At 44.9% G+C, this 110,122-nt stretch overlaps 7 protein-coding genes across 12 annotated transcripts; 5 read left to right on the top strand and 2 right to left on the bottom strand.

The window, feature by feature from the left end:
* The first annotated feature begins 899 nt into the window (after positions 1 to 899).
* Positions 900 to 13,533, top strand: pdcl (phosducin-like). The gene is made up of 14 exons (XM_056433201.1): positions 900 to 1,154; positions 1,247 to 1,330; positions 2,773 to 2,889; positions 4,675 to 4,815; positions 4,893 to 5,036; positions 6,189 to 6,370; positions 6,504 to 6,587; positions 6,859 to 7,105; positions 7,354 to 7,640; positions 8,432 to 8,579; positions 8,816 to 9,176; positions 11,323 to 11,510; positions 11,637 to 11,818; positions 12,487 to 13,533. The coding sequence occupies exons 1-14, from the start codon at positions 1,148 to 1,150 to the stop codon at positions 13,048 to 13,050; spliced, it is 2,736 nt and encodes a 911-aa protein (XP_056289176.1). The 5' UTR covers positions 900 to 1,147; the 3' UTR covers positions 13,051 to 13,533.
* A 4,456-nt stretch (positions 13,534 to 17,989) lies between these two features.
* rpl28 (ribosomal protein L28) lies at positions 17,990 to 19,561 on the bottom strand. The gene is made up of 4 exons (XM_056432226.1): positions 19,474 to 19,561; positions 18,932 to 19,055; positions 18,242 to 18,360; positions 17,990 to 18,129 (listed from the first exon to the last, which is right to left on the bottom strand). The coding sequence occupies exons 1-4, from the start codon at positions 19,552 to 19,554 to the stop codon at positions 18,040 to 18,042; spliced, it is 414 nt and encodes a 137-aa protein (XP_056288201.1). The 5' UTR covers positions 19,555 to 19,561; the 3' UTR covers positions 17,990 to 18,039.
* A 1,345-nt stretch (positions 19,562 to 20,906) lies between these two features.
* Positions 20,907 to 23,572, top strand: LOC130205053 (uncharacterized). Its single transcript, XM_056432164.1, has 6 exons — positions 20,907 to 21,305; positions 21,394 to 21,508; positions 21,856 to 21,962; positions 22,299 to 22,398; positions 22,526 to 22,644; positions 22,789 to 23,572. Exons 1-6 carry the CDS (start codon positions 21,215 to 21,217, stop codon positions 22,935 to 22,937), a joined length of 681 nt encoding a protein of 226 aa, XP_056288139.1. The 5' UTR covers positions 20,907 to 21,214; the 3' UTR covers positions 22,938 to 23,572.
* A 66-nt stretch (positions 23,573 to 23,638) lies between these two features.
* sec16a (SEC16 homolog A, endoplasmic reticulum export factor) lies at positions 23,639 to 39,610 on the bottom strand. Of its 4 annotated transcripts, none has more exons than XM_056432159.1 (31): positions 39,566 to 39,610; positions 34,654 to 38,096; positions 34,349 to 34,497; positions 34,035 to 34,123; positions 33,772 to 33,895; positions 33,401 to 33,599; positions 32,896 to 33,079; positions 32,606 to 32,748; positions 32,187 to 32,248; positions 31,888 to 32,026; positions 31,551 to 31,793; positions 31,366 to 31,463; positions 31,177 to 31,258; positions 30,942 to 31,059; positions 30,728 to 30,839; positions 30,489 to 30,594; positions 30,148 to 30,288; positions 29,927 to 30,040; positions 29,466 to 29,667; positions 28,891 to 29,369; positions 28,725 to 28,772; positions 28,219 to 28,383; positions 28,031 to 28,126; positions 27,888 to 27,944; positions 27,673 to 27,796; positions 27,414 to 27,551; positions 27,199 to 27,272; positions 26,175 to 26,246; positions 25,691 to 25,750; positions 25,085 to 25,156; positions 23,639 to 24,986 (listed from the first exon to the last, which is right to left on the bottom strand). In XM_056432159.1, the coding sequence occupies exons 2-31, from the start codon at positions 38,020 to 38,022 to the stop codon at positions 24,912 to 24,914; spliced, it is 7,134 nt and encodes a 2,377-aa protein (XP_056288134.1). In that variant the 5' UTR covers positions 38,023 to 38,096; positions 39,566 to 39,610; the 3' UTR covers positions 23,639 to 24,911. The 4 variants fall into 4 exon arrangements, with proteins under 4 accessions (XP_056288134.1, XP_056288136.1, XP_056288135.1 ...); XM_056432161.1 differs by having other exon boundaries at positions 25,712 to 25,750; XM_056432160.1 differs by having other exon boundaries at positions 28,031 to 28,120.
* Positions 39,611 to 55,592: 15,982 nt separating this feature from the next.
* notch1a (notch receptor 1a) lies at positions 55,593 to 80,207 on the top strand. The gene is made up of 34 exons (XM_056432756.1): positions 55,593 to 55,736; positions 56,794 to 56,875; positions 63,740 to 64,002; positions 64,099 to 64,437; positions 65,326 to 65,448; positions 65,551 to 65,784; positions 65,891 to 66,046; positions 66,142 to 66,327; positions 66,470 to 66,583; positions 67,194 to 67,307; positions 67,417 to 67,650; positions 67,734 to 67,844; positions 69,107 to 69,299; positions 69,409 to 69,554; positions 69,646 to 69,759; positions 70,634 to 70,753; positions 71,356 to 71,508; positions 71,602 to 71,830; positions 71,930 to 72,131; positions 72,246 to 72,399; positions 72,957 to 73,141; positions 73,263 to 73,395; positions 73,496 to 73,753; positions 73,860 to 73,972; positions 74,081 to 74,652; positions 74,759 to 75,199; positions 75,308 to 75,453; positions 75,571 to 75,784; positions 76,381 to 76,465; positions 76,572 to 76,734; positions 76,847 to 77,145; positions 77,246 to 77,393; positions 77,507 to 77,604; positions 77,707 to 80,207. The coding sequence occupies exons 1-34, from the start codon at positions 55,679 to 55,681 to the stop codon at positions 78,964 to 78,966; spliced, it is 7,440 nt and encodes a 2,479-aa protein (XP_056288731.1). The 5' UTR covers positions 55,593 to 55,678; the 3' UTR covers positions 78,967 to 80,207.
* A 1,751-nt stretch (positions 80,208 to 81,958) lies between these two features.
* LOC130205098 (calmodulin-regulated spectrin-associated protein 1-B-like) lies at positions 81,959 to 101,927 on the top strand. The gene is given in 21 exon segments (XM_056432239.1): positions 81,959 to 82,276; positions 82,803 to 82,987; positions 89,164 to 89,426; positions 90,442 to 90,532; positions 90,535 to 90,602; positions 90,686 to 90,766; positions 91,918 to 91,977; positions 92,332 to 92,473; positions 92,836 to 92,975; positions 93,081 to 93,177; positions 93,528 to 93,654; positions 93,938 to 94,023; positions 94,359 to 94,440; positions 94,525 to 96,895; positions 96,994 to 97,142; positions 97,887 to 98,095; positions 98,245 to 98,307; positions 98,597 to 98,684; positions 98,787 to 98,908; positions 99,460 to 99,578; positions 100,430 to 101,927. Coding segments are annotated over 20 exon segments (4,833 nt in total). The 5' UTR covers positions 81,959 to 82,276; position 82,803; the 3' UTR covers positions 100,721 to 101,927.
* Positions 101,928 to 103,868: 1,941 nt separating this feature from the next.
* Positions 103,869 to 109,052, top strand: btc (betacellulin, epidermal growth factor family member). 3 transcript variants are annotated; one of them, XM_056432242.1, is made up of 5 exons: positions 103,869 to 104,149; positions 104,814 to 104,921; positions 106,134 to 106,263; positions 106,451 to 106,597; positions 107,300 to 109,052. In XM_056432242.1, exons 1-5 carry the CDS (start codon positions 104,110 to 104,112, stop codon positions 107,442 to 107,444), a joined length of 570 nt encoding a protein of 189 aa, XP_056288217.1. In that variant the 5' UTR covers positions 103,869 to 104,109; the 3' UTR covers positions 107,445 to 109,052. The 3 variants fall into 3 exon arrangements, with proteins under 3 accessions (XP_056288217.1, XP_056288218.1, XP_056288216.1); XM_056432243.1 differs by having other exon boundaries at positions 103,870 to 104,149; positions 104,844 to 104,921; positions 107,294 to 109,052; XM_056432241.1 differs by having other exon boundaries at positions 103,870 to 104,149; positions 107,294 to 109,052.
* The last annotated feature ends 1,070 nt before the right edge of the window (positions 109,053 to 110,122 follow it).

Raw genomic sequence — 110,122 nt, 5'->3', positions numbered from 1 at the left:
ATCTGCAGCTTCAATCACTGATAACCGCCAAGGATGTCTCAACATCACTAATGAAACTCTCCACCTCTGGGGAGTTGTACTTCTGCCAGTTTCACTACAGCTTATCTGTTATATAAACAAATGTTATCACCAGTTTTATTGATTTATAGATATTTGCAATATTTTGATATATACACGGTGAATATTTACATTGTAAGTTCAAGGAAAAATAGTGAAATATGTGTGTTCCCAATCTTGTCTTTGTAAAATAGTGCAGATACTTAAATGTTGCTAAATGCCGACATGCTTCCAAAACCAAACCCAATGTTTATAATAGAAAATTGCAACTTCTGTAGGTGTTGTATACTCTGGACACACAAGCTCTTCCTCCACCCAGAGGTAAGGTCATCCACACAGTCCTGACACACCTCTACTTTCTACACCTCCCATTCTAAAATGCATTTTAATGTATAGTATAACAAAGCCCATCATATGGAATATTTTGGGGTAATCTATAGATGAAGTTGTGTTCTGCACTTTCAAAACAAAGCCATTTGTTGAAGAGGTCAAGGTCCACGGTCCTGTTTACTCATCGTTGTTGCTATAACACCGGTGTTACTAATAACGTTAGCACTGACGCTGAAGCAGAAGATGTAATTAAACCATGATTCATCTTTAATTATTTGCACTAATGCTTTTTCCCCTCTATGACATGTCGAAATGTGTTTCACTAAGTCGAGTAACAGGTCAGCTCCGGAAAGGACTTTTGCTTTACTTTGTTTTCATCATCCCCCGGTGTTTCATCATCCTCCATAATTATAACACGATTATTATAATTATAATAAATCAGACTTTGCTTGAAAGCTTGCGGCTGCAGTGACGCTCTGCGCACCACTAGGGGGCGGTAAAGAAGCGTCACCACGGAGCGTGCCTGGAGTCTCCGTCCCCCTTTTTTCTCCCTGCTCCTCGGGATGGCGTGCGGAGGCGCAGTGCGGCGGGCTGCAGCACTCACAGGCAGGACTCAACCTGTCGTACCGCCGGGCCGGCTGCTCTCGTCCTCCCGCTCTCCTTCAGTCCCCAGCAGGCTCTCCTCCTCCGCGCCGCGGTTCCACTTTTCTCACAGTTTGAAGGAGTTGGCAGGCCGTCCTCCTGAACGCAGGCTGCTGTCATGAGATGTGAGTACCCGCTCGTTGCTCCTGCTGCTTGCGTCTTACCTTTCTGTTCCTGAAGAAAAACAAAAAAACATATTTTTAAACTCTTGTTCAAGCCTCCTCTCTAGGACCAGTGTGCGCTCTGCTCCTGCTGCTGCGGGAGCCCGCGTGCGGTGGAGATGAGGTTACCTCCGATACAGGTGGGTGAGAGGTCAATGTGCCTGGGAGGTGTTTACACACAAAAAAAAGTAGTATACTTTAATATTCTCTAATTGAGTATTTGCTGCTCTCATTGCTCCTTAGCAGGAAAGACATGTCCAATAGAGTGTGTGTGTGTGTGTGTCCCCCCCCCCCCCCTTTGGTTGGATCAGGGCGACTATGGGTGAGTGGGTAGCAGGTCCGTCTTTCCATCAGGGGGTTGGAGGTTCAATCCCCGCCCTAGTCGATGTGTCCTTAAGCAAGACACTTAACCCTGAGTTGCTCCCTGTAGCTGCGTCTACAGTGAATGAATGTAACTACTGTAAGTCGCTTTGGATAAAAGCGTCAGCCAAATGACATGTAATGTAATGTAATCTTCTGAGCTCTGCGGGTTGAGCTGCTGGAGGCTTGGACGCATTCCGCTCCCCCTGATAACAAAAGCAGGCCCTGGCAAGCCCAGCCCTGATACAATAGCATGCAGGATTCATCTGATAGAGCCAAAGCAAACAATTGATCTGACGTCATGGTTGACGCCTTATTCCCCTTCAACATGTTGATCAGAGTCAGGACAGAGTAGCATCGGGAGGCTTATAGGGGGGATGTTAGCAATGCAGTGAGATCACTCTATTAATTATAGTAAGAGGTGCATTTAAAAAAGGAAAATTACAGACTGACTTTTCCTGTCTTACCTGGATAGGCAAATATGTAGTCTGACCTTAAAGGGCAACCCCCCCCCCCCCCCCCCCCAACACAATACACAATACGCCTTCCGGCCCTGGGGCCAACTTATCTGCTTTCACCAGTTCTCGTTAACTCCCCTCCTTCACAGCCTCGTAGTCTGATTTCTCGAGTTTCCTCTTTGCGTGTGACTTGTGAGCCGTAGCGTCGAATGAGATCAGATAAAGTGTTTGTGTAAGTTTACGTTGCGGTCGGATGAGTCGGCCGATCTGGGATCGCTGCTCGGAGACAAAGGAGGACAGGGTCTGCGTGGGCAGAGAGAGAGAGAGAGAGAGACATTTCTTCATGTGCAAGGATTCAAACAGTGTTATCTGCCAACATGGATGATGCAATGTCTCACATCCTTGTCGAAGGAGCCCCCCCCCCCCCCCCCCCCTTCCCTGTTTCTGTGGGTGAGAACATTAGTTACAAGGAGTCTCTCCAAGTCGGACGTCAGGGCCTCTTTCACCTCCCTGCAGCTCAAACACGCATCTCTCAAGACCTGCTGACTGCACTGGGAGCAGCAGTTCAGATGAATTACATCACTCTAATGGAAGATGTTTTATGTTAAAACAAGTGAGACTCCCTATATGGCTTAAAAGACATGTTAGGAGATGATTTAAGTTTGTGCTATGAGATGTTGTTTGTTCTTTCGTTGCCGAGTGTCATTTTCACGAATCACGTCAGTATTTGACACGAGTTCCTCTCTGTGATTTCCCCCCCACAGTGAACCCGTGCTGTTACTTCCCCTGTCAGCACTGGGGTGTGTGTGTGCGGTACGAGGAGGACAAGTACGAGTGTGACTGCACCCGCACCGGCTTCAGCGGGGACAACTGCACCGTCCGTGAGTCCGCCGCACATCCTCCCTTGTTATTGTGTTTTGTAAGGAACTACAAATATTTTGTTATTCCTTTGTACACAAGATGGAAAGGATTAGATGTCCGGCCGATGCACAGGGCGTGCTCGTTTTGCTTTTGTTTAGTCAGGAAATAGAGTAACTTAGCCCCTGGCTCGCAGTTTAGACTTCTTGTGTAGACCAAAATATTTGGAAACAAAGCCGGAACAGGAGCGACTGCCAGAACGAGACCAGCTGGACCAGAGCTGCTCCTGCTGATGTCTTCTCCAGACCTCCTACCTACCAATCTATCCACCATATATATATATCTACCTACCAATCTATCTACGATCTATCTATCATCTATCGATCTATCTTTCTACTATCTACCTATCTATCAATCTATCCACAATATATATATATATATATATATTATTTACAATCTATCTATCCACAATCTATCTATCAATCTATCTACAATATATATATATATATATATTATTTACAATCTATCTATCCACAATCTATCTATCAATCTATCTACTATATATATACACTACCGTTCAAAAGTTTGGGGTCACTTAGAAATGTCTTTATTTTTCAAAGAAAAGCACTGTTTTTTCAATAAAGATAACATTAATCAAAAATACACACTATACATTGTTAATGTGGTAAATGACTATTCTAGGTGGAAACGTCTGGTTTCTAATGAAATATCTCCAGAGGTGTATAGAGGCCCATTTCCATCAACTATCACTCCAGTGTTCTAATGGTACATTGTGTTTGCTAATCGCCTTAGAAGACTAATGTCTGATTAGAAAACCCTTGTGCAATTATGTTAGCACAGCTGAAAACAGTTATGCTGGTGATATAAGCTATACAACTGGCCTTCCTTTGAGCTTGAAGTTTGAAGAACAAAATTAATACTTCAAATATTAATCATTATTTCTAACCTTGTCAATGTCTTGACTATATTTTCAATTCAATTTTCAATTCATTTGATAAATAAAAGTGAGTTCTCATGGAAGACACGAAATTGTCTGGATGACCCCAAACTTTTGAACGGTAGTGTATATATGTTTACAATCAATCTATCTATCTCCTATCCATCTCCAATCTACTATCTACAATCTCTTCCGCTCTTCTCCACATGAACAAGGAGCCTCACATGTGATCCGAGGTGGTGCATTTGGCTGACGGTTCCTCCGTGACCTCACCGAGCTCGAGCCCAGTGAAGCTTCCACTCTCACGAATGGGAGTGGAAGGACAGGAAAGAACAGGAATGTGGAGCAGGAGATTGGGAAATGGGTTTGAAACATTTGAGTTTTAAGTGTCAGGATTTTATAAATCTAAATTTGCACGACACCGATGACGACTAGCCGGCGTACACAGTGGAGCGAGTTAGGGGCGGGCGAAGCTGTGTCGCCCTGTGAGAGTGGAAAAACAGCGTAGCTCAAACAGAGTGAATACTGGACTAGGTGGTCTAAATTAAAGCTAATTTAAAGGATGATGGAATGCAGCAGGACCTTTTGTGAGCCTTGATTACATCAGTTGACATTGTGGTTTAACAGATTGTCATCTAAAAGAAAAAGTCCAGTTTAATTAGCTCAATCCTTTGAGGCTGAGCCGGCTTGCCGAGCATCCTCTTGGACCGTGCTTTATTCACATTAACATGCTGAAGGGAAGTCGTTCCCCTCTGGAGTCCTAGCTCCTAGCTCCTAGCTCCTAGCTCCTAACTTCCAACAATAACAATGTTGTCTCGTAAAGGTTTTTCTCTCTGTCCTCCCACCGCAGCGGAGTTCTGGACCAGAGTGCGCCAGCTGTTGAAGCCCAGTCCAGACGTGCTGCACTACATTCTCACCCACTTCAACTGGCTCTGGGACTTCATCAACTACACCTTCCTACGGGACGTGCTCATGCGACTGGTTCTGACAGGTCCGGAGTCTTCTGTTTATTCGCTCAGGGTTGTCACACTGCCAAAGTGTTTAGTAACTATTTTTTGTATTCAACAGTGAGGTCCAACTTAATACCGAGCCCTCCCACCTACAACTCCAAATATGACTACCTCAGCTGGGAATCCTACTACAACCTGAGCTACTACACTCGGATTCTGCCCCCAGTGCCGAAGGACTGCCCGACACCTCTGGGGGTCAAAGGTCAGCCACTCATTCATGTTTTGGTATCTGTATCGAACCCAAGTATTGTTTTGCCACTAGTACTAAAAATACTTGAATGCTGTAATATATTCATACAACATTATGATAATAGCAGATTAGAATCTACCTTCTATATCATAAGGTAGTTTAACCTTAATCCTTGTGTTGCCTTAGGGTCATTTTGACCCGAATCAATATTACACCCTCCCCCCGCCGTTGGGTCATTTTGACCCGATTCAATGTTTCACCCTCCTGTTACCTTTATATTTACTAACATATTTTACCCTTTGGGTTCAATTTGACGCCAGCAATTAAAACCTCCAGAAAATTATTAGAATTAATATTGTTTTCCAAGTTTAAGTGTGAGGCACTTTATGTTTGTTTGTTGACTACCGAAAGAACACCGACATTAAACATTGAATGGGGTCAAATTAATCCTAAAGCGGAGGGAGGGTGTAAAATTGATTCGGGTCAAAATGACCCTACGGCAACACAAGGGTTAAACAGTTCAATAGTTCACTCTGTATTTTACAAAATGATCTTATGTGCTAGATGTAGCATAATTTATAGTGTCAACTCATTCTTTATAAAAATATATTAAATACAAATACTCAGATAAACTGCCATATGAGAGGGACTTAAATGAATCACAGTACTTGAATAAATGCAGTTAGTTTTATTTTTTTGATTATATTATATTTACTTTATTCAACAACAAAAATTTAATTAATATACTAATTAATTTGACTATTTAAAAAAAAAATATATATATACAATTCAATAACATATATAACACAATAAAATTAATATACTAATTAATTATACTGTATTTTAAAATGTTTTAATAAAATATACAATACACTAACATATATAATACAATAAAATAAAATATATATTTTAAATAGTCAAATAAAATAACATTTTGTTGGTGCAAACGTGTTTCAGAAGTATCTAATATATAGATATTTTCTGGTCACCGCGGTGACGTGCATGCCGGTAGTTGACCTTGGCTGGTTGCAGAAGGGCCGTGTGATGTGTGAACTGTATCACTCCTGTTTTCACAGACGCACTCTTTCAGTATTATGGCTGGAGGCGCGGCGTATCTGTGTTTGTCCGCCGCGCTCTCTCTGACGCCGCGGTGTTTCTGTGCAGGCAAAGCTGGGCTGCCTGACCCTGAGCTGCTGGTGGAGAGGCTGCTGAAGAGAAGGACCTTCAGACCCGACCCCCAGGGCTCCAACCTTATATTTGCCTTCTTCGCGCAGCACTTCACCCACCAGTTCTTCAAGACCTACAACAGCATGGGCGTGGGCTTCACCAAGGCTCTAGCGCACGGGGTTAGTCCTTTAACCGTTGCCCCCTTTTTGAATGAGAATACACTTTATTTAAGAAGCACTCTCCTTGACTTTGTCTTTCGAGTTCAACAGCTTTGCATTCATTGCTCTTACTCTCTCCCTCTCTCTCATCCAGGTGGATGCGGGCCACATTTACGGAGGCGACCTGGAGCGTCAGCTCCGGCTCCGGCTGCACAAAGACGGAAAACTCAAGTATCAGGTGACGGAATCAAAAATGTGCAAAGAGAAAAAATAAAAGCTCCAAGATGTATCTCGACACGTTGCTCGAGATTAGAACAAATACTTTCCATCCCCAGAGCAAACCATTACTCCCTCACGGGGCTGTTGATATCTAACAATTCCCTGAAATATAGATGTGAATATACTGAGCAGGCCTGTTGCTGCAGGAATATAGAGTACCCTCCCCTGTCAGATAAAGTGCAGAGGGTTGGGAAAGACATTAATTTTTCCTCTCTTCATCCCCCCATCAGCTAGTTGGCGGCGAGATGTACCCTCCCACTGTGGCCGACGCCCCCGTGAAGATGAGCTACCCCCCCGGGGTTCCCCCTGAGGCTCAGCTGGCCATCGGTCAGGAGGTGTTCGGACTCCTCCCGGGTTTGGGAATGTTCGCCACGCTGTGGCTCCGGGAGCACAACCGAGTGTGTGACGTCCTGAAGGCGAAGCATCCTACCTGGGATGACGAGCAGCTCTTCCAGACCACACGCTTTGTCATCATCGGTGAGCTCGACACGAGTTTGACTTCATACTTTGAACTAATCCTTCACCGTTGAGCTATTTCTCTAATGTGCTTGTAACCGCTCTATAACGTGTGTGTAGTGCTGCTCTGCTTTGCTGTAACATGTCAGCAGCCCCTGTAGAAGCTCATCAATGATCATTTTACTGGAGTCAACTTGACTTTTTTAACATGTTCCGTCATGTTCAAACATTTAAATCTGTCCCTTTGTGTCTCTGCACCTTTCCCTCAGGTGAGACAATAAAAATAGTGATCGAGGAGTACGTGCAGCACCTCAGCGGATACCTGCTGCAGTTGAAGTTTGATCCCACCCTGTTGTTTAACTCCGACTTCCAGTTCGGGAACCGCATCGCTCAGGAGTTCAGCCAGCTCTACCACTGGCACCCCCTGATGCCGGAGAGCTTCGTCATTAACGGAGACGAGCTGTCGTACAAGCAGTTCATGTTCAACAACACCGTGCTCACGCACTACGGCGTCGAGGTGCTGGTGGACTCCTTCACTCGACAAGTTGCCGGACAGGTAGTGAACTTAATCTGAAATACGCAGCAATAAAATCAAGTTTTCTCGTGTTCAGTTTCTCGAGGTTCAAATGGTTAGAATTAACTCTTAATTTGTTATAACTTTGGGGATAATCGGCAGTATTGGTTGCTTCAAATAGGGTTGTTGTTATCTTTCACACTTCCTGTTCTTCTGGACGTGTGGTAAAGTCCTGAGTGGATTTAGCTAATGTTTTGATACAGTTGGGGGATTGTTATAATTATACTACAACGCTTTATGTTGAACACAAAGTACAAAAAAAGACAATAACACTCGTTTATGTGTGACACAAAGGTTGTTTTTTGTTGTGTGGGTTGCCTACCACACACAAAAAGTGCATTTACTAGCTGGAATAAATTATGTTTTACTAATCCCACATTTTATATAGATCATTACTTTTACTAATCTTCATTAGCATAGATTTATGAAATATAATCTCAGGTCATCGCACACAACCAAGTCCAGTCTAGGCACATCCACATGACCTGCTGAGCACTCAGTACTGGTGAATGACACGTAAAAATACAGAACATTTAATATATATGAATGAGTTTATTTGAATGAACGAGTTTATTTATTTCGATCGGCAAAAAAATACAACAACCAGGAATTTAAAAAAAATAAAGATACATGTGGCTGACCGAAAGGGTTCAGGCCAAGTGCCCTAACCTATGATTGCTTGAAAACTTGTTCCGAAGAGCCTTATATATAAAACAATATATATATATATTTAATACATACAATACTTAATTCCTCAAACCTTTGTCCTACAGATTGGCGGTGGCTTTAACATTAACCCTGCGGTGACCAGAGTGTCGGTGGTGGCCATTAAGGAGTCCCGAACGCTCCGCATGCAGCCGTTCAACGAGTACAGGAAGCGCTTCAACCTCCAGCCGTACGCGTCCTTCAGAGAGTTCACTGGTGAGGGACGACGCTCCGTGTGTGGACCACGACACACACATGACCACGACACACGCATGACCACGACCCACACATGCAACCTGTCGAGCCCACGATGTTACACTCTTACACGCTGAACACACACTCTCATCCTCCTCCATCCCAAGAGCCATGGCTACAAAGGTATAGAAGAGTCCTTGATGTCCTGTGTGGTAGATTATTGTATTAACTGTGCGACACTTGTGATTTATTTGCAGATAACGAGGAGATCGCCAGTGAGCTTGAAGAATTCTACGGTGATATTGATGCTCTTGAATTTTATCCTGGCCTGCTGTTGGAGAGAACACGCCAGGGGTCCATTTTTGGACAGAGCATGGTGGAGATGGGTGCCCCCTTCTCCCTTAAAGGCCTGATGGGAAACCCGATTTGTTCTCCGGTCTACTGGAAGCCCAGCACCTTTGGGGGCAAAGTCGGCTTTGACATCGTGAACTCTGCCACGCTGAAGAAACTGGTCTGCCAGAACACCAGGACGTGTCCTCATGTGGCGTTCAGGGTACCGACGGAGGAGCAATCGGAAACGGGGAGTGATGACGAAAGTAGTAAAACAAGGACTGAAGAGCTCTGACTCAAACACCAGAAGGTTATGGTTTGAGAAGAGAAAAAGAAAAAGGCTGCTGCCAAAAAACAAAGAAGAGATGTTTGTTTAGAGAACGTGCCGTTACGGTTGTTTGAATGTCACTGGAGAATCATACAGAGCTCAGTATTAACATCAAGTTTTTGTTAAATGATTTCTGATACCATCATGTTCACACTGTCCAGTAATTAAGGTATGTATAGTCTGTGGGTTTATTTCAAGAAAAATGATAGAGCCATTCATTGAAATAAAGCTATAGACACAAAGCGGATTATTGTCCATTCATTTGAATTGGTAGTAGTTGAAATGTTTGTTTTCACTGTCTGTTGAAATGTGTCTTTGATGAGTCACTTTTCCCACTTTCATGTTTCACTGACTGCTTCTTGTTAATCCTGTTTATTTTGACTTGAGACTGAATGATGACGGGAATACAAGAAAGAGATTCCTTATACTATTTTATCACTGAACAACATGCACACCAACGTCTAAAAACACAAAACCGAAGCGCAGATAACTTTTGATTTTTAAACATTTAGGTCAATTAGGATGCATACAAGATTTTTTCAGATTATTGAAATGTAGTAATTGGTATCAACAAAAGGAAGATTGAACCAACCTATAATTATATTCATATTATTATATCATGGAACCTTTTGTGGAAAATATGATTAAGTCAACATGTTTCTCTTAGCAATTTTGGTAAGAAGTAGTATTAGTCGAAAATAGTAGTAGTAGTAGTAGTAGTGGTGGTGGTATAAGTACTATCTCTCCTCTCCATAGTCACATTGCCCTCTAGCTGTGAAACTAGGAACTGTATAATAATTACAGCATCTTTCTATATCAAGGCAAGGAACCCGGATTAGTCGTGGTATCGTGTTGCCTTTAAGGACTCTCTGTAGAATCCAGGATTACTGCACGGTTACTTCAGAATACGACCCTATCATACTCCATAATTTTAAAAACTAATATAGATGACCATAACGAAAGAACTTACTCTACAGCTGATCTACTTTTAGTGCCTGTAACAACAACAAAATTAATAGACGTATTTGGGGCTTGCATTTCCTTATTATTCCAAATTACGACATTAAATAAATTCATGAAGGCATCACACTCCGGAGTTGTTTGCGGCAGCTAAACTAGCGGATTAGCAGGAGTGATTTGGGGGCAGTTGGTGATATTTGACTCCTCTTAGCTGGTCATAAAATCAAGGTAAGATAATTAATCGACATTATTATGCTTTTGTAGCGGTGTTTGATGCTAGAGAGACACTCGGCTAGCGAATGTGTACTGTTTGTCACAGGAAGTCAGTGCGAGAATAGCTAGCTAGTTCACTTTCTCAAACAAGATTATGGGATCGCCTCGATCCTCTTTACAGGAGCGTTGAGATACTTTAGGAAACTGCAAAAACGGCGACGAGCTGGCTGACGATAGCTAACGTTAGGTTATCTGATTTAATGCTGGCCATCGAGGCTGTCACATCGCCAGGGACCCAGAGACAATTTAGTTCACGATAGCTCGGTGTTTCTCCGACTGTGTTGAATTCATTTTATTGGCGTCAACAATATCAAACAAAAGAGCGAGAGTTAGGTAGCCATAATATTATTATATCTACCGTTTTTCTTCCTTACCACTATTAAAAGGAGAGGCGTTGTCTGCCTCTCCATCTGTGCATTATGCTGGCTTACATACGGCTCAGTGCATCATTAAAGGCCTCTTAGCACACATGTGGTTGACACACTCAGCTTAAGCTATGTATAAGGCAGTTGCCCTATTTTTTTTTTACTTAAACCCTTTGTGTGAACTATGTCAGATTGGATGGCTGTCAATCGGAGTTATTATGCTCCAGTGACTTGATGTGATGTCTGTATGAGGGGGTAAAGATAAAGCAGGACTCTCTCGCTGTCAGCTGCAGCTCAGGCAAGTTATTAGTCAAATCACTCAACAAAATGGAGACTTTGTTATTCAAATGTGGTCTAGCAATTCACCAGACTGTCCTCTGCTTGCTGCACGAAGAATGAACAGATCCCTTCTCGTGTGAAACACTTCGGCGGAGTGTCGTGTCCTCTTGATGGATGTAGAGAGTTGCATTAGTACCCTATCTCACACATTAAAAACGTCAACCATCAGGTTAGCCGTTGTCATGACGACTCTGGATGACAAAATTCTGGGCGAGAAGCTGCAGTACTACTACAGCAGCAGTGAGGATGAAGGCAGCGACAATGAAGATGAGGACGGGGAGAAGAAGACCATCCGGGATGCGAACGTCGGCGAGCCTGAAATAGACTACAGCGCCGATGGAAGTGCTGTTAACACGGGTACTAATACACACACACACACACACACACACACACACATCGAGAAATGTCCTGCCCAAATATGACCGCTGTGTGGACATTTGTCAAGAAATTACAATAACAGTAAAACTGTGTATTCTCTCTCAGGACCAAAGGGTGTCATCAATGACTGGAGGAAGTACAAGCAGCTGGAAGTGGAGCAGAAACAAGAGCAGAAGAAGGAGATGGAGAGACTGATCAAGAAGCTGTCGATGACCTGCCGCTCTGACCTCGACCTGGAAAAAGACAAAGAGAAGCAGAAGGCGCTGCAAGACAAAATCAAGGGCAAAGTAAGGAGGATGAGGACAAACTGTAGACGTGGGACCGAAATAAATGCTTTGGAAAATTGTGTTCGTCACTCCTTTCTGGGCGACTCTCTCTTGAAACTGTGTCAACGGGACGCTCCCTGTGGGAAAAGACTAAATACAGGCCTGATATTAATTAAATATAACCTCACCAGCATCGTGGATTCCCCGCGCCTCCAAACTCTGATTTCTGACACAATCTAATGATGGATGAGTGAGTTTAGTGACACGTTCTGTTTCACTTTGCATTCGTGTTCCTGCCAACAAATTAACATCTCTTACGTCCCCAGAAACAAGTTTACAATTGTAATAGAGTTATAGTTAGCCAATGCAGAACCATTTAAAATTGGATTAATTTGATTATGGGGAAATTCAGACTTCTGGGCTGGGCCCAGTAACTTTTTGGAGTTTCTGTTGGCTGTTTGGCAAGAAATAGAGTAAAAACAAACGACATCTGATAATGTGTTTTATTTATTGAGATAGATGTGTTGGAAGGTGGGCTAACCGTTCTCCTCCATTTCCAGTCTTTGTGCTAAGCTAAGCTAACCACCGGCCGGTTGTTTTCGTATTTACGGCACAGACGACTGTTCATTTTAGTAACTTTCAATCACGTGTTTTCTTCTTCTTCTTCTTCTTCTTCGTCTGCCTGACAGATGACCATGCAAGAGTACAACATTCTCCAGGAGGAAGATGACGACGAAGACTTCCTCCAGCACTATCGCATGCAGCGCATCGCAGAGATGCGGCGCCAGCTCTGCAACGGCAAGCGCTTTGCGTGCGTCTGTGAGCTCGACAGCGGCGAGGACTTCCTGGAGGCTCTGGACGAGGAGGACAAAAGCACACTGGTCATGATCCACATCTACGAGACCGACATCCCGGGCTGCGAGAGCATGAGCGGCAGCCTGATGTGCCTGGCTCAGGAATACCCGCTGGTCAAATTCTGCAGCGTGCGCAGCTCGGCCATCAGCACCAGCGCGCTGTTCAGAGACGGCGCTCTGCCCGCGCTGCTCGTTTACAAGGCGGGAGACCTGATCGGCAACTTCGTGCGGGTGACGGACCAGCTGGGGGAAGACTTCTTCGCCGTCGACGTGGAGGCCCTGCTGCAGGAGTACGGCCTGCTGCCCGACAAGCTCCCCAGCTCCCAGAAGACGGTCCGCAACGGAGCCATCGTTCAGACGATAGTGAGCGACGAGGACTCCGACCTCGATATCGACTAGAGCCTTTATTTCCAATTATTTGCTTTTGAAACTTGTGTTCACGGTCCCAAAGGACTCTCGGTGATTTTGATGTCAGTGGACCCCCGTAGTGATGACACATGGAGCCAGGATTGCTCTGTTAGTTCTCGTACAGCCGTCACGGCTGAATGGTTCTACTCATGACATCAATCCACGGTAAACATAAGTTATCATTAAAAACAAAAGCACATTATTTTTTCCATTATTTAAATCAAGGACCATTGTGACAGTGAGAATAATGTAGGTGTTAGTTTCAATGTTTTGATTTATTATTTATTCATTGTGTTAAAACACAATCCCTGTTTTGTTTCATTAGCGTCTTCATTGTGTTGAATGTGTTTCTCTCTCTGTAGAAACTAGAATACAAATCCTGCAGCCCAAATGGAATCCTAGTTGATTTTATAACTTTTGTATGTGCTGTACCATTTCAAGCAGGGAGGCGAATAAACAAATGTTTGGACTCAGTGCTTGCTGTATTCTCTTCATTTATCAAAGTCCAAAGGGAGGGATGATGGACAATAAAACAAAAAGTGTACTGTATACTAACAGTGACTCCATCTGATTAGAGTGATGTGATGAACCAACTGCACAGCACCAAATAACACAAAAATACAACTATAAAGGGATTGATGATTGGTATTTATTGGCTGGCCATAAACTCAACTCCAAATTAATGCGAAAGTTCCTCCGACGTGCTAAATGTACATCTTTATGTTCACAACAACCTTTATAAGTTGCGGGAAAATATATTTATTCCTTGGTTATTTCTCAAGGAATTCAAACTACTTGATGTGTATCAGTGTGAATATCTTCAGGGATACATACAAACAAGTGTTGTATAAATAATCTTATGCAATTTCAATCCAGTCTTCACGATCACGACGACCACAAAGGAAGTCATGACGAGTCGCTCAGCTTCCTCTGCTCCACCAGCATCAACGAGCTCCTTTCCAGTCCAGTGAATTCATCCGAGGTGATTGGTCGAACGCGGATGGGTCAACTCAACCCGTTGAACTCAATAATCACATCCACGCTCACTACGATCATTAGTACAGCGTAGCTTTGACGTGTGCCCGTGGGTCACGATATAATAACTTTGCTTCCTCTGAACGATCGAGTGAGGGAGTTCTGTGGAGCTCTCCGGTGGACGTCCGGCTAACGGAGTCTAGAAGCATCTCTCATCAGCAGCAGGGCGAGGCACAGGAGGGGAGCAGCTGAGTCGTGCAGGTCCTCTCCACAAAAGGCATGCTCCAACAGCAGATGGGTCTCTGCACTGATGCCTGCACAGAAGGGAGAAATACTGTCATCATCGTATAGAGGCCCTTTAACCGACAATGTGTTGTGCTGCTCGGAGACTCATTTCTGGCAGAGTGGATTTGCATTTCACATTTTGCTTTCTCCCTCTGGTGCTGATTTGACCCGTAAGCCTGATTGCATCCGACATGGCATGAAATCAATGCCAACAGAGGCCACAACTCGCTCGGCCCGATGCAGCAAATCGGCTGGAAGTGTTCAGATTAATATTCAATTCAGTTTATTTTGTATAGCCCATTCTCACAAATTACAAATTAGGCTCAGAGGGCTTTACAATCTGTACACATACGACATCCCTGACCTTTAACCTTTCACATCTTATCAGGAAAAACTCCAAAGAAATAGAAAAAAAACCTTTCACGGGGAAAATAAAGGGAAGAAACCTTCAGGAGAGCAACAGAGGAGGTCAGAAGAATAGATGTCATGTGACCAGAAGGAATCATTACAGAGTTACAACACATGACACATGACTATGACATTATGAACTAGAAACTGCATTTCCTGCTGAAAATGCGTTGGAATGCTAACATCTGAAAGCTTGAAGCTGAAAAATAAAAAATGAATTGCTGAAAATGTTTGAAAATAGCTGAAATAAAAAAAAATTAAAGCTGAACATAGCTGAAAATAGCTGCCAACAGCTGAAATAGGCTGAAAATAGCTTAAACATCTGAACATATCAAAAAGGGAAACTTCAAGCTGAAAATGTTGAAGCACAAACATATTGGGTGGAAATATATAAATATGTTCATTTGTGTAATTAATTTAATTAAATGTATCAAACCATATTTAAATGTGTCATCTCTCAGCAGGGCTTGAATCGTTCTTTGAGTGCTGTAAACTGGAAAAATGTAACTGGATCAATATCACTATAAAGTAATAAAGTTATGAAAAATAATAATAATAAAAAAATTTAAAACATAACTAAAAGTACAAAAGTAATAAAAAAGTAAAAAAGTAATGAAAAAGTACAAATGTTATAAAAAGTACAAAAGTAATAAAAAGTACAAAAGTAAAGTACAAAAGTAATAAAAAGTACAAAAGTAATAAAAAGTACAAAAGTAATGAAAAGTACAAAAGTAATAAAAAGTACAAAAGTAATAAAAAGTACAAAAGTAATAAAAAGTACAAAAGTAATAAAAAGTACAAAAGTAATAAAAAAGTACGTAATAAAAAGTAATAAAGTAATAAAAAGTACAAAAGTAATAAAAAGTACAAAAGAAATGAAAAAATAAAAAAAGTACAAAAGTAATAAACAAGTAATAAAAGTAAAAAGTTTAAAAAGTACTAAAAGTACTAAAAGTTTAAAAGTTATCAAAAATTATTAAAAAGTTCTAAAAAGTTCTAAAAAAGTTTAAAAGTTATCAAAAATTATTAAAAAGTAAAAAAGTTTTAAAAAAGTTTAAGTTATAAAAAATTATTAAAAAGTAAAAAAGTTTTAAAAAAGTTTAAGTTATAAAAAATTATTACTAAGTAAAAAAGTACTAACGTTTTTTTTAAAAGTAATTAAAAGTTATAAAAGTATTTAAAAGTAAGTTATAAAAAGTTATAAAAAAGTAATAAAGTAATTACAAAGTTTAAAAAAGTTTACAATTACTTAAAAAAGTTTTTAAAAATTGTATACAATTTAAAAAGTAATAAAGTAATACAAAGAAGGGAACTAAGTTATACAGTAGCGAGGTTCATTCTTAACTAATATGAAAAACAAATACAGCTAATAACCAAGTAATTTAGTTGGTATGAGTCTGCATTAATCTTCAGTCAGGAGCAGCCCCACCCATCTAACCTAAAAAACTAACCTCCATATAAAAAAGTTAAAAAGTAGTAAAAAAGTATGAAAAGTTATAAAAAAGTTACAAAAAATGCACAAATTTAAAACCATTCACACTCACACCTATAGGCAATTCAGAGATCAATTAACCTGAGCAAGTCTATGGACTGTGGGAGGGAGGTGGAGAGGGAACTGTTATTGGATCAATATCACTGTAAAGTAATAAAAATTAATAAAGTTATGAAAAATAATAAAAAATTTTTTTTAAAGCATTCCAACTAATGAGTATAAAGTCAAACACATTTTGAAAAAAACCATTAACACTTTTGCCTTTTGATTTTTACCTTTTATTTTGAAATTCAGCTGCAAAAAGAAAAAGCCAAAAGACAAGTTGTGTTTGAGCTGCAGACGGAGTCGAGTTCATTCATCAGACCGTCATACACACCGTGTTCGGACCATTCGTCCCACAGGTGGCGGGCCTCCTCGCCGTGGTGTTCACGGTGTTCGTGGTGATCTGGGTCTGTGGGAATCACGGAGCACACACAGAAGAACCGAGTCACTGAGTGGTTCTCTGGGTGAGCTCAAACGAGTGAAAAGAAAAAAGCAACACGATGACGTGAATGAATGAAGACAATGCACCAGCTGGCCTATAGTATTCATCTAATCGTCTTCAGATTGAAATTTAATTAAAAGGTTGTATTTGCATTTACAAAACCAATACATGTACTGGTGTGATATGGATAATACGAATTAGAAGAAGAGAAGAAGAATAAAAAATCTAAATGAAGGATGATAATTCTAAGAAAATATATGTTTCTTCCTTCAATGATAGAGAAAAGACGGCGTACCATTGGAGTGATGCAGGATCATGTTTGAGCTCCCTGAGGGCCTGGGTGAGGTTCTCCAGCTGGTCGTGGAGGTGGATGTTCTCCTCGATCAGCGTATGAATCGTATCCTGCAGTTCGAAGCTCCGATTCTGCAGGACCATCAGCGTCAAGGGCATGCAGAGCAGCGCCGGCCGGAGTCCCCTCATGGCGTCCAGCACATCTTCAGACGCCGAGCCGGCCCTCACAGGTGCGTCTCCATCCCGTGTCAGGGAGATGTCCCGATGCAGAAATGATTGCTGCAGAATTCTTGATCAGCTTAAACTCGAGGGGAGGTGACAACAGTTCATGTCTTTCCAAAGCTGTGGATGGAAAGCTGCCAGTGGGCTGCTTTAAAATCCATCCAGTTTCTACCTCAGTGGTTACAACACGCCCCGCTGGCTTCAGCACGAGCTTGTTTTAAACTAACGCTGTGTACCAAAACAAACACGCCATGTTGTTTAGAGTCGAGTTCTTCAGATTTATGTAAGATACAGTCCAGAAGATACGGGTGAACAGGGAACGTGCCCACTGCATCTTAAAAAAGCATTTCAAGGGTCAGAGGTCATCGAGCAGACGATGGGTCAGGAGAACTTACTGACCGGATTATAGCCATGACAGCTACATTGGTTTTAAGGTGTCGGATGTTTACTGCACACACAAAAAAGCACATTGGTCAAATCTATAGTAACATTTACAACACAGGTACGTTTCCTGTTATTATAGTTGTACTGGTTATAAGATATTAACTGTTTATGGGCTGATATGATATGCATTACATTTAAGTGTGCGACAGCTTCCTTTTCCAAATTGGACCAAAAATACAAAAACACTGACTTCATCCTTCACTGATCACAAGTGATGTATCAATAACTATGACAATTATGCAGTAATAACAAAATCCATGGGAAGACTATGATTCATTACCATACCAGACAACAGTATTAGATTTAAGTAAAGACGAAAGACAACGTGGTGTTTTTTTCCCAAACAAAAAACTTTGATTTATTCATCATGTGTATCAGTTTATGCCGTCTTGGCAGTCCTGGCGCGCTTCTTCTTCACCACAACGGGCTTCTGGCTCTTCAGAATGGCGCTGACACGACGCAGGGCAGCCTGGGGAAACAAATGACTCAAATTATGTTCCCGAATAAAAAATATATATAAACTACAAATTAAGGACCGTCAAACAAATAAGAATTTTGGCAAGAAACCAGATTAAGCTCACCATGCGCAGGTCCTTTCTGTATCTGTTCTTGCTAATGATGTGCCTCACGCTGTTGAGGGTGGCACGAGAGTTCTTGTTGATGGTGATCTTCTCGTAAGAGTTGGCGGGCTTGTTCTGGCCTGAGCAAGAAAACAAAGTAGATGTTCCAATGTTACCACATTAGCTGCAATGATCCACTGACAAGAAAGACTCCAAAACTGCATCACGTCTGAGGTTACATAAATCCTCTCTTTCTTCAAGTGCAGCGCTCATCTGCAACACATCTTGTCCTTACACATCAGTCTGTTATCTGCATCCAGAGATAACTCACTTGTGTAGCCATAATTTAGATTTCAGCTAATAACTGTTCTAAAAAAAAGTCAATTGGATTAGAGTTTCTGCAATTCAGTGCATTATCAACGTTTGAAGAGATTTGAAGTGAGTCTATTTGTTTACATGAAACATCAGTAAGTTACAAAACAGGTAGCTGCAGTCCCTTAAAAACACTACATATATATATATATTATATTTCCATAGTGGTGTGGACATTCATTAACAGCAGCAGTCAGGTTGTGCAACGTTAATTCAGACTTTTAATTAAAATGATAATGAAAACCAGGTGAGCATCAGAAAGCTGATGAGTTTTATTTCATGCAATAAATCACTTCTTTTATAGACACAGGAAGTGTCGGGAGATGGGAAGAGGGTTACCTTTACGCTTCTTCAGCACGACGACGACTCCCTTGCCATCAGCAGCAGGCTGCACACCAACAGTCTTCCTGTGCACCAAACCATTGAAGCGGAACGAGTTCTTGGACTTCAGGTTGTTGGGCTCCTGTCACATGAACACATTAGAGTCAGATAACCCCATTGGATAGCTTGAGTTGGTAATACTAGCCATTACGCATTTATTTCAGTCAAGACCAGTCCCATCATATCCCGTTTGCTACAGGTCTGCACTGAGCACATAGTAGGCAGTTTGTAGGCAGTGCTTATTCATTTTGGTGTTTGTTAAGCATGCAATAACTGCAAAGGAGCTCCTCCACTGCCTAATCGGTCCAAACTCTACTGGACACATCAAGAGCACGAACAGAAATGGCTTTTTGTGATCATACAGACCTTTTGGGAACACGTAAATGTGACTCTTCTCCAGTGTTAACACAGCACATATTCAAAATGTAACTTTATCAAGGTCTAGTTTATCTAGCCTGGACTTGTCCGAGTTCTGGGCACGTCTGTCAGGTTGGACTCACGGTGCTGTAGGTCTGTCCGTTCCTCTTGATGAGGAAGCTGGAGCAGTTCCGGATGATCATCCACTGCAAATGGGACGACATGATGAACCTGGACAAAACAAGACAGAGTTATTTAAATAAAGTCCACATGAGAGCAACTTTAAGAATCGGTTAGAGGTAACTACAGCTATTATGGTTGCAACTGGCATGTCCTTATTTATAAAGCTATTCTCCACATACTTCCATCGTATCTTTGGACGCTAATTCAGCTGAAAAACCCTGGAAGCTACCATCTTCGCTCTGTGACCTCTGCTCAAGGCCTCCTCTTGCTCTCCGTCCCTCACGTCCGTTTGGAAATGGGAAAAAGAGGTTTTAAGTTTGCTGCTCCTGCGGCTTGGAATTTGCTGCAGACAGACCTGGGTCTCCGGGAGCCGATCTCCTTAGGTGTTTTTAAAAATAGATTGAAAATATTGGAGGGAAATTCATCTAGCTGTCGATGTTTTATATGACGGAGGTATGTGCTCCTGTGTGAGCTGGGTCGTGTTGACTTGAGTCTTAGTTTTGGTTTTAATCATGCTGTGATTTTGTTTTTCGTTTTATATATTGTCTGTCACTGTTTTATGCTGTATTGTATGGAACTTTGTGTGACGTGCTGCTGCTGCTGTCTTGGCCAGGACACTCTTGTAAAGGAGATTTTTAATCTCAATGAGGAATTTCCTGGTTAAATACATTTAAAATTAAAATAAATAAAAAATAAAAAACTGACCGGCATCATGCGTTTGCCATCATTTATTAAATAACTTTCAATTTAACGTCTTCACTTGGTTTCACGATTATTAAATTAGCCAACAATTAAGTGGAGGAATCTTTGGCAACGTGGTTCAACATTTGATATGGCGTGTATTCAACGGCTGCAGCAGTTAGCTTAACGTTAGCTAGCAAAGCTCCGCGATGCGCCTGATCGAGCACGACGAGGCCGAACATGGGCGACGTGCTCACAAATGTATCCTTCCACACAGTATTAAGGAACATGTCTTGCCACATGGGATGTAAAACAAGTAGCACATAAATAATATCTTACTTTATGAGACTAGATACAAGTGTGAAGACGCAATAAATACAGTTTAGTAAGTGGCTACTAGCTGCCGAGGCGACCACGTTACCTTTTAGCGGACGAAGAGGACCGGAGAGACCGGAAACCGCTTCACGCAGCCTTTGTCCCAAATCACTGCGCATCAACAAATACTTTTTTATGAAGAATTTAGCATAAAACACACATTTTATCAGATTTTAAAACATATAATGAATCTTCAACATCAGTGGTAGAGTAATACATATGTTTGTTCTACGATACTAGAGCATATTAAAAGTACTAATTTTCCAGCCAGCCCGGCGGAGGAACACGTCTCCGCAGCACTCTGTCAAATCCCGACGTCATCAAAGCGCGCCTCGTGTTTACAGACAGCCGTCAAAAGAAATATTTTTAAAATATCAGCTGTTTTATCTCTAAAACGAGTCATAATTTAGATGATGACATGATTGCATGTGGAGGATACGCACAGAGTGAATTTGTCGAATCTATTAGTAACATTTGAATTTTGGGATGCAGATTTGTGTGACGTGTTAAGTGGATGGTGTCTGAATGTTGATGTGATTGGAAGCTGTGAACCAAAAACAAGTTGTCAGAGGTCAAAGTATTCTGTAACACCGCTGATTATAAAGTTACAGTATGGTGTAACATGGTGTCTTCATGTGAGAAAGCATGGATGCAGCAGAAGATCTGGAGACACTTGGTGAGAAACTGTACTATCTGATTTACCCCAAACACAAAGAGAATGCTGGGAAACTCACAGGTGAGGTGAACTGCATGGCACGTTGTTTTATTTAACTTCGATATTATGAATTGAAATCAAAGTTCCCAAGCCCGTGTTTGTGTCCCAGGGATGCTGCTGGAGCTGCCAGGTCCGGTCCTGAGTCAGATGGTGCAGGACAAGGCCACGTTGACCGCGGGCGTGGAGAAAGCCCTCGGAGCCCTACAGCTGGCAAAGGAGCCCAGGTACAGCAATGGGGATGGGGTTGCCAAACCTGATCTCCTCCCTCCATCATGCAGTCTGGTCCTAGTTTGTGGATTCTCTAAGTCGTCATTTCTGAGCCAAATGAATTCCCAGCAGAGGAGTGAGGTAGTGTTCAGATGCAGAAGAACAAAATCATTCAATAGTCTGAAGAAATGTCTTTATGTGGGTCGGTGTGCCCATGAAGGCAACATCAGCTGTGTATTATTTTGGTAACGAGGAACACTTGATAGATTATTAAAGAGTCTTAAAAATGGCACACCATGGAATTTATGTGAGCGTCAAAAAGCATTCGAAGCGTGTGTTAACGGGTCACTGCACCTCTCTGTAGCAAGGTGCCATGTAAGGACGTCGATAACGTGTCTTCCGACTCTCTGGGGGAGCAGCTGTTTGAGCTGGTGGATGTTTACAACACCGGCCACGCCCAGAAAATCACAGGTAAGCAACCAGTTTTGTGACTCCACAAACATCTAATATGATGCAGTACGATACCCGTTAGACATGAAGCTTGTTAGCGTTGCCATTGGGAGCATGTCGCCATGCAAGTGTCGGCATGTAGGTGGACTCTTAGTCTCAGACATGAGCAACTAGTGTGTCATGCATACTTGGTGTGACTTATTCCTTTTTTACGACATACTAAACAAAGACTTTCTATGACCTCTTCATGACATTTTAATGACGTGCAATATGCCGCGACTTTATTTATTATCACATTTATATGACATACTATACACATAGTTGTGACATAGTGAATAATGTGCTGTTGTTCAACAGGAATGCTTCTGGAGCAGCACAAAGAGGCCGTTTTAATCCTTCTTTCAGACCCCAAACTGCTGGGAGAGCAGGTGAACGTTGCCCTGAAGACACTTAAAGAGTATGCGTCTCATTTCAGTTGATTGCAAGGGAAATATACACAATTTAAAGATACAAAATAACCAATTTTGTTTGTGATTCACTTTTAAAACACATTTTTAAATAATGTTCCTGTTGCCTCTCTTCAGGCAGAACATGGAGACGGACACGAGTGACACGTCAGACGCTGATGACACAGAGAGGCTCGGGGAGAAGATCTTCTCACTGGTGGATGAGCTGGATCCACTTCATGCAAATGACATTACAGGTGACCTAATACTCTGGAGTGGCATTCCCTGTAAACATCATTGATCTTGCACATCGAATATATTTGGAGGTTTATCATCTTAGGCCTAAATGTTGATAACACTATTGTTATTTTGCTTCTATTCCTCTGCATCTACTTGTGCAGGCATGATGCTGGAGATGGACCCCGCTGCTCTCCATCAGCTGCTCAGTGACCACACGATGCTGCAGGTTGCCGTTCAGAAAGCACAAGCAGCACTGGACACACGCAATCAAACTCCAGAAGAGCACAGCAACATTTTACGCACAGAATGAGACATTAATAACCGAATGACTCCGATGAGCTCGGATAATTCGACTCTGGGAAGAGCGGGCATGTGCCTTTAGGAGATCATAGTAATGCATTGTTCCTCTATAAGCAGCTTTGTTTTATTCTCATGTGAGTGGACTGTGGAGTCTAATTCTGACTAAACTTAATATAAATAATTGAAAAGTTAAGTTAGCCCAAATTGATATTGTACCATATTGTCTCTCAGATAACTGGATGAGAATAAGTTTCCAGGTATACACCCAAGTCGCTCCACCTGGGAGCAGAGCTTCAGCACAAGACATTCTAATCGGCCGCTGGATGGAACGGTCACAGGATTTACTCGTAAGTCTGTCAAAGACCTGATGATTTTTAAGTGTTGCCAACAGTCATGCTCTGACAATTTAGTTTTTGTACTGTACATAATGAAGCAAGTGTAAATGGATGAAATGTTGCTTATATTATAAAATACGGCAGATTATATTTAACGAGTATTTCCACGTTAGCGATGCATTCACATGTATATTACATGGGAATTAAATGCTAACCTATTAACCACACCATCATTTAATCACTTAACATTGGAGAAATTTTCCATCATATCTGTGTTAGTTATGTGCATAAATATGCTGTTGTTTCCAGACATTCACTTTTCTTTCTTTTTTTAAACCGCACCATCCTGTACAGAATAAAACCAACACACAGTTCCTTCAAAGTGCTACAGAGCGTTAAAAATAACTTTATTACCATTTCGTTCTCATCTTCTGTATTCACTGTTTTAAGTCAACCATTTTACACAAGGAACTCTAAAACATTGGGCAAAAGTATTCCTTCTGTGAAACAAGAGACCTTTTAAAATCATAACCGGAGGTCTACAAAATCATTTAGGGTGACAAATAATCAAATTAAAATGACAATTAGAAGCACGTTTAACTCTCAATTCACAATTCAGATAAAGATTTATTTGTCTGCAGAAGCGGCCGATACAAACGATCAGTCGATGACTCCGTGGTCATCTCTGGAGAGTCAGAACTGCATTTCTTCAAAGCGATCAGAAAAAAAAAAGTTGCTCTCCACACACACCCTTATGCCTACAGCTCATAAATACAATCAATCTGATATACAAATATTTGGATAGATTTCTTTTTAGCGACATTTAAAAACAGTTTTAATCCCAATTCCTGCTGTTCTGAAGACCTTCAACTTGTTTCAGGAGAAAACTGAAGCCTAACTTGGACTGAAGACCCCAAAACTTCTTTAAAGTCAAGAGGACATTGAAAAAATAATATAAATATCTGAAACGAGCAGCATCCAAACACTGCAGACTGTTTCATACAACATCTTTCCTTTACTGGAGGGCGACTGAGGAAAAGCAAACACAGCAGACAACGCACTATTGACAATTCATTCTCACACGTCATCTCCAGTCGCCAGAGGGACATGAAGAGCTGCGAATGCACAGATAAGTCCACAATGTGAAATTAAAAAGGTGCCACTTTCTATCCATCACACATACAATCAATCGATCAAAACGGGGACATCTGGACTTTAGACACAAAGGGAAACCTAAAACGGGACCTGGGATGATCATTCTGGTAACAGTGTTAGATTCCAAGAGCAACATTATTATTTTGTATTCAGTATTTGTATGAATGCATCCATGTTTTAGCTTTTTATGTGCGTGTGTGTTAAAACCCATTACACAACGGTCTGTTTGCAGTATGGATGCAGAAAAAAAAAGAGGAAAAAAGCCCAAAAAGGAAATACACCAGTGACAATTACTGAACCGAAGAAGATGACCGAGTGGTTAAGTGTTGGGACGAAGGTCTACATGATGGACTTATTCGGCTCTTCTTAGGTGCGGGTTTAAAAAAAAAAAAAAAGGTCCAGGCAGAGCGCTGTGTGTCCATGTGCTTCATTTACTTCCACGATATCGCTCCATCCAACAAGTCTGTTTACACAATATCTCTGCAAGATGATGTTTATTTCCCCACTGGGTACTGGCGCTGACCGCCCAGACGGCCGGGGCGGTGACCGGCTCCCGACGGTGCACTCGTCTGGGAAAGAAAAGAAGAAAAAGGGGGGGGGGGTCATTATGACGGTAACAGGTGACAAGAGAGAGAACGCCTCTTCTACAACGTGCCTGTTTCCTCACCTGTGCAAACTGTGCGGGGTTATAAAAGGTGACGCCCCCGGCGGGTGGCGCTTCCTGGGCTTGGACATGACTCTGCAAAGAACACACAGAGTGAGCAGAGCGGGCGAAGTGTCGCCGTCGTATCTCTTCCAGGGGCGAGGGAGGCGAGGGGCACGACGTTTTACAACTGACGTCAAGGGAAAGGGGAACAGACGACGATTCATATATTTTAGTAACCATGCAGGCTTTATGACATGTTATTGAAGCTCGGGGTTAACAAGGGAGTCGTCCTGCCTCCAGCATGCGTCACGCTGAACTAAACACTAAGTACAGCTGAGGCTGATGCTAATATCTGGGTATGAACCCAGTGATTGGACCAATTATATTGTGACGTATAACGGCACAAGATCAAAATAAGGAAGGTCAATGTGTTTCGTTGTTCATGACGTGGAAAGAGTTACGTTAGCGATGCTGGAGGCAGCAGGCGGGGGAGGCGGCAGACATCCTGGGTTAGATCGGCGGAGAGGGTTCAGGGGCAAATGGAGACGCGTGCTACTCGTGACAAGGTGAGCTACGAGGGTGGCAGGCAGGGGGAGAGTGGACCGGTCGAGGCCCAGCTGCAGGTACCTGGTTTAAATGCTGACTCACTTCGCGTGATAAAGAACTCATTGAGCTAGAACGTGAGAGCTAAAGACAGCAGAAGGGAAATAAACAGTCGACAACAACACAACAAACCCATATTAGCGACATCCCATGCACCAGATTACATCGCCTTCCACTGTCCAACAGTTCAGAATGATAATGAACAACATTAGTGGTGGAAAATTATGATTCTTGGATACACAGACATGGAGAGAATTATATTAAAACAACAAATGGAACACAGATTTGACATTGCATCAAGACTGCACTTTGAGCGTGTTTATGGGGAAGGATTTTAAGTCGACATGCACGCGTTTCCATTTTCTGTCACCGGCTGACATCATCTTACACTCAGACTGATGAGCACACTGCACACACTGGCTGTTAGGGTGTCGGGCGTCATGATTCAAGGCGGCACGATGGGACTACGGTGGCTACAGGAGCAGTGGACAGGAGGAACGTGGCTTACCTCCCCGGACTGCGAGCCGTCGGGCACAGGAGGACCTTCTGGGGCGGGGGGTAACAACGTTGGGCTGAACATCTAATCGGATCAATTAAAATGCATCAAAAGAGAACGTGGAAGAGTAGAGCTTCAGCGTTGCACTTCATGTTTAAAGGCTAAATGAACACATCTGCCATCTTGACGTGTTCTGAAGACTCTCTTATGTGGTTTTGTATATTTGAAGAAGGCAACCAGCATATGGAAAGTTAAGCATTTTGGGAAATACTCATGAGAGAATGACTGGAAACGGAACAAATCAGCTTCATCCAAAGATAACAGAATACACCTGGAAGCATATGTCAAACTCACCAACTCATATCACAACATATACTGGAGTCAGCGTCAGAAATACATGAGAGCAAAGGGCAAAACTGCCCCTAAGAAATATAATTTTGCCCCCGATATCACGAGGAGGGGCAGAAAAAGCCCCCATAATTTTGATTATTATAATAGCGTTTTCTTTTTGTTCTTTGTTGTGTGTCCCCTATCTGGACTGCCTGTCCTAGGAAGGTAGATGAAAATTAATCTATAAATTTAATTTTGAATTATAAAAAAAAAAAAAAAAAAGTTATAATTGTTCATAGTTAAAAAATGCAATAATAAATAACAAAGAAATACAATATAAAATGATTGATTTATGTTTTCCGTTTATTTTTTTGTAAAAAAAATGAAAATAAAACACTGAATCTGTAGACTACTGCCATAGTCTTATTATTGCAATTTTTGCTCATCACAATTGCTCATACACTGTAAGCCTAAATAAGTATATTTATTATTTTAAAATAACGGTTAAATATTATTTCAGAAGTTTTAGAAAGTGCCCCCAATTTCTTTTTGAATGCCCCTGGATCAGTGGGGGGAAAAAATTCCCTCTAAAAAAAATGTAAATGTCCTACCCTCAATGTCGTTAACTTGTCCTCTGATTTCCCATTTCAACACTTACACAAGATGGAAAGTATGATGATTTAATAAACTTAAGAGAAAGAGATACCTGTTCAGCAGCGACGGTGTTTTGCTCCTGAGTTCCTCCTTCGCTGCCCTCGAGAGGTTGTTGATCGTCAGGAGCTGAACAAGAGATACAGAAAGATGTAGTATTACTTCAATCATTGGTTGTAGATTGGCTTCCAAAAAACTAACAACATCACCACCCATCATGAAATAAGAGCGGTTGTTTTTCGATCATTTAAATGCAATTCATTTCGACACCTGAACTAGGCACGAATAGGTTCGCGGGCATGGACATCGGCGCCAGAGGAGCGAAGATGTCTGCCGGAGCAGGGGCCAACCCGCCCGGCTTCGCCATCCTACTGGGGTTCAGAACGTCCACGTATCGGCTCCTCGTGCCTGAGAAGGAAGAGAGAAACACGTGGCGTCTCCTGGATTTGTTTTTAAGAACTTGTAACAAAGTTTTGTGCGAGATCCAGCGCGACGTTGGTGAAGCCACAGCGAGGAACTCTCCTCTCACCTGCTCTCATGGAGAACATGTTGACTGGAGGGCCGCCACCGGGAGGTGCGGCGGGCCCTCCGGGGCCGGGCATCTGAGGCATCTTGGGGAAGACGGGAGGAGGCGGTAGAAGGGGCTTGTTACTCTAAAAAGAAAAGAAAGAAAGAGAACTGGTTGATCTATAAAGCCTTCAACAACGCAAGTCTCCTTAAAAATGTGAATCTGTTATTAGAGACCTCTTCCTCGGGCTCGTTCGAGTCGACCCATTTCTGCTTCTGTTCGTCCCACACGATCTGACAACATGGGGCTATTAGTACTGGTCATACGTAGAGGGACACACACACACACAAGAATAAGACTTGTAACAGGTATAACTTACAGATTTGTTTTTGTCATCTGGCAAGTGAGCCTCGTTCTTCCCCTTCCTTTTGAGCCAGTTCAGCCAACCACCACCACCACCACCACCTCCACCTCCCTGTGTGAAAGAAAGGAAACAGCACTGGTGATCACTTATGGACGCTGTAGGAGCACCGAATTCGATCTGAGCGGTCGCGTCTGAATGTGAACCTTTTTCGGGGAGTCCTTCTTGGCTTTCTTGGCCTCTTCTATGCGCGGCTGCTCGGGGATCGAAGGTGGAGGCGGAGAGGCCTGCATGACAATCGAGTTGCTTCGCTCTCTTCCACCAGAGTGAGTGGACGATTCAGAGGTGGTGCGAGAGCGGCGTCCTGGAGCCTGGAGAGCAGAAAATACTGGTCAGAAAACACACACACACATACCTTGCTTTGGAGCATCATAGAGAAAGAGCTCGTTTATAAGGAGCCTTATTTTAGTTTATGTTAATATGCATTCTGAGTGTGACAATGCTACATGATAAATTAAATATTTAGAAATCACGCTATAGAGATTCAATTGATTTTCTGAAAAACAAAAGCCATATTATAGTTGAAATATAATTTATTGTTCAGAGCAGAAAAAAAATACGTGCTCCAAATCAGTTCTAAAAAATAAAAAAAAGGTGCAAAATCCTGCAGATTCAACATGAGATTATTTTTATACGTGACACACGAACGCACCATATACATTGAAGATTGTGAAGTAGTCCGTGATCTCCTCCCAGGACCCTGCAGCGCCACAGAAGACAACGTGGTTACTATTTTCTATCAAATCTATGCAACACAACGGCAAGGCAGGAGGCTATTCATCATAATTTGTTGGATATTCATTCATCCAGACACTCACCATGTGGGCCATGTGGTCGTAGAAGTCCATCTGTGGTGTGAAGGAGCTCCTGGGTGGGGAGGACGATATCGGCTGAGCAGGATGCATCTCCGGTGGGGCGTGGGACATCTGCTCTGCAGGGGGCATGTGCCCGGGAGAAGGGGGCATGTGCTGGGGCATGTGATGGGGCATCTGGGGTGGCGGGTGGTTCATCTGTATTGGTGAATGCGGCACCTGAGGGGGGTGCATGTGTGGCGGCATTTGGCCCACTTGAAGAGGCGGGGGACACGGCTGCTGCTGATGGGCTCCCGGGTACATCTCGGTCTGCTCCGGTTGTGGTTGGAAGGGAGGAGGGGCAAATCCAGGATTCTGTGGAGGATAGCCTGAGACGGCCATCTGGCCTGGTGGATCACTGGGGGGTACTGGGTAGAAATGGGGGACTTCGCTGGAGGGTAAAGGCTGAGGAAGTGCCATCCCGTCTTGGAGGATAGAGGTGGGAGCTGAGAGAAAGTAGAAGATATGATATCTGATGCATTCTGAAGCTTCTTCATAGGAAAGTGAGGTTAAGAAGGAGATCACAAGACACACACACACACCTGGAGGCATCAGCTGAACTCCCTGCGGGGGAGGCCCGGGCATTAATGAGCTCATTAGTGGGTTGTCAGGGGTGGGGCCATCCAACTCCACAGGTAAGCTGTACGGTTCGGATGGACTCAGCTGGTCCAAGTCAGAGCTGGGGCTGCTGCACTCAAACTGGGAAGGCGTTACTCTGTCTTCATTGTATGTAATCACTCCAGTCTAAAAAAATAAAAATAAAAGACGAGCATCAAACATTTGTTACATCGGAACATTAAATAAAATCGGAATTTTGAAATACATCCCTTTATGAAAAAGAGATGACATCTTGTTGTTCAATTATGCTTAGAATAAAGTCTACGAAGCACATAATGCAAACACAAAAAAACCACTACTAAAACAAAAAGCTTTATTTTGAAAATCCTTGCGTAAACAAAAATGAACACGCAGAACTACAGACACGTTTCCTCCTCCCTCTCACCCGTATCTGTCCGTCCAGCTGCCTGAGGTGGAGCAGCCAGTCGGGCTCGTTGAAGAGCTCCTGCTCCGGCTTCTCCTTCAGTTGCGGATCAAAGAATCGCAGCTTTTCCGACATCTGTCAAAATACAGCGTTCAAATTAAACTTCTCGGAATGCCGATACGAGTATGTATCCACGCAAAGGAGGTACAGAGGGGTGGGCAACAAGGAGAGTGAGTGCATACCTGGATAATTTGTCTGAGGAAAACAGGCGAGTAATAGGAAGGCTGCGTGAGGACATTCCTAGAGATGACTTCACAGTAGTGGAAGGCCTGAGCACTCAGGCCGGCTTCAGCTAAGCGGCATGCATAGATCAACTTGAACACCTTGAGACAACAAAAAGATTCAACAGTGTTATTCCTCAGGAGTAGCATCTTTAAATCCCGTTTCATGCCATATAGTGGAAGGGAAATGTAAACACTTCTTAAGTTAATTGAGTACAATCAATTACTTGTTGTGACATTTCAATAAAGAGATGCATTGTGTGTCGGTTTATTCTTTTATCTGCAAGTAGCAAAACATCTACCTGGAAATTGGGCAGTGAGCATGACTGGGAGCCCAGAGACTGAGCGTACTCATAGGCCTCCGTCCTCTGGATAGCCTCATTGGTCGCACATCGGTAAAAGGGCAAACTGAGGCGAAGAAACAAAGACGAGGTTATGCGTGTGGCATCATGTGTGACAACTGTATTGTGATCCAAACAGGTTCCTTTACAGACGTTTTTATGTGTGTGTGTATGTGTGTGTGAGAACACCTGTCTCTAACCTGTGGTTGGCGCCAATCAGAACCATCTTGGTGCTCTTCTTGGTGAAAACTCCCAGACCGACCTGGGCCATCAAGTAGCAGAAGTGTGCAGCATCAACGAGCCCCTTGGAGACTGCCGCCGCACAAAATCAGCATAGAGAGATGGTGAGCTGACGTGATTGTTGTGGTGAGGAACGATAGCCGTACTAGCTCAGTGCAGCGAGAGGAATCCTACCGAGAGTGTCCCCCATCGTGGTGATTGTGCGAGTGTCCAGGTCCAGGGTGTGTGTGAGGTTGGACAGCACCATGGCCAGGTGAGGGCGCCAGTCACCCCACTTCTCCTCTCCGCAGCACTGTACGAGCACGACACACATCGCAATAAGGACCCACAGATCGTGAAACTTCTTCGGAATAATTGGGGGGGAAATAGCAAGTGTCAAAGAAAGAGAGCGGGAAGAAGAAATACTTACAGTGGCTGAGGCGGGCATCCTCCCCGACATCAGCTGGTACACCGTCTGAAGAGGGTCATTGATCGGCAAACTGTTGGCAAACCTGAACAACAAAATACATAGAACAGCTTTAAATCTGCTAGAATGATCACAGGATATCAGTGCAGCCAAGTCTAGGAGTCCCAACCGCTACCGTCACCGGAGCTCTACCTCGTCATGACACGTGCGTGCGTCCTGTTGTCCATCTTACTGGCCAGCAGAAGGGCGTGGCCCCAGAGCCCTCCCTTCATAGCGGCTTCTAGCGCATCCTATTTCACGGACAGAGCGGTACTCGTGTGAGATTTCACAAGGCGCTGGTTAGATGACGGCGAGCCAGAGAGAGAGCGTCTCTTTACCTTCTTGCGGCCAAACAGCAGCAGCTCCCTGAAGCGCTCGGTTTCCTTGCCGAGGTTCTCCGGGACGGTCATGAAGGTGTCGGACAGGAGGGATAGCGGTCCGGCTCCCGGCTCCTCCTCGGCTCGTGCCAGCGGCTCGTTGTTAAAATCAATCAAGTTGGCTTCGTTGGGACTTTTGCCCGGGAGCCAGACGGAGCGATGCTCCTTCATCAAGAGGTCCGCGATGTCGGTGCCGACCACAGTCTTAAGAAACCAGAGCGGGACAGCGAGACCGTTTTAGTTTTAGGAAGATGCACACGAGACTCTTTCCTACTTTGACGTATTGCCACAGTCTCACCCCGTTCTGTCTGCAGAGCAGCACAATGAATTCCCAGAGCAGGCAGCCGGAGTCCCTGTCCAAGAGGTTGTTGTCACGAGAACACTCCAGCGCTTTGTTCTGGGAGAACTTGATCACGTCCACTTTATGAGTCTCCTCCCTGATGAACACAAGATGTGAGAAGGACTCGCAGTGGCTCGTCACACCAGTGCTATTCTGTACTTGCAGATGTCAAGACACACATAACAACGGGAGCCACCATTGTCCTTCACGAGGTCAATGACAGAAAGATATCTGTACAAAAAGTGCTCAACATTTACTTTACAAGAGGTCCAGGGAAAGCCCGTAGTTCTGCCTGATCCGGGGTGTCTTGCAGAATAGTCTGCAAATAAAGGTGTGGATCAAATAAATGACTTTATACAGCCTTAGTGTTATATGCATGTTCTAACAGAAAAAATAGAAAATCATAAGGAAAGCTACCATATTCTGACAGTTTGAGCAAAATACAGAACATATTCTCAAGAGCCTGAAGAAGCAGTCTCATTTTATTTGCATGTTACAGGGTTCAAATTACTATGCTCCTTTAAAAAGAAAAAAAACTAGTTTTTTTTGTATAAAGGAAATAGGAAATGCCCGAAATAGCGAAACATTAACATCCTCCGCTTAAATCCCATCCTGCTCTTCATGATACAAAACTTACTGCAATGAGGTGCTGAAATACAACGTTTGACATACGTACCTCCATATTGTGGATATCAACGAGAGCCGGCTGTCCAGCTGAGGGGAGGTTGGGCAGAACTTGGACCAGATGGCCACCAGGTCCAAAGCGGGCACAGCGGTGGGGCATGCTGAACTTCTCTGGGGTGGCAGGACGTGGAGGAGCTAGAGGGAACACATCAGTCAGACAAATGGAGGAACCAGTAAAACATCCCAAATCTAGTGGTTTTTATTTGTACTCGACTGAACTCGAACACATTGTGTTGGTGTAGGCTTCAATAATCCTTTTTGAGCTCTAGACTGTGCACTTACGTTCCTCAGGGGCGATCCAGGTGCTGTCGGCCGTGTACTCGGAGGGATAGTGGTACTGGCTGTAGTTCTGGGTGGCGTCAGCCTGGCTCGGGTACTGTCCATAGGAGTAATCCACAGCCAGGGTGGACGATGTGGTGTCATAGACGGCTGACACCAAGTCAGGCTGGCTTCTGTACACCTGGCTCTGCAGGGTGTGAAGACAAATGAAGTTAATTATAAAACAAATTTAAAAAAACATAAAATAAGCACGCAAATACTGTAAGTTGCACACATTCCCAAGAAAAAAAACAGTTTTATAAGCGTAAAAACACATTTCAAGAAAGCAGTTAGACATTGGTTAAATATGACATCAGAATGAGCTGCCGAGTTAGCGTCTATATCTAAAGCCTATGCTGAGGATACTTGTTTGGATGATGCTGAGAACTTTATGCAGGTCCCAATAGTAGTAATAGGTTAAGAGTGGCAAAAACACACCAATGCATACGAAGGAACTCTGCACATTCACCTGTTGTGACCGGGAGCTGAAGCTGCTGCGTCTGCTGTGGTGGCTCTGAGAGCTGTGCACACTGTGTGCCGACTGCTCGCTGTGGACGCTGCGCCGGTCAAAGTCATCGGCGTACGGCTCTGCGCGTCGGCGGTAATCGTCATCGAAACTGGCATCGTACCCGGGATAGTAGCGCCACTGATCGTCATAGCCCTCTTTCCTGTGAGTAGAGTGTACGGCGTTTGTTTATCCATCTCACTAAGATAACCTTTCATTTCCATTTTTAAAATCCATTATCCACCAGCTACATACAAGTCAACAGAGGCGATACCCCGGAACACATTAATGCATCGTCAACAATTGAAAAGTTCATGAATGGTTTCTCTGCATACCTGGCGGGATACACCTGTTGATTATAGTAATTTTCTCTGCCTCTGTAGCTTTCATCATAATTAGCCCAGTAGGCGGGATCGTAGTATGCTCGGTACCGGGGGTCATACTGGCCATAGTTGTATCCTTCACACGGGAAAATATAGAGGAGATTTGATTTAAAAAAAATAGGTATATGAACACACCAAAAGATTAATGTGTATTGTGAACTAATTATTTGCTAGTACTTATATACAAGTAAGTAATCACCGCTTCTAACTCATACCTCCATATTCACATTGTTTGGTGTATTCTGCATAGTATTCATTGTAGGCACTTTGGTTGGCTCTCTGGTAATCCTCAGGATAGCCTTGCCTACGGGAGAAAGCAAGCACACTCTGAGCTTTACAGGTCGAGTACAAGGACCATCTGAACCTACTCTAGAGTTGATTTGAAACGCATGTACACAGAATAAAGCTAAACTCACCATGAGGGATTCTTTACCTTGTTCTAAATGGCGTCTTAATTAAGAAGACATTTAAAAACTGAAAAAACTAATTGACTTCGTCATATATAAACTATGGCAATGGTTTCACGGACCTGGAGGAGGGCCTGTCAGAGTACTGACTGGTTCTGGAGCTGGGTCGTTCCGGCTGAGGCTCTCTGTACTGGAGGTTTGGGTCGCGAGGTGGGATCTGCCCTTCATACCTGCCATACCAAGGCTCTGCTCTGCCCCTGTATGGACCCTCCTGGTAGATAAGCACAATAAGGGTGTTTTGGTTAAATCCTTATATGCCATTGCTGAATTTATGTTATAATATAGAGCATTTCATACATCTTTACATAAAGGTGTGGCAGATGAATATATTCAGAAGAGTGCAAACCAAAAAAAAGCATAAACTTACTTGATAGTATTGCTCTGCTCTAGGATCCCCAGGTGGAGGTGGGTATTGGCCAGGGGGATATGGTGCTCTGCCATCTGGGTATTCGCCATAATTACCATAATAGCCACCATACATCTGCCCTGGCCCTGCAGGAGGGGGCCCATAGCCTTGCTGGCTGCCTGCAGAGGAAGGTGGCCGGGGTGGTTCTGCAGGAGCTGGCTGAGAAGCTCCTGGAGGTACTGGTCCTCGAGGCCACGGGGGGTATGCAGCAGCGGATGGGGGAGCGCTCCCCGGGGCAGGCCCCTGTGCTGGAGGTGGATACTGGTCTAGGGACGGTTGTGCTTCACTCCCTTGAACAGGAGGAGCATAATTGTGTCCCTGCCGTGCAGCCTGAGGGTCTGGTGTCGGAGGGGGTTCAGCTGGTGGCGGCTGGGTGTTTGCGGGCGCTTGGGGGGGTGTCGGTGGCACCTGTGGGGTAAATGAAGAGGCCAGCGTCTGGACAGGGACAGCCCCTTGTGTCCTTACCCCCTGCTGAGCATCTTTGGTGACCTGTAGGTAAAATCCATTACTCGACTGTGGAGACTCGTGGAGAGAGGAAGGATGCCCAGGTGTTGGGTTCTGGGCTTGTGATTGGTGCATAGAAAAATCAAGCAGTTCATAATTTGATGGCTGATTAGGATTAGAGACAGGAGCCGTCACAAGTGAAGCCTGCGGATTAACTTGGAGAGCAGCGTGGCCGTCTCCAGCCAATGATTGGCCCCTTGAGAGAGGAGGGCGGACTGGCTGAGGCGGAGCTGTGACGTCTGAGGTTGATGCTCCGGTGTTGTCTCGGGTCAGATTGAGGGGGCCCTGGTTTGAGGCAGAAGAATTTAAATTTATAGGTCCAGGAGCAAACAGTGGATTGTGATTGGAGGTCATTGGAGGTGGTTGGGAGGTACTTTCACCCGATCCCTGTGGGAAAATTCTTACAGGGGGGATTGATTCCCGAAGGCTACTTTGACTGGGTGCTTGACCAGGGGTAGTGGGGGGAATCACACTGTAATTGGACACCGGCGGGGCAATCAAAACGGGCTGGTCGAGCGAGTCGGACACAAGGAGAGAAGCATAGCCCAGGTTGCCTTCAGGGTCAGTTGGCTTTGCCTCACTCACCTTTGGTGGGTTCTCTAGGTTCTCCGAGTGTTGCTGTGGAGTTGGCTGGATTCTCTGGGTGGGTTGCAGGTTCAGCGGGACATCCTCTGAGGGTTGGATGACGTGCGCACTGGGCTCTCGTAAAGGTGCAAGAACCGCTGGGGCCGCAGGGGCCAGGAGGATGCTAGCGCTCAAGCTGGCAGGATCATGCTGAGCCCACAGAGTCGTGGCCGGGCTCTCACAGGGCCGACTGCCCCCAAACGCACGGGACGAAGGCCGAGACAGAGAGTGCACTGCTGGGTGTGGTAGATGAGGAGCACCACCGACAGCCCCAGAAGGCAGGGGGGGTCCAGAGACGTAAATATTTTCCATGTTATCTGGCGGCTGCTCCAGGTTGCCAGGTGTAGCGTCAGCACCCCCTTCCGCGACCACTTTAGCCCGATCCACTTCAGCAGGACGCACCCCAACTCCTCCATGAGAGCGCACGGGTTCAAAAGAGCTGTTAGCACTGGCCTGAAAGATACCAGTCGGTTTTGGGGGGCTAGGTGTGGTAGGCCACATCTGCTCCAGGGAGCTCCGTTGCACACCCATATCGACAGCTGGAGAAGTGTCAATCTGCTCAAAGTAGCCTCCGGTGGCCGCAGGCAGGTTTGCATCATCACTGAGACGTGGGCTTTCCTGCTGAATGAAGGTGCCGACGACTCCCTGTTGCCGCCGAGCGCCACTTCCGCTTCCATAGCTCATATTGCTATAGTTGGATGACACACTGGCCGATCTAATTGGTCGTTGAATAGTATCGGGAGTCTCCAGGTTAGGCCCGGTTTCAAACTGGTCAACTCCATGAGCTGCAGTAGCAGCAGGGCTGCCATGGATATCATTGGGCAATACTTCCTGGTTCAGGACGCACTCCAAATTCTCCTTGTGGTCGTACTGGGAATCACGTGTCTCATGGGTACCTGCTTGTGGGGCATGGTCGCCATCATTCATATATGGTAGGTATGAATGATCTTGCGGAGGAGGTCTTTGATAATCCAAAGGGACATCTGCTTGTCCACTGTGGGCTTGAGGGTTGCTCTGGTACTGAAAGGATTCAGGGACACCATTCACTGCCTTGTTTCTCTCTCCAGCCAGTGATTCTTCATTTTCCACATCATTGTCTTTGAAGAACATTGAGAGTGCACCAGACTCCTGAGAGTATGGCACCGTGGCAGGGACAAAACTAGGACTAGGCCCAGCTCCAGCCCCAGTGTTGGATGCTTGTTGAGATTCAACAGAGTAAGGCCGGGGCTGAGGATGGGCTAAGCTGGTCCCCATTTGGTGGTAGCCTGAGTCCTGTGGCGGTATATTGAACCATGATTCCCGGGGGTCAGAGGTCTGACTGAAGTAGCTCTGAGTTTGGAAGTGGGAATTATGCTGCTGGGGCGCATTTGGGTCAGGCCACTGAGAACTGGGAGCATTTACAGGGTTCTGGGGAGGAAGCGGAGCTTGAATCTGAGGATGTCCAGTTTGTGTTGGAGGGGTGGCGTTGTTGTGATGGGTCGATGGGGTGTGGGAGGGGTACATCTGGGTCTGTGGAGGTAAATTGAAAGGCTGTGGCGGGGGGTCACTCGTAGGCTGGAAATAGTTCTGAACTGATGGAGGGCGACTACCATGATCAGGGGCCCACTGAGAATAGGAGGTGGTGGGCGGAACAGGCTGGAACAACATGTGCTGAGGAGCAGGCTGTCCTTGAGCGTCCTGGTTAAAAGGTGTCTGACCCGGTGCCTGGGCCACAGGTGGTGGCTCTGCGGCCATGGATGGCGTCTGTTCTGTAGAATTAAAATAGCCCTGTTCACTATGTGAGGATGCATATCCTACAGGACTAGGTCCTGGGTAAACGCCAGGGGATGCTGCACTGTGAGGGTTGAACAGCATCACTCCTGGTAGAGAGGAGGGCGGGGGACCAGAAAGAGGAGCTGGAACATCCCTCGGTGGCTGTGGTTGAGGAGCCAGCCCTGAGCCAGCCTGCGAGTACATGGCATTAGGTGGGGCGTTGCTGTTGGGTATTGTTGGGAGACCACCTGCAGCCAAAGGTGCACCTGCAGCCATGGGGGGAGGAGCTCTCACAAAAGCAAACGGGTCTGTCATGGGTTGAGCAATAGGTGGCATTGTGGCAGGAGCTGCTGCTGCTGCTGTATGCTTGTGAGGCCTGCGGAACATATTGGGCCCAGTAGGAGGTGGGCCCGAGGCGCCTGGAGGTCCAGTCCGAGGAGGGGGATGCATGGCTGCAGAGCTGACAGGTCCGAGGACCAGGTCACTCTAGTAGACGTCACTGAAGAGACTGAAGTCAGGCCAAGCTGGGTAAAGAAAAGAAAAGAGGGAGTGGTGAACAATTAGCTACACTTGCTTCGGATGGATTTGACCACACCTATATTTGTGTAATGGTCGACGATTGCATTGAAACGGATGGGACAACGTGGCAATTTCTACATCATCACTCAAATGTTATGAATACGACTACAGCACCTTATAGACAGTAATCGACTTGTAATGAATGGCAACTCTGATTACATCACGCACTCTTGAGTATAATGGTTTTACTTTAGCTTATCTCACTCAAACACAATAAACAAGCGCAAAAGCCTATTTTATTCTGTTGAACTGTGAAGAAAATATCAATTATGAGAAAATAGGACTTTCTTAAAAATAATATCACTGAAACAAGAGAAGCTACGGTCATTTTGTTACCGTCTTTACTGATTAAATACATACTTTTTTTTAAAAGTAAGTATATATTGGGATGAGAGTTGTTAGCTATTTTGTAAACAGGAAAGTAAAGCTGATGTTACTAAACCGGAACTGGCTGATGTCGCTAGCTGCCGGCTAGAAAGTGTCAAATATGCCTCGATGCTAACTTTTGCTTTTGCACAGCTTTATCACTTTTGTTGATAAGCTTAGTTGCTGGCAAGACAATATAATAAAGATCTCATAAATACTAAGAAAATATTGAGGAAAAAAACGCTGACTAAACAGATGAGATTATGACATCTTTCAGATACAAACATTGTGAATGTGCCAGTGAGAAGATCAGGGGTGCTAGCATGAACTGACTGAGTATTTCAACTGACAGAAAGATAACATAACATAGAGAGTTAGTGGTAAAGTAGTATTACCCGGATGAGCTCTACAAACCCGGATATTCTATTCACATCATCCAGATTAATAACATTCACCAAGAACCGCTGCAGCCCCGTGAACTCACCGGGTAGCAGTCACCATTAAAACGAGACAAAGTTAGCTCCCGAGATATACACTCTCTACATCCGATCGTGGTCCACAGGTGTTGAACTCTAACCGGTAAGGTTAGATAACCCCTTCTTGTTTTCACGACAGTAAATTAACGTCACACACAGCAAGCAGCCTGCAAGGAAAGGTCCAGAGAGCTCAAGAGCTAACGGTATATTGCTCCAACGCTACACGTCCTGTACGCCATATCCATCAAAACACTGCGAAATAAAGTATCCTGCCGCTTAAAGATTACCCCCAAAACAACAAACTTCTTCTGGTGAAGACTTTAGACACTGACAAGGACGCATGCCGAACAGTTAAAGGTCGCTGGTGTAATTTAAACAGGTTCACTGCCTGGTCAGCTAGCCTTAGCATCGGTGCTTAGTTAGCTTTGCTCGCTAACTAGCCTAAGCTAGCTACAAGGGTAACAGTTATATGCACCAGATTGAACCGTGCAGAGTGACGCATTGTTAACGATGGTAGATGTTTACTCTTTACCAGAGGTCGGAAATGTATCCAAAAATAATCAAATTCTTACTTGTGTGCAGGACAGCGAGTCTGACACACCGCCACCATCTCCAATGGGCTACGTGTCCATGCAGCGTCACGGGCCAAACACCCATTGCGTCACTACGTGGCGCGGCTTGTTAAAGGTACATTTTGTGTATTTATTTGAATCAATTACTGTGGCTCCAAGAATGATTCATTATTAATCGGCACTACCCTACGCCAGTGTGAATAAATGAAACATAGATGCAAAAACAACTAATGTCTAAATATTCCGGATTAAAGATGTACAGTGTATTTAAAATATATATATTAAAAGTCACATATGTCATACACAGATGACATTATGTATGTGCACAACAGATTACAGTAAACTATGATGCAATATATTATATGACCAAAGATAAGAGACAAAAGTGATAGATAGGACCCAGCAACACGAGAGAGTGCAGTGTGAACATTCGCCCACAAAGGGGCGCGTTGTGTGTGATATACACTTAAAAAAAAAATGTTACGTGTCATGCAGCTATATAAGACACGCCTATGGAGTCTAACAGTGTATTTAAATAATAAAATACTACCTGCCCCCCGTTTCCATCTAAATGTGTCATGTTTTGGAAAGTTTATCCACGAGTCAATTAAAACAAAAACAAAACAAAATTGTATGACTAAATATTAAAATGATAAACGCATAGTTGCATATACAGATGTTTTGGATCCGTGATACTAACACATTATACTATCTAATTATATGTCACAATTAATCAATCTTGAAGCATGTATCCAACAAGGCAAGTTACACTGAATGATCTATCTTGCTAATAGTTATATATTGTCTAACTTTCCATGCAACTAATATCAATTCTACATTAGCGCTCATCTAAAAAGTCATCCCCTTGTTTCAAAGAAAATGCATACATCTCTGGACAAGTTGTGAGCATGTACGACAAATTACAGGAACATACTTAAACTATAGTGCAGAGTTCAAACTCTCACAATACACACATTTATTTCTTGTTCACACACCCTCTTTTCTTCCACTTTCGCTCAGACTTGTCAACCGAAACCTTCCCTCCCACTAGACTGCGTCTTGAGACTCAGGGCAGGTTGGAACAGACCCTCAAGTTAACACCTAAAAACCCCTGGCTGGTCCTCTTGGTGTTGGATGAGTGTAATGAGTAACCTTCAGCTCTGCAGCTGCTGATAATGTGACAACTTGTCACAGTGCAGTATAGCGTCTCTCATAATCGGATAAACATGTACACAATCCTACAGATGTTATATAATTCAGGGTTTCACATCATTTTAGCTTCAGTTACTTCATTTTAGCACATGATTTAATGCAATAAAACATATAATAATAACCCCCTATGATGATCGTTTCACAATTGCTGACAACAAACCATTAAAAGTCATTATCTGTTTACAACTACATTTTAGTTTTACACGCGTGCAGAGTATATACACACTCTGTTTCTCACCCCCACCACAGTAAACAACAACCGCACCCTCACACACCTCCCGGTTCTCATTTCAAGCTTCATCTTTTCCCCGTCACTTCAATACAGTCGTCCATGACAAAATCTGCATCATGGCCTGCATCTCTTCCTCTGGGTACGCAGCTGGTCCTCAGAGACTTGGTCTGGTCTGTCATTAAGGTCGTGTTTATAGGAAAGCCAGGAGAGTGGTTAATGTTTGGTAAACCACTGTCTAAACTCCTGATAAGCCCCTGAACATCAACTTGAGGCCTGTGGTTTGTTAATAGCGCAGGGTCCCTGAACAATGTCCCTGGAGTGAGTTCATCCCTGCTGGGACACGTAGGCTTGTAATCAACTGACACGTTCTGCAGGTGTGTGATGACTGAGATAGAGGAGCAGAAGAAGGGAATAACAAATATTTAGGCGTAGAGTCCCATCGCACACATACACATACACACACACACACACACACGGTTGTGTTTAATAGAGTTATAGAAAAGAATGTATGGGCAGGTGTGGGCCTTGTTTTAAACTACAGGATGCAAAGATTAGAGGGATGATAGTGGAACATCTCCTATCAGAGTATCTCTCGCATCCCCTCGAGATAAACAAATGTTCAAGTTGCTGCCATGAGAAACCCACCCGTGTCATGCTGCTGGGTTATTGTTTGGATAAGATGAGATATTCCTTTATTAGTCCCGCATGTGTGGAAATCTACAGGTTAAAAAAATCTAAAAACAAGAGACACACATAAAAAACTGTAAAAACAGTCATAAAAACCAGTAAAGAATCTTCAATAACTGAATATTAGATGTACGGAGAGAATAAGTATGACCATTTTTCACAGTGTATTTATGTACGGGTTGATGTGTTTGGAGAGCTGGTTGTGCAGTATTGTGTAAATAAACCTTTTTAATCTCCTGAAGAGAAAACTAATGCAATGTGAAAACACTTAACTGTCTTTAAGTGTTTATTGAACAGATACTTGGAATATTCAAATGAATGAACAGAGCTGTATAACCACAGATAGTTCGGAGATCTGACAGAGTTTTTAAAGATAAGTAATATTTCCGAATGTGCTTGTTTTCTCTGGACAGAGGTTCAGTTGGAAGGTCCAGGAAAAAGCAAATAAGTAGACCTTGTATTGAGTGAGAGCTATAGCAGCTCAATTAGGCTGACAACTATAATACGAGTTATCAGGGTCTTTGAAATTAATCTATTAGATATTTGTTCTTGTTTTTAAATACAATACATCTCACAAGGAAAGAATGAAACATAAAACACCATTAAAATACGCGATAGTTAGATTTATCCAAAAGACTCCTGGGCATGTTGACGTTATAAATTAAGAGACATTATTATTGTTTCCTCTTGATTAAACATAATCAACAATCTCATGTGACTCTCTGCCAGACAGCGAAGTGTCGAACATCTCCTCTGAACATGTAAGTGGTGGAGTGTGTATCACCAGCCCAGAGCAGATGCAGATCCAAGTCTTTGACTGTGGAGAGCTAATGAGGGTAGTACGGGCCTGTGGTGGGAAGAGAGTGCAGGGAGATGGAGGAGGGTCCAGGGGGCAGAAGGACTTTATCATCGGGGCGATAGGGAGGGAGCTGTGCGTGGATCCTGGGCTGCTCTGGTGGGGGAGGTGGATGTGGCGGTAGGCCGGTCCAGAGGAGGAAATAGAGAGCGTCTTCCTGTCCATCCACGGGCAGCGCTGTGTGCGTGTGCACAGGTGAGCCAGGATCTCATTGGCCGTGGCATAAAATGAAATGACAGAGTCATCTAATAATTCCCCTTCAATCCAACGGTCCTGTATCACATCTAACCATCAACGAGGACTGGATGCAATTATCGCATTTGAAAATTAGGGATCATTTAGAGGTGGAAAGTAATGTTTTGTAATGGATTGTTTTACGAGCAAGGGACTGCAGACGTGCCATCTGCTCCTGCCACTCCGCAGGGGGCCTGAGGGCATGGAAACCTCCAGCGGATCCAATGGCTGCAACAGGCAGAGTGCACTTCATTAATCTCAATAAAATGAGTCGCATATGGATCTGAATGCATTGTATTTCACTTGAGAAAGGTGGATACTGAGTTCAAATTGTGTTCCACCCATCAACGTTAAAAATAAACTTGTGCATGATAAGTGTTTGGGTCCTGCAATAAAAATAAAACCATCCGTCGTCAGTATTTCATGCATGTGCCGTGTTCTGTCTGTGTAAATACAGCCAATGAAAGTATGGCTTGCATCTGGGGCTTCCTGTCTGTGGCTGGCGGCATGCACAGTGCTCCGTCTGCCAAAGAGGGTTTTGAGTTTCTCTCACTGTCTTATTCTGTGTTGGCCCCCCCGGAACGGCGACCACCACACTTTAATAAGCCATTTCACAGGGGTCAATTCTCCTTTCTCCACGGCGTCAGCTGGGTCGCCCCATTCACCCTCTTCACCCCTTCCTCACCCGGGGGCTCCCCCATTGGCATGTGTTCGGTCCGACGTTGTTTACTGGACGGAGCATTTAGAGGGGTTAGCGTTTCACCGTGGCAGCTGTTGGCACCATGTGCCTCCCTCTCGGGCGGCTGGTCGACGGCACGCAGGCCAGCGCTTCACACACCCTCCAGCATCCCCCCTGAGGACCCCCCTCCCTCCTGTCGCCCCTCGCTTGGCCTTGGTTGAAGCCAGTAGCCTTGATCGGATATCATATACCAGTTTAATGTGAAGACACAGTTTTGGTTTTAATTGATGGCTCACAGTCTGCAGCCAATATAGTTTGAGCTTGAAGTAGTAAATTCAGTGTCGACAAGGAGCGTCCACTTTCTGTGTATGCAGGATACAGCCGGCATGTGCGAATGCTATTCATGCTAGCATGACAGCTAATATGATCTCTTTAGCGGGATTATGAGCTCCTGTGACTGTATTCTCCATGTCCTGTCTCATTAATTGGCTTAAAAACTGTAACGACCACCAGGGTTTGTGGAAAAACCAAACTCAATGGCAAGATTCACCCCAAGATTGCACATGGTGACATCTGTCGTTAGCCATGCTAGCGGCACCTAGCCTTGGCCTGTTGGTCGGACAGTCCACCACTTTGTTCTCCTTATAGCTCAACAACTAAACTAAATATTTATTTTAATCATTACATACAAGTCCATACATGATTATTGACCCTTTATACTTAACCCATCATAAGTATTTATGGGCAGTAGAGGCCGTGACATTTAGTACAAACACTCGAGGTCCCCAGTGGATGAATCCTAATGACTTTGGCTGACATTTTAGTTTTTTGGTCACATGTCTCCACTACTATTTGATGGACTGCTTTGAAATGTGATAAATATATCCATGGTGGTCGTACGACATTGATGAGCCCCTGCTGTTTTCCATCTGTCATTCTCACACCCTAAACTAAGATGTGTCGACGTTTAGCTCTTATCACCACCGACAAAAAAACAGAGTCCCTAGCATGGCGGTAGACTTGTTTTGGAAATAAGAAGTAGAGGGGCTAAGATCCAGCAACAGAAGCGGAAGACAAGAACTGCGAAGATAAGATGAGTATAAAGGTAAGGAGAAGATGAGTGGAGAGAGAGAAGCGATATTCTACTTTCTGAAGACGTAGAGATAATCAAGGAAAGTATGTGACTAAGTATGTGACTTATTAATGTGACATTTCGTTCTGCGAAACAGACGTGACTCGGTAATTAGCCAATAAACCAGTCAGTCATTTCTGGCTGACTAGTGAATCAACTTGTTCATGGTGACATGGACGAGACTCATCCAAATGATCTTCAATATAACCCGCTTGAAGACATCTGAGATCCTAACATGTTAGTCTTCATACGCTTGCAGCTACACCTTCTTGGGTATATGTCCGTGATCGGCAGATGGTTGTGGTTTTTTGGAGAGACGGGGGAGATTGTGAATGTCGGTAATCTCATCCCACTCCACCCCAGAGAGAGTAGAGTGAGTCTTGGGAGAGTGGCGTAGAGAAGCAAGGTCAGGGTGACAGTTGTCGGACCCCCATCCATACCATTTGGATGGAAAGTGATACCGCAGACAGCTGAGGCAGCTTCTGTCACTCTCAAAGTTAATTTGGAGTATTTTAACATTCACTTTGCTCCGGACGGAATTTGTAATGGACGTGGAACTGGGGGGTGAATAGAAATCTCAGCATCCGTGCGTCCTTACATACCCTCCTGCTGCCTCTCAGGCGCTACACCTAATGACAGGCCACATCCCGAGGCCACAGAGTCGTCTCTCGGGGTTATTTTGTGACCACAGAGTTATGCTGTGCCCATAACTCATTCAACCACATTCACTGTGGAAAGGCCCGTCACCCCACAGCATACATCCCACCCCCCCCTCCATGCAGTCCCTCGGTGAATGTTGTTGCTCCTTTGTGACAGGCAGGCTGTATATCAGCAGGTCCCTAAAATAAACAGCGGGGACATGGGACGAGGCTCTCCGGACACCAGATATTCAATCTCCAACTGGTTCCATGTGGATTCATGGAGGTACGAAGGGGACAACAGTGTGATAATGGATGATATTGCATAATGTGTAATGTACAGAGCATGTACTGTCTCCCTGTAGAGGATGTTGTCTTTGCCATAAACAAGGTCACATGTTCATCAAAAGGGGATGTTGGTTAGCCTCTGGCTACACTGTGAGGTTGACCCTTTTGGTTGCAGAGGAACTCCACCAATGTTTCTCAACAAAGCCTGAAGACGACAAGTTTGAAGATAAAAGAAGATTTTGGATGAGTGGAAAAAGATGTGTGCTTATCAGACCTCTGTAGCCCACTCCTCAACGGAGGCCAGTGGCTCGATGCTACTGGAAATTGACCGAACTGTATTGTGGGTAATGGATACACCTCGCGGCTGCACGGTGGTGTCGTGGCTCGCACTGTCGCCTCACAGCGAGAGGGCCACAGGGTCGGTTCCCGGTCTGGGCGGTCCTTCTGTGTGGAGTTTGCATGTTCTCCCCGTGGCTTCTCCGGCTTCCTCCCACAGTCCAAAGACATGCAGTCAGATAATTGATCTCTAAGGTGTGAACGTGAGCATGAATGGTTCTCTGTCTCTACATTGTGCCCTGAGATGGACTGGTGACCTTTCAAGGTGACCCCGCTTTCGCCCAATGTCAGCTGGGATCGGCTCCAGCGACCCTAAAGAAGGATAAGCGGTTTGGATGATGGATGGATGCACCTGGTTTTGACGAGGACGAAGAATGTGTGAAATAATGAAATATCTGTTTCAAGCATCATTTCACTTATTTGATTCAATGTCCAGTGAGAGTTATTGTCATTCTAGTTATTGGAGTAACAGAACAAGTACAGTACTGATAGGAGTGAACTGTTTTGACAACTATTGGATGCATTGCTGTGGTGTTTTAACCGGCGGCTGACATCTGGGGAAGCGGCAACAAAAGAAGTCAGCGGGGGCAAATGAGCAGTCAGACAAGGTTTCAAACTAAAGTTAGCCAAACTGGGCTTTGAGGAAGACAAAGGTGAAATGTCGAATGGGCACCAAGGACGTCCTGGTTCGACCTTGACCGACTGTATACTTGCCAAGCGCACACAGTTTTCCTCTGCAACAATGGCGAGTACATTTCTGATGCCTTCAGCTTCAGTTGGAGCTTCACATGAAGTCGTCAGCACGTTCTCAGATCTTTGCGTTTGTAAACTCAAGTTGTACCCAACCAGAAGGATCCATTAACGAGGGAATGTGCCATCCTCATTTCGCTGACACTGGCACACTGCATGAACCCTCTCTTTGTACCCCACAACTTGGCCTGCTTTCAAAGAGAGAGGGAGAGCGCATACTGGCATCCATTAGTGTCCATTACCAACATCGGCCATGTACGCAAAAAGAGGGAGAGCATTACTCACTGTCACTGCTGTGTAGCAGGTAACACCAACATCCAGTTGGTCATGACAGAGAAGAAACTCTTTCAAGATGAACACAGTCCAGCTGTGTCTCGACTGGACCGTCGTTACTGCACACAGAGTTGTTTTTGTATTTTCTGTTCCCTTGTCTCACACGTGCTTCAGTAAATTCATAAATTTCCACGCAAATGTTTGCAGAAAACATATTTTTTCAACCCTGATCACCGCTTGTCTCACAGAGGGAGGAAGAATGATGATGATGGTGGTGGTGGTGGTGGGGAGGGAGGGGAGTTGAATCCTTTAAGTCCTTCTCTCCTCTTGCCTCTTGTTTACATTCCCCCCCCCCTAGCCCCCTAACCCCCTAACCAGAGCTCCATTGCCTAATCTCATCAGCAAATTCCCCGGCTGAACAAATATCTCCTCTCATGGTGAATATTCTCACTCTTTGTGAAACACACACACACACACACACACACACACACACACGCACAGCAGAGCTTCCAGGCACACAGTTCCAGTTGGTTTCCCTCGTCGTGTCTCGTCTCTGGAGCCTTTCCTAGATGGAGGAGGTTTACATTCAATTCAATTCAATTCAGTTTATTTGTATAGCCCAATTTCACAAATTACAAATTTGTCTCGGAGTGCTTTACAATCTGTACACATAGACATCCCTGCCCCAAAACCTCACATCGGACCAGGAAAAACTCCCAAATAACCCTTCAGGGGGAAAAAAGAGGGAAGAAACCTGGAGGAGAGCAACAGAGGAGGATCCCTCTCCTAGGATGGACAGATGCAATAGATGTAATGTGTACAGAAGGACAGATTTAGAGTTAAAATACATTCAATGAATATGACAGAGTGTATGAATAGTTCATAGTAGGCATATTCCACGATGGAGACCTCCACGATCCATCAGGCAGATGGCGGTGGGGAGGAGGAGGGCGGAGTCTCAACAGGACAGTGGCGTAGTCATGAGCAGGAATTCCACGACCCAGACGATCCATCAGGCAGATAGATCTATGCGTCTCATAGGGTCCGATGACCCCATGAGACGTAAAGTCAAAAGGACTTCCGGGAGAAAGCAGAGTTAGTAACGTGTGATTGAGAGATGAAAATTCATCCTTAAGGAGAGAAAAAGAGGAGATAGGTACTCAGTGCATCCTAAAACGTCCCCGGCAGCTATAAGCCTATAGCAGCATATCAAGGGGCTGGACCAGGGCAAACCTGATTCAGCCCTAACTATAAGCTCTGTCAAAGAGGAAGGTCTTAAGTCTACTCTTAAACGAGGTGACTGTGTCTGCCTCCCGGACTGAAATTGGAAGCTGGTTCCATAAAAGAGGAGCTTGATAACTAAAGGCTCTGGCTCCCATTCTACTTTTTAAGACTCTAGGAACTACAAGTAGTCCGCATTTAGTGAGCGTAGCTCTCTAGTGGGGCAATATGGTACGACAAGCTCCTTAAGATATGATGGAGCATCACCAATCAAGGCTTTGTAGGTTAAGAGAAGAATTTTAAAAGTGATTCTTGATTTTACTGGGAGCCAGTGCAGAGCAGCTAGTGCAGGAGTGATGTGATCTCTTTTCTTAGTTTTAGTGAGAACACGAGCTGCAGCATTCTGGATCAACTGGAGGGACCTAAGAGATTTATTAGAGCAGCCTGATAATAAGGAGTTGCAGTAATCCAGTCTCAAGTAACGAACGCGTGAACCAATTTTCTGCATCTTTTGAGACAAGATGTGCCTGATTTTTGAAATATTACGTAGATGAAAGAATGCAGTCCTTGAGATTTGCTTTACGTGGGAGTTAAAGGACAAGTCCCGATCAAAGATAACGCCAAGATTCTTTACAGTGGTGTTGGATGCCAGGGCAATGCCGTCTACAGAATCCACATCACCAGATAATTGATCTCTGAGGTGCTCAGGGCCGATTAAAATTACTTCGGTTTTGTCTGAGTTTAACATCAAGAAGTTGCAGGTCATCCATGTTTTTATGTCTTTAAGACATGCTTGAATTTTACAGAGTTGGTTGCTCTCCTCTGGTTTTATCGATAAATATAGTTGAGTGTCATCTGCATAACAATGAAAGTTTATGGAGTGTTTCCTGATAATATTGCCCAAAGGAAGCATGTATAAGGTAAATAAAATTGGTCCAAGCACAGAACCTTGTGGAACTCCGTGATTAACGTTGGTGGTTATCGAGGCGTCATCGTTTACAAATACAAACTGAGATCGATCTGATAAATAGGATTTAAACCAAATTAGTGCCGTGCCTGAAATGCCAATCGACTGCTCCAGTCTCTGTAACAGGATGTCATGGTCAATGGTGTCGAATGCAGCACTAAGGTCTAACAAGACCAGGACAGAGAGGAGTCCTTTATCTGCTGCCATTAAGAGGTCATTTGTAATTTTCACCAGTGCCGTCTCGGTGCTGTGGTGTTTTCTAAATCCTGATTGAAATTTCTCAAATAAACTATTATGATGTAGAAAGTCGCACAACTGATTTGCGACCACTTTCTCAAGGATCTTGGAGAGGAAGGGAGGTTAGAGATCGGTCTGTAGTTAGCCAATACCTCTGGATCCAGAGTGGGCTTCTTCAGGAGAGGTTTAATAACAGCCACCTTGAAGGAGTGTGGTACGTGGCCTGTTAGCAGAGACACATTGATAATATCTAATAGAGAGCCGCCAATTAAAGGCAAAACGTCTTTAAGCAGCCTCGTCGGGATGGGGTCCAAGAGACAGGTAGACGTGTTCGAAGTAGAAACCGTTGAAAATAATTGGTCACGGTTGATAGGAGAAAATCCCTCCAAATATACACCAGGGCATACAGCGGTTTCCAAGGCCATTCCACTTGAGGACAGATTGGCACTGGTTATGGGCAAGAGATTATTAATCTTGTCCCTAATAGTTAAAATCTTTTCATTAAAGAAGTTCATAAAGTCATTACCACTAAGGTTTATAGGAATGCTCGGCTCCTCTCTCTTCTTTAGCCTGGCAGCACGTCAGCGGGAAATGAGCGTGGAGGTCACACTCTCACCTCCTGTTTCATTTTCTCTTTTGTTCCACTTGTCTCTCTCTCTCTCTCCGTTTCTCCTTCTTTCGCCTCATGGGTCGTAACTGAAGGCTGCACGCCAGGCCCAGTTATAGGCTGGCTGGAGGGGATCAGGGTTTTGTGTGACGGGCTGTGGGTCCAGCAGGATAACGAATATCTTTGTTGCCGTGTTGCAGCTCTTGACCAGCAGTAGAAACGCACACACACACCGACACGCTGCCCACAGAGAGACCTCGGGGCCGGGCGGGGTGGTGGATGTGAAAGGCTGAGTGGACAGACAGGGACGACTATGGGCCTCCGACTGTGTGAGCATGACCCGATCATGCAGCTTTACAGACCGGGTCAGCGGGCCGGTGAAGGCCGACTGCGTGGTCTGCTGCATGCTCGTCCTCAGCCGACACCGGGCAATGCTTCGGTCTACGGGCTTTGAACGGATTTTTTTACCCTCTGTTTTTGTGTGTGCTTGTGATTGACAGTGGAAGTGTATTTCAATCAGGAGAGACTGGTATTTAGAGTTTAACAATCATGTATTTCAATTGCAGAATCCCTCCAGTCCAGACGCTGGTGGTGGTGTAGAAGAAGAGTTGCGGTAGCGCTGACTGGAGGAGCTCGGGGTGGAGGAGGGTCCCATCGGTTTGAGCTGAACCGACAACTGGAAGCAGCAGAGAGGAGAACATATTTAAAAGATTGCCAACGGCGCTGCGATTGGCCAACAGAGCTGCGCTGCCTCCGATAGGTTCATTCATCGCACCCGCCCCCCAATCAGCTGGCTACAAGCCTGCTAATGAATGAACCAGAGTGTAAAGAGGGTCTTCCTGACTCAACTTGATGCTTGAGCTACATTCACTGGGCTGCACATTTAAAGTACCTGTGCTTTCGTAATTTTATTTTATTACAACCTCTCAGAGGCAGATGCGGACATTTTTATTCCACTACATGTGTCTGTCGAATGTGTGTAAAAACATTTCGGGATTATATTTATTTAAGGTGTGCTTAAAAAAGATGATGTACTATATATCCTAAAAAACTTGGGAAAATACATCGTCACAGGATGTTTTTTCTGAGCTCATGAAAAGTCGACTTGATCGAGAGACTTGACACATTTCTGTAGATTAAGCTTCCCAATTTAAAGTAAAGTCAAATGCAATATACACATTAATGCAGCAATAGTATTAATCCACAAACTTCAAAGTAAAACACTGACATGGACCATTTGTCTGCATGATAAATACTTTAACTTTATGGTGATGATACTTACACATTTTGATTTAAGCAAAGTATGTGAAGTTTTATAATGTCGTGTTTTTCCTTGTGTCGTGGAGTATTATGACAGGATGGTATTCGTGAGGATTTGAATACTTCTTCCACCACTTGTGTTTCTGCAGTTGTCCTTTCTGTCACAAGGTTGCGAATGAGAGACCATTTCCTGTATTGTTCTCACTCTGGAGTATATAGTGGGGGAAGGATCCCCCCCCCCCCCCCCCCTCCGTTCTGTGTGTGTGTGGGTATGTGGCTCGTCTACAACAGCAGGGAGCCGAGCCCTTCCTGCGCTCCATTGTTCCCTCGTCAGACATGCAGATACGTACACATGCAGACACACAAAGCCAATTCATATTTAAGTTTGTATTAAAGCATACAACCACTTAAAAGACCTCTCACCCTTACATACTTTTAAAATGTCTTATTATATTTGCATACATTGCGTTCCAATTTCAACACAATTAAAATGTGCAGCTATACACGTCATTGATGAAGTAACACATGCAGTCTAATGCTGTCACCTTGATGATAGGCGCTGGCGCCCAGAGCCGACCTGCCAGAGGGGATCACAGTGATGAACATGTGGGAAAGTGTTTGATCTGTATTGCTCATTATTATCAGAATAGTGTCTGGGCTTGTTTGACATTAGCATGATTTTTATGAGAGGCTTGGAAAGTGAATGTGACGGCCATCAGAGGAAGGTGATAATTGGGACACCTGAGGTCCTCTGCTCTCTGATCCAGGGCCGAATGCTCCTCAGAGAAAACAACCGGGAGGGGTCGATGCTCCTCTTCATGAGGGGTCGGTGCTCCTCTTCATGAGGGTCGGTGCTCCTCTTCATGAGGTGATGTGCTCCTCCAATCACTTATCTTTAAATAACCAACAGAGAGGTTGTTTTCCAGCAAACAGCAGGCAATTCAGGTAAATACTGGGCCAAGAGGGACAAAGGTGTGAAGTACGTTTAGCAGCAGATTAGGAACAAAGCATTTCTTTTCTTTTGTCGCGAGAAGAAGGATTGTTTGTTTGTTTGTTTGCAAACTAATACAACAGGTTTTTAAATTAACACCTTTCAGTGGTCGTTGGAAAACGTGTAATTTATGCAACCACAGCATCAGTTATATTTAAACGAGGGATGATAACAAAGAGTAGTATTTGAAACTTACATCATTGTACACCTAAAGAAAATTTACGTTCTCAGTAAATGTATGCACCGGTCGGAAAGGGGGAATTATTTTTATATTAAGTGATTTTATTTTGTACTTCAACAGAAAAAAAAAGTAAAAGTTGACTGAAAAAGAAATAATCAACAGAGTATCGAACATAATTCATTACATTTTTATTAATTTCTTTGCAATCAAGTCTGAGATATATATGAAGACAAATGCTAATCATAAAAAAATATATAAAATGAGCTAAGATATAACTTTATCAACCCTGAAGAAAAATCTTGCCACAGATTATTAAAAGATTACAGAGGAATAAGAAAATAAAAATAGAGTACACTTATAAACATGTATGGACCAATAGAGTAATGCGTATTAAGTGTGTAGTTAGAATAACAATAAGAGTACAGTTAATATAGTGCATAAAAAGTGAAAAAAGACCCGTGCCTAGTTGGAATTAAAATATAAAAATGATATTGTGCATGGTATTGAAAAGTAATAACAAGTTATGTTGCATAAAAGCTGCATTTCAACTTGTACATGTCGTTGTCCATAATTTCAATATTTAATACAAGAATGATTCATCTAATTTGAAGCCAAATTTAAACACGTTCTAGAGATAATTCAATAATATTAAATAATACAGTAAATAACACTCTTCAATGGCTGCTCTGCAGCCTGGGTCATGATGCTTCTTTGAGACTTTGTCCTACTGGTTGGGTGTGAACTCAGAATAAAACCTCCATCTCTGGTCGGACTTTAAGGTCTGATAGTGATGACATCATATAGTCCTTGTCAAGGAGGACTACTTTTTATCACAACCTCTGGCCTCGCTCCATTCCTGCTCCCAGAGAAGGAAGGAAGGGGGTCTGGGCTGAATGAATTGCAGTGTGCTCCAGGTCGCACAGTCACATGTATATTTAATCTCTGGGTTTTTCGTTTCTATATTAAACTTTTGAAGGAGTTTGTTTTCCGAGCTTCGGGTCTTTCCCTCTCCGACCTTGTGAATCCATCACGGAGCATTTTCTCATGGCCTTAAATCCCCCTCCTCACGCCCCTCGACCCCCAAAAACAAATAAGTATCTCAAGAAAGAGAGTCTGACAAGCAAACACACAAGCTCTGATTTCAAGATAAAAAGACAGCACACTCTGCACGAATCAGCACTTTCTGACTCCCAAAACACACCTTTGAGGAGGCGGGAGGGCATGTGTTAACAGAAAGACTTGAGCAGAGCGTGTGCCGGATAGATTTGACGTTTCTCACACTGGGTCAGGTGTTTTGTTTACTATCACCCTACATGCCCGTACAAATCTCTTTAATTTCATACGTCCAACACGTCGCATTAGATTTTTTTGGGGTTATGCAATACATTTTGTATCTGATTGCTCTCACTCCCTCTTTCCCTTTCTTTTCTCCCGGTGTTTCCCACACTGTGCATGCACCTCAAGAGACCTAGCCCCCTTTTTTGGCACGGCTCCATTTGGCAGTCACGCCAACAGAAGGACCAGCATGTGCGTGGGCTTCATCATAAAATAATCTTTGCCCTGGGGTGCTGAAACTCCGCAGCTATACTTACTCCCTGGCAGTTTCACTTTGCCCTGCAGAGGAAGAAGAGGATCAAAAAAAGAGTCTGACACAGACTTGTAGACTTTCTGCATCTTTGCATGTTGTCACAGCTGAAATATCACATCATATCATGCTGTGACGAAACTAAAAGATCATGTGTCTTGGATATTTATGCGGAGAGTTATGATGTGAGAGTGAAACGGGAACAGGAACTGACACCTATCTGTTCTTTTATGATATAGAGCTTGAGTGGTTTGTGACTTGCAGACACATGAAGTTATGGATTCTCACGTGAGACGCTCACATTTTGAGTGTTTAGTTAGGAAAACTATTAATTTGATTTTACCTCGATTATTTCACGTTCTCTAAATAACTATAAAATTACTATTAATATAAAAATGTTGTATTGTATTGCAGACAAGTATATATTTTGTATTACCCTTTTGAAAAAAATCTTGTTTTCCTTTTTCTTCTGTTGTCATTTGTTTTTTATCAATCTCTGACACATGTATTTTATAATCTTATCTTAAAGTATCAATTGTGATGCTTGTGGAAAAAAACTTTTGTTTGCTAAAAAAAGAAGAAGGGAAGATCACATTTAGGATGTATTTTCAATGTAGTTGAAGTAGCGAAAGTAAAAGTACAAAAGTACAAATGGCCTGTGAGTGTTACGACAGGTTAACAGGATTTATTACTGATGTGTTTGATCAATGGTGATAGAAAGTTACCTTTTGGCAGGTAAATCAACAATGCATCGTATTTGTAAAGTAACTTGTAGTTCGATGAGAAGTAAAAAGTACAAGATGTTTTAAAGAATAGAACAATGTACCTAAACAATATCTATAAATACCTAAAGGTATAGTACCTATATGTTGTATATTAATTGTACCGATGTACGCTACTTGAGTAAATGTACTTATTTATTTTCCACTACTGCCTAATGCTAACACTTCTACTATTGGACAGTATAGGGAAAGTTCCACAGGTCACTCCCCTGCACACCTCTTTATACTTCATATTTAATATTTAATTTCACATTACACTTTAACACACACTTAACATACCGTGTCTACTGCACTGTTTAAAAAAATGTATACTTGATATTATATTCAGGTATTTTTACAGAAATACAACCTTCAAAAGTAAGAATGCATAATAATAACAAAACATACAAATAAATAAAAAATAAAGTAAAAATGTACCATGCATCTGACCGAGAAGGGCCATAAGGAAACACAAACACTAGCAGTTTGTGCACTTCTATTTTATACCGTTGTAAATGTAATACTATGTTGACTGTTGATTGTTGATTGTTGTTGTTGTTGTTGTTGTTGTTGTTGTGTGTCTGTCTAATGTGCACACCAGCTGCCAAGTCAAATGATTTGTGTGTCTAACAAGCAAATAAATGTTTCAGGTTCTGATTCTGATCATTAGTTCCTCCTGCATGTGTGGAGAGTGGCAGCCTTTATTTGGCCTGAGGAGAAGGAGGAGAGGGGGGAGGAGAGGAGGAGAGGAGGAGAGGAGGGGGAGGAGGAGGAGTGGGAGGAACTTGTAGAGTTGCCTACAGATTTCATTGAGAACTCGGAACGCGCCAGGTTAACATCGATGAGCTCCTCTTGAAGACCTCTCCGCTCTCGCCGTTTGGATTTACACCTTTTCTTTCCAGAGGGATTTTTTATTTCGCGCCCGGAGTGAACCGACCGTGAGGATCTATGCGAGTCATCCACATCTGTGAAGTTGAACAGGAGGAATGTATCGTTTCTTTGTGAAACTAACATTTCTGATTCCTGCAATCGTCATCTCACAAGGTAAACTTGCCCCCGAAAGATGAGCTGCAGAGAGCCGCGACGCCAGGAAGCCCAGAGGCAACTTTAAAGAAGTTATAGATGTATTTATCTGATCTCTGACTCAGGCATTTGAAGAGTTGATGTTTGATATTATAAACTGATGTAGTGGACCTCTCAGAAACCTTCTCAGAGTTTCTCTGAGCGCGTCTCTTGCTCGTGGGAACGAATCCACTACAAGTGCAGGAGCCAAACGCTCGTGCGCGCGCGCCGCTCTTTTAAGGTGTTTTACACAAGTTTGTTGTCTATTTGGTCTCGTGCAGGCAGTCGTGCTCGTGCAGCGGCACTTCTAAAGCAGCAATTCTAAAAAAAACATCATTTCATCTACATTTTAATTTAGCCTTGCAACGAACTTTTTTTAGATTAGTTATACTTTTTAGGAGTTGTAGATCCTAAATTGTTGGTAGAAGCGGTTTCTCAATAGCAAAGGGGGAGATAATGGAAGCGGGTGCGTGTGTTGGGGCCGGGGGACGCGGTGGGGGGCCACGAGAGTGGGGTGGGGGAGGCAGGGCACCTTTTGTCTGCATGTGTGGGAGAGTGTTGTGTGTGAGGGGTGGAGGGCGCAGGGGGGGGGGCGGAGGAGGCGCTGTTATTCCCGTCTGCCGGTAAACAATGCCCGAGGAGAGTGTTTTATGGCTCGTGCTGGACTCTGATTTCTTTTGTTCCGCATCTGAGCCCCGCAGCTGCTGCGCTTTCTCCGCAAAAGCGTGCGCCCCCCCCAACCCGCGAAGCCACGCACCACGCGCGCACTGGCCCTCACCGGTGTCCACAGGCAGGCTTCCCAATATCCCCCACGGACAACTGTGAAACAAATCAATTAAAGATACGGATGTGTACATTATATATATATTTGAAAAAAACCCTCAAATAAAGATGTATTAAATGATGAATTATTTCACACTAATAATTCCAACTCGGCGCCTAATCCGTGTTAATCCTATAACAACAGTGGAGATTGGACATATGATGTTTGCCTTGTGATGTCTGGGTGTGTTTCTAATATTCTTCATATCATCAACAGGTCTAAAATGCTCCCTACCCACTGAGTCGTGCCTGAATGGAGGATGGTGTGAAGCCACCTCCAACGGAAATGGAGAATGCAAGTAAGTAAAGGCTCCTAAAGAATCAGAAAGGCCCCTAAAGCATCAACACGGTGCACCAGATATTGAGCTGCAGACGCCACTCAGGATTATTATTTCCCGTTATCTTTTTGTGCCGTGTGTGTCGCATTATGTGCCGTCTTAGAAGTGCAGTCTGGTGTAATTTTGGTCCTTGAAAGTGCTTTATTTGTTCGGAAAAAGAAAAGGGGGCCACATATCCCCCCCCCCCTTTCATACCAGCCTTTGAGCGGGCCCCCGCGCCCAGCAACCAAGGGCCTTTGAGTTTTTCTGCCGGGCTGGTGGGCTCCTGTAACCGCTCCGTGAGCCACGTATTGCTCCACGAGGAGGCTGCACACATTCCCCCTGAAAAGAAAAGAGTTTAAAAAGAAGTGAAAGAATAAAAAAATAAAAAAAGTGAGTGCAGTTCCAGAGAGGTGGGAGAAGGGGAGCTGGACAAAAGCCCAACCCCCCCTCCCTTCAATCCAGTAGGCTCGTTAATGAATGCAGGACCCCTTCACCAGCAAAGTGAGAGGACGCGTCCAGTCCTAAATCTTGTTTTTCTGCCCTTTCATGAGCGACAGCTGGGGCTCGCCCGCCGCCCGTCACCCATTGTCCCGCAGTCAGAATAATGCTGTGTGACTAATCTGAGTGGGGCTTCCCATCATGCCACAGCCACCCCAAACACCACAACGCACACCAAACCCCTGCTTTAACCCCCCTTCCCTCCCTCCCCTCTTCCCTCCCCTTCCAAAAGGCTCCTTGTCTCCTGCCGCCAGAATGGGCAACCACCCTTCCACCCCCCCCCCACCTTACTCGCTTGTGATCTCCATTAGAAAGCCAGATGGCTGTGAAATGTAATTGGATTGGATGTCAAGAGAGTGAGATTAATTGGAATAAAGTGCAGAAATTTGAAGGCAAACAAGTGGGAGCAGACCGAGAGGCAGATTGTGGGCTATCTGTCTCGGGCATGGATTGATTTTAATAGTTTGTGGGTGAGGTGCTGACATCCTCTTTAGATGACCACCGTCTGTGAGCTTCATGATTCACATTGAATTCTCTAACGAAACTAAAATGGATCTATTTTTTTTATAGCTTGTATTCCTCGTCGGTCCTCAAGGGAGATATAACGGAGCTTTTTTAATCCATTCGTGGCATCGTTTATATCTGTCTGTAAAGCAGCTCGGGGGTGGCCTAGTTCACCCTCAGGACATGCGGTCAGGCAGGCGCTTCTCTGGTCTACAGGGACAAGGGGGAGCTATTGAAGGGCCCACGCTGCGAGCCTAGGGCCACCAATTCACAATATCTAATCTGCACACTCCACACACGCAGACCGCCACACCACACGTGTGCACACAGAAACTGTCCCTCCACCCTCCTTCTCCACAAAGCTGTTATTGTGGTCTCCATCACGGCTCAGCCCAATTAAAAACAGACAGGATAAGAGCATCACTTCATCCGCCCTCGCTCTCTCTTCCTCCTTGCTTTTCCTCTCATTAATCATTCATCCTCGCCAAGCCAAGCGGCCATCCGCCACTGGGAGATTCAGCCAGTGCTCAAGGGTCAGAGTGTAGAGCCTCTCTATACCGAGGGGGCTTCCAGTAAGGGTCCAACTTAAGCTTTTATCATCACTATCTGAATGTGTGCCACATTAACTGCTAACAACATTTAGGAATTGTGTGGTAAGTGAAAAGTCCACCTGGGGACACACTGGATAAAAAGAAGGAGAAGAAGATGGCACATGTGATGACACAGGGAAACCAATGCCCCGAAATGAGTCTATAGTTGGAGTCGTGAAATACTTTGAAATTCAAAAAGTGCTATTGGAGGACATCAAAATAATGTTTTATATTTAAAAAATATATATATTATGTTGTTTTTAGGTAGAAAATCAACATCAACAAAGTTACCTTATTTGGTTCCTTGCCCGTTTGTGGTAAAATAAAAGAAGTTACCATATTTGGTTCCTCGCCCCATAAAGGGTTAAACCGTGCAGTTCTTATTACGCAATGTTAAATGGAAGGTCAAACGGCTTTAAACCCACAGCTGTAATTCTTGGGGTTCTTTTCGTTCTATGTTTTGTAAAATGTAAAATATTATATAGACGGAGGCTTCAAATAAGCCCAGTTGGCTTTTTGTTTCTTCCTGCAGTGAGATATTCCTTTATCTCTGTTGTGATTTTTATTTTTGTTTTATTGTTTGAATTGTGCAAAAAAATAAAATAAATAAAGGTTAGGTTTTGTGCATGTATATTTGAGTGGTAAATTGGATTTAAATCCTCTTCCAGCTCAGTTCCCACGAGTGTGAGAGCAGTGAGTGAAGTCACATGCTAGCATGGAGAACGAGGTTAGGCTTGATGTAAACGATGGTAATCAGATGTCCCACAGATGTGTTTACTGGGATTACACTTGCGTCGAGACAGCGATAAAGAAAGGATGTTTTCTTTCTTCCTTGTTCTTAAATTAGACACCCTTAATTTAAAGCTTTAATCTGCAAATCATCTCCAAGAACTAGAAGTTTCTTTTCTCCTGTTTATGACATTACTGTGAGGCCGAGAGCAACAAAGTAAAACGGGAAGTTGACAAAAAGTTTTCATGCAAATTGTTAACAGAGGCCGTTTGTAATGCACTATTTTTAAAACCATACAAAATATCGCCACAGAAAGAGGAGATAAACATCACTGTGTTAAAGGAGAACCACAGGATCAACACACTTGTTCTTGCTTTCTATCTTTTTTCATTCTTAAAACTCGAATGGGGTAAATATATTCGATTAAAACAAAATCAACTAATCACTCTCTTCTTTTCATGTTTCTCCTGACATGGGCGACTCTAAATAATTCTTGTATTTTTCTGACGTTTCAATTTATCATTTGAAGACGTGCACACATCAGAAAGAAATATTGTAAATCTTAAAATGAGGAAATGAGATGTCCATCCTGACGTAATTAAAAGAAGCACAAAAGTGCAATTACTTAAAATAAAATATAGTCATTAGGTTCCGAGAACGGTGTAAATTGACATCTGCTTTTATAAGCATTAAATATTTTTAAAAACACATTTTCTCTACGGATTAATTCATCACGAGAACACAAATTCAGTTTGGGGAAGATCCGAAACACGTCTAGACTGGAGCGTGTATTTAAGTTTGCGGTCGTACGCGACGCACAGGAACAACAACGTGGCGCCGCGATGGGGAAGTAGTCATGATTCTGTGGAGTTAGAGGTCATCTGAAGGTCTTGGGCTTCCTGTTTCCCATGCGGCTGTAGTCGTCTTGTAGCGGAGGCACCTTAAAAAACATGTAAAGGCACCGCGAGTCAAATTTAGTCTCCATTTGTGAGACGGTGATGGAGGCACAGCGGGGTCAAAAGGTCGTTGCCCCTCGACCCCGCTTTTACACGACCGACTCACTGCCGATGCTGCTTTGCTGAAATAGACTCTGTTTTGTTCCGCGGTGACTGTTAATAATAAACTCTCAACCGTCTCGCGACGCGTCTCAAATACTGCTCGACGTCTGACAAAAATAGACCCGACTCAGAAAAACTGAAAGTCTACCGCGGTTGCTGCCGTCGGACCTCGCTGACCTTGCACGGAGCTGTTCGGTGTTGCATATTGACGATAAAATGTCTCACTCGTAAAGAGCGTCTCGAGCGAGCCCAGCGACCACTTAAAAGATGTTCCACGAGAAGGAATGTCGCTCTTCATCCGTCCTCCTATAGGATTACCGAGCAGGACTCTGTTAAGGCTCAGCTCCATGCGGGCTTAAAGGGAATCAGGTGCACAGCCGGGTCAAGTGCCTGTTGGCGTGGTGCTTTTATTGGGGTTCAAGCTCTATACGGCTGCCACTCCCCCTGGCTGGGCCCATTCCCTAGATGCCACGGGGGCCCTCCCTGATAAAGCACTCCAAGATCCTCTAAAAGCTACTGTGGAGAAAACCTTCACTGCTTAAGACGTACGTTTCCACATTTAGTGACTGGGCCGTGACCGGGATCCTGTGAGTCTGGAGATCCTCAGCGCGGGGCGATCAAAGCTGTGCTGTCACAGCACATAGATAAGAGGCTATTTGACTCTAGTGAGTGCTGAAAGTTCACATGTACCAGCACAGGCTGCCAAATGTAGAAACAGCAACTCCTCTGGCAGGTCAGTGTTACACCACAGGGCATGGGGCAATGGGCTCAGTGGGTCAGATGCTGGTGCCTTCCTCCCTATCTGTGTTTTAATCACACGAGAGGACATGCTATCAGCTAAAATAGTTGCTGCTCATGTAAAGTCAGCTACGAGAGACGAGAACAATAGGGGGAGAACTGGTCCCAGATCAGCTCCAAACTAAACATGTTGTGGTAACACGTCATGTAGGGACCTGATTAGTGGTGACCTGAGGTACTTAAGCAGATGTGTCACTGATAACCATTGTAGGAGTGGGAGTGGCAGGCAGGTGGTGTTCCGAGTTTGGGTGTGAGGTGGGATGTCTCCATGAAAACCAGTAGAACGAGGTCTCACACACACACACACACACACCGGTGCGGTGTTTGTTAATTGGCATTTGGGATGTGAAAGTGATCTTGCAGTCATTAGTGGAGCAGGTGGTCAGTTCTGTGGCTGACCCTCGTAAATCTTCCCCCGTCGCTCCTTTTAGAGAGTGAGACAGAAAATAGCGTACTGCCATCAACATTATCTCTTTATGAACCTCTGTGATTTGATATTTAAGTACAGCTTGAGAGACAGGGTAACTTGTATATATGACTGTATGCACAGCTGTTACGCTTATAGGTCTCCTACTGCAGCTTCAAACCCACTGATCCCAGACATGCTCTTCCAGGCCCCGGCACATTTCTCATTTCCTCTCGCAGAGCCTCACTGTTCACTTCTTGGTCTTACTAACAAATGTGGACTTGGGGGGTCTGATTCTGGCTAATGATTAGACACATCCAAGGGAGTAACAGCGAACTAGTTTATATGAATAAGGAGGAAAAGGCAGAAATGGGGGGCGGTGAGTGTTGAAGAAAAGCAGAAGTGAGAGAAGAGCTGATGATATTGTGCTTTCACAACCATCATAAAAAAGAAAAACCAAGATCATACAAGTCTTTACACATACTGGATGCCGCCCTCAACCATTTACATAACATATTCTTCAGCGGTGGCATTTCCAGCGCACAGTGGGGCTGGTTTTGTGTCACCAAAGAGTGGCAGATGGTAGATCAGGCCCAGAGGGGAAAGAGGAGAAAGAGAGGGGAGAGACGGCAAAGAGGCCGTCCCACAGTCACAAAAGTGTCCGGGGTCAGAGGTCGGGGAAGCATCTGCTCCAGCCTGAGGGGACATTGCGGCGCGGTGGAGAGACCTGTTGCCGTGGTGTGTGTGTGCTGCTTTACAGCGTGTGGGTGGATCTTTATCTCCGAGCGGACTGACTTCAGGACAAAGAGGATCTATTACAGTTAGTTAGCGTGGGATGACAAACACACGCATGAGTGCGCACACACACACACACACACGGCATTAATAACATCTGTTGCACAACTGAGTGAGGACTTTATATGAAGACGGTGAACCGACGTGGTGATTTTTCAGGATAAAGTGAAATGGGAAGCAGGGAGACTTCAAAGCGAACCCCAAATGCTTTTACAGTCTTCTGTCAATTGCAACTGTCTGGGCTCCCTGTGGGGCTTATGGCACTGTTAAAAACTCCCTGATTGGCCTCACCAAACTAAGTCAACAAGGGTGCTTTCGGCAGGCTCATGTGACATAAGGAGAGCGCTGTAAAAAACAAACTGCTGGAAGCTGTAAAGGAAGGAGAGAAACGAGAAAACGGAGCGATGGAAAGCTCGACGTGTGTTAAAGTATAAGAGACGGGGAGGAGACGCTCCAGTAACAGTGAATAGACAAAATGAAGAGGAACAGGTAAGGAAGAGAGGAGTAAAGCTTGACCGTCGTGATTGAGAGAAGGGGGAGATGGGGGGGGGGGGGGGGGGTGAAGAGACAGAAGTTGCAACAGCTGACTTCACATGGGTCCTTTATGTCCCTGGAGAAGAGGTTGGCTTGTCGGCACCCACCCCCCCCCTCCCATCTGATGAGGGGACAGAGGGGAAGGAGGGAGGAGAGGCAAGGGGGGAGGAGGAGGAGCCCCGTCCAACAGCTGCCTTCATTAACATGCACACCTGCTCCCTGTGGAGATACTCCAACAGATGCCCTCCCTTGCACATAGACACTCGCACGCTCATACACACTCACTACACACTCCCACTGCGCCAATTCAAACATAAGCACTTTTTTTTAATGGTGATTTACGGTTAAGCTGCACATCTGATGATGTCTGAGTGGTTTGTCTGGGAATAAATATCAGGGAATTTCTCACAAATTTCTCCTAATATTCCAAACACTGCAAAAGAGGAGGGACTCATCTTCATCCAGATCCTGTCCCGACTTTCTATGTCTTCACTTCCGCCCGTTTGAGCGATGTGACTGTAGCAGCAGCCATCCTTAGTCTGGATGGGAGGGAAGTGCCCGGGGGCTTCGGGCCCTGAATGCAGCGCTTCATCTCGTACATCCAGAGCCGGCACAGCCCCCTTGATCTCCACAGGCGTTCACGATGAGGGTGGACAGCGTGGGGGCGAAACGTAGATGGGAACGGGCTGCTGCGGCGGGACTATTTAGGGTCGTCTGTTGTCCCGGCAGAGTGTGTTTTCAAGCTTCTGAGGGAGTCTAATCCAGAGAGACACACTAGAACAACATGCCATTCCCACATCCCTGTCCATTTTTCTGGGCGGGAAACATTTAGTCCCTCGTCGTCTCATTCCCATGCTCTTTAGATAACTACTCCCTATGAATTAACCCTTGTTTTCTAATCAACACTACTTCCCACTGTTTACTCCCCAGGTGTCCCAGCGACTACGTCGGCAACCGGTGCCAGTATCCCAGCCCCTGCAGCCCGTCGCCGTGCCGCAACGGCGGCGATTGCCGCGCCGTTTCTCACGGCAACACCTTCGACTTCCGCTGCGTGTGCCGCCTGGGTTTCAACGACCGGCTCTGCCTGACGCCCACCAACCACGCCTGCATGAGCTCGCCCTGTCGCAACGGGGGAACGTGCGATCTCATCACCCTCTCGGCCTTCCGCTGCCGCTGCCCACCCGGGTGGTCAGGTGTGTAGATGTCACCGATATTCCTCCTTTGTCATCATTCCACCGAGAAGCAAAGTGAGTAACGGAGCTCTCTTTTTGTCGTTTTGTTTTTATCAGGTAAAACCTGCCAGCTCGCCAACCCGTGCGCGTCCAATCCCTGCGCGAACGGCGGCCAGTGCTCGGCCTTCGATTCCACCTACATCTGCACCTGCCCGCCCGCCTTCCACGGTCAGACCTGCAAGCAAGACGTCAACGAGTGCGCCCAGAGTCCCTCTCCCTGCCACCACGGCGGCTTGTGCGTGAACGAGGTGGGCTCGTACAACTGCCGCTGTCCTCAAGAGTACGCCGGCCGACACTGCGAGACGACCTACATGCCGTGCAGCCCCTCGCCGTGCCAGAGCGGAGGCACCTGTGTGCAGAAGGGAGACACCGTCTATGACTGCAGCTGCCTCCCAGGTAACACACACACACACAACTTCTATCTCCACTCGAATAAGCTGAACAATCGGGATTGACGTGTGTGTGTGTGTGTGTGTGTGTGGGGGGGGGGGTACATACAACTCAAAACATGCTTTTGTTTTTCTACAACCAAAGTTGACATAAAAACCAGCCTGCTGCGGAATGAATAGTCTCTCGTTTTGCCCCCCCCCCCCCTCTGCCAGCCTCCACTGGCAGGATGCAGTCACACAGACGCTTCCTGCTGATAGTTACCACCAACTCCAGGGGTGCACACATACAGATAACCGTATAGATACACACCCTATTTATGAGGTCACACACACACACACACACGTGTGATTGTTTTTCAGTTGAATACAGACAGTCTGCTCTTTATTGCGTTGGCACCCAACCGCCGTTGCGGTGTTGTGAAAAGTTTTGTTTGATTTTGAGCAATTGTGGATTCTGCCGTTAGAGACAAGTGGCTGTGAAGAATTCTCCCTCCCCGAACCGCGTCGTACGAAGCACATCTCTGTTCCCCTGTTTTATTTGAGCGAGGGATGTTGTGTGTGGCTGTGTGTTAAAGTTTAACCCATGCTGCGAGTCTCTCGCGGGGTGTCCTTGCTGGAATGCGGATAGATAGCGGAGCGGCGACGGGCACCTGCACAGCTGCGGGGTTGATAGTTAATCAGACGTTCGTGGCTGTAAAACACCCACTCGAGCCTTTGATGTTCGAGGAGGACATAAGTTGCCATGTCATCCGCACGGCATTAAAAACAATCTGCCACGAGGATGAGGAGGGCTTATTTTAGCCGAGTGATAACAAGAGGCGAAATGCTCTTATTAACTAAAAGCAAATGTCGCGATACCGTTTCCCTGAATGTTGTCTCTCTCCTGGCTGGTCAGGTTTCACCGGTCAGCACTGTGAGCATAACATCGACGACTGTCCAGGCCACAATTGCCAAAATGGCGGCTTGTGCGTGGACGGTGTGAACACCTACAACTGCCGGTGCCCGCCTCATTACACAGGTGATCTTCTGCTTTGAGAATAACCACAATGAAAACGTTCATAAACCTCCCCTCGCACTGGACTTCACGCTTTCCTTTCCCCCTTTAAAAAAAATGTTTTAGGTCAATACTGCACGGAAAACGTGGACGAGTGCGAGCTGATGCCCAACGCGTGCCAGAACGGAGGGACGTGCCACGACACTCACGGCAGCTACCACTGCGTCTGCGTCAACGGCTGGACGGGCGACGACTGCAGCGAGAACATCGACGACTGCGCCAGCGCGGCTTGTTACCACGGCGCCACCTGCCACGACCGCGTGGCCTCCTTCTTCTGCGAGTGTCCTCATGGACGCACAGGTACGCCCCCCCCCCACCCCCATGGCCGAGCACGCCGATCATAATCGAGCGATTCGAGGTCGCGGTGGATGAGTTGATGGAAACATGTGTCTCGCGGCGCTCGCAGGTTTGCTGTGCCACCTCGACGACGCCTGCATCAGCAACCCGTGCCAGAAGGGTTCCAACTGTGACACCAACCCCGTCAACGGCAAGGCGATCTGCACCTGCCCCCCAGGTTACAGCGGCTCAGCCTGCAACCTGGACATAGACGAGTGCTCCCTCGGTAAGTTGTGGAGTCCACTGTTTCTTTCTTTTGGTTTAGAAATAATGATGCATGAATGACCCAACACATGACAACTTGCATGTTTAATGTTGTAGGCGCCAACCCCTGTGAACACGGCGGCCGCTGCCTCAACACCAAAGGCTCCTTCCAGTGCAAGTGTCTTCAAGGATATGAAGGACCTCGTTGCGAGATGGACGTCAATGAGTGCATGTCGAATCCTTGCCATAACGATGCCACCTGCCTGGATCAGATCGGAGGGTTCCACTGCATCTGTATGCCAGGTCAGAACGGTTTATGTTGCATGGAGAGAGGAAAGGGGAAAGTTTAAACGCTCAAATCGTTGTTTTTTTTATCCAACGCTGGGACTTTGACGAGGATATGAAAAGAAAACTAATAATGTGTCTTTCCTCATGACTGTTTCAGGATATGAGGGTGTGTTCTGCCACATCAACGCAGACGAGTGTGCCAGCCAACCTTGTCTCAACAATGGCAAGTGCATCGACAAGATCAACTCCTTCCACTGCGAGTGCCCCAAAGGTGAGAAATGATCGGGGAATTTGAAAGATGAGTTAATGGAGTACAAATAATGAGGTTCTTGGATCCTTTCCGGTCTCTTTTTTTGGTCAAGGAAATGAAAGCAGATAAGAGGCGATAAGAGAGTGGATCATTAACTCATTTGTTAATGAGTAAATCATACCATATATGGATCACAGGTTGGATGTAAATGATTTACTCTGATAGTGTCACTGAGGTTTGTGGGTGAAGAGGACGGAGCGGATCAGGTTGCAGAGAGATTAGCATATTTGGCGGGCATGAGAGTTTTCTGGTACAGCTTAGCGACAAAATTTGTGGAGGGCGGGGATTGGTTTGTTGCCGGTGAGCTGGACGCCATTGTGTTGTGTTTTGAAAGAAAGATTTCACTGCACAGTAAGAGCCGAGGAGGGGGCGGGTGGGGGGAGGAGTGTTGTGGAATGGTTCGTAAGGACATCCAGCGTCCTGCAGACTGAGTTCAGATGCAAAGCAATTCATTTTGTGGCATTACACACACTGCAGCCGTGATATACCGAATACAAGAGTTAACATTTTTCACATTTAAACAATAATTGAAACAAATTTTAATCCTGTGTTTTCCTCCATGCATATGCAGGGTTTTCGGGGAGTCTGTGTCAGGTGGACATCGACGAGTGTGCCAGCACACCCTGCAAGAATGGAGCTAAGTGTACTGACGGTCCCAACAAGTACACCTGCGAATGTGCTGAAGGTAAAAACAACAATTGTCTTCTGAATTAGCTTGAAAATGTAAAAATGTTCTAGATAAATGAGCATTGCCATCATTCTATGAAATACCTACTCTCTCTCTTCCCGTCCAGGTTACACAGGGCAGCACTGTGAGACTGACATCAACGAGTGCTACTCGGACCCCTGCCATTACGGCACCTGCAAGGACGGCCTGGCCTCCTTCACCTGCTACTGCCGCCCTGGCTACACTGGCCGCTTGTGTGAGACCAACATCAACGAGTGCCTCAGCCAGCCCTGCAGGAATGGTGGCACTTGCCAGGACCGGGAGAACACCTATATTTGTGCTTGCCTCAAAGGCACAGCAGGTGAGACTTTAGACATCAACTTTCAGAGTAAATTTTTTTGAGATTTTCCTCCAATCCATTTCTAACATTTCTCCAATCTACAGGTTTCAATTGCGAGGTCAACCTGGACGACTGCAAGAGCAAACCCTGCGACTACGGGAGGTGCATCGACAAAATCAACGGCTACGAGTGTGCATGTGAACCCGGCTACATAGGTGAGCATTGGGAGGAGTTTACAGGTGCAGGGGGGGTGGTCTCCTGAGCTTTGGGAGGGGCAGGTAGGACAGGTGGCTGGCGGGTCTCTGGCGGAACAATGGTGTAAGATTGCCTGTGTGGGATGGAGTGGGGAGGGGGGGGGGGGTAGAGTAAGGAACACAGTCCCCAACCTGATACACACACACAAAACACACACAAAGCGCTAACTTTGTTTGCCATTTGAAAAGGTTGTGACGTTGAGCCTGCAAAGAGTCCGTAAGGTGATCCTTTAAAAGGAAAAGAGCCCGGCCTTTAATCACATATCTGATGTGTAGCGGCGTGTAACCGCATGACAGATCCCATAAACGTATCACATTGAAGCTCTTTCACTTCACCTACTTCACTGGCACATGCCCACCTGTAATGTACACATTCATGAAACTTTAGTGACAAAAGCTCTTCCTCCCTTTCATGGCCCAAACAGAGCCGGTTCTGACCGGTAGCGGCTGAGTGATTATGCTAGAAAAGGGGGGCAGGGAGGAACAAGTGTGTGTGTGCAGGCTTCTGTGCAGCCCTCCTCCTCCTCTTCCTCCCCTCCATCTTTTTGTGCTTGCCGGGGTGAGTGCGGAGGGCATGGCGGGACTGAGACACAGAGGGACAGAGGACTATTGTAACTGAAGATCGGGCAGTTGGGCCCTCCCCTCTTGATTGATGAAGAGCAGAGGAGGAGGGAGCTGGCTCGGGGATCAGAGGGGGGTTTAATTGTTACTCGCCGTGTGTGAAATGGCTCTGGCCTTCTGTCCCCTGTAAACAGCTCTGGGTGAAGTTAGTTCTCCCTGGATGGGGGGGGGGGGGGGGGTGAATTGGGAGAGAAGCTGCAGCCCCTCCCCCCTCCTCCCACCCTACCTCCTGGCAGCACCTCCCCCCTCTCAGATGCAGCTGAAACCCTCCTTCTGCCTATTCAATGGGGCCTCATTCAATCAATGAAGGAGAGGCAAAAGGGCCTCCAGGGGCCGCCAGGCTAGGCACACATTGGAGCTGCCACAGCGTCTGCCTGTTGAATGTTTAGGGAGTCTTTCGTGTTAGTTATCTCTATTGTCCAAAAAGCCACACAGAGCACCTCAACTAGCGGCTTACAAAGCCTCAAAGAATACCACATCAGAGGGCAACATGTCCAGCTGTGGGGCATTCATCATGGCCAGTGTAGATATGTCTCATTTCACATCTTTCAAAACGCATATATGCTGCATCAAACTACAAATCTTCTCTTATTGCCTTTCAGGAACAATGTGTAACATCAACATCGATGATTGCGCCATCAACCCCTGTCACAACGGGGGCACGTGCGTGGACGGCATCAACAGCTTCAGCTGCCTGTGCCCCGAGGGCTACAACGACGCCACCTGTTTGTCTCAGGTGGACGAGTGCGGCAGCAACCCCTGCATCCACGGCCGATGCCGGGACCTCATCAACGGGTGAGCCCAGATCCACGTTTGAAAATGCGGCAAAATAGAAGCGGAAAAATGAAACCCATCGAATTGAAATACAACACGACTGACCGGAGATTTTTTTTCTCCGTTGAAGCTACAAATGTACCTGCGATTCTGGCTGGAGCGGCCCCAACTGTGACATCAATAACAACGAGTGCGAGTCCAACCCTTGCATGAACGGGGGAACCTGCAAGGACATGACCAGCGGATACCACTGCACATGCAGAGCTGGCTTCACTGGTCAGTTACAACCCTTTGGGTCACTCGGAGCATGCGTGTGCCCTGTAGCCCACATGTAACCCACGCGTGTTCTCTAATCCCGCCACTGTAGGACCTAACTGCCAAACTAACATCAACGAGTGTGCCTCCAACCCCTGCCTCAACCAGGGCACCTGCATCGACGATGTGGCTGGATACAAGTGCAACTGTTTGCTGCCCTACACTGGTATGATGTCTAACTGCTTATTTTTCCACACTTTTTAACCCTTGTGTTGCCTTAGGGTCATTTTGACCCGAATCAATATTACACCCTCCCCCCGCCTTAGGATTAATTTGACCCCATTCAATGTTTAATGTCGGTGTTCTTTCGGTAGTCAACAAACAAACATAAAGTGCCTCACACTTAAACTTGGAAAACAATATTAATTCTAATAATTTTCTGGAGGTTTTAATTGCTGGCGTCAAATTGAACCCAAAGGGTAAAATATGTTAGTAAATATAAAGGTAACAGGAGGGTGAAACATTGAATCGGGTCAAAATGACCCAAAGGCGGGGGGAGGGTGTAATATTGATTTGGGTCAAAATGACCCTAAGGCAACACAAGGGTTAACTGGGTTGTTTATTGTAGTCAGCTGTTTGCACAGGTCTGATACCGTGGAGGATATCTTCCCCTTTCCACTCAGAAGGCGTATCCAGTCCTATCTCGTGTTGTTTTAGCAAACATTACCTAATGGCCACAAACTAGGATTGTCTGTTTTTGACGTGTCTGTGTGGAAAGATCCGCCTGTCTGCTTTGCAGGGATAACAGTGTGTGTGTGTTTTGGAATAACACGGCTAATATAAGCCGGCGAGCTGGAGCCTGTTCCAAACCCTATTCCCACTTCCGCCACGTCCTGTTTCCGGTCTATGATCAAACAATTGCAGGAAACAGGAAGGAATTTCCTGTTTGGCTAAGCCGTCATGGAAATGGATAAGGAAGTGGGATACAAAACTGGAATTTAGAAAATGGCTCAAAAGGAAACCTTTTTTTCCAGGGATTTTAACATTTTGTGACTTGGTGTTCAATATATTTACCACTGATGTTTTCTTTTCTTCGCCAGGTGAAAACTGTGAGATCCTGCTGGCACCCTGCAGCCCCAGACCCTGTAAGAACGGTGGAGTGTGTAAAGAAGCAGAAGACTACCAGAGCTTCTCCTGTATCTGCCCTGAAGGATGGCAAGGTATCTATCCATTCCTACATGGCCACCAACAGGCACGTGCTCAGACATGTTTGGGGGGGGAGGGGGGAGGCCCAAAAGAAGGGCACCTATCGCCAAAATGATCTATCGATTGATCACTGTAACTTGAAGTTAGCAAGTAATTGAAACACATTGTGTCGGGAGAAGACATGAGAGCTAAACAAAATATTTTTTTCTATTAACAATTACGATTTATTTTAATTTACAAAATGATAGGAGCGAAAAAAAATGCCATATAATAAACGCAGGAGGAGGAGGAAGAGGGAGGGGCGCGGCGGGGGCTTGTGAGCGCCGCGGTGCATGTCGGGGCGAAATTCTCACAAGAACTGGAATAGATGCCCCGTCAGATATCAAAACACATTTGGGGGGAATTGATGACAGAGAGTAATTTTTATTCTTAAATACTTATTAATGAAGAAAACATGTGGCTCCAGCAGAAGGGGCACTTTGCTCATCCAGGGCAAAAGGGGAGGAGCTTGAGCACCACTAGGGATCTATCTGTGCAAGTGCCTGGCCACCAATCTATCCCCCTACTGGACAGTGTGGCAAAGTTTTCTATAACTATCTTTCTCCTCCCCCTCAAGGTCAAACATGTGAGATCGACATCAACGAATGTGTGAAGAGACCATGCCGCAATGGCGCTATCTGCCATAACACGATGGGGAGTTACCAGTGCAAGTGCCAGCCAGGTTATATCGGCCAGAAGTGTGAGACCGACACGGATGACTGCAAACCAAGTAAGGAACAGATTTCCACCACTTTAAATTCTCACGTTGTCGACGATACAAAACTGTAAAATGGTGATTCATCATTTATTCTCTGTGTTTCAGATCCCTGCAGTAATGGTGGTCTGTGTCGCGATGGCATCAACACTTTCACATGCACCTGTCTGCCCGGGTTTCGTGGCGGCAGGTGCGAGCAGGACATCAACGAGTGTGTGAGCAACCCCTGTAAAAATGGCGCCAACTGCACCGACTGTGTCAACAGCTACACCTGCACCTGCCCGCCCGGCTTCAGCGGCATCAACTGCGAGCTCAACACCAACGACTGCACGGACAGGTAACCCCCCTCGTCAAGAAGTGGTCTCTACTTATCTAACATGCCCCCAAAGCAAGTCTTATAAGGTTTTTTAAATTGTGTTTTCTCGTGTCTCTTTAGCTCTTGCTTCAATGGTGGCACCTGCGTGGATGGAATTAATGCGTTCACCTGCCGGTGTCTACCTGGATTCACTGGCAGCTACTGCGAATATGATATCAATGAGTGTGACTCCAAACCGTGTCTCAATGGAGGATCTTGTCTTGACAGTTATGGGACATACATGTGTACCTGTTCTCATGGCTACATAGGAGTCAACTGTCAGGTACAAATCATCCCATGTCAAGTTAATTGTGTTCAGGCCCTGTGGCGGTGTCATGCAGAGACCTCACCATTCACACGGTTCACTAAGTATTACCTGTCTTTGATTCCCTGTTAGATTCTTGTGCGCTGGTGTGATTTATCCCCCTGTAAAAATGGAGGCTCATGCTGGCAGCAGGGAGCGTCTTATACCTGCCAGTGTCAGACTGGGTGGACTGGTCTCTACTGTGACATCCCCAGTGTGTCGTGTGAGGTTGCAGCCAAACAGCAAGGTAACATAACAAACAATATTTTCCATTATGTGATGTGCTTTTTAAATGAAATATGTTGAATCAGAATCAGATTTATTTGGCCAAGTATGCATCACACGCAATTTGACTCTCTCACAATGTATTTACACAGAAATAGGATTTATATTGACAGTGACAGATGATGATATGATATGATTTATTTAAAAGCTAATGCATTGCATAAAACATATAATATATATATTATATATATCTATATATGTATATATAAATAAAAATAAAAATATATTTAATTTTAATTTTATATATATATATATATAATATATATAAAAAATAAATATATATATATGTGTGTATATATAATATAAAAAAATATATATATTTTAAATTTTTTATATATGTATATATATATATATATATAACAAATAAATATATATACTGTATATATCTATATATATATATAGATATATATAACAAATAAATAGGCTTTGAATGGTCTGCGTTGATGTTTCCAGGAAGGCAGGATCGACAGTCCTGTGTGTTGTTTGTGCATTCAGTAACTCTTTCCTCGTTGATTTCAGGGGTGGAGGTGGCTCACCTGTGCAGGAACTCTGGCCAGTGTTTGGATGCCGGAAACACACATTACTGTCGCTGCCAGGCCGGCTACACCGGGAGTTACTGCCAGGAACAAGTGGACGAGTGCTCCCCGAATCCTTGCCAGAACGGAGCCGCCTGCACTGACTATCTGGGCGGCTACAGCTGTGAGGTAGGTCGATACCGGTTGGAATTAATTAATGGTTGAGAATTACTGCGAGAAAAAAAAGAAAAAGTGATCACAGCACATAAATAACCGTTCTACAATGAATGATTTTCTCTCTCTCTCTCAGTGTGTCCCCGGCTACCACGGTGTGAACTGCTCCAAAGAGATCAATGAATGTCAGTCTCAGCCCTGTCAGAATGGAGGCACGTGCATCGATCTCATCAACACGTACAAGTGCTCGTGTCCCAGAGGAACACAAGGTATAACACCAGCATGGCAACTTCAAAGTCATTCATCGATTTTTGACCACAGAAATGCAGACAAGAATATATTTGTAATGCACTGTTCTCTCTCCTATAGGCGTCCACTGTGAGATCAATTTGGATGATTGCAACCCCTCCAGCGACCCGCTGACCACTGAGCCCAAGTGCTTCAATAACGGGAGGTGTGTGGACCGCATTGGAGGTTACCAGTGTGTGTGCCCGGCAGGCTACGTAGGTGAGCGCTGCGAAGGCGACGTCAACGAGTGTTTGTCCGACCCCTGTGACCCCATCGGGTCCTACAACTGCATTCAGCTCACCAACAGCTACCGCTGTGAATGCAGCACTGGATACACAGGTACTGATGCTCATCCGGCAGCACGTAACACCGTTGCAATGTTCCTGCGTGCGATGTTGAAGTGGTGTACACATGGTGACGTGTACGTTGTGCTTCGGTTCTCCAGGTCAGCGTTGCGACAAAGTGTTCGATGGCTGTAAAGGAAGACCCTGCAAAAATGGAGGGTCATGTGCTGTTGCCAGTAACACGCCTCATGGCTTCATCTGCAAATGTCCACCTGTGAGTACAGCTGAGTGATCCACTCAGACCACTGCCTCTTCTACTCTCCTTTTGACCATCAAGTATATCACAATGACCTTTAACCTCTGCCTGTTTCCGTCCCTCCAGGGCTTCACCGGCTCCTCCTGCGAGTATGATTCTCGTTCCTGCGGGAGTCTGAATTGCAGGAATGGAGGCACATGTGTGTCAGGCCACCTGGGCCCACGCTGCTTGTGTCCACCAACTTTCACTGGGCCAGAGTGCCAGACCCCCACCGACAGCCTCTGCATCTCAAACCCTTGCTACAACAGCGGCACGTGCCAGATCACCCCCGACGCGCCTTTCTTCCAGTGCAGCTGCCCCAGCAACTTCAACGGCCTGCTGTGCCACATCCTGGACTATTCCTTCGTTGGAGGTTTTGGCCGGGACATCACCCCGCCTCCGGAAGTGGAGGTGAGCTGCGAGATTCCTCAGTGTGACGAGTGGGCCGGGAACCACATCTGCGACTCCCTGTGCAACAACCACGCCTGCGGCTGGGATGGAGGAGACTGCTCGCTTAATTTCGACGACCCGTGGCAGAACTGCTCTGCGGCCTTGCAGTGCTGGCGCTACTTTAACGATGGGAAGTGCGACGGCCAGTGCAACAGCCCTGGGTGTCTCTACGACGGCTTTGATTGTCAGGGACAGGAAGGACAATGCAAGTAAGTGTAGAAAACAGATATACATGTGTGTGTGTTGGAGAAATATTCGTAGGATTTGTCATATAATCGTATATCCGACCGCTAACCCAGTATCCTTTTCTTCCAGCCCGCTGTATGACCAGTACTGTAAAGACCACTACGCTGACGGTCACTGTGACCAGGGCTGCAACAACGCAGAATGCGAATGGGACGGCCTGGACTGCGCCAACAACATGCCGGAGAAGCTTGCAGACGGCCACTTAGTCCTGGTGGTTCATATCCCCCCCGAACAGCTTAAAAATCGCTCTTCGGCCTTCCTCCGGGAGATCAGCAGCGTTCTCCACACCAACGTGGTGTTCCGCCGCGACGCCAAAGGAGAACCGATGATCTTCCCTTACTATGGCAACGAGCAGGACCTCGTCAAACACAACGTGCTGAAGCGCTCCGCAGACGGCTGGCCCGAGTGGGCCTCGATGCCCGCCAACGTTTTGGGTCAAGTGAAAGAAAGCGTTTCTGCCATGGTCAGCCCTCGCAGACGCAGAGAGCTTGATCCTGTGCAGGTCAAAGGGTAGGCACCACAAGGAGATTTTCATCAACCAAAAACATATCTATAATCATTGGAATTTCGTTGACAGAAGTGTTGCTTATCTATAATTCCACCCATTTCTTCTCATAGGTCTGTTGTGTACCTGGAGATCGACAACCGGCAGTGCTACCAGCAGTCCAGTGAATGCTTCCAGAGCGCCGCAGATGTAGCCGCGTTCCTCGGAGCGCTGGCCACTAGTGGGAATCTCAATGTTCCCTACATTGAAGCTGTCACCAGTATGTAACTCATTCATTTCCAACTCTTTTGAAAAGTCTAAATTCAGCATGTAATATTTAAAATGATCACCAAGTTGAAATCCAAGTAACACAACGTCATGTCGACACTTTTTCCAGGTGTGAGACCTACTTCCTCCAGTTCAGAGCTCTACCCCATGTACGTGGTCTTCCTGGGCTTGGCTGCGTTGGGCTTCATCTGCCTTGGTGTTCTGGTGTCTCGTAAGAGGCGACGAGAGCACGGACAACTTTGGTTTCCCGAAGGGTTTAAAGCGTCTGAGCCCAGCAAAAAGAAACGCAGAGAGCCGCTGGGAGAAGATTCTGTTGGATTGAGGTAAGGAGACTTTGAAAGTGGAACATGGAGGCTTCGGGTTAGGGGGTTCGGTGAGGGTGTAAACGTGGCCTCCTAGTGGAGGTCACGAGAGCGCAGGCACACAGGGATATTTATAAAATGTGTGAGTGTTCCTTTTAAAATGCATGAAAATGCTAAAAATCCCTCTATAAAATGTAATACAACCATTAATAAAGGGTTAGGGGGTGAGAGTTAGGGTTAGGGGGTTAGGTTGGGTGAAATGTGGGGTCCGAGGAGGAGGACCAAGAGGGGCACTGGCACAAGGGGGAGTCATGATTTAAAAGTGGGTAAAATGGGCTTAAAATAGATTTTTAGGCAAAACAAGATATAAATGAATATAATTTTACTTAAAATAATCTTGAAAAGAAGGGGAGGCTAAAAGAATAAAAAGAAGATTCTGTTGGATTGAGGTAAGGAGACATTGAAAGTGGAAGATGAAGGCTTCGCGGTTAGGGGGTTAGGGGGTTAGGTGGTTAGGTAAAGTCTACCGTTCTCAGCCTTGACTGGCAGCGCTGTACTTTATCATGTTTCTTTTGGAGTCCATGTCATGTCACTAATCCGCCTCCTCTGTCAAACAGGCCCATGAAAGACTCCGACATCAATCTTATGGATGACAATCAAAACGAATGGGACGATCAGGATCCAGACTGCAGGCGCTTCAGGGTGAGAGAAAAGCTGCGCCTTGTCTAAATAAACTGTTTCACCGTTCTCCACCGTTTTCCTTGTGTGCTACTCCTGCTGACGTCATTATGATTGCCGTGTGTTTCAGCTTGAGGAGCAGGCCATGTTGGATTTGAGCGACCGTACTGACCACAGGAAATGGACACAGCAGCACCTGGATGCAGCTGACCTGCGTATCGCTTCCATCGCTCCTACGCCTCCTCAGGGGGAGATAGAGAACGATTGTATGGACGTGAATGTCAGAGGACCAGGTGTGTACACTTCTTATTGGATGATTTACAGGATATCATGGAGAAAACACAACGTTTTAATCTTCCGTAAAGGCTGACAAACACATGACTCATTCTAATCTTCCTCCTCCAGATGGTTTCACTCCCCTGATGATTGCGTCGTGCAGCGGCGGAGGACTGGACAGCGGTAACATCGAAGAGGAAGAGGATCCCTCAGCGGAAATCATCTCTGACTTCATTTACCAAGGCGCCAACCTCCACAACCAGACCGACCGCACAGGCGAGACCGCCCTCCACCTGGCCGCTCGCTACGCCCGCTCTGATGCCGCCAAACGCCTCCTCGAGTCCAGCGCCGACGCCAACGTTCAGGACAACATGGGCCGCACGCCGCTCCACGCCGCGGTGGCTGCCGATGCACAGGGAGTGTTCCAGGTAACCTCTTCCTCCATGTTCCTCTAGGTCTCTCCTGGCTCTGATTTTGGTCCAGCAGCTTCGAACAGCAGCTTAACTAAACAAGTCCGCGTCCTTGCAGATCTTAATCCGAAACCGCGCCACTGATCTCGACGCCCGCATGCACGACGGAACAACGCCGCTGATCCTGGCAGCCCGATTAGCCGTCGAGGGCATGGTGGAAGAGCTGATCAACTGCCACGCCGATGCTAACGCCACCGATGATTCTGGTAGGTCACGCTTCATCGACTACTCATCTCCACGGTCTCTAAAGAGCCCTCTCAGCGTGCTGAGCTCATGATGATCGACCCTCATCCTGTTCACGCTCTCTTGTCAATCTCAGGTAAATCTGCTCTTCACTGGGCCGCGGCTGTCAACAACGTGGAGGCTGCTATGGTGCTGCTGAAGAACGGTGCCAACAAAGACATGCAAGACAACAAGGTATTTGAAATGTGACTGAGATGGTGCTAAATGAGAAGTATTGACACGTTTACATTGATTGAGTCGTGTGTTAACTGGGCTTTTTCCTCGTTTGCTTATTAGGAGGAGACACCAACCTTCCTCGCGGCCCGTGAAGGAAGCTTCGAGACAGCCAAGGTTCTTCTGGAACACTTTGCCAATCGTGAGATCACCGACCACCTGGACCAGCTCCCCAGAGACATCGCCCAGGAGCGCATGCACCACGACATCGTCCGCCTCCTCGATGAGTACAACGTGGTCAGGAGTCCCGGGCTTCACAGCGGCCATCTAAACACCTCCAGCCTCTCGCCGCCTCTCTGCTCCCCCAATGACTACCATAGCAACCTCAAGCCCACGCTGTCCGTCAAGAAGGTTCGAAAACTCAGCTCCGGGGGCAAAGGAGGAAAAGATGGGGGCAAAGATGGAAGGACGAAGAAGAAAAAGTCGCTGGATGCAAAGGGTAACTTGCTAGACACGTCAGCTGTCCTGTCCCCTGTTGATTCCCTCGAGTCACCGCATGGGTACGTGTCTGATGTGGCCTCTCCCCCCATGACATCACCCTTCCAGCAGTCCCCACCCATGTCTTTAAATCACCTGCAAGGCAATGGAGACCATATGGGTCAGATGAGCATGGGCAAGGACATGGGCTGCATGTCTTTTGACCCGAACCCACCCCGTCTGTCCCACATGCCTGTGTCCAGCCCCAACAGTCAGGGCACAGCATCCATCGGTGGCAGCAGGGGAGGCCAGTGTGACTGGATCTCCAGGATGCACCCAGGCGTAGGCCAGCAAGGAGGCTTCACCCAGGCGTCACCCATATCCCACAACATGATGGGTGCTCTGCATGGCGTCAGCACCGCCACCCTGTCTCAGATCATGGGCTACCAGAATCTGCAGAGCAGCCACCTCGGCTCGTCCGCACACATGATGCAACAGGCTCATTCGCGGCAGCTCCAGCACCAGAACTCTAACTCCACCACAGGGGGCCAGTCCCTCAGCCAGAGCTTCCCAAACGTGGAGCTGACCGGCTCAGACATGCAGCAGAACAACGGGCGCTCGATGCCCATCCACACCGTCATGCCACAGGAGACGCAGATCCTGGGCAACCAGTTTCTCACCCCTCCCTCCCAGCATAGCTATTCTGGCCCCATGGACAACACACCGAACCACCAGCTACAGGTGCCCGACCACCCGTTTCTCACCCCGTCACCCGGCTCCCCTGACCAATGGTCCAGCTCGTCCCCACATTCCAACATGTCTGATTGGTCGGAAGGCATCTCCAGCCCGCCGACAAGTATAAGTATCCATTCGCAGATGAATCTGATCCCAGAGCAGTTTAAGTAGAGACTTGTAAAAAGGAAAGAACTCTTTGGTGGGGGAAAAAATATATACAAAGAAAGTTCAAAGAGAAAAAGAGCGACACGCCTGCCTCAAGATTGAAGATGCTCCTTCTCTATTATCAGTTTTGATACTAACGTTGAGAACAGTTTGAGTTATTTCGTATTTATTTATGTGTTTAAAAAAAAAACTTGAAATATAAAGAAGATGCTTTTATATTTATGCTTTTTTTTCTGTTATGTATGGGAAGATTAGAAACTGTTTAAAAGGAGTGTATATCCAAAAGAATACTCCTAGATGTGTACACTGGCTATTTATTTGTGTCTTGTTTAGCTATATTCACTGGATTTATTTTAATATGTTGGTCTTCACAAATTTTTATTTTTTGGGATTTGCTTTATGTTTGTACATATTTTGTTTCCAACTTTGTAATAGATTATTTTAAAATGTTCAGTATTAATTAATTAATTATATTTTAACCTCCTTTGTCCTTTTAAATGACACAGGATTTGTTACTGAACTACATTTCACTAAGTCTTATCACTGAGTCTGTTAGATGATGATCAAATATATATATATATATATAAATATATGTATTTATATATATATATATTTAGATATATAATGTTACGCCTTTCATGATGTTGCTTCCTACACTGAGCCTTTGTGGCAAAATGATGAAGAGAGTAACTGAGCGAAGGTTTTAGAGACCTTAAAGCACAGAACAAAAATCCCTTATGAGTTGAGAGATGCTTCTCAAAAGGAGTCAAATGCATCTTAATCAACCTGAGCCTATTTTTTTCATTAAATAATGGTTTTGGCTGGTGCTGAATAATTGATTTGTAACACTTTATGTTTTCATATTGTTTACCAAATCAGCGATTATGGTTACCTGTTGAGTGTTAAATTGCAGACCTGTTGTAAAAACAATGAAATGTTACATATGCCACAATTGAAATAGTTCCAGATTTATTTTTAAAGAAATGTCTTTGAGGTGGAGAACATTGTTTGTGAAAGAAATGAGGACCTTTGTTTGTGTGTTACGACACCACCTGCACGTCGTGGAGTTTGAGGTGTCCACATGTCATGTTTTATATAAACTAATTCAAAGATAAAAGATGTTTTAAGAAAAGATGTAATTCAAAATCAATGTCCATGCAAATTTGTAGTTTGCAAAGAAGTATTTCATGATTAAAATGTTTTGTAAAAATGGTCTTGATTCAATAAAAGCTGATGTCAAGTTTTAAGATATGGTTTTCTTTTACTCTTCTAATTGTATTTCCTGAAATGAGATGTGGCTGACATTGTAGCCACCTAATATGTAGTTCATTAAAGTGAACGCAACACTTATTGCATTAATACGAAACGTAAAGTCAGACGTTGTTCTGTGACGCCCTCTGGTGGTGACAGCCTGGTAATACCACAATGAGGGCAACGTCTCTGCTGCTGTTAAAAATCATGCCAGTTCATTTTAGCTGAGATTTCAGACTTTAATCCATGTCTGGATGTCCTCTTAACCCTCCTGTTGCCTTCGGGTCAATTTGACCCGATTCAATATTTAATGTCGGTGTTCTTTCGGTAGTCAACAAACAAACATAAAGTACCTCACACTTAAACTTGGAAAACAATATTAATTCTAATAATTTTCTGGAGATTTTAATAGCTGGGGTCAAATTGACCCCAAGGGTAAAATATGTCAGTAAATATAAAGGTAACAGGAGGGTTAAACATTGAATCGGGTCAAATTGACCCGAAGGCAACAGGAGGGTTAAACATATTTACCACCAACTGGCTGCTAATGGTTTCCTTTTTAGATATTCTATTGATCTGTGCTGGATCCTTGGAAGAAAACGAATTGATAGATCATCTGGAAAATAGAATTCAGTTCATTTCTACACACTAAATATATATGTTTCTAGGTTACCTGGAATATACTGTTAAATACATTTCACATGTGTCTCGGTTGCAACCTAAAGACTAAAGCTACTGACGATGTGGAATATTGCGTATAGCAGTGTTTTCAGCTACAATTACAATTAACAATGGATGGAAAGGGGGGCTTTTGGTGGTGATCGAAATAAGCGATGTGTATAGCAGCCTTTATAGAAATATCCCATTAGCCTTCACAGATTTTATGGAGGACTTCCATATCCTTTTAATATAGATAATATAGTCTCAATCTGTGTAATATAACATTCACAGTTCACCTGTAATATTCATTGTTGATCTATGAGCATTAAAGCCACAGGCTGTGTATCAGTTGACTGCTGGCCATCGCTGACCAGACAACTCAAATATTTAACATCTTGGTAGAGAATGTGTATGTGAAAGTGGTGGTGTATATATGTGTGAACTGTGATCTATACATGGGGGAAACACACAATTATATAGTCATTAGGAGTACTATTTAGCCTATGTAGCAATTGTATAACATGGTGGAACAGCTGAGTATATTAGTCAAGCACTTTTTAAAGTATGTTCTCTGTATTTGTCCTTGTATCTATCTAAGAGGTACTATTGCTTGCCATAACTCACATGTTTTAAAACAGATACAGTGCCTGGATGTTGATGCTGAAATGTTAGAGGAGAGGAACGTTTTAATCTGGAAAAAATGCGATTATTAAATTAAACAAACATAGAAATAAACAATTCCACAATGACAATTGAGGTAACATGACCATTACCAATTTGAGAAAATTAGGATTGAATGGATTTTCTATTTGAATTAATTGTTCAAGTGAATACTTACTTCTTTAATTCGTAATGTCTTCTTTGTTCGTTTATTATGAAACACTATTGGGCTCCACGTCCTTCATGGATTTTATTGTGAAAGTGCACTACTCTTAGATAGTATCGCAATATCACCAGTAGGCTATCAGCGGTGCTTTCTGTCCCAGTCCGAGCCCACAGCGCCCTCTGTCGGCGAACAGGCGCGCTGCAGCCGAGCAGACAACAGTCGTCCCCATAGAGACAGGCTCCGACAACAGGGCTGCCGGAGCACCGTTAGACCCGCTGGTCCTCTCCCAGAGGCGATGACAGCCTTATTATGAAACAGCTGGCTTTCGGACATTCATAATTCCCTCGGAAACAGACTTCCGGGTGGTTGCCAAACATATTTGTTTTCTTCTATTGGATTAACGACCATCAGCCGCCAGTCGCAGCTTTTGCCTCAGAGGCCCGGAGATTTGTGTCCCTCGGCAGGGGAGGAGTCCTCTCGTTATTTCACCGCTAGCTGCAGACAGGCCAGCATGTCGGCGGTGTAGCCACACGTCTCGGAACACAACGCTGTCGAGAGCAACCCAATGCACTCCTAAAGGTGGGTCTTTTGTTGTATCTGTCGGCGTACATGTGTGTGTGTGTGTGTGTGTGTGTGTGTGTGTGTGTGCGTAGTTTAGCTAGCAAACCTAGCTCACGGTGCTCTGAACTTCATGGTGCTCGCTTGCCGTTGGGTCGTCTACTGGTCACCCAAGTCCTGCCTCGACTGGACCGAGCTAGAAAAACACAACTACTGTTGAAAACGCCCATAAATGTCTTCAAATACTGGTAGCTATAAAACACAGAGCGTTGGCTCAGTCATGTCCAAAAGGTGCTGCTTTTTCCATTCATTCCAAGCTAGTCAACTGCAACCAGGTGCAAATAAATAGTGTTTTTTTCTGACGTGTTAAAATGTGAGACGCGAACAAGACTTAAACGATGTGACTTTATGTTGTAGTTCGTCGTCGTCATCAGTGAAGGTGCTGTCAGTGAGGCCAGGGCCCTGCTTGTTGTGGTTCTCCGTGTCTATGACGTAATGCAACCGGCTGCTACTCCAGGCAGTGATGCGTTTGTGTCCCTCCGTGCAGGATGGACGTGGAGGTGAGTGCTGGCAGGGACAGCACCTGGAGGAGGAGGGCGGCGGCAGCAGCGGCAGATGATGCGGGTGGAGCAGGCATGGAGGCGCAGGTCGTGCCGCTGGAGCTCTACGACTCCGCACGAGCCAAAATAGACGCAAACCTCCGCTGGTTGTTCGCCATAGCTTATGGTATAGGTAAGGCTTCAACTATCTCTCACGTTAATATATGTATTGGAGCAAAACAATATGCGGTGCATGAGTGGGTCCAGTCTCCAGCTGTGTAGCCCTGAAGTAGGGTTCGTTATCTGTAAAGATGACATATGCACATGTATAGCCTCTATGTTGTTTGTGCTTTATAGACTCAGTACTGTAGTTGCATAGATAATTGGCTGGATGCAAATGTTGTAAATGGAGCTGGAACATTTGCAATAATTCATTTTCTGTCATGCTCTGATCAAGACTGAGCAACAACACTATACCTATACTACAGGCCTGGTATCAATGGATAGAAAGATACAGCACACAATTTAGTCATGCTTGTAAACAACTCCACCAGAGGATTTAGAAATGATGTCAGGTCATGTAGATTTAATTTCTTACACTTAGAGCTGAAAATATAATTTAAATACGATTAGTCAAACTAAATATTTGACAACAATCTGATGCAATTCTTCCTTTAACCCTTGTGTTGCCTTAGGGTCATTTTGACCCGAATCAATTTTACACCCTCCCCCCGCCTTAGGATTAATTTGACCCCATTCAATGTTTAATGTCGGTGTTCTTTCGGTAGTCAACAAACAAACATAAAGTGCCTCACACTTAAACTTGGAAAACAATATTAATTCTAAGAATTTTCTGGAGGTTTTAATTGCTGGCGTCAAATTGAACCCAAAGGGTAAAATATGTTAGTAAATATAAAGGTAACAGGAGGGTGAAACATTGAATCGGGTCAAAATGACCCAAAGGCAACAGGAGGGTGTAATATTGATTCGGGTCAAAATGACCCTAAGGCAACACAAGGGTTAAGTAACTACTAAACCCAACATGGCAAACATTACCTTGTTTGCCATTTAGTTTGTTGTTCTCTTGTGTGTACATTCAGATAGTAAATGAATGTTTGTTAAATTTATATTTTGACTTTTTAAAAAGTCACATTGGGTTGACGGAAATCGTGACTGACTTTTTTTGCCTGACATTATAATCCAGACCAAACTCATGTGCAATGAGTTGAGGAAGCCATCAGCAGATTAATTTATAGGAAAATAATCATTTGACCTTAATTGGTATGACTCGCTGGTATCTTGAAGGCCTGTCCAGAGTTTAAAGCAACAAGAAAGCTGAAGCCGTAAACCACCGATGACTTCACACATCTAGTCTCTGGACTGATTTAGATAGTAAAGTCAATGATGCCCACACTATAGTCATCACACTCATTACATTGAGGCCATGAGCTGAATTTGTCCATCTCCTTTTCTCTCATACGAATGTGTATTTTATTTGTATATAGTCATTGTAGTTTTCTTTGTATAGGAGTTAAGGATAGGAGTCAATTTAATACATCATCAGTTGATGCAGTTCGATGTTTGATCTGTGACTATACATGAAGAGGGTTAGTAGTGTTGTTATTATATGGTTTATGTCAGTATTTGGTCCGAAAAGACAATATGAATAGATTTTGTCTAAAAATCCAGCGCCCACTCCTGAATAAATGTGTTCAATATGTAAAAAGGTAAACAAACTTCCTGTATAAAAGACAACAGCTTAGCAACAGTCCAGACCTTCGCGTTAGCGAGTGAAGACCTCGGCCGACATCTCACGATCAGCCGACGTCTTTTATAGACGGGTCACTAGCCTTGCCCGCTCTTACAAGGTCTACTAAAACATAACAAATGATTTCTCTACATGGCTGGAAGTAAATGTCTTGAAGTGACTCCTTGGATGGTGGGAAGTGTGAGCAGGAGATCAGCTGTGCGGTTCCTGCTAGCCTACTCCTCTCCGTGGCTTCATTTCATCAGCATGACAACGAGGCATTTCAAAGGAGGCTGAGACAATCATCCGGGACAGGAAAAATCTCCATCATCATATTCATTCTCTGAGCCAGACAGTGTTAAGTGTTCTGGTTCGCAGTGGATGACTCAGTAAATTGACTCTGAGAGTGGAGCAGAACCCGAACACGTAAAGCTTGTGAAGTGATGTGAGGTTTATAGCGTCTGATCAGGATGGCATTCGAATATAAAGGAAGGATAATGAAACCTGTTTACAAAGGGAAGATGTCACTTTCACAAATGAAAACAAATCTGACATCCACAACCAGCCTTGCACCAAAGCACCATGGTTGATATCACACTGATCTCCTAACAGCTGGAGTGTTGTTATGCTTAGTGACAACAGTGGAAGTTGCTGGTTTAAGATGTACCTCCCTGATCAGTTACTCATGATAAACACCAAACCATCACCGCCCCCCCCCTCAAGCTTCCTCCTTCCTCTAATTTGATTTGCCGCCGTCCTGACGTCACATTGTGCTGAAACATTGACTTTTCAATTTAAATTTGTAAATTTTATTTAATTTATTCGCACAATAAAAGAAAAACATACAAATGTAACATTATTAAACGACACACTATGTATTTATAAGAAGTAACGGATTATGGGGACAAATGCTTGAATTTCTGGTTTTTTTTTTTTTTTTTTTTTTTTTTTTAAATATATACAGGACTGTCTCAGAAAATTAGAATATTGTGATAAAGTTCTTTATTTTCTGTAATGCAATTAAAAAAACAAAAATGTCATGCATTCTGGATTCATTACAAATCAACTGAAATATTGCAAGCCTTTTATTCTTTTAATATTGCTGATTATAACACAGCTTAAGAAAACTCTAAAATCCTATCTCATAAAATTTTAATATTTCCTCAGACCAAGTTAAAAAAAAGATTTATAACAGCTGAGTGTTTGTCAAGGCTCAGGAAACCCTTGCAGGTGTTTCGAGTTAATTAGACAATTCAAGTGATTTGTTTAATACCCTACTAGTATACTTTTTCATGATATTCTAATATTTAGAGATAGGATATTTGAGTTTTCTTAAGCTGTAAGCCATAATCAGCAATAAATCAGAATAAAAGGCTTGCAATATTTCAGTTGATTTGTAATGAATCCAGAATGCATGACATTTTTGTTTTTTTAATTGCATTACAGAAAATAAAGAACTTCATCACAATATTCTAATTTTCTGAGACAGTCCTGTATATATATAAGGTTCTTTAAAACAAGTTTTTTTAGGCAATCATAGGTTAGGGCACTTATAGCTAGATATCTTGAGCCTTAATCCTTTCGGTCAACCACAGGTATCTTTTTCCTTCTAAAAAAGTTTACTTGTTGTTGTATATTTTGCTGATCGGGAAAAAAAAAAAAATCAAAAATAAACTCATTATTCCATGTTAATCCTATAATATCTACGACTAACATCCCAGACGGGAGCAGCGGTGTTCCCCTGTTTTGAAACAACGTGGTGTTGACGTGCAGCCTGTTTGTTTACCGCGAGGCCGTCTCTGGTCACTCATGCTCAGTGTGGAGGTCACAGGAACCAAAACAGTTTTATTAGATTAGAGGGCACATTTGGAAGCACTGTGTTGTCTGCGTGTGTGAAAGTCAGCCGAGCCAGTCACATGTTTAAGTGGTTAAAGGGATTGGAACTGGAGGCCCGCCTGTTTGTTTAGACTCACGGCAGCTTTTATAAGGCCTTAAAATGACCAAAATGTTTCTTTTGTTTTCACTAGAAACCACGGAAATGTGTTTTCTGATTAGAGACGCTGTTTAAAAAAAATTCATCTTTCACATACTTTCATAAAGCTTTCCTCTTTTCCAATAGCGTGAAGACTTAAATACAATACTGGAATACATAAGCAGTAGGAGGAAATATACATAGGCGACAGAGAACGTGTGTTATGATGACATTTGACTTATATTTTCTTCGATACATATTTCCTGTTTGCAATCAAACCTTTAAATCAATGTGACTCGGCAGGTTTTCCGACAATAACTAGTTTATTATTCTTATATTATCATTATGTTTATCTGCGATCAGCCAGCACACCCAAAAAATAAATGCATTGCTCGTTTATTTACTGTTCATGGATATATAATACTCGTACGTAAGAATGTGTGTTATGTTGAATATCATAGGCAAAACTGGGTTCCGATTCTGATATGTATAACAAAATTATGAGATTTATATATTGTCCAGGGGTATTTTTGTACATAAACTTTGCGATTAACTACCAGTGGCATTAAATCAAATGATGATGAAAAACTGAATTAAACTAGAAGTATTTGCTGCATGCACCACCAGCCTTTTTATTTGTCTTCCTGCAGGGTCAGACTTATAGGTGTGCCCACTGGGTGCAATGGCTTGGAGGCTATGTTCCCAACACACTGTTAGGGGGATTCTCCATGAAGCCTTCCTGCAGAGAGAAGTGTCTTCCCCCTGCAGAGCCCAGAGTCTGACGGCCCTGCCCGACTGTCAGAAAGATCCCTGCTGATCAATCTGACCTTGTGTCTGAACGAATAGGAACAAAGGCTTTGCCTGCATCCCCCCCCCCCCCACACACACACACACACACACACATGCACACCAGGGTGGGCTGTGACGCTTGGATCAGGTGTGGATGATGAATATTTAAGGAGTATTAGCAACTACGATGAGGACAGTTGCTACTCCTCCTCCACCAATTCCCTTCAGCCACACACACACACACACACAGACCTCCTGATGTCGGGGACCATAAAACGATTCAACGAGCAGGCCTTAGTGATGGGAGGAAACTGCAACCCAGCCCCCACCCTTCAGCCATGTTGGCATTCCCCATCACCATCTCCACGGCAACCAAGGAGGATGATTGGGCATTGTGGGGACAGCTGAGGCTGAGGAAGTGGCAAGATGAAGAGAGATGTGTTTGGAAATCGGCCAGAGGAAGACGGGAAAGATTTGGTCTCGTTGGGAGAAACACAAACGAGACGAATCCAGACCTGGGTGGACGTGTGATGAGCATTTTGTGAAGGGGTCTGGGATTCTGAAGCCGACATGCAGCACGACACAGAAGCACAGAGTGAGATCGTTACTGCAGGTGGACTGTGCCAGGCAAGCAGTCTGGATCAGCTCTGTCACAGTGTGCTGGAGCTCTGATTGGAGCCTGCCGTGTGTGTGTGTGTGTGTGTGTGTGTGTGTGTGTTTTCCGCTGATGGCTGTCTTACTTTGCCTGTTCACCTCAGTCAGCTGGCTTCTAAGTGAAGCTAAGTGAGAAAAGATGCTGTCGTTGAGTGGTTGACTATTGATCCAAGTATCATCATTTATCCTCTTTTTAAATGTGGGTATTTTAAAGCCTCTGCTTCATTCTCTTAGTATTTGTTTGGAGGAGCGGTCAGTAAATTCAACGCGCATTCTTTTCGTTGTGTCACTTCCATACTTTCATTTATTTGCAGAACAGCAACAGAAACATAAATTAAACTCATATTAAACGGAAAATCCTCGTTTTGTCTTAATATGCGGTTGAAAAATAGTATGCCCTTCCGCTCTATTGCCCAACACACCTGACTGTACTCAGGTGACATCTACATACGGTTAACGCCCCCTGACAGTAGGATGAGAGCGATATTAACCTTTACATTTGTTCAACTCTTGATTAAAAAAAAGAAAATAATCATATTCCTTTAGGCTAATTTGACTGGAGTTACATACTCTATATCTCTATAGATGGGACAAACTACTTAAATGAGGCCCAATTTGTGGAGGATTTATTTTTCTTCAAATAATAATAGTGAAACTGATAATTGATTCCTGAAAAATTCCTGAACCCATTTTTATATTTGAGTTTTTTATCCTCATCATATGCATTACAACACTATCAGACAACAGTCTCCTTGTTGATTCCTGTGGAAATCTACCTGGAAAGTGCTGGAAGCTCCATTTCCATTTTCTTCAGACATTAATTCTGGATTAACATGCCCAAGGCGTATAAAAATAGCGGCCCCATGTCTGTGTCCAGGAGCATGAACGCACCCCGCTGGCAGCTTACGCACCACTAAATCCTGTCAGCTTGGTTTAAGGCCTGCGCTCCACCTGCGGGCCTTCATGGCTGCTCGTCGTGCTGTTTGACCTTTGGCTTTCCCTCAGTGCTCTCCTCTTGCAATGGTTTCTCATTAAGTCTAAGACATTAAACGTCCGAGTCCTGGGAGAGTGTCTGTTACGTAACACGGTGAGGCACTGATGGGATGCACAGTACGGATTGTGACTTAATACAACTTTAATATATGTAAAATACATTATCAACCAGACCGTATTTTAATGGCACGCGCTTGCTCGTCATTGTTTCCAGATCACATCCCTGCAGACCTGCGGAATCCCTTCTACACCGACCAGTATGAGCAGGAGCACATCAAGCCGTCCATCATCCGCCAGCTGCTGTCCGGGGAGCTCTACTGCCGGGTGTGCGGGCTCATCCTGCTCGCCGAGCAGGCCGCCTCGCTCCAGAGCCACCAGGCTGTCCTCCAGGCCCTGTCCAGGAAGGGCATCTACGTCCTGGAGGCAGACAACATGCCGGTCTCCGATCTGGACCTCAGCTCGGCTTCCATCAAGATGGTGGGTTACTCGACGTCTACGTCGATTGCTATGATTGCTTAATGTGACGATACGTCTACGTTGGGTTAACACTGGCCGAGACGATCCATTGAGACTAATTTAAGAATTGGTAGATTAGTAATAAGACACAATATGTTCACTGGCATGCCAATGTTGGGAGCATTCTCTGCAGTAGTGGAACCTAGTGGACGGACAACCCACGCCTCCATCTGCCAACTAGCACACTTTGCTTTCCACAGCCAAGAAATATGAGCCACCAGTGGATGTTTTTTTAAGTTTCAGAGTGTTCACCTAAAATATTCATGAAGCAACATTCTCAACATGTTTCTTTTGATGTGAACCCACTCTTGTGAGGTATTAGTCACATCCCACAGGTGTGAAAACACAGAAGGCAAGAGGCGTGCTGAGAAGCAGAAGTTTACACGTCAGAGTGTGAAACTATGTCTTTTAGTTGAGTTTTATGACCTGTTTTTTATTATAGTGAGTTTTAACCACGTACTCGCTCTGTGGCACTCTGAGATTCTTGGATGAAGAGTGCCTTACAAATAGAATCTATTATTATTATTATTATTAATAATAAAGTATTCTTTGCTCTTGGCGACAGAGACACGGAAGAGACTGACAGCATCATTCAGGGAAATAGATTCTTTATTTGAGACGTCGGATGAAAAATTACTTTTTTTATGTAAAAAGAAATCCGTTGCCAGGCTACCAGCAAAGCACACACACTTTCATTGTGTCCGGCCTTTCTGCACCGCTAATGAACAGTGAGTCATAAAATAATGAACTTCAGGAGTGTTCCTCTCGCGTGCAGACGCGGATTTTGCTGTTTGAATCTGCATGTTCCAGTAGGAAAGTCTCCCGTTTCCACTGCAACTCTGTGATGGGGCATCTCCTACCTCTTGTGATTTTAAAATCGTCTTTTTCTTCACAGGAAAGCACACATATGTACGATAATACTGTTTTTAAAATGCAGTTGTATGCAATATAATCATCAACATATTAATCCTTCCAGAGCTCCCACATCCACCTCATTGACGCGCTGATGATGGCCTACATCGTGGAGATGATCAGCGTCGAGAAGGTGGTGTCCAGTGTCAAGCGTTTTCGAACTTCAGTGCCTCCAAGGACTTGCCTTTTGACCTGGAAGACGCGATGGTCTTCTGGATCAACAAGGTGAGAACCAGACTCGGGTGTTGGTGTTTGACATGCGTGCTTTCTCCTATCTGTGTGGACCCACAGCACCTTTGTCGTTACAGGTGAACACAAAGATGAGAGAGATCATGGGAAAAGAGCTGAAAATGAAGCAACATTTGCTGGAGTCACCGGGTCACCAGAAGGTAACAGCTTGTGTGTGTGTCACCTTGTCTCCTTGTCTCCTTCTCTCCTTTCTGTTGAATAGTGTCTTTCTTTTGTAATTTTGTTGCCTTTGTTTATTGTCTGTCTGTCTGGGATCTCATACGCGTCCTTTCCTCACCGGGTGCAGTAACAGTCGGGTGGAGATTTAGTCTTTGAGATCTGACGAGCACCTCATGTCACCTTCTGATCACAGATTGAAACACACAATGTTCACGGCCTGGCCGTGGTCGCCAATTTGAGCCCTGTGTATCAGCACTTCCTGTTTGTCATGTACAGGCAACTCTCACTGGATCACGTTGACACTGAAGAAAACTTTTAAAACAACACAAGGACTTTCAGACTCGTCCTAAAGTTGTAAGGAGCATCTTCCAGATGTCTGAGCGGATTTATGTCCATTTATCTGTGATGCTGATTGGAGATTATAATAATTGTTATGTCTGTTTATTCATATATTTGACTTGAGACATGTCTCTGGATCCCCTTCAACTCTCCCACGCCTCTCTATGAACCTTTAATTACAATATACACCAACACCTCAAGTAGTTTCCCCCTTTTTCTGCCAACCCCTTTCCAGTTGACATTAAGATCAGATCAGTCTCCATGGTAATGGGGGATAATCTGATTTCTTGTCACTGAATATGACCCTTGACTTGTCTGCTGCTCTTCCTGTTTGTGTCTCCCCAAACTTCCCCCCCTTTCCTGCCTCTTGGATACTAGTCTCCCTCCAAATGGTACTGGAAGCTTGTACCTGTAAGTGAAACCGCTATCTTTGTGTGAGTGTCTGTCTGAGGTGTGTGTTTGTGTGTGTGTGTTTCAGTGTCAGACAGGGATGTATAAATACAGTATTATTCAGTGAAGATGACACAGTGCCCCCTGGTGGCAAAGGAAGAAACAGCTAGCTCACGAGACACTCGTTTCCTGCTTATCTTTTTGATTTTACTTCGCATCAAAGCCTAACGCAGTGCCTTCAGTATTCAGCTGAGCTTTCACGTCACCCCGCCCCCCTCCCTCAAAACAAAGTGAAACAACACACAGTTCTCACTAATCTGTCTGGAGTCCACTCTCCCAGTTACGGCTTGCCTCATCTCATTTCACGAACTTCCTCCCCATCATTTCTTTCTTCCCTCACCAGCCTGATACGCTGCATGCTCTGGCCAGCTACCTATTGGAGCCTGTGGAGTTCTCTCGCATGGTAATGTACTCAACACAAAGCCTTTTTTTTATTTTATCCTGACCGCCCCGCCCCTCCCATCATTAGTCTTCATTACATTATGATACCTGAAAGCGCTGAGCATCCTTGCCAGTCCTTATGAGAGAAGTATTGTCTTTACAGTATTGTACCACACAGACTTTGCAAAGCTCCACATGACCACATCCATCTAAACAGCAGTAGATACCTCCTCTCTAAAGTGTTAAAGAGAGCCAGATCACAATGTACAAAGTGAGGCGTGTTGCGTGGTTGTGTGTGTGTGAGCATGTAACTCAGTTTCCTGATGAGATACGTGTGATCACTGTGTTAAAATTCGCGCCCTCTCCTCCGGTGTAGGTGCGTTACCGCAGAGATCACATGTCGGGTCGAGCACTTCAGCACTTCCCCCTGCTGGATGACCTCATGAAGGATGTGTGTGACGGCACCGCTCTGCTGGCTGTGATCCACTTCTATTGCCCAGAACTCATTCGACTGGAAGGTGCGGTAACACTGGACTGTAGATCGATGCCACTCTCAGGCCCGGACACGAAATATGAGGTCAACTGAGGTTGACTTTAATACTGGAAGCAGGGGGAAGAGATAGCTGTGAACAAATCAGCACTAAAGTTAAATTATTTGTGCTCCTTGGTATAACTCCTCTCACAGATAAAGCTGTATATCCTCACATTTAGTCTACAAATATGAGAGGGGTATTGATCTTCTCATGTAACTCTCTGCAACTCCGCAAATGGGTATTTTCCAAAATGCCAAACACAGTCTCTCATAAGAAGTAGGTTTAAAACAGGATTGATGTACCACTTCACTATAACAGGGAGTATTGACCTTTATTGTTGTGTGCAGATATCTGTCTGAAGGAGGTCCCCTCCATAGCAGACAGTATGTACAACATCCAGCTGCTACAAGAGTTCTCTCACGAGTACCTGAACAAATGCTTCTATCTGAAGCCCGAGGACATGCTGTATTCTCCACCGGTACTGAAGGTGAGCCCGAAAACACACCCAGAGAGTTATAATAAAAGAGCTGCCGACCACATTTCCGCGTGGTTGCGGTGTATCGGCCTCGAAGGTGATCATTGTGACTTGCAGAACAACGTGATGGTCTTCATCGCTGAGCTCTTCTGGTGGTTTGAGATCGGGAAGCCCGACTTTGTGCAGCCCAGAGACCTTCACGAAATCAGAGATGGTACAACACACTCTCTACTTTAACATATAAAACACACGGTTATTCACTCATTTACGCTGTGGTTGTGTGTTGTGTGTGTGTGGTGCAGACATTTAAACCTGTTTTTGTATTTGACTTGTATTCTCTGCATATGTTGTGCAATATATTTTATCATTCTGTACACTATTTACCCCTCAAATTGGTCCTTTATTTAAATGTGCATATATTATACTTCTTACATAAGAGCAACTGTAATGCACCAATCCCCCCCGGGGTTAAAACAAGTATTATAGATTTTGCTGCTATTGGCTCTTGATGGCACTTTATATTATGGGATCTCTTCTAAAGTTTGATATCATCATGTGTGCAAGTGAGATTGCTGCTGCAGCCCAAGACTTCACGATCCCACATTCCTATCTCCAACGTCACCAAGCGGAGTTTCCTGACGTCATCCAACTCGGCAGACATCTTGACCACGCCCCCGGGTCCCGACCCCAGGTGATACACACACCCCGTGTCTACCAGTCACATCACACACGTTTACTGATTAATGATCTGTATTTTACAGTTAAGTGTTTTATTGGCCTCATTATTAATCCCAGATTACATTTACTGCAGCACCTTAATTGCAGTATTATAAACATCTATGGTGGGATTTCCCCAAGTATTTAAATGATATAATCGCATACATTCGTGTCATTTTGGGAGGACACTATCAGAGTAGAGAAAAGTAACATTGTTTAAACATTAAAACCCAAACCTCTCCGTGTTCTCCTGACAGCAGTAGACCAGGCTCCGTGAGCACATCTCACTCTTTACTGCCGCTGAGACAGAGACAACAGAAAGTGGCTGAGGAGAGCACTCCAGGTAATATAAAACAATCATTTACTCCGGCTCCAGTGCAGTGTGCGGCTTCAAGTCACAAAGTTCCCCAAGCAGCTGAAAGAGAAACAAAGAAAAACAGTCCGGTTGTTTTCTGAAGGAGAAATGTACCGACATTCTTTTGTCTTTCTTATTTGAATATCCACATAAACAAGGTGCTCGACGAGTTAATGTCAGCATTTCAACGGGATAGATGTCAAAATAGTTCACTTTCATATCTTATTCTTTCGAGTCAGTTTTATATTAAATCTAGAGAGTTAATTTCCCATGTGTAGTCATTAAAGTCATCAGGTAATATTGATCTTATTTTCTTTGTACAGGGCTGGGAAATCGGTCCGACTCTCTGACATGTGATGCACAGCATCAGGGCTCAATACTGGCGTGGCCCGAGAGGAGGCCGAGGTGAGCAGTGTGATCACAATGCATCATGTCGGTCCATGATCCACGGCTAACACACATGGTATGTATCCCTCTCCTCCTGTCCAGGCCTTTATCCCAGCCAGTGCCCTACGCCTTGCACTGCCCCCTGGAGGACGACGCAGACAGTATCAGCCTCGCTCGCTCCATCAGCAAAGACAGCCTGGCCTCCAATATACTGAGCATGACCCCCAAACACATGCCGGGAGCGCAACTGCCTCAAAACAGGCTAAGCGTTCAAAGCCTGCTGAGTCACATGCGCATCGAGGACGAGGAGGAGGAAATAGAAGAGGAGGAGCTCGTCGCTGTGATCCACCCTTCTGCGCTTCCTCGATGTCGGCTTGGGAGCGACATGGAGCAGGATGAGTTGGAAATCCCGAGTGCGCCGTCCACCTCCAGGGTTTCCAATACTCGTTGCTCCCCCCGCCTCGACGTGGGTCCCGACGGCTATTATCTGGAGCCGTTGATGCCGGCCATCTCCAAGCCAGCCAAAGAGAAGAGCATCAGCCTGAACAAGGAGGAGGAGAGTGGCGAGAGTCGCTGTAAAGCCACAGCGGCTGCGAGGAAAGCAGCCATCAGTGCCCCCAGGAGAGCCCCCGCGGCCGAGTTAAACAAAAGTACCTTCACGCCTATACCTGTGGCTGAATCAGTCCGCCGCTCTCTCAGGCCTCCCACAGAGGGGTCGTCAGGCACCGCTCAGCCCGAGAAGAAGCAGTCCTCCGGCTTCTTCCTCCATTCGTCGGCCGAGGCAGAAACTCCTTCCACTGCGCTTGAAATGGGCCAAGACTCCGACTCTGACATCGCGGACCTCGAGGAAGACAACGAGGAGGACGAGCAGATGGCGCTGACGAAAGAAGTCCTGAGGAGAGGAAAGGGAGCGTTCTTAGAGGAGGGGGAGGGCCGTGAATTTGGAGAGGGCGAGTCGGCCAAACTGAGAGAAGACCTGAAGGTGAGCGAGCGGGACGATAAGGAAGGCGGCAGTGGACGCTCGAGCCCTTGCCTCAGCACCGCGTCGTGGGCGAGCAGCTGCAGCGCGTCGTGCAGCACCAGCGTCAAGATGACCAGCTTCGCAGAGAGAAAGCTCCTCAAACTCGGCCTCCGGGATGGATTCTCGAGCACCAGCAGTTCTCAGAAGACCACACCGGATGGTTCTGAGGTCGCCCCCTGCTCCCCCTGGCAAGTGAGGAGTGACACCACCTTGGGCTGGCTAGGAAAGGAGCCCAGTTCTGTTTTGGGGAAGAACTTGGCGGTGAGCCCCCCAGTTGTGCCTTCAGAGCTGCTGCAGCTCCACATGCAGCTCGAAGAGCAGCGGCGAGCCATCGAGTACCAGAAGAAGAAGATGGAGACCCTGTCGGCGCGGCAGCGGCTGAAGCTCGGCAAAGCTGCCTTCTTGAACATCGTGAAGAAGGGCGGAGGGAAGAGTGAAACGCTTCCCCTGCCCCTGAAACACTCAACGCCCTTCTCAGAGCTAAGTGACAGGAGTCACATGAAGACCCAGTCGTGTCGGGATGACTCGTGTCTCGCTGCTCTGAAGGTGGAGGCAAGGGCAGGTCAGACCGAGGGGGAGACGAACAGGAGCAACAAGCTGCCCCAGGACAACGGGGCCGAGCCGGACCTGAACGAGTGTTCCCACTCCATAGAGCTTCTCAACAATGCCATGAGTTCCATCCAGCAGCAGATGATGCAGCTGTCTTTCCAGCAGGACCAGCTGATGAAGCGGGTGGCGTCACCTCCACAGCCGCCTGTGAAGCGGGCGGCGTCACCTCCACAGCCGCCTGTGAAGCGGGCGGCGTCACCTCCACAGCCGCCTGTGAAGCGGGCGGCGTCACCTCCACAGCCGCCTGTGAAGCGGGCGGCGCCATCCCCCGAACCCCCGATGAAGTGCGCGGTGTCGCCTCCAGAGCGAGTAGAATCGAGCGCCAGCACAACGACACATTCCACGTCTCCTCCCTCGGACTCGAGGTCGTTTGCGGTTCACTTCGTGGACATCACCGGCGGCCCCGCCGCCTCGGCTCGCCGCCCGCCCAAGCTCAGCTCCGGCAAACGCAGCAAGACCTCGGAGCTGAAACAAAGTAGAGAGGACAGCAAGATGGCCGCCGTCAAGTCGCATTCTCAATCCCTGGAGGGCGGAGACGGTTCTGGTAGATTCCAGGAGAGGAGTATCGTCGAGAGCTCCAGACCGGAGACGAGCGTTCAGAGAAACTCCACCTTCAGGGTCGGCGGTGACCCCGAGCAACGTGACGGAGAGGGAGCCGAGAGCTTGTCGGGGAACGCGTTGACGTCTCAGGCTGCAGAACACGAGGAGAACACAAGGAGAGAGGCGGTGGGCGGAGAGGAGAATACAAGGGTCCAGGTGGACCAATCAGAGCTCACGGATCCACTGGCTGCAGACTGCACGGCAGATGGCGAGCAGAAGAATGTGATCGGTTACTTCTTCAAGGTAAAACGGGTGTCTAACTTTTGGAATATCAAAGAGTGCCGACCGGGAAGCTTAAATCACTCATTTCACCGGTGGCCTCCTCTCCATGTGTCTCCCAGGACGAGGAGAAGGCAGAGGAGAAAGCAGAGGATGAAATGGCGAAGCGCCGCAACGCCTTCCTCCTCAAGCAGCAGCGCAAAGCGGAAGAGGCGAGACTACGCAAGCAGCATCAAGAGGTGGAGAGTGAGGTGAAACGTGATGAGGCCAGGTATGTTTCTGTTTCACACTGAATTAGGACGTTGATTAAGACGTGTTCCTGCCTCATGACCTCATGATTTAGAAACATGCCCCACGTCTGTGCTTTACTTTATTCACATTATCCTACAGACATGATGTCAAGACTCATGGCAAAAAGCTTCATTCAAAACATTGACATTCAGATTTCTGTTTTCATTAAGTGAAATATTAAAAGCAATAGTCAAAGGGCTTTCACCTTTTCTTCTACTTCCTCTGTCAAACACAAACACAGGCCTCGTCGCTGTAATTGTCACAGTCAAAAAGTCAAAAATGTGTTAAAAATAGATTCAGTTAATCACTCCAAATTCACAACATATATATTTTGTTATCTTCCTAACTATTCTGCTTTCGTCCATATCAGTCAGAACCTGTTTGATCTTCTGCGTGCACCTGAACTAACACCGATCTAACAGCACCATGAATTACGTTAACCAAAATACAATAACAACAAACAATAATATATAAATATGATGACAGATATTCAAAGATTTATAGGAAAACCTCAATTGCAGTTTAAAATGTTTTAAAAAACAACGGCCCCTTGCCTCCACGCTGAATGTGCACCAAAAAGGCTGTTTTCCTTTTCTTCTTTTTTTTAATGACTCGAGGTCCCCAGGTAACGCTCGTCCCGTGTGAGTAAGGCTGAAGTGTTTGTGTGTGTGTGTGTGTGTGTGTGTGTGTCTTTGTGTCTTTAACATGCCCTTTTCTCCTCAAGGCGCAAGGCGGAAGAGGACCGCGTTCACAAAGAGGAGGAGAAGGCGCGACGAGAGATAATCAAGCAGGAATACCTGCAGAGGAAGCAGGAAGCGCTGATGGAGGAGCAAGGCCTCGTTAAGCCACGCCCACACACCAAATCCAGCAGGAGCAGACCCAAATCACTCCACCGGGCCGAGTCCAGCAGCCTCTCCAAAGGATCCACCACACGTAAGAACACCGCCGGACCCTAACCGGCGTGTATGTGTGTGTGGTGCTCTGCGTCTGGAGCCGTGTCGTCATCGTCCACAAAACGTGTGTTTCGTTCACTTGTGTGCATTTGTTGTCGTCCTCTGAGTGTGTACATGTGTGTGATGCAGGTAATTCTCTGAAGAAGTCCCTGTTGATCAAAGCCCAGGGCTCAGCAGCCGGCTGCAGGGCAGGTGAACCTCCTAACCTGCTCTGCATGACGTGATCTCCATACATATACGTGCACGGCCCGAAAATATAGTAAACGGGATGAACCCTTTTTTACTCCACCCACCCGTCAGGCTTTATAGAGTATCTGATTCGGACTGATTCATGATCCATTTGTTTGTTTGTATGTTGTTTTCTGTCTCTTGTTGGATCCCTGGCTTGTAAACGGCTATGAGACACACAGTAGAACCGCGGTGGGAAGAGCCAATGCCGTACCGACTGGTCCCAAATCCTTCCGTCTCTGTCGTTTTTCAGCCGACCTGAGCCGCAGTTATCGAGGGTCGACGCTCTCTTTGGCGACCGAGGCGGACAGCGTCATCTCCGGAGGGGAGGAGTCTCAGAGGTGAGACTTTGTGTGTTGTGTGTGTGTGTGTGTGTGTAAGATCGGAGGGCATGTAAATTATCCGAGGGGTTATTCGATTGACCCTGTAAGTGTGCTCTCCAGTGCCGGATCCGTGTGCTCCGTGGAGTCGTTCCCGGTGCTGAGCAGGGCGTCGAGCAGGAACCTGGAGAGGGACTGGGAGAGCGGCTCCATCGCCTCTTCCATCACGTCAACCGAGTACAACGGTGAGCAGAACTCTGGGGAAATCTGTTTGTTTTTCCGACTAACTTAACATTTGCTTTCCTGCTGAGAGTTGGATGACATCTCCACATTTTAGGGTTAGAGAAGTATCTGTACAAAGAGGCGGTGATGTGGCGTGACCCATCGGCTACATTCTGTGCAACCTGTCACAAACATGTCGTTTCTGATGAGTTTGATGAGAGTGTTTTCTGCACACATCAACAGGCGTGTTCAACATCTACTTCCTGTTGTTTCCATCCTAGAAACAGTAAGCGGGTCAACGCCGCCACACGTCTGTTATGTAATTGAACATGTAGCGCTCCAGGCTACGTCTCAGCCAGCCTCGTTTTAAAGAAGCGAGGCAATGCGCCCTGGAAGAGTTTCTATGTCCACGACTTCCTGGACTCACTGCGCCCATACACTGCTTCCTGTCTTTATGCGAAGCTTCTAATCGCTTCCCCGCTCCAGCGTCATAAGCAAAACTATTGCTTTAAACACTTATAAGCCTATGCATGCATCTTATTTAATCTCATTGTCGTGTTTTGTTTGTTAAAAGGTCCTAAACTCTTCAAGGAGCCGAGCTCCAAGTCCAACAAGCCAATCATCATCAACGCCATCGCCCACTGCTGTCTGGCTGGAAGGGTTAATGAGACCCAGAAGAATGTGATTCTGGAGGTCAGTGGGAGCACTTATTTACTGTGAATGTGTAAAGTAGTCAGCGTCGGAAATACACGAGGGCAAAGGGCCAAACTGCCGCCAAGAAATGTCATTTTTCCCCCGACATCACGAGGAGAGGCAAAAAATGCCCTCATGAATTCCTCTAATAATTAGGATAATTTAATAGCGTTTTGTTTGTGTTCTTTGTGTCTGTCCTATCTTTATTGTACTGTACACAAAAAAATCAGTTTAAAAAAAACTAAGAAATAAGTTATAATTGTTTATAGTGGTTTTAAAAATGTAATAATAATAATAATAACTTTATTTATATAGCACCTTTAAAAACAAAGGTTACAAAGTGCTCTACAGAGAGTCAAGGCAAAAATAAATAGAATAGTAAGAAACAAATATTTTTTATTTTATTTTATTAAAATAAAAAAATAAAATAAAAAACAGACAAACTAGATTAGGGGAACCAAAGATCCTCATAAAAGGACGACATCACTTAAAACTGTTCTATAAAAATGGGTTTTAAGAAGTGATTTAAAAGAAGTCACTGATTCTGCAAGCCTTATCCCCTCTATTATATTAATTATATTATTATATTAATAACTACTGCCGACTAGTGTTATTATTGCCTTTTTTATGACAATTGCTCATATACTCAAAGCCTAAATAAGTATATTTATTATTTTTGAACAAAGGTTAAATGATATTTCACAAGTTTCAAAAAGTGCCCTCAATTTATTTTGAAATGCCCCTGGATTTCAGTCAGTGGGGTCAAAAATTGCTCCCGAAAAAATATATAAATGTCCTCCCCTGAATGTAGCTCCAATGATCCTCACAGCCGACCGTTCCTCTTTCCTCAGGAGCTGGAGAAGTGCGAGTCCAACCACCTGATCATCCTCTTCCGCGACGGCGGCTGCCAGTTCCGGGGCATCTACTCGTACTCCCCGGACACGGAGGAGATCGTCAAGTACACGGGGACGGGGCCGCGCGCCATCGGCCGCAAGATGATCGACAAGCTCTTCAAGTACAGCTCGGAACGCAAGCAGTTCAACGTGGTGACCGCCAAGTCGGTGTCGGTCAGCGTGGACGCCCTGACCATCCACAACCAGCTGTGGCACGTCAAGAGACCTGGCAGCGCACGGAGGAAGTGAGACACTCGTTTCTGTTCCATCTGCTCCTGTTGGGCAGGACCCAATGAGAGGATGGACGTGTGATCATGTGACTAACGTGTTCTGAAGAATGAAGACGTCAGTCTGAATGTTTTTTTTCTTCTTTTCTTTCGCTTTTCTTTCTTTTGCATGTCACACTATTTATTTGAGGGGAACGTCCTTCAAAGATTTGGCACTATGGATGACGCACTGATTCCTATGTGGCGGTGACGAGGATACGGACCCTCACGTTGAAAACCACTGAGTCTACTTCACTGTCGTAAAGCCTGCTGCTGATACCAAGTGCAACATTTATGTACTTCATAATGCTGTTTCAGCAGAAAATACCCGACTGCTGTGATTAACCCAGGCTCCACACAAAGAGCCCGTATTATTCACCAGTAACGCCTACTGGTGCTTTGAGAAGATGGAACTAACCTTTTTTTATTTTTATGTAAGGATGGAATGAATTTTAGTGAGTGGTAATGTCCAGTCTTGTTTTCTATTCAGTGTGTGTGTGTGTGTGTGGAGAGAGTGTGTGAGTCTTTGTGTTGAGGAGAGCTGGAGGCACGCCGCTCTGAATGTGTTCTCTCTATTCTGCTTTAAAAGAAAAAAGGGAAACAGAACTACGGAGCCAAGCAAAATTTTTTATTTTTTTATTTAGTTTTTGTTTGGGAGCTTTGTGCCGCTGATGGAGACGCCAGAGGATTTAAAGTTTTACAGAAAGAAGGGAATTGTACTCGTATTCCAAACAGGAAGCGCTTCTCAGACTCGGTGAATTGTGTTGTATTGACTTCCTGCTTATATGCCGCCCATCCCTGATGCCACTGAACCCAAATGGACTGAGCTACGCCACCGAGCTGTTTGCCGCTCGCTAGCCGATCACTGGACTCAAGTGAGACGTTCGATGTCCCTGTAGCTGCTGGCGCTCAACGCGAGTCGATTCCATGGAACCGCCGAGTCGGCAGCCGGCGTGATGGAGGGAGAACTGCACAAAACTTGATATTTGTTTGCTGCATTTTGTACATTTTGGAGTAGTATTTTTTGGGGGTACGTTACGTACAAGTTATGTTTACTAAAAAGCAGGCACTATTTTAAAGGTTTTATTCTGTTACAGGCTTTCAGAGAAGTTACCAGTCTTATTTCATTGTGTTATATTTTATGTTTATTTATTTTGAAAAGATATAATAAAATGCAACTAGGTATGTTTTCTGATGAAGTGTGTGTTCTTGCTTAAGTTGTGTGTGCACTGTAATATATATATACAGGACTGTCTCAGAAAATTAGAATATTGTGATGAAGTTCTTTATTTTCTGTAATGCAATTAAAAACAAAATGTCATGCATTCTGGATTCATTACAAATCAACTGAAATATTGCAAGCCTTTTATTCTGATTTATTGCTGATTATGGCTTACAGCTTAAGAAAACTCAAATATCCTATCTCTAAATATTAGAATATCATGAAAAAGTATACTAGTAGGGTATTAAACAAATCACTTGAATTGTCTAATTAACTCAGAAACACCTGCAAGGGTTTCCTGAGTTAATTGACAAACACTCAGCTGTTATAAATCTTTTTTACTTGGTCTGAGGAAATATTAAATATTTTATGAGATAGGATTTTAGAGTTTTCTTAAGCTGTAAGCCATAATCAGCAATATTAAAAGAATAAAAGGCTTGCAATATTTCAGTTGATTTGTAATGAATCCAGAATGCATGACATTTTTGTTTTATTAATTGCATTACAGAAAATAAAGAACTTTATCACAATATTCTAATTTTCTGAGACAGTCCTGTATATATATATATATATTATATATATATATATTATACATATATATATATATTATACATATATATATATATATATATATATATATATATTTACGCCTCCAGGCTTGATGTGGCCCTCAACCCTGATCACCCCGTGGCTCAGTATATTTACTAAGTAGTGACATTATTATAGCTTAGACATCATTTTTAATGGACATACTTTAAGTAATGATGTCATTTCAATCAAAAACAAATAAATATAATAAATAATAAATATTTATACTTCGTGCTCCATACCACCACATTCTATTTTGGACCCTTCTGCACATCCTGACGGTTCTCATGTGTTCAAGTGGCCTTTATCCACATTAAAATCATCGGAACCATTGAGAGAGACTGTTTTATTCATGAATATCAACCATAATTTAACCCTGAGCACTATTTAAGGTGTCGTGTTGAAACTAGTTATTAAACTATTAAAGGAGAATGTCAACTTCCGCCACCTGGTGGTCATGTCTTACCTCACTTCATTTCTCCCGGAGCAGCCCAGCCGGTGGTGGAAATTAGAAAATGTCAGTAAAAGAAGCTTTTTAACAATTTAGGAAAACCCCAATTACAAGTTAAATTCCTGCATTTAAAATGTTATTTACGTAAGACTGAAGCAGCACCAGCAAAATATTCTGGAAGTTACTCATACTCAATTTAGAAAAGAAGTCCATGGGAATGTCACGCTATTACATATTAGATTATAAGATCTGTATCTCTGATTTATAGGAAGATGATTTATGGTATGTTTTATCATAATCAAATGTTTTCTTTGTAAAATCCAAATTCGTAGAAGTAACTACATCTGATAAAAAAAGAGGTAACACAGTAAAATAATTAAATAGAGTGAAAGTAAAATACTTACTTCTGCAGTATAGTTTAAAGTAGAATGAAATATAAATACTAGTATTAGTTGTAACCGTTTTTACTTTCACATTAAACTTTCCTCTAACTTTCTATCAATGGAGCCCAACCAGAAGTCCAGATGTGGGACCGGCAGTCTAACACAGGTCATGTGCACGTTTCCCCAAACGACAGCGCAATGGAAAATATGAATGGACCCTGAACTGCCGTTAAACTGTCTGTGGCTCCTCGTCAGTTAGCTTTCTTCTGCCTGCCGCTTCATTCAGAAGAAGAAGAAGAAAGCCGGGTGTAAAGTTGCTGTTGTCTCTGAGGAGGAAATAAACCTGCAGAGCTTGAATGGAGTCCTATTCTCCTTTAAGGGTGTGGGCGGGGAGCAGAGAGCAGCGTTGGGTTTCAGTGCCACCCCCTTTTTTTAATCTATTCTCACACACACACACAACACACACACAGTAGTGCAGTCCACACACAGCCCAGACAGACACGTTGGGCTGTGTGGGCTCTGGTTCTAGCCTCAAGCTCTGCTGGTCGAGCCTGACTGCCACCAATGAAGGACCACAAAACGAAAAACCACTGGGGAACTTCCACAGCTCGTCCGCACCTTTTTCAAAGGTCACCGACCTGTGAGGAAGGAGTGATCCGGTTTCATCTCTATTTGTCAATGACACTGAACTTTCATGTTCCTGACGAGAGCTTTTATCAAGTGAGACGATGGCCAAGGTGTGCGGCCTCTACGTCGGGGTAGTAACAGGTAAGGTACTCTCTCTACCTCTCGAGACTGCCACCTGCATATAAGTGTTATTTTGAATGTGTGGCCCTTGTGATTATGTTGTTCTCACAGGGACATAGTGTCAAAAAGGCATCATGTGACATAGTTTCATTACATTTTGATTGTTGCAGCATCTCTTTCATCTTCCATGAGTCTTCAAAGTAATGCAGTTTTAAATGTGCTCCCCCTATGAGCTGTATTGGTCCAGTAGACTCCAGCGTTGGTTAATGATTAAATACATTTAATACACTAGCAATATATCCCCTGTCAAAACAGTCTTCCCCAATGTGTAATTAAATATGACAGTACAACATCCTGTCTGTCTGTGTGTCTGTGTGTGTGTGTGTGTGTGTGTGTGTGTCTGTGTGTCTGTGTGTGTGAGAAACAAAGGTGGGTGTGAACGAGAGAGATCTCCAACCCTAAAAGGCTGTCACTTGACACAGCAGCTATTCTTTAATACCTTTGATCGTGCTCACGTGTTTCCCCTGTCATCTCTCCTGTAGATCCTCTTGTTTACGTGCAAGCTGGTCACAACTTGTTTAAATGTTCCCACCATTGTGCACGTGCACGTATTTGTTTGTTGTGGCGGCGTGTGGCCTACGTGTGAGGGTGTGATCGGCTTGTTTGTGTGTGTTTCTGGCTGCAGCTCTGGCCTTATGTAAATACTCCCTGGCAGAATGGAATGCCACCGACGAGTCGGCCAATCGAACCGAGTCCCTCGGGCATCACCACGGCAACGGAGACAACTGCACAGGTAGATGTGGACAGGTGGCGAGGGGGAGGGGCAGCGGGGCGGTGTCATGAACGGCAGCTCTGAAGTTGACTGGCGGCATTTCTATTGACATGTAAACTTGTAAAAACTGAAAGAGATGAATCATTAACATGTCCGCTAGCCAGTGCTCCTCCCCAGAGGGCCTGACTCTGAGTATTTAATCTAATTTAAACCAGTTTTTCAAATTATTATTAAAATTAATTAAATTCCCTGAAATATTTCATTTCTTTTTTTGTTTTTTCGTTCGAAAAAATAAAGTGAACAAGTGATTTAAGAGCTGCTCTTTTGAAAATAATAATAGTTCCAAATTTTTAGATGAGTGCTGCTTTGCTTTTCTTTAAGATTAATACCACTAAATAGGAAGCAACAGTGAGTTAACTTCACAATAAGAGGGTAACTCATCACTTCTAAAACCACATCTTATCTTTTTGCTTATAGTTTTATGGTATTGTACAGATATCACATGCTAGTTAGTTATTTTAGGTGCTGGTGGACGTTCTTATTTAGTGCCGTCAACGTCTCACCAACAACGCAAATAAACATGAAAACTCCAAACTCTTCCTTTGAACTTTTGCAACTCGATATCTTCCTCTCCAACAATGACACCGCGTCTCGTGTTCCCGCTCACGACTGTAGCGCTCTCTTTCATGAGAGAGCCTGGACGGCGGTATTCTTTTACCAGCTCATTTTCAAAGATAATAGGGCTGTAAAGATAGCGGCAGCCCGTAGCAAAAGAAGCATTACGTGTCATGTCGGGGGTCAGAAGGTCAGCGCTATGGCCTCGCTATAGCAGCCGGGTCGGGGGGGGGGGGGGGGGGGGGGGTTGTGGTTTAAAGTTAAAGAGAAGAGAGAGAATATGGGAATTGTTTTTGTAATTGTACCCCAGCTCAGCACGTGTTTCACTTGTAATATTTGAGTTAATTAGACTTTGATGACGGCTTCTCATGGCGATGATTAATGAGGACTTCTCTCAGGATCGTGTTGCATACGGTCTATTTATGACCTCCAGCCACGCCAGACGTGAGGGTGTAAGTCAAAGAAGCAAGCTGACAGAACGTGACACACCCACAGGAATAGTTTGACATTTGAGCTTTCGCTCTACGTCACTCCTCCCCTGTTAATTAGTTTTTTCCACCGATGATGGGATGTTTTTATACTGGACTGTCTGAGCTCATTTTAAATGCTGTGATTTAGTTTCACCGACAGACCCGATAGATACAGGGCAGTGGACCGGTCACTTCTCCGAATGTCCAGAGGAACTGACGCACTACTGCATCCACGGGGATTGTCGTTACATCCGAGAACAGGAGGCCCCGTCGTGCAGGTGAGAGATTCCTCCGGAAGGTAATGGCGATTGAGAAAAGTGTCGCTGGGAAGAGGACAAGAAGGAGAAATTCAAAGCTCGGAGGAACAGAACAGATGAAAGAGGCGGAAGCGTTGTTTTATTGTCCGTCACATGAAATAAATTAAAGTACCACCCCCCCCCCCCCTCTCCCCTCCTCCTCTGCCAGGTGTCAGCGGGGTTACATCGGCTCCAGGTGTGAATATCTGGACCTCGACTGGCGGATAGGAGAGAAGCGACAAATCGTAATCGTCTGCATCATCGCGGGGCTCGTTCTCCTCGTCCTCCTCATTGTGTTCATGTGCTTCTGTTCACAGTAAGCGTGTGTGACTTACTTGTATAAAACGAACTGAAAGGAATCGTTAAATAGGAAGAGGGGAATGGGCTTATTGAGAGTTACATGAGAAATGTCGATGCCGCTCCCTCAAAGACGGAGCCGGAGCCAGGGACAGTTAGCGTAGCTTAGCATACAGACTGAAAACAGAGATAGCCTAAACAAGTTGGTCCAAAGTTAATGAAAATGCATCCACCAGCACCTCTTAAAAACATTAAAATAGTGAGATGTATTTTTTGTTCCTTCTTTTTCTGAGCAAATGGATTTGAATACTAAAATAACCTTGAGCCTCGTCCAGCATCGCTGTAAGAGGCGAGTCAGAGGCTCCAATCAACCGGTTTCAAATAAAAAAAGCTTTCTTGTTGATTTTGTGAGCCCACCGGGTGATACAGTCGACATTGACCCAGAATATAAAAGTCAATTGATATAAACTGATTGTAAAATTGGCTGTTTCCCTGTTTTCAGTCTTTACGCTAAGCTAAGCTAAGTTAAGCTCGCTAGCTGCTGTTTATATTTACTCCACACATACTGGTATCAATCTTCTCATCTAACTCTCGGCGAGAAAGCGATTAAGCATATCCTCAAGCGGCGTTGACGTGTTCATTTAAAACAGAAGTCTTAGCCTATTATTGAATTGGTTTTGCCGTCACTGCGGCGTGTGAACGAGGTCTCTGTCAGTCGCAGGTGCAGATTGTGGCGGCGGAGGGGAAGACGGAGGGAAGAAGAACACAGGAACGGGACGGAGAAGCTCCCCATGATGGACGCCGGCGCGTCGCACACGACCTCGAGGACCGGCTCCACCGAGGCCGCACACACCGACAGCGTATGAGACGAGTGCGCGACCTCAAGCCGGGGACTTGTTTGGACATCAGGGACTTTGTCTTTCATGGGACAGCTGCTGCCTCTTCTCTCACAGCGACGGCCGTGAGCCATCGGAGGTCCTCTGAGCGGGCAGGAGGCCCGAAGGCTGTTAGACCCTCCTCAAAGGCTGAGTTATACCCTTCTAAAGGCTGTTAGACCCTCCTAAAGGCTGAGTTAGACCCTCCTCAAAGGCTGTTAGACCCTCCTAAAGGCTGAGTTAGACCCTCCTCAAAGGCTGTTAGACCCTCCTAAAGGCTGTGTTAGACCCTCCTAAAGGCTGTTAGATGCTCCTAAAGGCTGTGTTAGACGCTCCTAAAGGCTGTTAGACCCTCCTAAAGGCTGTTAGACCCTCCTAAAGGCTGTTAGACCCTCCTAAAGGCTGTTAGACCCTCCTAAAGGCTGTTAGATGCTCCTAAAGGCTGTTAGACTCTCCTAAAGGCTGTTAGGCCCCCCTAAAGGCTGTGTTAGATGCTCCTAAAGGCTGTGTTAGACCCTCCTAAAGGCTGTGTTAGATGCTCCTAAAGGCTGTTAGGCCCCCCTAAAGGCTGTGAGACCCTCCCAAAGGCTGTGTTAGATGCTCCTAAAGGCTGTTAGACCCTCTCTAAAGGCTGTTAGACCCTCTCTAAAGGCTGTGTTAGACCCTCCTAAAGGCTGTTAGATGCTCCTAAAGGCTGTGTTAGACGCTCCTAAAGGCTGTGTTAGACGCTCCTAAAGGCTGTTAGACCCTCCTAAAGGCTGTTAGACCCTCCTAAAGGCTGTTAGACCCTCTCTAAAGGCTGTGTTAGACCCTCCTAAAGGTTGTTAGATCCTCTTCTTATAGGGTAGCCTTGCCTGGATAATTGATGAACCTTCCAAACAAATAAGATAAACACAAGTTGGAGACTTGGTTAAGCTGGGTGGTTTTTTCCCCGATGCCGCGCAGCAGCAGGTGCTTGTGTCTGTGTTTAGTAATCAGTGGTTGCTATGTCGGAAAAAAGCTGTGACACCAGCTGGCAGCCGGTAATAACAGTTGTTCTGGTTCGTAGTTTAAGTGGGAGACACGTGGACTGAAAAATGAGAGGGAAAGGCACTGTTAAGCACACTCTGTGTAAATAGATCATTTAATGTCTGGTGATGCTTCAGCATCACGTCTCTATGTGTCATGTTGTTTCTGGTGAGCCCACAGATTATTTATGTATGCCTCCATGTGGACCCTCGCAGAATATTGTTACTCATGAACGTCAGCAATGCAAGCGGAGCCTTCTCTGTACGACACGGTCGCACTTCTGGACTCCCGGGTTTGGACGAGGACAAGGAGAACTTGTGCCGGAGGCTTTTTTTGAACCGTACATTCGGAGCCGAGCGGTCTCCGAGGCTAGAACAGCCGAGCCTGTGTGCGGAGGCCCGGCGGAGGTGAAAGTGCTCCACTGTATGAGACACTTTCACAAACTGTCTGCCTTTCACAGGGCTGTTTTTACCGTGTGTGTGTGTGTGTGTGTGTGTGTGTGTATCAACTGCATCTAAATGTAGAAGGAAGAGGCAGTGAAGTCGGCTCCCGCTGTTTATACGCCACCCATCAATAAATATGTCGACTGTCTATTTTTTTTTTTTTCGGGGAGAAAATCAACATGAAAGATTTTAAATGGTTTGCAGTGAGAGACACATTACGCAACACTACACTGAGTCTCCTAAGGAAGATCACTCTGACTCTTTCCTTCTCATCACCGATGGGCCCTAGTGCACGAGGCCATGACACGTGCGCTCACACACACACACACACACACACATACACAATCTCCATGGCCTGCTGCCACCCTTGTTCCAGTTTAAATTGTGAAACTTTTTATCAAAAAGAAACATTTTTGCAAAATCACACTTTAAACAAAAGGGCATCACGTGCTGAGATCAAGTAGCGACTACTATACGCTCCTGTGATCACACTGTGCTTTACAATTGTTGTGTTGCCATGGCGCCTGACTACCAGCTCGTGTCGCCAACACATTCCAGGGTGAGGGTGTGAACACGACGCAGTATCAACATGTGACATGTTGGACTTATTCCCTGTCGGCACAAGGGATTTATCGTTCTCGGTTCTAACGCCATTTCAAATGTGCGAACACGTGAAGATTTGAAGATGGGAAGTGGAGTGGAAAAGCAGATATATGGAAGAGAGTCATTTAAATGTAGAGTTTATTATTATCTTTCTTGCTGTATGTCAGATGATACCACCCGTGTCTTTATTTCTACCATACAGACAGGCCAGTCACATTTAAAAAATATATTTTCCACGTCGCCTTCAGCAAGAAAGAGAATTAATTCATTTCCAAATAGGTCAAACTCCTATATTCATGTTCCTATTCTCCGAGTGCCTTTCCAAATCCTCATTAATTTTGTTTTGGTCACAGTTGGATATGTAAAAAAAGCACTTTGAATTTTTCAGAGACTAAGACCTGCTTGATGTGTACTGGGCTTCTGCTATCGGGACTTGTTTAGCCTTAAAATGCCCAAAAGAGTCAGCTCACTCCGAAAGATGGTCACAGTGACCCAAAATATGAGGAAAATGGATTAAAATGCACCGAATATGCTGAAAGAACATCTGCTCCTTTGTCTCAGAAGTGGGAAACAGCAGCCGACAGCGATGTACTGGAGGACATCTGCAGTGACCAA

Source organism: Pseudoliparis swirei, chromosome 15, assembly GCF_029220125.1.
Source record: "Pseudoliparis swirei isolate HS2019 ecotype Mariana Trench chromosome 15, NWPU_hadal_v1, whole genome shotgun sequence".
Lineage (NCBI taxonomy): Eukaryota > Metazoa > Chordata > Actinopteri > Perciformes > Liparidae > Pseudoliparis > Pseudoliparis swirei.
Note: the sequence above shows the minus strand (reverse complement) of the source record. Positions and strands in the feature narration are given on the sequence as shown.

Bases quoted from the DNA above. Each gene is read 5' to 3' on its own strand.
- pdcl (XM_056433201.1), top strand. The intron at 6,371-6,503 runs GTTAGTCCTTTA...TCTCTCATCCAG, and splicing joins CCAAGGCTCTAGCGCACGGG to GTGGATGCGGGCCACATTTA. The intron at 11,511-11,636 runs GTACTAATACAC...ATTCTCTCTCAG, and splicing joins TGGAAGTGCTGTTAACACGG to GACCAAAGGGTGTCATCAAT.
- rpl28 (XM_056432226.1), bottom strand. From the start codon at position 19,554: ATGTCGTCCCATTTGCAGTGGATGATCATCCGGAACTGCTCCAGCTTC. The intron at 19,056-19,473 runs GTGAGTCCAACC...TTCATGTGACAG, and splicing joins ACGGACAGACCTACAGCACC to GAGCCCAACAACCTGAAGTC. The intron at 18,130-18,241 runs GTGAGCTTAATC...TTGTTTCCCCAG, and splicing joins ACAGAAAGGACCTGCGCATG to GCTGCCCTGCGTCGTGTCAG.
- sec16a (XM_056432159.1), bottom strand. From the start codon at position 38,022: ATGCATCCCCCTCCTCGGACTGGACCTCCAGGCGCCTCGGGCCCACCT. The intron at 33,080-33,400 runs GTGAATGTGCAG...CACACCCTGCAG, and splicing joins TCAGCTCCCGGTCACAACAG to AGCCAGGTGTACAGAAGCCA. The intron at 32,027-32,186 runs GTAAATGTTGAG...TGTGTTCATCAG, and splicing joins TTCCCTGGACCTCTTGTAAA to GGAGGAGACTCATAAAGTGG.
- LOC130205053 (XM_056432164.1), top strand. From the start codon at position 21,215: ATGGATGCAGCAGAAGATCTGGAGACACTTGGTGAGAAACTGTACTAT. The intron at 21,509-21,855 runs GTACAGCAATGG...ACCTCTCTGTAG, and splicing joins CAGCTGGCAAAGGAGCCCAG to CAAGGTGCCATGTAAGGACG. The intron at 22,645-22,788 runs GTGACCTAATAC...CTACTTGTGCAG, and splicing joins TCATGCAAATGACATTACAG to GCATGATGCTGGAGATGGAC.
- notch1a (XM_056432756.1), top strand. From the start codon at position 55,679: ATGTATCGTTTCTTTGTGAAACTAACATTTCTGATTCCTGCAATCGTC. The intron at 56,876-63,739 runs GTAAGTAAAGGC...TTTACTCCCCAG, and splicing joins AACGGAAATGGAGAATGCAA to GTGTCCCAGCGACTACGTCG. The intron at 71,509-71,601 runs GTAAGGAACAGA...TCTGTGTTTCAG, and splicing joins CACGGATGACTGCAAACCAA to ATCCCTGCAGTAATGGTGGT.
- btc (XM_056432241.1), top strand. From the start codon at position 104,110: ATGGCCAAGGTGTGCGGCCTCTACGTCGGGGTAGTAACAG. The intron at 104,922-106,133 runs GTAGATGTGGAC...GCTGTGATTTAG, and splicing joins CAACGGAGACAACTGCACAG to TTTCACCGACAGACCCGATA. The intron at 106,264-106,450 runs GTGAGAGATTCC...CTCCTCTGCCAG, and splicing joins CAGGAGGCCCCGTCGTGCAG to GTGTCAGCGGGGTTACATCG.